This window comes from Lineus longissimus, chromosome 9 (genome assembly GCF_910592395.1).
Source record: "Lineus longissimus chromosome 9, tnLinLong1.2, whole genome shotgun sequence".
In the NCBI taxonomy this organism is placed as follows: Eukaryota; Metazoa; Nemertea; class Pilidiophora; order Heteronemertea; family Lineidae; genus Lineus; species Lineus longissimus.
Window position 1 is genome coordinate 10,866,177 of NC_088316.1, and position 139,678 is coordinate 11,005,854.

The window sequence follows — 139,678 nt, forward strand, 5'->3', positions numbered from 1 at the left end:
CCCTCGTCAAGACTGGTATGCCACTCGTCCTATATAACATGTACATTAATGTACATAAATGTACATAAGAACAATTTTTCCATATAATACTTTATTTATAACAGTAGGAACAACAGCTACAGTATTTGAATAGCCCTGGAAACACTGGATTGTCCTTAGCATTCTTCTAAGAACCATAGAACAATAAGTCCCATCTAATATACTACAGTTTCGTTTACATGTAGATCACAAAAGTCAGTGCATGAACCGCTGATAGCCTGCTTTTATTCTTGTTTCATCAGCTGAGGAAATGAAATAACTGCGTCCTAGACCACAAGTTGTTGGGGCATCGATTATGGCCAGGATGTGCTCTAACGGTACCCAGCAAACATCTTTTGGAGTTGGCCATATGATATTTGAAGCTTGACTTTGAGGATGCATGAATGACACTTGTATATTACTGTGTTCCTCAGAGCAGTCGGAGATGTTCCCAATCCACCATGTTCCAGTGTATCACATCCTCCCATATTTTGACGCCTTCTGATTTGTATGAATGGGCCAGGGCAAATATCACTGGAATTCGAATCCTGTTTATATCTAGTGCTGAAGTAGAAAGCACTGCTGTTGAGCAAAACAAAAGATTTGACAATTCTCCCAAGATTCCTGGCACTAGAGATAACCACTGCTTTACTCCCACTGCTAGCGGAACCCTTCTTGTCATGCGCGTTTCTGGTGATGACAGCTATTTTGAAAGTGGGCCATCAGAAGTTGTGAGTATCACCCCTTTGAAGACGACTGACTGCAAGCCTGGTTTGTACATTGGGTGCATTTACAATGGGGCATGGTGGATTGGGAACATCTCCGACTGCTCTGAGGAACATAGTGATATACAAGTGTCATTCATGCATCCTCAAAGTCAAGCTTCAAATATCATATGGCCAACTCCAAAAGATGTTTGCTGGGTACCGTTAGAGCACATCCTGGCCATAATCGATGCCCCAACAACTTGTGGTCTAGGACGCAGTTATTTCATTTCCTCAGCTGATGAAACAAGAATAAAAGCAGGCTATCAGCGGTTCATGCACTGACTTTTGTGATCTAACATGTAGACGAAACTGTAGTATATTAGATGGGACTTATTGTTCTATGGTTCTTAGAAGAATGCTAAGGACAATCCAGTGTTTCCAGGGCTATTCAAATACTGTAGCTGTTGTTCCTACTGTTATAAATAAAGTATTATATGGAAAAATTGTTCTTATGTACATTTATGTACATTAATGTACATGTTATATAGGACGAGTGGCATACCAGTCTTGACTAGGGAAACTATTTATTTCCACTAGAAGGAGTGCTGGTTTGAAAAAGATTTTTTACTCAGAAGTAGAGGGTACCAAGGTCTCTTGAGGAAAATTATTTTTTTCATCATTAACCCATTCCTACCTGGCCATTTTGGACCCTCAAAATGTAGCATTTTGGGGGTGGGACCAACTTCAGGACCACTTTTCAGAAACTTCTGAATCTTTCAGGATGTTTCTTTTACACCAAGACAATGTCATTACAGGATACTTCCAAAACAACCATTCATTTGTCTCCACCCTGTTATAGTGTGGGTGGTAGAGCCCCCCAAAAACGCAATTTTGGTCAAAAATCACCTAATATTGAAACCCCATAAATTTTCATCCTAAAGGTCTCAGTATATAATTAATGGGTTTAAAGCAGTCCTTGGGCCAAGAAGAAAACACCCTGAAAGAATCAAAAGGGTATCTCTAATACTTTCTGAGATATAGCCATTTAAAGATGGCTAGGAAATAGGCGGCCGCCCCCCAAAAGGTGCCACGCCCCCTTTTTTGGACCCTCCTGGGGGGCTAACCGTCAGGAATATGACAAAAATATTTTGGACTTTTCATATTGGCCCTATACCCTACAAAATATGTAAAAATTAGCCAATTCTGAGACTATGACCTGGGAAGATTTTCTTAAATAGGTTGATTTCATATGGAATGCCTCATATAGAAGATTTAGACCAGCGATGACGTCATTTCTGGTGATTCCCTACGTTGTCCAATGAGCGCTTTTTAAAGTGTGCCATTTGGCATGCATTAGCATGCAATGTATTTTATCAGCGCTGCCAATTGCCGAACAGAATGCCGTAGCTCCGTCAATTCTGAATCAATTTTTATGGGAGTAACATTATTGTGTTGCTTAAAACGTCTACTTTTTACTCATGTAAGAATCGTAGTACTAAAAACTAATATGCAAACAGAATCATGCCGATTCACTGCACATACTGTGGGAATTCTCCACTTCAAAATACATCGCGAACAGAGCGTGCACTTCCGATATCGTTTTCACAGAATTGTGGCCAAATTTTCAAGAACTAATTTCTGAAAGTATTCCCTTAAGACCCTATGACTACCCACTGAAAGGAACTAGTGATAATATCGCCTACTTGACTACTTTTTAGCAGAAAATTGGTTACTTGTTGCAAAATCAATCTTCCATCTATAGACTGGTCACAGTGGGTATGCTGAAATATAGCCTGGTTCCCTGGCGAATTCAATGCGCAGAATACAACTGCGTAACTATACGTCATAACCCGGGCTTTTGAATCGTCAAAAAATCTGTCAAATGTGCCTGTAGCGCCAACTGTTGGTGAAAACTAAACTAATTCCATTACAAGTCAAAATGAAAAATTATTAAAAAATATTCGGTCAGATTTGAAAACAATATTTCCTCTGTGGACCGAGGTATAAAGGAAAGAAGTTTAAACTTCCCGATGACCTCATTTGTCGAATGTAGGTCGGATCGCACTGATTTTTAGTTTCTGAGTTCCCCTTGGGCTACTCCTAATTTAGCAGTGTCAACAAAGTGCCTAGGTGTTACGGTTACAAAATGCCCAAAATAGACATGGAAGGATGGCAGGATGGCAGGAAGGACGGACACCATTCCCTTAGTAATATGACCAGCTTCGCTGACTTTGTCAGCTGAGCTAAAAAAACATTCCCAAAACGCTTCAGGTTGCGAGGAACGTGCATATTAAGATCGAATCCGATGACCAAAGAGATCCATGCAAAAATTGCGGTGCAACTCGCACTTTACTAGTAAATGCCCCAACCCCCGGCCATGCTATATCTGCAAACAAATGGGCCACAAAGGGCCAGAATATCAGTTGGCTAAGGAGTGTTTTCAGTATGGGAAAAAAGGTCACCTGATAAGACATTGCCGGGAAGATCCCAAATCAGAATTGGTGCCAATCCCTCCTAAACTAGAGCTGAAAGGAGACAAGACTTCTCAAAAGGAAGAGGGTAGACTCATGAGTACCGTTCATGTGGTTGATAAGACTTCTCATGAAATGGCCAGGGCCATTGTGCTCACCTCATGTGGAGGAAAGATGGATAAAGAGCATGGTCTTGTGTCATGTAGTGTTAGGTTTGATGTAGGTCCAAGCAATTTGATGTAGGTCCAAGCAATTACAATTTCCCCAAAATGGCCAATTTACAGTACATTCGACCTCTGTGACCTTGAAAAGTAGGTCAAATCAAAGAAGACCCGGGTGACACATTGAATGGTTGTTAGAATTAGATGTACCTATGATATAAAATTGGTGCCAATCGGGCAAGTCATTACTAGGAATAATGGCAAAACGGCAAATCAGATCGCACCAAACTTCGGTACCTGAGATCACCTGACCAAGGGGTACATGTGTACTTAATTTGTGATCAATAGTCATTGCAGTTAAGAAACGTGCCATAGTTACGGCCTGACGGCGAATTTACGCCATTTGACCTCTGTGACCTTGACAAGAAGGTCAAATTAAAAACCTGTGTGACATATACTGTATGGTGGTTAGATGTACCCATGATATCAAATTGGTGGCAATCGGGCAAGAAGTTAAGGAATAATCACATTTTTAAGGTTTTTGGATTTTGCCCCCTGGTGGTCAAGTGGTGAATCATATTGGACCAAACTTTGGTCCCTGAGATCACCTGACTAAGGGGTAAATGTGTACCAAATTTGGTATCAATAGTCATTGCAGTTTAGAAACGTGCCATCGTTACATCCTAACGGCTAATTTACACCATTTGACCTCTGTGACCTTGAAAAGGAGGTCAAATCAAAAACCCGGAGGATATATGATGCACCTTTGCTAGAAGTACCTACCATATTTTTTTCAAAATTTCCCGACTACTATTAAGGGAGATATTGCATATTTTCACTTTTAACGTTTGGCCCCCTGGTGGCCAAACCATGAAACGAATCGGACCGAAACTTAGTCTCCCAGGTGTCATTACATAAGGGTACATGTGTACCAAGTTTCAACTCAATAGCTCTAACAGTTACGAAACGTGCCCTGCTAACGGACGACGGACGCCGACGCCGACGACGACGACGAAGACGACGGACGACGGACGCCACGGTATGGGATAAGCTCACCTCTGCTAAGAGGTGAGCTAAAAAGGAAGAGGGTGAAGACACGTCAGAAAAGCCATCCCGACAAAAGAGTGATGGGGAGGAAGAAATGGACATTGAATGTGTAATTGCCCTACGAAAACGGGTGAGGGAGCTGGAGGACACTTTGAACAATAGTAGCCTAAATGACCCACAGGACCAAAGTACGCCACTAAAGTCAAAGAAAAAGAGTAAGAAATAAAAAAATAACAATAGTGCACTCTCCAAAATGGGCCAGGCCCTAAGACTTTTTTCCGATGGAGACATAGCTCAAATTGCTATAGTGTGAAGATGGTGAGAAATCAAGTTTGACCGTGCTCCTGTGTATAGAGATGTATAGAGATGTATATACTTTATTTTTATCATGTTTGTACTATGTTTTTATGTTTGCTTGTTTTATCATGTTCATAGTATGTCATATTTTTTATGTGTCATTAGGGAAAATTGTAAAAGTATCTAAGAGCAAAGAGGTACAGGCATCAATATAAAGAATGACTAACAATACACAAGAAGGTTTTCCCACGTACAACGTGAGAGGTCTAAGAGATCCCAAGAAAAGAGCCAAGGTATTCAATTTCGTCAGCTCATTAAGATGTGACGGCATATGTTTGCAAGAAACCCATAGCGACGATAATGTATTGGATAAGTGGGCTTCGGAACTCCAAAATTTTGAATGTATATGGAACAGTAACACCTCCAGAAGAGGAGGTACTGCTATCCTTTTCAATAAGGCGTCTAACCAAAATATTATAGACGCTATTAATACATGAAGGTAGAACAATTATATTAGAGGTAGATACGAACAATGAAGATTTTAAAAAGTAAGTCATGGTAAATGTGCATGCTGAGGCAGATGGGGCAAAAGAATGTGTGAAATATTTTGAAAAATTGGACGCGGCTCTTGAAGCCAAGTTCAAGAAAATAGATGGCTCATTCCATACAATGATAACTGGTAATTTTAATTGTGTTGTTGACCAAGGTGACAAGTCAAGTTTTTTTGATATCACTAAAGATCAGTCTAGCAGGTATTTAGTGTCAATGATGGGTAAATACAACCTCTTTGACGGTTGGAGAAGGTATAATGGCGATAGAAGGCAGTACACCTGGAGACAACTGGACAAAAAAAATGAAAATAGAAATGTGGCATGCCGGCTCGATAGGTGGTTAATTCAGAAATCCCTCTTGGGAAATGTTATGAAGTTGCAATATTTTGCCAAGTGTATTATCAGATTATCTACCTGTTGTGCTAAAAATGCAAACCTTGAATAATGTTAAACGAGGGAGAGGTTTTTGGAAGTTTGATGATAATCTCTTGAAGGATGACACATTTGTGAAGAACATCAGAAAGATATGGAAAGAGCATAAAAGTGTTAAACCCCTAAATAATGAACTGATCCTTGATTGGTGGGAACGCGGTAAAACTAAAATAAAAAAGGTTGCAATTGAAAGGAGCAAGGAATTGAAAAAGGGGAGAGATTTTATCTTTAAAAATCTTCTAGAACAGCTACAAAAATTGCTAGCTCAGTTTGACAAAAAACCCTGTTGCGAAACAAGTCAAAAAATTGCTCGCTTAAAAAGTGTAGTGGAAAAAAATGAGAATGGTAAATTTGAGGAAGCGAGAATTCGTTCAAGAGCAAAATGGTTTGAAGAGGGAGAAAAACCAACTGGGTACTTCCTCGGGCTTGAAAAGAGTAGAGGGAAGAGTAAAACATGGACAAGCATTAGAAAAACTGATGGGACAATAACTGCTAAAATGGATGAAATTCAATTCAATTTCGATGAAGTTCAAGTCGAATTTTACAAAGATCTGTACAAAGAAGGGGAGACAGACCCCGAAGCTCAAAAAAATATTTTAGACAATATAACTAGAGGCACCGCGTTTGCTGGCAAATGCTAGTATATCCGCCCTTTGGTGAAATCAGGTTGCTGGTAGTGTTATGGAATGGAATAGAATAGTAAAGAAGGAAGCTGATGATTGGAGTGGCTTTTATTGTTATTTTGGGTAATCTATTTCTATAGCGAGAAATGTCTAGGCGAACTCGTTCAGAATGTAGAGAGGTCACAAGAGATTTGGAAGTTTTACAACAAAATGACCGCCAGTCGGCCATCTTGAGTGCGAAATCAGCCATTATCGAATTTGGCCTTGATATTCACCCAAACACGTGGACACCAAATATGAAATGTCTAGGAGAACTCGTTCAGAATGTAGAGAGGTCACAAGGCAATTCTAAGTTTTACAACAAAATGGCCGACAGTCGGCCATCTTGAGTGTGAAATCAGCCATTATCAAACTTGGCCTATATATTCACCCGATACACGTGCACACCAAATATGCAATGTCTAGGAGAACTCGTTCAGAATGTAGAGAGGTCACAAGGCATTTGCAAGTTTTACAACAAAATTGCCGACAGTCGGCCATCTTGAGTGCGAAATCAGCCATTATCGAACTTGGCCTTGATATTCACCCGATACACGTGCACACCAAATATGAAATGTCTAGGCGAACTCGTTCAGAATGTAGAGAGGTCACAAGGGATTTGGAAGTTTTACAACAAAATGGCCGCCAGTCGGCCATCTTGAGTGCAAAATCAGCCATTATCGAACTTGGCCTTGATATTCACCCAAACACGTGGACACCAAATATGAAATGTCCAGGAGAACTCGTTCAGAATGTAGAGAGGTCACAAGGCATTTGCAAGTTTTACATCAAAATGGCCGACAGTCAGCCATCTTGACTGCGAAATCAGCCATTATCGAACTTGGCCTTGATATTCACCCGATACACGGGCACGCCAAATATGAAATGCCTAGGCGAACTCGTTCAGAATGTAGAGAGGTCACAAGGGATTTGGAAGTTTTACAACAAAATGGCCGACAGTCGGCCATCTTGATTGCGAAATCAGCCATTATCGAACTTGGCCTTGATATTCACCTGATACACGTGCACACCAATTATGAAATGTCTAGGCGAACTCGTTCAGAATGTAGAGAGGTCACAAGAGTGTGACATACAGACGGCCAGACAGACAATCCTGATAAAAACAATATATCCGAACTTTCTCCGAAAGTGCGGATATAAATATCCAAACTTTCTCCGATAGTGCGGATATAAAAACATCTTTAGATGAACAGTCAAAGCATGAGTGTGAAGGAGTCATAAATGCAACAGAACTGGGCAAAGCTATAAAATCCTTCGATAATAACAAGTCACTAGGTAGTGATGGGCTCTCCAAAGAATTTTATGTGCAATTTTGGGACATCTTAAGAGAAGAACTTCTGGATGTTTTTAATTGCGCATACAATATAGGGAATCTAACGGATAGTCAGAGAGAAGCGATTGTGACTCTACTGTATAAAAGTGGCGAAAAGGAAAATATAGAGAATTGGAGGCCTATATCCCTCCTCAATGTGGATTATAAACTACTTGCAAAATGTATTGCAAACCGTATAAAAAAGGTAATGGCCAAAATCATTAGTTAAGACCAAACATGTGGAGTACCAAAAAACCTCTGGCAATAATAAGTATCGACCAAAGCAAAGCCTTTGATAGAGTAAACCGCGGCGACTTACTTGAATGCCTTGAAAAGTTTGGATTTGGAAAAGAGGTAATCAATTGGATAAAAATTACATATACAAATACTATGAGCAAAATTTGTACAAACGGCTTCTTATCAGAGGCCTTTTTCGCGGTTCCAGGTACCACGATGATAATGTTATGAGTCTGCTATGAGTAGGTGGCTACCTGGAGATAAGCGATGCAATCCTACAGGTAGCTATAAGCAGTTGTGGTCTGACGTCACTGGCGCGCATAAACCACATGGCTATCATAGCATAAAATGTAAAAGGTTGTAGTTAGTAACAAAGGGCTTTGGATTTTTCTCACCCTATTTTTGCTCTTGACCACCTACTAGGCCAGGGTTCATGGCCAGGTTGATGAGTTGCAGCATATGTTGTTACACAAGAATTGGGTTCAACATGGTTTGCTGAAACCTCTGTATATCAAACAGAGTCAGATGTACAATGCTCTCTGTCAACTTTTGGGTGAAGTAAACTTGGAAGATGAAATTAGCTGATGGGTCACCACACCAAGCACAGATACCAGGAAGTAATTCACAACTGTGATAAACCATGATATACTCAGTTCCAAAGTTAAGTTTCAAACGCAAACATGAATCCAGAAAATGTCCCTCTGTTGGTGAGACTCAAAGATTTAAATAGATCACAGAATCCGCGAAAAAAACGTCCGTCCGATAGCCCAAGCAAGCAGGCACTAAAGAGGGAGAGGAGAAAACAGGAGAGTTCAAGAAAGAAACGAGGACAGATCGAATTTACTTGTGAAAAAGATGAGGAGAAAGCCATATTGATGAACAAACTCGATCACATCAAACTTGAACTTGGAGGAGGTCTCATTTCCAAAGTCACTAACTACGCATTGCTTTCTCAAGTCGTGGATTATTACATTGAAAATAATTTGATGCGGAAAGAGGAAGGCAAGGTGGATGATAAGGAGGAAGATGTTGTCTATTCCGGTTCATACCAGTATTGTCCCCAGAGTGCAACAACGGAACCCATATTCCTTTGTACTCAATCGGCTGTAGACAATTTAGTCACCAGATTGCAGGAGCATAGTGCAGATTGCCAAGAACACCTGACTGTGAAGGAATTATGTCGTGATGGTGGGCACACGGGTATCTTTGACGTTACATGTGGGGACAAACGTCACTCGTTCCATTGGTATTCCTCCCCACGAATTGAGGGTGGAAAGTTTCTTGTAGATGCTAGGATGGCGCGTGGACATATTGCTGCTGGGATTCAGTCAATCCAATATCAAAGGCTCTGTGACAGTTCTGGTATCGGGAAAATTGGGGAAACAAAAGAAGGTGGCAGGTGTTTCCCAACTCAAGGACAAGGCTGCTTCCATCAGGACACATGTGTACTGGGCTATGAAGACATGCGAGGATTCACCAGAAAAATTAATAGCAAATATTGGTAGCATCATCCCTCATTATAAGAATGAACACCAACATTGTCACCCAGATTCAAGATGTCGCAGCGACCCTATGTATGAAGCGAGCAAGGAGAAGATAACATCAGATTCTGCAGAGGAAGTACTTGCCAAATTTCTCAAAGGATTACCGATGTACAAAGATGCCCAGAACTATTGCGCATTCAAAAACACGCATTACGTAGAGCCTTGTTGATTTATCAAGACAAACGGGTTGGTGGAATTGGTCAACAGAGGTACCGGATGAATACTGAACTTGTGATTTCTTTATTGGAATGAACACATCGATAGGCCCCGTACTTCAGTCACTCTGATTGTTGATGCAGCACATCCAAGGAGGCATACAGGCAGGCCGGTTCATTCCAAAAAGGAGTACAGTTTTAGAAATATCATTTGGGACAGGTAGATGTGTAACTTTTATCCCTCTGATGCATAGACCTAAATTGGAACAGCCTATTAGAGAATTTTTATTTGAGATGTTACTGGTGCCCACCTGCACAGTAGTTATCAACTAGCCATGGAGGAAGCAAGGCACAAAATGGACATTGATGGTCACAGATCTACAGAAAGAGGCCATTAGAGCATTGTTTGGACATTGGGATTGGGAAATTATTGAGATCAACGCTACTGATGTCCCTCAAGATTATGAAGTTCTTGCACCAGATTTTCCAGAAGGCGTGGGGTTGTTTGAACATTGTGATTTGGATGCAGTTGATGGTGGTGTCATTGTTGATGCTGAGGAGGCACCTCCACTTCCAATCCCAGCTATTCAGCCAGTCCCAGGAGTGTTGGAATGTCCAGACTGCCTATGTTCACCATGTGTGCTGCAGCATCCACAGCATTGGTTTGGTAGAGGACAGGCGCCACGTGCTGGGAACAGGAATATGAGAAAGGTTAAACATAAACTATTTTGGAAAATGCTAGAAGACAGAGGAGCATGGTATGACCACCGATACATTGCAAAAAAGGAACAGAGGAGGAGAGATGACAACTTTACTGTTTGGAGCAGAAGGGAGATTATGCCCGATTGTGTTGTGAACTTTATCCGTGGGTTATACCCAAATTTACCAAATATGCCATATATAGGTATGTGCCATAATCCAGATCAGCGGCAGCCATTTTCTTTCCGCATCGCTGTTCCACAACACCCCACCTGCGTTTATGAGAGGTGTCTCTAAAACCGCGTTTCTGATTATTTCGTGCATGGAAATCCTTAGCTTATGGGTGTATGACGTAGTTGGGGAATCCCTTGACAGCCTCAATTTCGAAATTTTCAATTTGATCGATATTTTCTGTCTGCTTCAAAGTTTGTACGATTTGGCTCGATTTCAGCATTCAAAAACACATATTAATAGGATTTGGAGACACTTAAAAGGTAAGTGTAGATGATTAACTATTCTTATCCTTATATTCTGTGAAATTTGATGCCAATCTGACGATCCCTTCGCTCTCGGTGTAGTCCGGAATGTGAGGGGTTGAGCCGTGTCCGCCATTGAAAAATCTCAAATTGGCCTGGTTTGGCAGTGGATTTTTGAGCATAAATACTGCTTTATTTTCGTAAATAATGTGTTATAATATAGTATAAACATCACAAAATATAGGAATAATGCATAAATTGTAAAAACAATACGTTTTGAAGCCGATGGTTGCAGATATTCTCGAGGCTTTTTACGTGCCTGTCCAAAGCTCGTCTGCAAATTTAGGTCACGTGACCAATTTTACGCAATCTCATTGGTCGATTTGGTTTGTTTACAAAACAAAGCCACCATGTGCTTCATGGTTTTCTGTTTACTATTGGTTTAACCATTGATTTTGCTGGATTTGTATCTGCCACTAGTCATTAAAATTATTTTAAGTTTGTTGAAAGATAGTACACATTTTTTTCTTTATTTTAGGTCTTGCAAGATGCCACCCCGGTCAAAGAAACATCGATCGATCCCAGCATCAAAGCAAGGAAAATTGGCACAGCATGTCTTGGACAACTATTCAACATTGCCTGCTGTTTCCTCGGATTTTTTGAAGGGACAGGTTCTTTTTATATACCTAACCAGTGGTGATCGCAGTCGTGCTAAAACCAAAAGGGAACTGTTAACTCATATTCCTTCAACGTCACAGGATGATACTCGGTGTACAGAACAGATCTTTCGATATCTTGATGCTGGAATAGAACGGGTTGTTGCTGAGACTATTAGAAAATATAAAAAACCATTTGATCTGAATGAATTTAATGCATTTAGCCGAATTTGTCCGAACCCCTTTCGGTTGGTCAAAGATCAAAATAAGCATGATGAATCAACGTTGCCAATGCAAATACAGGAACCAATCAGTAAAGAAGTGGAAGTGCCATCCACACTCAATGTCGCATCTGTTCTACCTGTTCTACCCAGTACTCCTGTAAAAACAAGGCAAATTGTGAAATGTGTGAACTGTGAGCGTTTGCGCAAATGTGTAAAGGAACTAAAGAAAAAGCAGCTTGAAACACAGAATGACAAGACAACAGCAATAAGAAACATTCTTGCAAAGCAAAACAAATGAAATGGCCAGGGCCATTGTGCTCACCTCATGTGGAGGAAAGATGGATAAAGAGCATGGTATTGTGTCATGTAGTGTTAGGTTTGATGTAGGTCCAAGCAATTACAATTTCCCCAAAATGGCCAATTTACAGTACATTCGACCTCTGTGACCTTGAAAAGTAGGTCAAATCAAAGAAGACCCGGGTGACACATTGAATGGTTGTTAGAATTAGATGTACCTATGATATAAAATTAGTGCCAATCGGGCAAGTCATTACTAGGAATAATGGGTTTTTTGAAGAATTTAGGATTTGGCCCCCTCCCTCGAGGCCAAACGGCAAATCAGATCGCACCAAACTTCAGTACCTGAGATCACCTGACCAAGGGGTACATGTGTACTTAATTTGTGATCAATAGTCATTGCAGTTAAGAAACGTGCCATAGTTACGGCCTGACGGCGAATTTACGCCATTTGACCTCTGTGACCTTGACAAGAAGGTGAAATTAAAAACCTGTGTGACATATACTGTATGGTGGTTAGATGTACCCATGATATCAAATTGGTGGCAATCGGGCAAGAAGTTAAGGAATAATCCCATTTTTAAGGTTTTTGGACTTTGCCCCCTGGTGGTCAAGTGGTGAATCATATTGGACCAAACTTCGGTCCCTGAGATCACCTGACTAAGGGGTAAATGTGTACCAAATTTGGTATCAATAGTCATTGCAGTTTAGAAACGTGCCATCGTTACATCCTAACGACCAATTTACACCATTTGACCTCTGTGACCTTGAAAAGGAGGTCAAATCAAAAACCCGGATGATATATGATGCACCTTTGCTAGAAGTACCTACCATATTTTTTTCAAAATTTCCCGACTACTATTAAGGGAGATATTGCATATTTTCACTTTTAACGTTTGGCCCCCTGGTGGCCAAACCATGAAACGAATCGGACCGAAACTTGGTCTCCAAGGTGTCATTACATAAGGGTACATGTGTACAAAGTTTCAACTCAATAGCTCTAACAGTTACGAAACGTGCCCTGCTAACGGACGACGGACGACGACGGACGACGACGACGACGACGACGACGACGACGACGACGACGACGACGGACGACGGACGCCACGGTATGGGATAAGCTCACCTCTGCTAAGAGGTGAGCTAAAAAGGTGCTGTTAAACTTTTGAATCAGAAGATTAAAAGAAAAAATGTGCAGATCAATCAGTTGAGAACAAAACTTAATACTTCACAAATCGATGAAGATATGGATAAACTTAAGTCACAAACCTGGAGTCTGAAACCATCTCAGTTGGTGTAGCATGTGTACCAGAAACGTCATCAACGAGCATACAGTGTGATCCAGAAACCGTATCTTGTGCTATCCAATGCATCTCGGATTTTACTTCAGTTGGAACACAGTGCAGTAAGGACACCACTTCAACATCAAGTCAGTGTGACCAGCTCAAATCATCTGATGCCGAATCACAGAGAGGAGCTGCTGTAGAGGATGTACCTGTGTCGTCAAAGCCAGCAAAGTGGCAGAAATCTGTCGCACGGACAAAGTGGTGCAAGTGACACAGCAAGTGTGTAGAGGATGTACCTGTGTCGTCAAAGCCAGCAAAGTGGCAGAAATCTGTCGCACGGACAAAGTGGTGCAAGTGACACAGCAAGTGTTAGCAAGGCGCAAATGTGACAATGGAGAAGAACAATTTTGGGTCACCTGGAAGAATCATCCACTGAAGGACGCATCATGGGTGAATGCCAATGAACTGGACAGCATAGCTAAGGAATATATTCGAGTTCATGGAGACGACATTCTCGACCCCGACACTTTAGCACACATAGCTGCAACTAAAGTGCGATTGAAGGCAAAGTTGTCCAGGCCGACATAGCTGTTTGCCCCGAATCACCGAAGTTGACAAGAGTGAAGCCTATTCCAAAATTTCCTCTGCATAAACCACACGCTAGGAACTTTGATCATACAGAATTACTGGCTGTTCATCTCAATTCGATATCTGATGGCAGTAGTCTTGGGACAGTCTACTTGCACCCTTGTGATACAGTGGAGTCCTGTATTAGAATATTCCTTGACAACTTCCCAAGCGTATGTCATGTATCCCCTTCTCGGGTTGGTGTGTCCTTCAATCACAAGCGACTGAAGAAAACATTCTGACTGGAACAAAACTTGCAATTCATAAAGCTACCAAACGCAGGAAAAGTACATGTCCTGGACAATACCCGAGCATGTGATGAACACCACATCCGAAGCGACACCTCGCGGAATCCAGTGCAACCCAGTCTTCTTTGTCCAGAACGACGGTCAGGTGCATGTTGTTTCTATTGGCTCTTCGATTTTCGCTTCAAGGTTGGTATTTCCGATATTTTATGGCGAGTGGGCCAGATATAATTGTAGATGAGAGGGTCTACAATACCGCGAGTGGGCCGAATGATAAATGTGGAAGGCGAGGGAGCCATAAAAGTGAAATAAAACAGACGGCGAGTAGGCTGTCTGTGTGAAGAAATTTCAACATGGCCGTCGTGGGCAGTGTGGCGTGTCGCGTAGAACATGCATGCAAAAGGAAAATAAGTTGTACTAGGCCTACAGGATATGCGGTTTGATGTTCGTCAACAAATGGGAAATAATAACGATGTGTCTATGGCATGGTAGTGTTAGTAGAGCTGTGCTGCTGTAAATTTGTTAAAATGGTTTGGATTAGATCTATCTACTTCGTGTGCACTGCACTGTGCGTGATGTACGCTGGTAAACTCAAGGACAGCAGTGTGGTTTATAACAAATTCTTGTCGGCAATATTCAGAGCAGTGCAGTGCTTTAGACAACATGTTTTGGTGTTGAGCATTTTATATTTAGAATGTTTTATGCAGGAAGAAATCTATGGCTCTATGTATGTAAGGTGATGTGTGTTACTCTTAGCGGTGCATGCAATGTCAGTCAGTTATATTTGGGCATCAGTTTTCCTGCGGCGTTCCCTGATCAAAGGTGGTAATTGTAAGAGTGTTTGTCCTGAAGACACGTCAATCTGTAGAGGTACATTGGTTGATGGTTGTCATGAATATATCGTATTGTTTCTATTTTCTAGATGGTGGTTACGGTGTTGAAGAAAAAACATTCCTTGGTGGGCCATAGCATGTTACCAGTGATCAGGGCAGTTAGAACGGATGCATCAAGTGTAATGGAGTTCGCCCGATTAGAGGCTGCCCAGCAATTAGAGTTGTTGTCGCCAGAGGAACTACAAAAGGCTTTTCGTACTTTAACGAATGAAGATCCGGCAGACATTTTGCAGATGGCCCAAAGGGAGGAGAACTCAGGAAATTTGTGTCTACTCGTGCATCACACCATCCTGCATGCTAATGAGTTCGGTCAGCCTAAGGGTCAACAATTGATTGCGACGCCTCCAGATCTACCTGTAACTGGGGAGCCACCAGTAAAGAAGGTGAAAATGGCTGAGCAGGACGAGCAGTTGACAAATCGTGCGCCGCCTGAGGGAGTTAAGATAGCCAAGGAAAAGGCGAGAGCTATAGCGACACAAAAGGACCCGAACGAATCTTTGTTGTTATTGTGTTTGGATGAGCTGAGTATGGCAGCAACGGCAGCAAATGATCCCAGTGTCGTAGTATTTACAGAATTAGCAAGACAGGCTAAATTTAATCAAGGTGACATTGATATGCCGTCGTTCGCCCTCTTCGTCTTGGGTGCAGGATCATCTGATGTTGTTTCAAAAGCGTTGTCGAAGGCGATGGTCAAAAAGGTGAGACCAAAAGCAAGCAAGGAGGAGAAAGATTCAGATTCCGAGCAGACAAAGTCAACGAGGCCAGCATCCCCAATGGGAAATTTGTACCCGCCATACATGCCGTGGATGGCTATGTATAATTCGCGCCCTTGGAGAGGTAGAGGAAGAGGTCGTGGACGAGGTGGTTATACTTCTGGGTATGGCTCTGGTTCTCAAAACAACGCGTATGCGTGTTATTTTTGTGGGAGCGATCAGCATTTTGTCTGTGATTGTGACAAAATGAAAGCGGCGAAGCCAGCAAATGGCAACTAGTTGATAAGGGCATAGTTTTCTGGTGAACACGCGATGTTACATGTATACTCAGAGGTATCTTACCTCTATCTTACCTCTTTATGTTATACGACAGTTCGATGCAGAAAAGAGAGCATCCAAGTTGGATCAATGCTGTTAGTCATGCTGAAATTGGAAAGAGCCACGAGTCGCCAACCCATGTGTTACCGTTCGAACAGATTATTCATCAAGGCCAGCCTTTTCTCTTGTTCTATTGAAGCTTTGTCGGTTAGAGATCCAGATTCTTTTATAGCGGGTAGCATCCATCACCATGTGAAAGAATGGGAAACTTTACTGGAGTCTTTGCATGATACTGAGTTGCCTTGTAACGATATATAAGAGTGGCTGACAGAAGGCGTAAATGTCAAGAAATTCTTTCAGCCATTTAAAGGTAATTATAAAGGAAAACGGTATAATTCTGCTGAGCCACCCAAGATGTTTTTTCAGAATGCCCCCTCCTGTAAAAAGTTTGTACCTTTCATAACCAAAGAGTTGAATGCCAAAGTAAAAGAGCGAACATTGACGATAGTAGGCAAGCTGGGTGAATGTGAAGTCCCACACTTAATTTTGCCGTTAACAGTAGAGCTATCAAAGCCTCGTCTTTGCCAGGATGCACGGTTTTTAAATTTATGGATTAAGGATTCTCCGTTTAAGTTTGACACACTGCGAGAAGTGCATAGGTTGGTACCAAAGGGGGCTAAGATGATCTTTTGTGATGAGAAGTCGGGGTATAGTCATGTTAAACTGTCTCCAGACTCTAGGGCATATTTTGGTGGGCAATTTGGAGGGTATGTATTTGTTTATAATACATTGCCGTTTGGTTGGAAGTCGTCGGCATTTATTTACAACACCATTGGTTCTGTCCCAACACTCTACCTGCGTAAATTTGGTATTTCTAACACTCTATATATTGATGACCGATTGGGGATCGAGTCTATTAGTCAGGCCTCTAATACTGTAAGCATGCCTATTCATGTTATCGCATATGCTATAATAGAGTAGTTGACAAGGTTGGGTTATTTTCTGGCTTTGGTGAAGAGTTATTTCGACGGTGCTACTTCAAGGAAACATTTGGGTTTCACAGTAGATTCTGATAGACAGGCATATTTGTTACCAGATGACAAAAGACAGAAGTTCATACAGTTAAGGGAGGAAATTTTGGCAGCAAAGCAGGTTGATGCGAAAACTTTGCAAAGATTCCAGGGGAAATGCATATCTCTCATGTTAGTTGTTCCAGGGGCTAGGTTGTATGTTAGAGAAGTGAACAAAGCCATTTCTTTCGCCCTCAGAACCGAAAAGTATGTTTCCTTGTACCCCAAGCTCCGTCAGGAAATGGAGTATTGGCGATTTCTGGATACTTGGCAGGGCTGCAGGAGCTGGAGAAAGGAGTGTCATAAGCAGATCTCCTTAGCAACTGATGCGTCTTTGTTCAAGTACGGGGTGTCAGTGTTGGCTGATAATTCTTTCAATTTTTCGGATTACTGGGAGAATGACGATGCTAGGCCAATTCATTTGAAAGAAGCACAGGCACTGTTGAATGCATTACAGTTGCTGTCTCAGAAAATAGTTGACAGCAGGGTGGATGTCCTAACAGACAGCCAGGTTCTCATTGATGTATGGCAAAATCAAGGGGGAAAGGACAGCAGGTTAAATGGTATTATTAAGCAGGTATTTCAGTTGATCCTGGCCTCTAATGCAGATTTGAAGCTTATGTATATTCCATCTGCTAAGAACCCGGCAGATAAGCCGTCTAGATCTATCAATAGAAATGATATGATGTTGTCTCCCACAGCGTGGTCCCTGGTTCAACATGCATTCGGTCCACATTCCATGGATTTAATGGCGTTGGATAGTAATGTTATGAGAGACGAAAATAATGCTATGTTGCCACATTATACTCCTTGCCCAACACCAGCGTCTGCGGGAGTGAACATGTTTGCACAGGATATTTCAGGTGTTAAGAATCCTTATGTGTTCCCGCCATTTCACCTAGTGCTATCAGTGATGAACTTCTTGTTAGAGCAGCAGGTGCCATGCTGTACCATAGTTGCGCCTGATTTATCCTATGCTGAAGTGTGGGCTCCAGTTGTAGCATTGTATGTAGTTGATTCAATACTGTTAGGCAACAAAGGTGACAAGAATATTTTGCTGCTCCCTGGCAAAAAAGGATTTGTGCCAGATGAGGCAGGATTGCCATGTGCTCTGCGGGCATACAGATTGTGTTGTTATTAAATGGTGTTTGCATCTATATCTTGCAGGACACGGCGCAGAAAACAGCTTTACAGATTGATTTGCTGGCAATAAATAAGCGAATGGCGTACCTAAAGGACTCATCAGAAAATTCATCAAATTTCGAAAGAAAATCTAGTTTAAAAAACTCTGTGGAGGCATTTTTCAATGCGTTGCCTTTTACTCCTTCCCTTTCCACTTGTATGCCAGATGACATTATAAGGTTTTTGATTTGGAAGGATTCTCATGGTAAGACGAAAGTTCATGCCATTCACTGTCCTTTCTTAGGAGACAAGAAAAGCAGTTCCTGTTCGTGTCCTGTAAGATTGGCTGCTACTTCTGTAAACAATATTGTGCAGAAACTAGTTGACATATTTGACATACAGGGTAGATGTCGGGTGTGGGATATTAAAACATGGAGTGGGAATCCTGCTTGCGCCCCTGCAGTGAAGGGTTACTGTAAGCAAGTTGCCTTGGAAAAGCCAAGGCTCATCTTCTGCCCACCCAGGCAAAGCCCATGTTTGTATCCAAGTTATTCAGGATTTGTGAATATATTGATAGAGAATTTGGTAGGAATGATATTTTAACAAGACAAAAGTTTGACTTTCTCAGGGATCGAGCATTTTTGAAATTACAGTTTTTTGCGGACGATAGAGCATCGAATCTTGCTGCTATGCCTACTCAAGAAATCAAGAAATTGAGTGTTGACTCAGGTTTTGTATTTTGCCATACAATCACTAAGACGATACGGTGTGGGAAAGGTGTTGCTAACAGATCTGTAGTAAAAAGGTGTGAGGACGCTGGTATCTGTCCTATTCAGGCCATTGAGAGATACATCAGTTGGTCAGCTTCGAATGGTGTAGATCTCAGATATGGGTATTTGTTCAGGGTAGTATCTGAGTCAGGGGCAGTTTTGGACCAGAAAGTTTCTTATGAAACCATGTATACAAGGTTCAAGGGATATCTTGCAGTAATTGGTATAGATAATGGTGAGACATTGCATAGTTTGCGATCGGGTTGCTCAATTTTGCTTGGTATGTCGGGCTCAGTTGAGTCAGAGGATCAGATGATGAATGGTATAGGATGGCACACGAAAGAATCAGCATTGTACTACAGTAGGGTAGAGAAGTTCGGAGATGCGACACTTGTTGCAAGTAGGTTGTCTCGATCGGTGCGTTCGTCAGTAGAGTTGGAACAAAAGTTTAATAGTAGTGATGAGACAAAATTGGGGCTAGCCTTCAAGTAGATATACATGTACAATGTATTTTTGTAACCTTTGGATCTCACGTTGGAATACAATTTAAAGCAACAATTACGTCTATTTTTCCGATTCATGTATTAAGCTAGAGATTTATCAATATTTTGGTAATATAATGTTTGTCCTGGTTTGGCTAATGCCATGGGCCTATTTTGTTGGTTGTTTACGAAGTTGAACAAACATTTTCTTTGAAATTGGTTTTGTGCGGTTTGTTTCTCATCTCAGTGATTGAGTAATGGGGAGTTGGGGTTAGAAAAGCATACTCAATCACTGGTGGGATGTGTCTTGATAAAGTATAGGTGTTCAATTGTTTGTTGGATTGCGAAAGCGCTGGAGGATCCTGCCTTTCATTTCCCCAATACTCTGTTTCCCTGGAGCAGTGGATGACAAGAGGTTCGCTTCGGGTATGGGACCATCCGAAGCGACACCTCACGGAATCCAGTGCAACCCAGTCTTCTTTGTCAAGAACGTCAGGAAGGAAGTGTGTTAGGAAGCTCCATGATGGACCCCTGTCCGGAGTGGCAGTTGGAACATGTTTTTAACCCCCCTCCCCCCCCCCCTGTAGTTGGCGGGCAGGACATGGAGGTTTATAACAGGTTAGGTTACATTTGTTGCTTCAGGGGATTCTGCCTTTCATTTCCCCAATACTCTGTTTCCCTGGAGCAGTGGATGACAAGAGGTTCGCTTCGGGTATGGGACCCTCACTTTTGACTTTAAACAACATAGATAATTACTGAATACCTCCTCTTGGCCGGTATCCTTCAGAATGTAAACTTTGCAGGAGCAAAGACAGCTTTAAAACAACAGGAGTATCTTATGAATGGAGTAATTTTTTTTTTTTACCACTGGTGCTGAATACGAACTCGACCACAGTGTGAACTGCTTTTGATTTTCAATTAACCTTACTGACCTTCGGGCCACACTCTTTAAGTTTTACTCTTTCCATCCGCCCAGAAAAACATATTATGAAGCATCAAAGTGACTTTCATTCAAATGGACTTTGATTAGAATACTGAACATGCTAAAATTATGTTTTTTATGGTGCAAATCTCTGATGATTTGTCAAACTATCTATTTTGTATCCATGTCTCAATCATTATATGATATGATATGAAATTAACTTTTATATAGCGCCTTTCCCACTGCATACAATGTTCAAAAGCGCTCATCACACTCCAAAATGTTCTTGGAATAGGACAGTTTTCAAGTTCTTTTTGAAAGTGTTCGAGTCAATTTCTTTCCTCAAGTCATGAACTAGCGCGTTCCACATTCGAGGGGCATGCACTGAGAATGCCCTTGCCCCAAATGTTACTAGCCTGAATAGACGCTCAATGAGAAGATGCTGTGTCTCAGAACGGAGTGATCGGGTGGTAGTGTACGGGCAAATGAGTTCGTTGATGTAGAGAGGCGCCAGGCCATTCTACCATACTACATTTAGAGAAAGGCATGATTTAGCACAGCCTACTAAGGACTTATAAAACAAAGGATTAAAATACAGTACAACCTCTCTATTGCGGACACCCATGGGACTGGGCCCAGGTGTCCGCAATAGAGAGGTGTCCGCAATGGAGAGGTTATGCCAAATCTTCCGATAGGTGGATTTAAAGTTAGTACTACATACATAGGCCCCCTAAATATGCCTCTGAAAGTGAGAAAATATAGATTTCCTTCATCTACGCCTTGTTATTTCTGCCCCATTCACACATTTACAATGTGGCTTATAATAATTCCCATTCCCAATTTCCCAGCAAAAATGACCTGATCATGACACGTGAGCCCTTACTTAATTTCAGCGCCACCTACCCGCTAGTGCGTCGTCCCCAGGACCAAACTAGCTGGAGGGACGAGGTCACCAGACCTAGCTCTGTAAACACAGCTTTATCGTTCTCACAGTTAAATAACCCCTTGGTGCAGAAGACCAGAGTGCGTTCGGTAAAAAAGCATTTTGTTTATGACTGCCGAATACAACAAGAGTTTAGGCTATACCTCGGCTATTGGTGACTTCCAGTCAGAGTGTGTTTAAGTCGGAGACGACTTGACAATTCACAAATATCATGTCGGATGTGCCAACTGGCCGATTGGTACAAAGAGATAATTTACCACATTCCTTAGTATCCGAACCATGATCATCTTGCAGCATCCTGAGCTTCAGGGCCATTCACTCTTGAGTCACATCAAAAGTCACGTAGGCGAGGGGGACTGTGTGGCTTGCGATAGACACTTGGATGATATTGTCAGAGCTTGGACAGATTCGAAATCCTGAATGATGATCGTGACTTTTGACACATCCTTCATCGATAAGAAATGCTACAGGACCTAAAATTCCTTATGACGAATGGCCTCCTAAAACTAGCACATCTTCACCTTGGCAAACCCCTAAAATAAGAATCAATCACAAGTATAGACTAAGCAGGCACATGAACCACCCAACCAGAAGTGTAAAATCAAATACTACTGGACATCAAAAACCATAAGGGTTGACCATAGGTACCGCAATTATGTCTCGAACTTGAATTCATAAAGCAATTAAATAGAACTCCTTCAAAACATAGTGAATGCTCATTTAAAACCATGGAGGCTGTTCTCTGGAAAACAAAGAACAGATTCCCGCCCTTGAAATGAGCATTCACTACGTTTTGGAAGAGTTCTAATTGGTCAACCCTTAACTCCCTTAGGAGATTTAGGTTCCAAGGCAATGAACATGTGCTGCACAATTGTAAGCATGACTTAGTGCTAATGCAGGTCATTTAACTTGGATAACCACGTCACTAGAATTAGACCCAGGTGAAGACTCCTTGTACCAGGTTCATATGCCAAGGCCAGCAGAAGCCATTTGTGTGAAATACAAATGAGTAGCTTGTGACCGTCTTCTTCACCACTGAAGATGTCCACTCTTTGCCATCAAAGAATACACCCAATGTAGCCTAACAGTCTTTGGTAAGGAAAAACAGACGCATATGAGAAAATCTTACCATTCGTAGTACAAATTACAAACAGCTTGTGAACAGCAAATGAATTTCAATGGGCTGAATTCAACCAATTTATTCCCGCAATTTTGAGCACTGAACCTTTGGGAGTTTTTCCAACAAGGTCTGACTTTCTCTTTGGTTGTAGAAGCTGGTCTGGAGCTTGTGGAACCTGTCAACGAGGTGAGATTAACACATTTTATTATTCACAGCAATGACCCCAAGAGCTAGGGAAGTGGTGACTAAACACCATGACATAATTGATTGCTTCAATCACTTTGTACAAAGCAAACTCAGAACTATAAACCAGGTGTGATGTCACATTCAACATGGAGGGTGTGGTCATAACATCATCAGGCCTATACTTAGTTACGCCTGATTTGTCTGATTGCATTACAATACATGGTCTACCATGCACAACAGGAAATGTTTTTAATCCCCTCATGGCAGGCAGGCAGGCAGGCAGGCACCGGTCGTAAGCAGCTTCAATCCACACCCCTTTCAGTGGGGTAAGAAACATAATCTCCCCGGCGACAGTTTTAATCTGCCAGTTTCGACCATGGGAACGACTTTAGAATTCCCGATCGGAAGTATAGGTCTAAGGCGCGAATGAATACCGAATAATGAATAAGTAACCCTAACCCTTTAAACCGATTCACAACTAATAGTGCGGAGGAACATCCGATCGGTAATTCTAAAGTTTAGCCCGACCATGCCCTTGTTTACCAACAAAGACTCGTGCCCAGGTGGGAAGAGAAATTCAACCTTGCCACGCAATGTACATTAAACTACACTTCTACCTGAAGACGAGGCCTGTTTGAAATTGATCTAGGCCAATAATAGTATCCAGGCCATGTGAGACATTGAGTCTACAAGCACTGCACATTGAATTGGATGTTTACCTGGGAACAAGACTAATTGTCAACAAGGGGTATGGCCTAAACTGGAGGATTCACCAGACAGGCAGTTTTTATGTCAAAATTTGGGCTTACCATGCTTTTCTCCAGGGTGCCAATATTGTGTTTTTAGTAAAGATTGATGCAGCAGATGGTTGGTCATATTGGTTTAGCAATTTCGTGGGCTTTTGCAGGCAACGCTCAACTGAATGATGGCTAAAGAGATCCACCACACGCCTGCTGCTGTAATAGAAATATTCAAAAAACCACATTTTGCCAGCTTTTCAGGACACGGATGTGCGTGCATTATTCTTTCATAGGATGGACCCAACCAATGTGAAGAAATAGTACTCGCCTAATAATTTGAGAAATATTTTGGAGGCAGCAGGCTAATTTTGATGAGGAATTGGCCATCCATCTCTGGCAGCGACATTACGTAACCACAATGTCAACATCTGCAAGAGCTGTCCAACCCTGCAAACAGACGACAAATTATTCTATCTGGGCTACAGGAATCTAGATGAATCGATCAAGGTGACGATGTGCAGAGATATTGGTGTGGCTCTGAAATCAACATCTTTTTAAAACAATACCAGGCCCAATGCTTTGGCGTCTTGAACTTGAAATCTAAAAGCAATTAAATCTATTTCAAAACAAAGTGAATGGCAATTTCAAGGGTGGGGGTCTGTTCTTTGTTTTCAAGAGAACAGCCTCCCAGGTTTTATTTTTTAAATCAGCATTCACTTCCATTTTGAAGGAGTTCTAATTGATTTTGGATTTCTACCTAAAATTGTGGTACCTATATTGCCAATCCTTAAATTTTAACAGGCAAACCAAGGCATACTGCACAGCCAATACCCTAACAGACCATTTGCGGTTATAATCAGGTTTAGAGCCAGGCTTTTTCGCAGGGGGTTTCCAAGTTGCAACCGCATACTGCCTTTTGTACAAAAGCTGTGTTGCTAAACACACCCTTGCCTTACAGTCGGAGATTCACACTTAAAAGTTAAAAGTTAAATAGATAAAGTGGAAAAATCAGTAAAACTTACATGACCCATCAGAGAGATCGAAGTTCTCTCTGAGTGTAGAAGCTGGTCTGGAGCTTTTTGAGGTTTTTGGGGTCAACACATGCTTTATTACCACAGGCGTCGACAAGCTTCAGGAGTGGTGACCAAACACCATGACATGACTATTAACAGGATCACATGCCACAAAGCAAACCAAGCACTCAAGAGTAAGTCAAATTCCATGGATAGCTTGGGTAATTACATCATCAAGCCTATATTTGGTAATTGTCCAATTTGGCTGATTGCATGGTCCACTGGTTCTTTCAAGGGTAGGTGAAATTCCTGGAAGTCTTGATAGCTTTGGTAAATTAGGTAACATTACTCACCTAACCTGACAAATGTCATGGGTCAGTGAGTTCACCATCTACTGTGCAACTGAATGTTAATACATTGTCTTGAATTGAAGTAGTCTAATGTCCAAAATTGATAAGGATATTTGAGATATTAAATTTATCACTAGTTTTCAGATCTAAAATTTAGCAAAACTTACTATACTATACTAACTTCTTTACGTTGTTTGAGGCTCCTTCTTCAACAGCAGTTGGCTCCCATAATAAGCGATACAAACAACAAAGAATGACATCCTACAGGACTGAAAATAGAAATAATATTGAACGTGGTTTTGTTTCTTTGTTGATTTTTAAAGCTGATCCCATTCAACCAACCAGAAAACAATGGTGGTTGATTAAATATAATTCATTAGCCATACTCAGATGACTACACTGCAAAAAGTAATACTGCAAGAGAGCCCCTCAGCCCCTAGCTTGTAGTTTTACCCCTTAGCCACCAGTTGCCTATATCAAGGTCCCGATGGGGGGGGGGTCACTCCCATGAAAAGGTTTGCACATCCCGGAAAAAGCAATCAAAGGGTGACTATTTCTATCAAAGCAGTGGGCCGCCCCCATTCAGTGCAACTTTGCCTGCAAAAGCATCTGGAACTGCCAGAACAACCGTCTGCAAATGTGCAATACATGTTCGTGCACAACAGATGCATGCCAAATGTATACAGGGCTCAAAAAGTCTGATCGCTATATCACCATGCACCATTGGCGAACAAAATATGATCCAAGGCTCCAAGAAAAAATTATCATTAGCCATCCTAGCGATAATATCAATTATCATTGAGCAAAATTAACAGAATTTTGCCAAGGTCCCATCATTTTCTGGTTAACCCTTTAGTTCAGGTAACCTCGACCCTATCCGCCGCGCAGCGAAGGGTCGAGGAGGCCTCGTTGATTTAACCGAGGCGAGCCATACAATTTCAGTGCATCCAGTGGATGCACTGTCCATATAGACTAGATAAGTGACCATTCCGAGCGCTCTGGTATTCCTGATCAGGCATCAACGTTCTTTTTTTCTCCCTGGCGCCCTGCGACCGAACCCTCCATTCGGATTCGAACATTGCAGTTCCAACTCGCTATATAATAGTAATACACCCACTACGTACGGTCCGATTTACATATCCTCACATAAAACCGTTATCATATCTTATCTTATTCAACTTGGTATCTGGGAAGCAAGATACCCTCCGCAGTCCGACCACCTGCAGCCGCTTGATCTACTTAATGTACACAATTGGCGCTGTGGTACTAAACTACCATGCCTCCATCACTGAAAAATGTCAGCACATAAATAATGCATACATTACAGACCGTTACGCGCGCTTCGATGTGACTGGACACCTCCTGAGACAGCCTTCCTAATAAGGCCACACTACTACGGAGTTAATTCACACGAACTTACTCACTGCCAAATATGGGAGAGTCGGGTGACGAAAGCAACCTCGCTCTTCTAAGACAAGAAACAATGTTTCATTACGCTTATTATGCTGCATACAAATTGAGTGCATGGAAGCGGGATTTGCTCATTATTATTGTTTATGATGGAATGATAGATTTTCTGGCTGCCATGGATGCGGTGTCTGTCGCAATGCTAATGCAAGTATTTGGACACTGGCCTTGCGACTTTACTTAGGGTTCTTCTTGGATTTACTCGCACTGGTGGTATTAACTGATCACACAAGCCAAATAATACAGTTCGCAAAATAAAGCTTCTTTTACAAAATTGCAATGTGCGATACGCACATAAAAACCGGTCACATATCATATATGATACATAGAGTACGTCGCAAGTAGGCCTAGGGGTTAACTTTGATGCCTGCCAATTATTCACTTGGCTCGAGGTACCCATCTTTGTGAAAGACACGTGACCGGAAGCCGACACGACGCCCCCAAATCTAGTTCGTGACGAGTGAAATGCTGTCAAGGTACCAGTCTCTGTAATGTTTACTGATCCGGTTACTGGCCCTGTACAGGGACCAATAGGCCTATAGGCCTAAGTTGTACCCGTAGACTATAGCAGTGAAGAACTATTCGAATAAAACCAAAGATATCTTGGAAAAAGCACATGCAAATTCAAAATTATTTCGAGCGATGGTTGCTTAATAGCTTACTTTACTAACCAGTCGTATTTTTGCGCTATACGTATGTAGTTTTGAACAAAATAAGGGCCTAAAATGGATGAATTTTCGAAACTCAAAATAATGTTGTTGTCGTCATTTCGAAAGATTCCGGTACGACCGGGATGCCGAACTAGATAGAGACAAGGATAGGGACCTCCAACTACGTGGATGTGATGTGACACAAGTCAGTCAGGCGAGGAAAAGGGTGTTTTGGTATTTTAAATTGAAGTCCAAACCTCACCATCTTTACAGCCATAAAAGGAGTTTTCAATAGTGTTTTTGTAGGCTAAATATTGGGCGAAAAGGGAAATTACGTTTTGGATCGACAATAATCACCCTTGATTCTGAACAGAATTGTCCTTAATCTTGATGCGAAACCATTCTGACTTCCGATCAGATTAGTGTGTGTCAACTAAAGCATGTCACGCTCTAAAGTTACGTTTACAGAGATATCCCGGTAGGAATTCTCCACCGACTGGTTTTTCTCTGGGAATAGGGAAACACCTCATTAAAGAGGTTGAATGGCGCCTCCAGAAGCCAAACTCGCACAGTGCCGAAATTAAAATTCAATTTCAGACACTGGAATCCTGGAATTGGTAAAATTCCGACATCTTGGATATCGGCATCCTGAGATTCAGGTGTTTTCAACACTGCGTCACCACCACTTAAACTCCAAAGTCTTATCCAGGCCTAGTAAGTGCCACCTTCTTTCATAAAATGGCTTGTTTTACAAATAAATAACAAAATATGATCTTTGTAAATAAAACCCGAGATGATCTGGTGTGTTTTTACGTGAATTTATTGCAAACTATCAATGCAGCGTAGTGCAGCCATCGTGTTCTCGGGCGTAGTGGTGATGCGATAGCCTCTTTGCAATTGTAAAGATTCTTTACATTTCCACATCCGGACTAATTCACCAGTTCTAGCATCCTCGGCACCCAGTGGTTTTCCATATGCTCCAGCTGTCGCTATTACAAACCCCTGGGGAAATCCATGCCCTTCAGACGGATTGTAGCGGAAGAAAAAAAAGCGCCCAATCAGAGCGTCGGTTGTATTTGAGTCTCGGAAATTCGTAAACCACGGACCCAGGAATTAACGCTCTCAGATGCACTAATATGTAAAGTCAAGGACTTAGTGAGCCCCCCTTTAGGTCGGGGGAGCTCCCCCGAACCCCCCTACGAGCATATGTTAAGTGCAAGCTCTAACAACTACAGCTGTTACAATGGGGGGACACCCCCCAAACCCCCCTCCGTCGACATAGGTTTTTACCAGTGCGTTGGGGGGAAGCTCCCCCCAAACCCCCCCGGTGGAAAGTCAAGCCCTTCTGTGTCATACTGCTGGGGGGGGGGGGGGGGTGCGATGGGACCATCCATATAGTTCCTTCCGACACATTTTTGTTTTGGTAATGTAATATATTGTGATTGTCCTTATTCACGGGAATCGGGCGTTTCCAGTGATATACGACACTTAAATGGATTGTCCTCATGCATTCACTTTGGAAACGCATTTTAAAATAGATGTCACGTCCTGTTAATGGGGCACGTCATCATCACGTACATTTGGGAAAAACTCCCTAACGAGACCGGAGCAGACGGCTGAAAGTAGTTTATTTATTGGCCGCTAGGGTACAGAATGTACGTCGCTCACCCGAAATTTTCACGCAACTATAGCTAAATAGAGCTAGTTCTAGTTTGTGATTCATTTTGATACTTCAGATTTGGGCACAAGACCAATATAACTTAGTCGTCAGTGTGGTTTTAAGCTGGAAAAACGTATTTATTTTTCTTAAAGTGCCTTTTCTGGACGGGTGTGTGCGATTGTTTTGTTTTTATGTCACGTGACCTTGACCATGTCGACACAAAATTGAAATAAACCACCCTTTTCTGTCATTATTTAGGACGGATATTTCTCTAATAAAAATATTGATATAATTGGCCAATTTCTCAGGCATATGATGTAGCGAATTCCCATGAAGATTTAAATTTAATTATTCACAATGTGATCTTATTTCTGTTCCTGAAAAGTTGTTTTCAGTGTATTTTCTCCTTGAAATCGATCACTTCAGGTACTATTACTGTGCATACCTAGCTAAATTAGTGTCTAGTTTCGTCTCTGATGACATTTATTTCGTAAAAATCGCTGTTTTTTTCTAAAAAGGTGTTTTTGTGGTCATTTTGGCTGTTTATTTCGAGGGTACGGTAGGAGGTCATCGTTCACTCGATAACTCTTTTTAAAATGAAATAAAAGCGTTTTAAGATATACGATATGAATTGATATTAATATTCGTCAAGTGGGATTGTCGGTGGACGTTCATTGTTGAATAGTAGTGCTGGAATTACGAAAATATATCGATATCGTTGAGAATTTATTCATTAGGGGCCTACTCTCAATTTTTTCAACGCCTCTAGCACTGGTAAATTGCCACCATCTTGAAAAGCAGTGCCGCGGATGTGGATATGTAAAAAGGTTATCGCATCGCCACTACGCCTGAGAACGATGGCTGCCCTGCGCTGCATTGATAGTTCGTAATAAATTCACATAAAAACACACCAGAAGATCTCCGATTTTATTTACAAAGATCATATTTTGTTATTTATTGATAAAACAAGCCATTTTACCACAGCAGGTGACACATATTAGGCCTGAATAAGACTTTAGAATTTGAAGTGGTGGTGACGATGCCGATATCCAAGATGGCGGAATTATACCAGTGGTCAAATCTCATCTATTTTGGGTAATTGCATCATTATTTCTTTTTGTGATAGGTGATTTGTAAAATTTTGACAATTATATTTAGCAATATTTCGATAAATGCGGACCTGCTTCTTCCTCTTTTCGCAATCCGTTCTAAATTGTAAAATTTTGACAATTATATTTGGCAATATTTCGATAAATGCGGACCTGCTTCTTCCTCTTTTCGTAATCCGTTCGAAGGGGTGACGGTGTTTCGATAACAGCGGGGCGCAAGCCGTCATGGGGGATGTACACTACAATGCACGTGATGATGGTTGAACATTCACTCTCGTTGACAGTGTATTATTGAAATATTTGATTGTGATGATGGTGTATTGTACTAGGCCTTGCATGCTCCCAACGTGTGGCATATTTCATATTAGAACCTTGTAGGTCAACACTGCTGAATACTACATACCTCATTTATGATCACCAATCTTCTCCCACTCTTTCTTCTTACCGAATGTGTCCACACTGCACTTACGGTCATTGTACTTTCATCTTATGTAAAATGTAACTTTTTACACGGTTTCAATTAACGATTTGTAATTTGTAATTTGTAAATTATAAATTTCACTAATAATTTGACGCCGCCAATTCCACTGGTCTTCGAAATACGTAAGCTACACTGTTGACGACTATGACACTCCTCACAAACCACATTGTGAATCAGACGCCGATAGGCTTGTTTAACTTAATTTCAACCAATGGGATAGCAACCACCACCGGAAGATCGCGGAGAAATCGGTAAACTCAACGGAGTTAATTCAGAAAAATACCAAAAAAAATTGTTTGTAGGATATACAATTGTTACTCTCTTTATTTCTAATCATTCACTATATACTCCCGCACACACGTGTATCTTAAGAGCCCCTCCTAAGAGGGGGGCTTAATATGTAAAGTCAAGAACTTAGTGAGCCCCCCTTTAGGTCGGGGGAGCTCCCCCGAACCCCCCTACGAGCATATGTTAAGTGCAAGCTCTAACAACTACAGCTGTTACAATGGGGGGACACCCCCCAAACCCCCTCCGTCGACATAGGTTTTTACCAGTGCGTTGGGGGGAAGCTCCCCCCAAACCCCCCCGGTGGACAGTCAACTAGCCCTTCTGTGTCATACTGCTGGAGGGGGGGGGGGTGCGATGGGACCATCCATATAGTTCCTTCCGACACATTTTTGTTTTGGTAATGTAATACATTGTGATTGACCTTATTCACGGGAATCGGGCGTTTCCAGTGATATACGACACAAATGGGTTGTCCTCATGCATTCACTTTCGAAACGCATTTTAAAATAGATGTTACGTCCTGTTAATGGGGCACGTCATCATCGCGTACATTTGGGAAAAACTCCCTAACGAGACCGGAGCAGACGGCTGAAAGTAGTTTAATTATTGGCCGCTAGGGTACAGAATGTACGTCGCTCACCCGAATTTTTCACGCAACTATAGCTAAATAGAGCTAGTTCTAGTTTGTGATTCAATTTGATACTTCAGATTTGGGCAGTAGACCAATACAACTTTGTCGTCAGTGTGGTTTTAAGCTGGAAAAACGTATTTGTTTTTCTTAAAGTGCCTTTTTTGGACGGGTGTGTGCGATTGTTTTGTTTTTATGTCACGTGACCTCGATCATGTCGACACAAAATTGAAATAAACCACCCTTTTCTGTCATTATTTAGGACGGATATTTCTCTGATAAAAATATTAATATAATTGGCCAATTTCTTAGGCATATGATGTAGCGAATTCCCATGAAGATTTAAATTAATTTCAACCAATGGGATAGCAACCACCACCGGAAGATCGCGGAGAAATCGGTAAACTCAACGGAGTTAATTCAGAAAAATACCAAAAAAAATTGTTTGTAGGATATACAATCAATAGTTACTCTCTTTATTTCTCATCATTCATTTACATTATCTACTCCCGCACACACGTGTATCTTAAGAGCCCCTCCTAAGAGGGGGGCTTATCAATTGTATAGTCTTTTGCGCCATAGGGCTCGGGTCCGAGGTAGGTTAGTTAAATTTCCATGAAACGCGTATTTTCATTAGCTGCTATTTTAAGAACATCCGGGTATTTATGAAAATTCTGAATTTTTCAGTGCTGTTCCTTCGTATTGCGCGCACCCCGCTGCAAATTTATTTCATTACTTAATTAAAACACAATTACACGTCTACACAATGTTTAACAGCATAGAATCGATGAAGTATAAAACGATTTAACGATAGGATTATCTTAAACTTTATTCATATACATTTTATTGTCATATAAAACACTATATATACATACATTACACACAGTGTATCAGGTTATCAGAACAGCCACCCTTCGCTGTCGATTCTGATGGATTTTCCCAGGGTTTTGTATGGGACGTAGGAGTATCAAAAACCTGAAGCTCAGGATGCAGTTCTAGAGGCGTTGTAAGTAACGAAATCAGCGCCTCTAGTGTCAAGATTGCTCCAGAAGCAAGCAACAGCGCCACCCGTAGCGGAAATAAGCACTGCTTAGTGACTTCATGGTTTCCATATACGGCATCTCATTTGCATATTTTTACAACCTTATTCAAAGAGAAGGTTGAGTATTGTTGATGCAACCTTCTCTTTAGTTGGTTTAGAGTTCAAAAGTTTGGATAATGTTATGAATGTTTCAACTGTGGATTTGTACAGGAGAATCAAAGAGAAGTTGGAGGTTCATCTTTGTTCAGACATAAATTGTTCTCCTAAGTTGCAATTGTATGCCCAATTTAAACATACTGTATGTAGAGAAAAATATTTAGATTGTGTGAAAAACCCTTATTCAAGGAGGGCGATTAGTCGCGTTAGGCTGTCGGCTCATTGTTTCGACATTGAGCTCGGTCGCAAGTTAAAAGTGCCCAGAGATCAGCGTTTGTGTTCCAATTGTGATTCTGGGGAGTTGGGAGATGAGGAACATACTCTCTTCTTCTGCAATAGAAAGGAGTTAGTGGATTTGAGAAGATTGGTTGTAGTACAAATTTCCGATATTGTTGATAGCTTCAAATTGTTAAGTGTTAGTGATAAGTTCAAATATTGCTTTATGGTTGGGGACACGAATATTTGTTCGGTAATAGGTAGATATTTCCATAAAGTGTTAGAGATAGTTAGAGGATAAATCATTACATTTTGTATTTCATGTCCATCTTTATTGCTAAAAAACCCAATGTAAATTCATTTTTATACGGAGGCAATAAAAGTTATTATTATTATTATTATTATTATCATTATTATTTACTACGAGATATAAATAATATGCCAGTAGCACGTGTATCATGCCGGGCGGCGCTGTCAGGTGTTTCCACTATGGGTTACATAATCGGCTACAAAGAGGCCAGTGTTCTAGTAAATGAAGTTAGCAATAATAGCGAAAGAATGTTAGTGTATGTTACGCAGTCAATAGCGATAGTAGTGAGTTGGAGAGAGGAGAAAATGGAAAATGGAGAGAATAGTAGTATGGATTTCGAGTCACCGGTGGCTTCTGGGCCGGTGGAGAGCGAGGCCCCTGATCCGAACAGTACGGAAGAAATGAAGCAGCATATTATCCAAGACTTGTTTGACAACCATGACGACTCAAGATATTTGCCAGAATTGCCGGCAATGAACATGAGTCAAGAGGAGATGGGGCCATTCCAGCCAAGTGACCTGTCACTGCTCATGGCGAATGTCGGAGCCTCTAGAGACGCTGGTCTCGTCAGTACGCCAACGGCATTGAGGTGTTCCCCAAGGGTGGTGCAGACGCCAAGACGTGAGACTAACACCGGCGCGGTGACAGCTGTAGCAGATGGAGCCACGCCACTAACATTTTTCAAGCATCAGAATGGTACCTTACAGATCCGCAAGGGGCGCGTTACCGAAAATGTTGCAAAAATCAATAATGTGATCGTAAATATTGTCATATTTTTCAAGATGAGAGTATGTAAATGATACGCAAACGGTAAACCAATGATAGGCCAGTATCTATTGAACCTTACAAGTAATTTGGGGGCCTTGAAACTCCTTATATTTATCAATGAAACCTTATTCCCGCCTAAGGTTTTGACCGGGCCGTCCAAAACTCCCCATTTTTTGGCGGGCCCTTCCCTTTAAGATGTGCATAGAAGAATTGTCAGTGAATAAGAAGGATCGTCTGCTAACCCATCTGCCAACAATGGATCAGTCAGACCTCCAGGTGCCATTTACCAGCGATGTGACGAAATACATTGACTCGAGACAATGGGCGATATGAATATTGCTTTTACTACAATTTTGTACAGAAAGGCCTTGTGTAAATTGTGCAGTTTTAGATACAATCCGAGACCTGAAAACCAAATTAGAGGAATATATCAATTCTAGTTTTTTCAGAACGTTGTAGCAGAGGATCTGTGGCTTAAGTATATGTGTGCTATGTTTGTGTGTTGATTGCTCTTGATAAATGAGGTATATAACACACTTAAAGGGAACTGCCCGGGAAAAAAAGGGGAGTTTTGCACGGCCTGGTCAAAACCTTAGGCGGGAATAAGGTTTCATTGATAAATATAAGGAGTTTCAAGGCCCCCAAATCACTTGTAAGGTTCAATCGATACTGGCCTTTCATTGGTTTACCGTTTGCGTATCATTTACATACTCTCATTTTGAAAAATCTATATCATAATACTATAAGGCGGCTCGATAAAGTGCCATTTGGGGGTAGTGTTTCGTCTCGAAATTTTGCACGTTTGCAGGTGATATGTTATCCTGATGCAACGTCATGTTTATTTTCGGAAATTTACTTCAGCGGAGCAGTAATGAGGGATTTCTAATCGGACACTGTCAATTCTCCTTACCACTCACAGAAGCCAAGTCATTGCTGTTTAGTCATGCAGGGGCTTAATCATTTACCTGCACTCTCTGTGGGGTGACTAACATTACCGGTTGAACAGCTGGCTGTAGGGGGATGATTGGAACAGCCTGTACCTGTTGACCGGCTGAACTAAGGTTAATGTTATTTTCAATCCACGATTGCAGGTCACCTGATCTTCGAGATTTCGCGGGGAAAGAAATTGTAAACAAACGTATGTGTGCAGTTCAAATGTAAACAAAAATGTATTTTTGGTACTTTCGGTTGTTGGACTTGGGTTTTCCCGCAGTAAGGAGCTGGGGTCAAATTGGTGGTCTATTGTTTATAGGTGCTGTGTTAGCCAGTGCTAGCCCTTGATTATGAAGGGATTTTGAAGAGGCACTCTGAACTTGGCATGGCCTTATCAAGGAGCTGCTCACGGTGCTGAACTTCTAGCTTGCCTGTCGACTAAGTGCCTTGTCCGAGATCATGCTACATGTAGGAGGAGCACGCATTTTAAAGTTATAGTACATGTAGTGATAGTGCAATTGGTTCGAGCCATTTGGAAGCCGACATGTGAAGGCCTGTCTGGGTTCTCCTTCTTCTCCGTATAAAAAGGGGCACATTGCTGACTAAGGAACGAGGCATATTGACATTGCCTCATCATCTCTATTGGACCAATTGATATACTTTTTATGCACGCATACAGCACGCCTCAGCTAGGTCCGAGTCTGTGGACAAATGGTTGGTTTAATTTGTCTCTTTGATATTGCTCCTTTTATATTGCATTATATTTTCATTGCAATTCAATCTATTCAAGGTATAGCCCATTTGAACCTGCCTGCGCCACGGGTACAATGCTAGTATGACAATATTTACGATCACGTTATTGATTTTTGCAACATTTTCGGTAACGCGCCCCTTGCGGATCTGTAAGGTACCATTCGGATGCTTGAAAAATGCCTCGTCTCGTCGATTCGCTCGCGGATAAACGCATCAGGTTGACTGCAGCAACTTTTAATTGTTGGAGACAGAGAAGGAAGGAATATGATTATCAGTTTGATGAAAACTTTGCAAAGTTTCTTCTTGGGACTCGAAATCCATTCTACTATTCTCTCCCTTTTCCATTTTCTCCTCTCTCCAACTCACTACTATCGCTATTGACTGCGTAACATACACTAACATTCTTTCGCTATCATTGCTAACTTCATTTACTAGAACACTGGCCTCTTTGTAGCCGATTATGTAACCCATAGTGGAAACACCTGACAGCGCCGCCCGGCATGATCCACGTGCTACTGGCATATTTATAACTCGTAGTAAATAAGGTTGTAAAAATATGCAAATGAGATGCCGTATATGGAAACCATGACGTCACTAAGCAGTTCTTATTTCTGCTACGGGTGGCGCTGTTGCTTGCTTCTGGAGGCGCTATTCAACCTCTTTAAAGTGTTCAAGAAATGTTTGCATTCATTGCATACACATGTACTACTAGTGATGTACATGGTCGCATGTACAACATCTGTGCTCATGAACTTCGACCAGATTTCACTCTGAATTTACAGCCTGGAATCTTGATGGCCAGATAATTTTCATGACTTTGAATGAAATATGCTAGGCCTAGGCCTAGGGTGTAGGATCGATTGAGAGACAAGTTTGTATACCTAGCTAAACAATAAATGAAACGGCCAGGGGCCAGTCGACTGCATCCGGAGTAAAGATAGCAGACGATACTTCAGTCACCACTATAGTCTTAGATGTGAGCGTGCACTGTGCCCCCCCCCCCCTCCCTCTTCAGCCAATTTAAAATACAGCAGGTAAGGTCCCTTTAGCTTTTAATAGCATTTTCGAAAAAAATATCTTGCCTATTAATCGACAAGGAAGAGTCCGAATGAGGCATGGAAGCGTAAAATATATTTTTAAAATACTTTATTAAATTTTTCAGATTTTAATCTGGGAATACTGCACCGCAACTAAAACGATGTCGCCGGTCATTTGCTGCGCGCATAGACGCTGGGTGGCGCTTTACATGTTTTTCGGTGCGCACACCAGAAAACGATCTTAGTATGCGTCCAGCAAAAGTACTGGACGCCATGTTTGTTTTAGCAGCCGTTCCTACGGTTTATAGAAAAAGCGGAATCGGGATCTGGCATCAGGTTGGCATACTAAGATCGTTTTCTGGTGATGATTATTAAAAAACTAGGTTTGCAAACTCCACCAAACTTCTAAATCTTGTTTATTGAAAGTGTTTTAGGAGCTTGAAAACATTTTAACCATACACCCTATTATTTCGCGTTGGACGCCCGTACTGGTCGCCACTGGACGCAAAATAGGATGACCCGTCTCGAACGCCACCCAACATCTGTTTTTATATACGACCGCGTTCTTCGACGTCCTCTTTCACAAAAACATGTGAGGCAAGTTTGCGCGAGCGCCACCCAACGTCTATATGTGATACGACCGCTTACAAAAACATGTGAAGACGTCTATTTGAGGTACGACCGCGTTCTCCGACGTCCTCTTTCAAAAACATGCAAGACAAGTTTGCGCGAGCGACGACCGCTTACAAAAACATGTGAAGACGTCTATTTGAGGCACGACCGCGCACCGAAAAACATGTAAAGCGCCACCCAACGTCTATTCGAGGTACGACCGCTTTTTGCGGTTTTCACGCCCCATACGCGTACACCACGAAATATTGTCACGAAATATTGTCACGAAATATTATCACTACTAGGCCATCTCATCCTGAGGAAGTCAGGGGTATTGGGCCCTACACGTCATACTATGTTCAGGGCAGGGGAAGCGAACTTTTAACCCCTGATTTCCTCAGGATGAGCCCTTCTATATACATTTAAGAAGAAAAAAAACTGAATTGGCCATGCACAGTAAGGGCACTGGGCCATGTTTGATTCAGCAATGAATACATTCCTCACACAAGCGGGAATATTTTCGATGTACTGTGAGATGGGAGAGGCCCCTATTGGTGACTTTATGAACCCTATCTTGCCTACGTATAGCTGCTGCCTATAGAGTCTCTTGTAAGATACAACCCTGGCTGCGAGTATAAGACCATTGACATGTTCGTCACTGCAGGATTCTTGCTGGAACGACCAGATGAACAAAACAGGACCAACACGGATGTAGCCATTACTCCACATGGTTTATTACCCCCACTACGCATGCGCACATATATAATATCTCATACAGCTCGTCTCACAAAAGAGGCAATACACTACAGTCCCCCACACTAACAGTTTACTTCACAATCTTGGCTTTCTGACCTTTTTTTTTTAACAAGGGAAACTATGTAAAGAATACTGTAACTTAAACATTTCAAATCAACAGTAATCAAGTTATCCTAATTAGGAATTCTAATTAACTCAGTTCTAGCGAGCCTTAAAAATCAAAACCTCTGAGAATTAGACTCAGCTCAATGTCTGTTGTAATGATTCAATTCTGAAGACAAACACCTAAACTTGTAAAATTACATGAATTGTCTCACTGGTAATTCCGCTTAGTACAAAACAGAACATACTTTCACACAGTACCAAATTACAGTTCTGATGTCTCATCTTTAGAATAAACACGGAATACTAGTATATATTTGCAGGTTTGACTGGTTTCAGACCTGGAATCTACAGATTCACCACTGGACTGTTTGCCAGGAGACGTAGTGTCTGAAACAACCAGAGACTTCGTTCTGCTGGAGTGGGGTGTCCTTGGCACCTCCTGAGACACATTACTGTCTGAAGAGACAGATTCGTCTGAATTTACCATAGGCCTACTTCCCCCAGGAGTAAACTCAGGATACACATCACTAGTATGACTAGTGTCTCTGTTGTCTTCATCAGCACCTGTGTGCTGGCTGCACTTGCGAAGATGGTCTGCATGCACAAACCTCGTTTTGCCATCAACATCAACCAAGTATCTAAGAGGACCTAATCTCTTAACAACAGTACCAGGAATGAATTTCACTTCCTTATTGTCTCTGTGATTTTTCACACGGACCAGTTCATGCTTAGAAAATTCGCGCAAGTGAACACGGACATCATGATTGTTCTTTTGCTTGTCTTGTTTACGAGCAACTGTTTTACCAAAATCTGGTTTTAGCAAGTTCCATCTGGTTCTCAGTTTCCTCCTATTCAACAGTTCAGACGGCGATCAACCAGTAACACTGTGCGGAGTGCTACGGTAAGTGATCAGAAAGTTAGCCAACTTGTGGCTCTCAGACATGTGACTTTTAGAAGAATCCAGGAAGTGTTTTTTCAATGCAGTTTTGACACAGTTCTCATCCTGACCATTGGATGTGTTACGAGTCCGTGAGCTAGGTAGGGCTCGTATTGATTGAGACGATTCAGCGTTGGTGCAAATACGTTTATTACCAACTACTGAATATAGAGGGGGACACAACTCGGTCTCACTATACAGTTATATCGTAACATCCCCTTTTGTTTAGAGGAGTCTAATGGCCAAGCTAGCTATAATGTAAGAGAACACTTACTAATAGAATGAAATGCCAATTACCAATATTGAAAGTCAAAGTTATAAGAAAATTAAACAAATCATCGCAATCTGCGGCTAGTCGAAAGTTATGGTAAGTAACCACATAAACAAAGATAATCATAGACTATGAAATTGTAGATACACGACTTTAGTGCGCGGATATACGTATCAGAGGATATACGTGTGCGGGTATATTATATTAACTATAATACTAAATAGGCTATAACTTTACTCCGACGTTAGTCTTATGGCGGAAGTAAAGGTGTCATCAATGAACACTTAAGTTGTTTCTTGGCGCGCATTATAAGTTTAACTTGTCTGGCGGTCTCACAGTGCGTCCAGAAAGAGTTGTGCGGAGCTGCGGATGTTCCATGGGAGCGTCCTCTGATGGAGAGTGATTCTCGCGTGGGGGTTTGTCCACTGAGCTTGGAGGGGCTGATGTGTTGTGATGATCATCGAACACAAGTGGCGGTTCGGTGTCTTGATCAGGTCTGATACTAGTAGTGAACGGTTCGGAGTTTGCGCGAATGAATCTTCTATTCCTGCAAATCTTAGTGCCATCATCCATAAGAAGTTCATACGATCATACGATATCATTGCGCTTGTCTATTTGTCCTTTCTGCCATTCCTTTTGATATGGTCGGATGGATCGTACGCGGACGTTGTTACCAATTTTCAATTCTGGGAGGTCCTTTGCTTTTGCATCATAGATTCGGACTTGCTTTGCGATTTTCTTCTTTTTTTTGCTGTTGACGTCTTCCAGAGTCTTTGGCTTTAACTGAATGTTTGTTATGGGTAGCTGGGTCCTTGTACGACGACTAAACAGGCGCTGTGCTGGAGAACTTTGCATGCCTTCTGTTGGGGTATTTCGAATCTGTAGAAGCGATAGGTGTAAGTCTGTTCTTGAGTGGAGGGATTTCTTTATCAGACGTTTCGCGATTCTACTTTGCCATTTGATTGTGAATGTCCAGGGGATATGGTGGTGTGTTTGAATCCATATGTTTTGGCAAAAATGGCGAAGTCGTTGGCATTGTATGGAATATTATCAGAAACTACTTCTGTAGGGATTCCATGGCGTGCAAAGTGGCTTTTCATCTTTTCAATCACTTCACTGGCTGTTTTGGTTTGTAGCTTGTCTAGTTCGAAAAAAATCACTGTAGTAGTCTACACAAACAAGGTAGTCCTCCTGATTGATGGAAAACAGATCTGAACCAACTTTTGTCCAAGGCAGGTCAGGTATCAGGTGTGGTTGTAGTGTTTCCTTTTGTTGCTTTCTCATGAAGGTCTGGCAAGTATCACATTGTTCGATCAAAGCGGCTATCTCAGCATTGATGCCAGGCCAGTATACACAGTCTCTTGCTCTTCTTCGGCAGGCTTCTATGCCATCATGTGATTGATGCAGGCGTTGTAGGATTTTACGTCGCATAGATCTTGGAACTAGGCATTGCTGTTGTCCTCGAAATATTATGTTGTTCTCCACAGACAACTCATCTCTGATGTTGAAGTAGGGCGTGCACGCAGTTGACACGTCTCGTTTGTTGATTGGCCACCCTTGCAGGATGACAGACTTGAGTTCCTGGAGATCTTCATCATCCTGTGTGGCAGGTTGAATTTCTCTGAGGGTTGTACTTGAGATTGGTGTGTAGTCTGTCATTCGAATTGATTGGAACTGTAGAACAACATTCTGACGGGTGTCATGGTGGTCTTCACTCTGGAGATAGGCTCTGCTTAGTGTGTCTGCTAGAAACATTTCGTTTCCTTTCTTGTACTTGATTTCGATGTCGTACGCTTGAAGGCTGAGCAGCATTCGTTGTAATCGCTTTGGCGCTGACAAAAGGGGTTTTCTCTGGATGGATTCTAATGAACGATGGTCTGATTCAACTATCACCTTTCGGCCATACGTGTATTGATGGAACTTCTTTGTCGCATAAACAATGGTCAGTAACTCCTTTTCAATATGAGCGTAATTGCGCTCGGCCGACGTGAGAGCCCGGCTAGCGTAGGGAACAGGTTGTTCCTTTTGCATTATGGCTGCACCCAAGCCAGTGTCGGACGCATCACATTGTATGGTGGTGTCTTCATGGACATCAAAGTATCTGAGCACTGGAGCTGTTGTTGCCAAGTGTTTTATCTTTTCGAAGGCAGCGTCGTGGTTTGCAGTCCATAACCGTTCGGCATCTTTCTTGGTTAGTTCTCGGAGCGGTTCACAGGCGTCTGATAAGCCTTTGAGAAATTGGGAGAGGTAGTTTATCATGCCAATGAGACGCTGTACTCCAGCAACATCTGTGGGTTTTGGCATGTTAGCGATGGCTTCGACCTTCTTAGGGTCAGCTTTGAGTCCGTTCGTCGTGAACAAGTGTCCACTAAAATCAACTTCTGAAAGTTTGAACTTGAGCTTGTCCCAGTTAAGTTTTGTGTTGTTCTCTCTGCAGCGTTCGAGTAGAGAAATGATGTTTTGATCGTGATTCTTGATAGCATCTTCTATAGTGTCTCCCTCTCCAGTTATGAGCATGTCATCAGCTATCAGTTCAACACCTTTTGCGCCATTTATGACCTGGTCGAGGTGGCGCTGAAAGAGCTCAGACGCGGGTTTCACTCCGAATGGGAGTCGCAACCACCTAAAGCGCCCAAAGGGGGTCCCAAATGTAGTTAGAAGCGAGGATGGGTCGTCAAGTTCTACGTGCCAGTACTCATTTTTGACGTCCAAGACGGAATATACCTTAACATTGGCGAGCTTGGGCAGTAAGTCGTCCACCACAGGTAATGGATAGTGGCTCCGTTTTAGTGCACAGTTTAGTGGTTTGGGGTCAATGCAGATTCTTAAGGTTCCATTTGGTTTCTTGACGGCAACTAGACTGGAGACCCAATCTGTGGGAGAGTCCACCTTTTTGATGATGTTGAGGCTTTCAAGTTTGTCTAGTTCCTTCTGGAGCGGTTTTTTGAGTGCTATTGGTACTTTGCGCACATACTGTTTGACAGGCGGAACAGTTTCGTCAATTTCGAGACGCTGCGGTTCCCCTTTAAAGCGACCAATGCCTCCGTCGAATACTTCCGGGAAACGCTTGCGCAGATCCTCCTTTGTGAGGCCATGGCTAGAGTCTATCGCAGCGATGTTGTCATGACGTACCTCTATTAACTTCATGCGCTGTGCTGTGCGAGCACCTATGATTGGTTGAGCTTTTCTACCAACAACCACGAATTCAGTGCGATGCTTCTTTAGAGTTTTCGGATTAGTGAGTTTGAGAACCGACTTGCCTATCGGCACAATTTTATCTGAGCTGTAAGTAGTAAGTTGCGTATCGGTGGGGCTAATTTTAGTTCCAAGCGGCAGATCTAGTTCACTAATTACATTGCAAGTGGCACCACAGTCAACTTGAAATTTAGTGATGCACTCGCCCTTCTCACCGAGACACATGTTCGCGAATATTTTGCGCTTGTAACCCTTGTTTGAGTTATTGATAGATAGGATGTCCTCACCCGTGTCAGTTTCAGTTTCGTCGGTAGTTTCATCATCGAGGGCATGGACATGCTTGTTTCGCGACTTTTCTTTTGCGCTTCTAGAGTGGCATTTGCGGCTGAAATGCCCAACGCGATTGCAAAGGTTACATGTTTCGTTAAGTGCAGGACACTTGTTCCTGTCTTTATCATGTTTATAGCCACAATATCTACAGTCAAATTTCAGAGTCATTTGAGTTTTAGAGTCATGTTTGGAGCTTCCACCTCTTCCACGATTATGTTGACCTCTTGAAGAACCTTTAGAGGATTTCCTGCTTGAGAATTTAAGCACAGAGTCACTTGCACTAGATTTCATCGCCTTGACTTGAGCGGTAGTGGTCTCAGCTGCACGGCAAATGTCAATGCTTAACTTTAATGTCAGCTTGCTCTGTTGTAGGAGCTTCTTGCGGACACCATCATCCGAGATGCCACAGAAAATTCTGTCTCGGATCAGTTCATCCTTGAGATTTTGAAATTCACAAGTTTGCGCGAGAGACTTTAGTTGTGTACAATATTCATCTGTCGTTTCACCAGACTTTTGGTCACGGTTGTTGAATATGTACCGTTCATAGATCGTGTTTGTTAAACCGAGACAATGATTTTCCATTAAATCAATGATTTTAGTTATATCCTGTTTGTCCTCCTCTTCCTCGAATGGTAGGGAATTATAAATCTCTAGGGCCTCTGGGCCGACACAAGTGACGAATGTCGCAGTTCTGTATTCATCACTTTGCACTCTAAGATTTGTGACGATCTCATAAGAGTTCCATACTTGTTTCCAACGTTTCCAATTCTGGGAAAGGTTTCCCTTGACATCTAGCTTGTGGGAAAGTGGAACTGAACTCTGTATGATCGGAGGGGCAGGATTGGCAGGAACTGCATTTTCAGCTTGAGCTTCGTACATGTTCGCATATAGAGTGTCCATTTAAACAGTGTATCGATTAGTCCTGGAGACGAGGTTTCAGAAGTACATTCGAGCGTGCCAGGTTCTACGAAAGTGTCATTACTTTTAGCCTAGGTCAAGGTTGGCTGTAACAATGGCGGCTTCCAGGCGAGCACGTTTTTTTGAATTTGAGAGGCGAAGTGTGGGGGCTTGAGGCGGCTATTTCACTGACGAACTAGCTCTAGAGAATCTCCATCTGGCGATCCTTCACCATCTCACTTCTGACACCATGTTACGAGTCCGTGAGCTAGGTAGGGCTCGTATTGATTGAGACGACTCAGCGTTGGTGCAAATACGTTTATTACCAACTACTGAATATAGAGGGGGGCACAACTCGGTCTCACTATACAGTTATATCTTAACAGGATGCGGGGTGGTAAGGCGGAGTCAAGATATGCTTGATACCATTGGAGGCACAAAATCTCTCGAATTCCTCTGATGTAAAGGGGGGGCCGTTATCACTAACGATGGTTTCAGCGATGCCTTGAACAGCAAAGATGTTCCTTAAAACCTCGATTGTTTTCTCGGCTGTGGTTGAGGTCATGCGGACAACCTCAGGCCACTTGGAATAACTGTCAACCAGTATAAAGTAGGTTTTAGTCTGATACTCTCCAAAGTCCACGTGTAATCTCGACCATGGTTTCTCGGTGTACTTCCAAGGGTACAGCGGAGACAATGGGAAGGTCTCGCTGTAGAGTCTGACAAACATCACAGTTTTTAACCACAGTCTCAATGCACTCGTCTAGTTTAGGGAACCAGAAATAGCTTCGTGCTACTGATTTGGAACGGACAATACCCAGGTGTTCATGATGCAGTTCATTCACAAGTCTTTTTGGTATTTTGGAGGAATTATTACTCTCATTCCCCATAACAGACAGCCTTGATCACACGAAATCTCGTTCTTTATGCGATAATAGGGACGGAACTCATCAGACTGTTCCTCAGCCCCAATATCAGGCCATCCATTCTGTGCAAAGTGGTACACTTTTGACAGTACCCTGTCCTTCTTTGTGGCTCCAGCTATGTCCTCCGCGGTCACAGGTAGGACATTGACGTATGTGAAGTAGTTGATTTTCTCTTCACATCCAATGCGATCATTTGAGTTTGTTGACGTAGGCAGTCTTGAGCAAAAGTCAGCATTACCATGATCAGCGGTACGACGGTACACAATGTCGTAGTCATATGCCATCAAGATTAGACTCCATCTTTGAAGTCTCAGCGCTGCCAATGTTGGCACACCCTTCTTAGGACCAAATATGACTTGCAACGGTTCTGAATCGGTAATCAGCGTAAACTTCCTCCCATAGAGGTACTTATGAAATTTCTTTACGCCGAAAATTATGCCCGCGGCCTCACGTTCAATCTGAGCATAATTCCGTTCAGTATTTGTCAGTGTTCGAGATGCAAATGCGACTGGTCTCTCAACATTGTCTTTGCCGGTTTGTGACAAGACTGCACCTACACCAGTTGGAGATGCGTCTGTAGCTAGAATGAGCGGTAACGTAGAGTCATAATGTGCCAGGACCTTGTCACTAGAGATTTCCTTTTTCACTTCTTGTAGAATCATCTCGCAGTCCTCAGACCAGAACCACTTAGTGTCTGACCGAAGCAAACGGTGTATCGGCTCAAGTCTTGTTGATAAGTTTGCTAGAAACTTACCATAGTAGTTTATAAGTCCCAAGAGACTTCTCAATTCAGATTTGTTTGTTGGCGCTTTTGCATTCACGATAGCATCAACTTTGTCTTCAGTAGGGTGGATACCCTCAGCATCAATGCGATGTCCAAGATACTCGACCCAGGACATGTTGAATCGACATTTGCTACGTTTGAGTCTGATACCATGCTTGGCTAGTCTTTCAAGAACAGTTTCTAGTGTAGCCAAGTATTCATCATTATCGTTTTCCCCGATAATGATATCATCCTGAAAACTACCGACATTCGGAAGTCCTGCTAGTACTTGATCGATCACCTTCTGGAAACTAGAAATTTGAAATTTGCTTGTCAGCAAATTTGATAGCCCCCACGGGCCCACATAGTACACGTATGGAGGAGTGAAGTCTATTCCGTTTCGCGGATGATCTATTTCCGGACAAACACGCTCGCATTTTCTCAAAATCACACGCTCTGTAACATTTAAACAGCACCCTAACCTTTTCAGATGGGCAAGATGGATCATCGATAAGCATTTAAGGCTATTCCATTATTTTATTCCTTCATTCAACCATGTCAACCGCCGTTCTTTGCTCAAAATAGTCGACAGCTCGCCACTTCGGCAAGGAGATACCGCCGCCATGCTGCATGAGGATATGACGTCAACATTACGGGGCGGAGCTTATGCTAATATACGTGTGATTGACAGAATCGTGCCGGAGATTTGAAAGCAAATCAGAAAATCGGCGCATAAAAACGCTTCAAAGTCATCAAAATCATCCGAATTTCGAAAAAATCTTTGCCAGGTGCACTAGATCGAGTTTAGTTTGATGGGACAGGGGTGACAGTTTTTCAGTTGAAATAGCAGTTTTGCTGGACTACCTCCATAATATAACCCAGGAAGAATGCAGAAGCCTAGTACCTTCTCCTAGTAATCTCAATATAGACCCCACATTTGTTGTATGTGGGGTCTATAAATATGTGGAGCTGTCTTGATTCCATAAGCTAGTTTCCGATATCGAAACAAGCCCTTGTGAGTGTTCACCGTGAGATACTCATTTCTCATCAACTTCAAGTTGTGAGTACGCGTGACTCAGATCAAGCACCGTGAAATGTTTCTTTCCTGCAAGTTTGGTAAAGATGTCCTCCGGAGTAGGCAAAGGATACGGCTCGTCAACGATATACGGATTAACAGTGACCTTATAATCGCCACAAATGCGCACACTTCCGTCTGCCTTAGGCACAACCACGATTGGCGATGCCCAGTTTGACCTGTCAACTTTTTCGAACACCGTAGATGTCTCCAGATGATCCAACTCTTTTTCCACTTTTTCGCGTACGGCATACGGAACAGGCCTTGGTTTGAGAAACACCGGTTTTGTTCCCTTTTTGATTTGAATTACAGCCTTGAACCGTTAACTTTCACGTTAACCTTGTATTCACCATGTCCACGTTTATAATCTGCATGATAGATCGCTTGCAAAGAACCCGAATCCTCGTATGAATCAACATCACGGTTTCCTGAATCTCCGACGAAATGCGTTTTTCGAAGTGATTTCCCACGACGACCTCGACCGCGAAAGTGTCCTCCTCCATGACTGTTGTTGTGACTACCGTTATCTGCATCAGCTTTGTGATCGGACGACGAATACGATTTCCGATCCGACGTTGTCGTTAGGCATGCTTTGCTAAGATGCCCAATTTTCCCACAGCGATAGCACTTAACATTTTTGTGCCTGTACTGCTTGGAGTCATGATTACCATGGCAACGTATGCACTGCTGTTGGTGACCACGCGACGACTGTCCTGAACCTTTCTTGTGATCGACACGATTTACTGTACCACGGCTACTGGCTTCATGAGCATAGCCTTTCAAATCTTTGTCAACAAGTTCCATGGCTAACGAAAGTTCACACGTTTTCTTCCATGTCAGGTTCACCTTTTGTCGATTCGTCCAAAAGACGCTTGGTAATCTTTTCATTTCTTACACCATGACACAAAGTCTCAATCAAACGCTCTTCAACCTTATCTTCTGCTGCATATTTACAGTCAACCGTCAAGCGTTTCAAAGCAGCAATGAAATCACTCATGTTTTCAGAGTCTCTTTGCTTCCTGGATGTGAATTTCAGTCTAGCAGCTAGTGGCGTACTAGCCGAAACGAAATGTTTATTCAAAACACCAACTAAGTCCTCATAAGACTTATCAGTCACCTTATCCGGAAACACCAGGCTTAACGCAGTTTCAAACACAGCGGGACCAACCACAGTGGCAGCTCTCAAATCTGCTTCAATTTTATTGGTCATCATCCAAAGTTCTAACCTCGTTTGGTAGTTCTCCCATTTCTCCTCCATGGGATTAAATGGTCCAACATTACCAATGATGCCTAAATGAGCAGCAGGCGCCGCTGCAGCACCCGTGCCTGGATTTGGAGGAATCACTGACATTGTGATCTCACAGTGCAAAATGTACACGAGAGTCACAGTGTGTCAATACACACAACACACACTACGCAATGTATGCAGCTCAGTGTCGGAAAACGGGGCCAGCCAGCTGTCGTAAAGACGCGGCTGTGAAAACACACAGTTCACTTTGATGACCAATTCAAGGGGCTACGATTGTTAATTGGGGTCTTTTCTTTCATTCGAACGATCCTCGTCGCCACTGACATGTTCGTCACTGCAGGATTCTTGCTGGAACGACCAGATGAACAAAACAGGACCAACACGGATGTAGCCATTACTCCACATGGTTTATTACCCGCACTACGCATGCGCACATAGATAATATCTCATACAGCTCGTCTCACAAAAGAGGCAATACACTACATTCTAAAATACCTTGGTACCGTAAAGTCAACTTTTAAATGGAAAATGCATAAGCCTCGTTCTGAGAGTGGAGTGTTTTGGACACGCAACCAAGATGCTCAACCAAAGTTCCCTCGGGTTGCACTAAAATGTGGAAACCATGCACACAGCTCACTTCAGAAGTTTGAGGCTCTCAAAACACTGCTTCAAACACAAATCAGCCAAGGAAGCATCAACCACCCTAAGTTTTTTAATGAGCACTACACATATTTGCCGAGAAAAATGCTCCAAATAGCCCATTTGCGCGGATTTTAGCATCACTTGAGCGAGCCGATGCGGACTTCCTATGCGCGCTGTACAAAATGTACATGTCTCATTTTCTGTAACGTTGCCGTAACATAATGTAAACAACGGCGCTACCGGCGCTCCGGGCCGGCGATGGATGGAATTTGCCAAATTCGCACATATTCAAGTTATTTTGGTGGCCTATCTTTTTAAGTTTGAGGTATTTTAGAATAGAAATTGAACCCTCGGCTTCGGACCTTGGTTTAAGGAATTGAACCCGAGGCGGAGGATCTTGGTTGAGTTACCAAGACACTCGAGGGTGGAGCTAAAATACAGTCCAAACCCTCGCCTAACCAAGGTCCTCCGCCTTGGGTTCAATTCCTTAAACCATGAGGTTCAGGCTGCTGGTCGATTGTGGATCAATATATTCACGATCGATTTTCAATGGTCCTAAAAAAGTAATCAATGTACAGTAGAATATCTCTATAAATCCAAAATATGAACCTCCTGAACAATATTGGCTAACGGCAGATCAATACTCTTTTGAATAATGCAACAAGTTTATTGTCTGATGCTAGTTTGATACCGTAGAAGCCAGCCTACTCCTAAACCAGTGTCTCACAAAATGTAAGCTCCAGATAACCTGGAGCTGAACCTGCTTCGTCCGGAGTGTAGCTGTTGAAAATCCATCTTCAGGTCTGGAGACGGGTTATCAGGGGTCACCTGGTACACTCCGGACCCAGTGGACCGGCCTCGTCCTGTTACCCGGGTGTATCGAGGAAAGACGATCAGGATGACAAAATGCAGTGCATAGGAGGAGTCTATCACCTGACCTGGCAGGATCTTTTGTGGGAAAACGCGACCTCGACATTAGTGCTTGACTCAAGGGTTGGTAGCATCAGGATTGAGAACACTGCCACAACACTTGTTCAAGCCTTGGAGTATAATGTTCCAGCACAGCCTGCGGACGAATTAGAAGGGGTGTATGAAATAGCTAAGAGGTCCAATCGGTGCAGTGTAATCGGTGGTCTCCAGGTGATTCCGTCCACAGCGTTCGCTCAGCACGTGGAGGTGCTGCAAGGAATATTCCTCTTTCAAGGCGGGATCATTGTTTTACGTGTCACTACAATTTTGCGCCACGGGGTTTATTGGCCAAGTTACTTCGTTCTCGGCCTGTACAGAGTTGATTGCAAGCTGTTCATATTTCTCACTTGATGGGCCGGGTATGTTCCATCATAGCAAATATTTCATGAAGACATGCACACGTTGCGATATTTCTAGGACCAACGAAGGAGTTCTTGAATCTTTAACAATCTTATCTGCTGAAAGTTTCTAGGAATTAGCATGTCCGTTTAGAGGCACTCATTTCATAAGAAAGCGGCGTGTATGGCAAGCCGTCTGTCTAATAATTAAGAAAACCAGGTTTCATGGTTTTCTTCCATGAAACCAGGTTTTTTAAGAAGAAAACCAGGTTCTTTTCAAGAAAACTATGTTTTATTAATTATTGGACGAACGGCTTGCCATAGGCGTGCATACTTGACTTACAAAACAGGGTTTTTCAAAAAATATTGTTCAGCCAGTATTTACATATATACATGTACAATGGAAATTTCGAACTACATGTACATGTACGCATATAAACATCAACTTTCGCTCCTACCGTAACCTTCTGTGGCTTTATGTGCATGAGAAACAGACTCTGATCACGAGCAACTTTTTACAGTGGAAGCTGCCTCATGTTAGATATCAGAAAATAACTGAGAGATGTATTACATTGTACATTACTTTCTGTTACCAAGCACTGGTCGATATGAATGTTGCCTTCATATATTTCGTAAACGTCATAATCGATTGGTACATTCTAAAACCAGATTTAAGGTCTCAATCCGTAAATTCCGTTTTGGTTTGCGCTTTTATGTGCCACCAGCAGAAATGCACGACTTTTAATGTTCTGTTAGACGATAATCATATCATTTGCCAGATGAGCAAGCGGAAGGGAACATGCATGGAAAAGACAGATGCATCTCCTTATCCTGGGTTCCGGATGTATCAAGTGAAGGTAAGTATATGAAATAACGCAAGTTGTTTTTACTTCATGACTTGGCTTATATATATATATATATATATATATGGTAGTTATCCTATTACGGCGTTTGCTGCTGGAACCCAAGGAGGCTCTGGTTTAACAACAATGACAGTTAATGCGACGCCTACAGCCGCCAGCGATCGCACTGTTTTTCGATATACTGTACGGACGGATTGAGTGCCAAATTTAGCGATTCCGCGACGATAGATTGATTTTTAAAACTTCCTTGCTGACCACATGTGAGTGAAAAGGTAATTTCCTTGCTCACCACATGTGAGTGAAAAGGTGACTAGACAGGTGAGTAGGCGGATGAGGAGTGTATGGACAATGCTATTTTGGAAACCATACCTATTTGATCCATTTTGAAAGTACATGCTTGCCGAAGCTTGGTTTGATTGTCCGCTAAATTCCCCGGATTCGGCGTTATTGGGTCCAACCGGACGCAATGAGCACCATTACAAAGCCATTCAGGTATACATGTTGCGCATAGCCGGATTCGGCAGATATGTGTATGTGTATTCACATTCTAGGAAACTTCCCGAATTAAGCTTAACCACGAAATGAAATTCGCAGCTATTCCTCCAATAAAAATGACAAGAAGACTACATGTGTTCTTCCATCCTCATCGTCTTCTGGTACTGGCTGCGTATAAAGAAGAACCAATGCTCCACACGAGGCTCCTTGCCTATGTTATTGACTACCCCCACCATACCTTTAAGCTTCTCTACAATTCCTCAATCTTCTACCAGCCTTCTTTCAATACCATCTATAAATTGGCATCAAACTATTACACGATATACCGTCGTATCAAAGTTGGTGCGAAGAAAATATCAATAGGGAATATCGCGAAATTGTACGACATTTCTAAAGGTAGCTTTGTTGGGCAATTGGTCATACCACCAGAGGAGAAATGTCTTCACTCGGGCGGATGGCGGAACCATTATTATTCTCCGGTTCACACTGTGGATCTAAAAGTATATGTTTTGGCATGTTCATTGCCTAAGGAGGGTGTTCATTCCGTTACCACTTACTATTCCTTTGCGAAGTACGAGGAGACGGAACTAATCGTAACGCTTTTTCCAAATAAAACAGTCACCTTAGCTCATGGAAAACGAGCAGGATTTATTTTTTCGTTCTTGTTTAGAAACGCCGCTTGTTTGTATTTTATTACTGAGTCAACTGCTTTCATTTTCTTCCGTAACATACGCCTTGGTCTGACCAACCAACAAAAATTCACCCTGCCAATTCGGCAGATTCGCTTCTTGGCAGTCAATTACATCACTGGGATATTTCTAGAACAAAATGTTTCGCCTTTGACGGATTTATTCGGTGTCGCTATTAGTTGTTCTCCAGCAGATGGGTTGGGTCCAGAAACAGAAAATAGAATAACACGGACCTACATTGAAACGCGTGGCGTCAGAAGGCTGTTCGTTCCAAAGAAAGCGATGGTTCTTGGTCGGTACATGAAACTTTTGCGAATATATGCTGCAAAAGACAAGCAGGGTTACTCAAAGTTCGATGGCGTTCATGTATTCAAACGTTGATCAATTTAGCTTAATAGCTGAAAACTGGCGAGAAGGGAATATTTTTGTTCTGACCTGTCTGAAACCGAAATAATACACAGGAAAAGAAGTGCATTCTCCATGCTACATGTAAGACACTAAATAATTGGGTCCCACAGGGTTCCGTCTTCTGACCATTATTGCTTTGTATATAGAACCCCCATTGGTGGCATGAAATCACATTCTATAGGAATATAGACAAACTTACTTCATATAGGCTATGATATAATGATGTTTGCTTTCCATAGGATCGCAAGAAATTTTTCTACCGCCTTACCAAAAGGTTGCCGTTCATACCTTCGTTCAATCCACAGAAAGGCTGGACCTACGATGAGAACAGTGGCAAAATGTCTCTAATGAAGACCATTTCAGAAATGTCTCCTGAGAGAGTTATAGTCGTATACGAGTTGAGTACCACTTGTTACAAGATTTTGTACAGCGCAAATTTCAATATAGGGCACTTGAAGAGATTCAGTGTATTTAAGCAATTCATGGTATTGGGGTGTGCCACTGGTGTCAAGCTTACGAAACTTTTACACCATATTTTTGATCCCGCAAAAGGTTCTATTTGCGGACAAATCATTATTCCTAAAAGTGATGCTTGTTTCATGGCTTTAAGCGTTGTGACATTCGGATGCCAGGGAAAGGTTTTGGTCCACTGTAAGGTACGGGGTAGAATAGCAGCAACTGTTTATGACATAAAAGAGTTGAACCAGACTAGAAATGTTTTAGTCGTTATGGAAAATGGCATAAAGGTCTCTTTAAGAGGATTTATAGTCACAATGTGTGAAGATATTTACCTCTTAGAACAACGAGGGAAAATAATGTATATCATATCGTATTTTAAGTCAAAAGTGTACCAACCGGCGAAGTATCCAATAAAATCAGAATGGAGCAGTCAAATACGTGGTCTCCAACTGAAGTTCAACAGAGTTTACGAGTTACTGTTTGCAGTCGGAAGGCCTGGACCTCGAGTGTTTGGGCTTAGGCACTCCCACCGAATAAATGGTATTAAGAGAGAACCAGATGAACTCGAGTACCGGTACAGAGAGGTCCAGGTATCCTTCTCCCCATCACAATTCGTCATAGATCACAATAATTTGAACCTCAACCCAACTGATGGGTCATTTTTGCATTTCATCCAGTCCTCATCAAACAAACCCGGTATTACGGTGCTGTATCACTCAGTAGATATATACAGTGCAGAATTCTAGCACAGCTAGGACAATTACTTTGAAGCTAAATGCGGACTACCGAATATTATCCTTCCAGACGCAGTGGAATCGGCCCTTCATCTCTCCATATATTCATGAGTAAGTAAAAAGAGGATGAAGAAATTGGGCTGCCTCAGGTGGCTATAACCTGCAGAAATAGGCCTCTTATAACATTATTTCTAGAGAATAGCTACCGTCGTTCTGTCACCAGCATCTCACCTTGGGGTTTTATTGACGTGCATGGCCGTCACGGGATGGCTGTCCTAAATTGCACAATCACACTTTCGGATACATTGAAGTAAAACAAATTTGAAATGTGTGTTTGTGTTGAAATTTTGGAACTATATAAGAAATACCGTGGCTTTAGTTCATCGGTTGAGTAAGTGGAAGATAACATGTGTGGAAAAGGTTTTAACCTTGCATTGTAGTTTAGAGTAACTCTTAAGATTGGAGGCTTTCGACCAGCAACCAGGTGTCAGTCTTCGTAACTCTCAAAAATCGCTTTTTCTACAAGAGTTATCCAAGTTAGTCAGGGCAGACTGTACATACATGTGACAGTTCTCTTCTTGAGGCATGGGAAATTCCAGAGAGGGGTGTCCACTATCGGGCCAACCCCTTGTCTGCTATTGCCCTGCTCTTCCTTATCAGCTCAGCATGCAAGGTACATGTTTGTGACTGTGTTGGAACTGATCATTCATTCCATCAATCAAATGGAAATTGCCATTGTCACAATTCACATCAATTAAGTGGATTTATGTGGTGTCACCAACTGATGAAATGTCACCAAATTGTATGCGTTTTTTATTTTCACAACCATAATAAAAAACGGCCATGGACCATTGTGCTCACCGTATAGATATTTGGTTAGGAATTCATCCCGGTTAAGAAACATGCAACATGTATAGTATAGGTCAAACCAAAGTCGGTATGGAATGTGATGTTTCGCTGCTTGGAGTACCTACCATAAAAATATAATCGAAAACAAGACATCAATAAGCGCGATATTGCCGTTTTTAGTGAAGAAACAGATCGGATCCAAATTCGGTGTCGTAGGGAGTCATGTGTACCAAATTTCAAGTTCATAGCTTTAGCGGTTAAGAAACGTGCCATAGTTACACTCAAACGGCCAATTTACGCCATTTTACTTCTGTGACCTTGAAAAGTAAGTCAAATCAAAAACCCGTATGATATGTGATGTATCCTTGCTCCGAGAACCTATCATAAAAAATTTATCGAAAACGAGTCACTCATAAGAGAGATATCACACTTTTTAGGTTTCCACTTCTGGTCCCCTGGTGGCCAAATCAAGAAAAAGATCGGACTGAAATTTGCTGTCAGAGGTAACATGACATAGGCAGTCATGTGTATCAAATTTCACGTTCATAGCTTCACGTGCAATAGTTACACTATAGCGGCCAAATCACACCATTTGACACATGTGACCTTGAAAATTAGGTCAAATCAAAAACCCGTACGATATGTGATGTATCCTTGGTAGGAGAACCTATCATAAAAAAATTATCGAAAACGAGTCACTCATAAGAGAGATATCACACTTTTTAGGTTTCCACTTCTGGCCCCCTGGTGGTCAAGTAAAGAATCAGATCGGACCGAAATTCATTGTCAGAGTCAACTGACCTGGGGGTCCTGTGTACAAAGTTTCAAGTTCATAGCTCTAGCGATTAAGAAACGTGCCACTGTTTTTGACACAGGATACAGACGACGACGACGACGAAATTTTCGTTGTACGTTATGCATGATAAATTCAAGGTTTGGGGGTCTGAACATAGGGGGGCGCTTTTTTCAATCATTTTCACCATTGACTTACTTTTTGGAGTGTATGGTTCCAACACACTCACATGAACATTTGTGCCCCACATATCATACTAAATTCTAATATTATTTTCAAAAGCATTTAAAAATGATAAGACCCTTATCCACTGCATACTAAGGGAATTAAATATTTTTAAAGGGACTATTTTCGTACAACCTCGACCGGACCTTTAATTACAGGTGCGTGACCTAGTAGGGACGCGGTTTTTGGCGTGGTTACAACGAATTCTCGAAGAAAGTACACTTAATTCTGAGCAACGGGAAACCAGAAATTTTATTTTTCGGTCATTTTCAAGAAATTTACGCTCATTTAAAAAAAATACTCGACACCGTGCAAAAAGCCTCCATTTCCTATACTAAAAACAGTTGAAAATCTGATGTGAGAAAATACGCAACTTTTCTTTATCAGTAAAATACTGCACAGTGCTTGTTTCTTTCATCAATGAAAGGTCTTCGCATATCAGACTATTCAATATTATTACATTAGAATCATATTTCTCTTGACGTTATCAATGCAACCCAACAATGGAGACTGTTAACAGGATGGTAAGGCGTTCGTTGTCATGAGATCTTGAAGCGTTAAAGTTTGCAAGTCTTCAGTGCTCTCATTGCACACAATAATGATAATTAATAATGTTTTGATGAGGTGACGACTAAGTAAAATCAAGTATGCAACAATGGTAACCGGAAAAACGCCGACCGACCGACCGACCGACTGACCGACTGACCTGCGAACCTACCGTCATATGCCGTATCCCTTTCGCTTCTCTATAGCACATGTATCTGTGTAGTGCCCAGCGCAATGGACGTGATGGAGTCCGACGTGTCTGACAACAGCATCTCCAGTCAATTATACCGGGAAAACGAGCCCACGCGGTAAGGAACTGATAACGATACTCTAAAGATATGCTTTGTCTACATGGTCGGTGGATATAAAAACACGATTTGGGCCTAATCTATGCACTGTAGTTTTTCTATTCGAGTGTCTCGACCGATGCAATGCATGAACTGCAACGCGCAATATGCATTTGTTGTCATTTGAACAGCGCACGTGCGCTTGTTTACAATTTCATTTCACATGACCTGCTGCTGTCAGACACGTCGGACTCCATCACGTCCATTGCGCTGGGCACTACACAGATACATGTGCTATAGAGAAGCGAAAGGGATACGGCATATGACGGTAGGTTCGCAGGTCAGTCGGTCAGTCGGTCGGTCGGTCGGTCGGCGTTTTTCCGGTTACCTGCAACAATGCCTTCAGTCGCTCCAACAATGGAGAGAGACACAACACGGAATGCAGTTTGCTCACCAGAGTTACAGTGTCACATGTGCTAACTCATACTTCATAATGAAATGGCCAGGGCCATTGTGCTCACCTCATGTGGAGGAAAGATGGATAAAGAGCATGGTATTGTGTCATATAGTGTTAGGTTTGATGTAGGTCCAAGCAATTACAATTTCCCCAAAATGGTCAATTTACAGAACATTCGACCTCTGTGACCTTGAAAAGTAGGTCAAATCAAAGAAGACCCGGGTGACACATTGAATGGTTGTTAGAATTAGATGTACCTATGATATAAAATTGGTGCCAATCGGGCAAGTCATTACTAGGAATAATGGCACTTTGAAGAATTTAGGATTTGGCCCCCTCCCTGGAGGCCGAACGGCAAATCAGATCGCACCAAACTTCAGTACCTGAGATCACCTGACCAAGGGGTACATGTGTACTTAATTTGTGATCAATAATCATTGCAGTTAAGAAACGTGCCATAGTTACGGCCTGACGGCGAATTTTACGCCATTTGACCTCTGTGACCTTGACAAGAAGGTGAAATTAAAAACCTGTTTGACATATACTGTATGGTGGTTAGATGTACCCATGATATCAAATTGGTGGCAATCGGGCAAGAAGTTAAGGAATAATCACATTTTTAAGGTTTTTGGATTTTGCCCCCTGGTGGTCAAGTGGTGAATCATAATGGACCAAACTTCGGTCCCTGAGATCACCTGACTAAGGGGTAAATGTGTACCAAATTTGGTATCAATAGTCATTGCAGTTTAGAAACGTGCCATCGTTACATCCTAACGGCCAATTTACGACATTTGACCTCTGTGACCTTGAAAAGGAGGTCAAATCAAAAACCCGGATGATATATGATGCACATTTGCTAGAAGTACCTACCATATTTTTTTCAAAATTTCCCGACTACTATTAAGGGAGATATTGCATATTTTCACTTTTATCGTTTGGCCCCCTGGTGGCCAAACCATGACACGAATCGGACCGAAACTTGGTCTCCAAGGTGTCATTACAAAAGGGTACATGTGTACCAAGTTTCAACTCAATCGCTCTAACAGTTACGAAACGTGCCCTGCTAACGGACGACGGACGACGACGACGACGACGACGACGACGACGACGACGACGACGACGACGACGACGACGACGACGACGACGACGACGACGGACGACGGACGCCACGGTATGGGATAAGCTCACCTCTGCTAAGAGGTGAGCTAAAAACCATATGCTCATTAGAAAGGCAAGGTTTTCAGCTATTCCTTGGCAATATTTTCCTTGACAACATCTCCATTGGAAACTAACTGGCCTTTGATATTGTTGTGAGAACATTCTGTTGGCTCAAAATGACACAGAAAACTTACAATTCTCTGGGAGACTAGAGAGTGAAGTCGTTCTTTCGAATTTGATAGTGTGATTTTTTTCTCGTTCTAGACGCCGCCTTCGAAGTTCCAATATAGTCGCCAACCAACTTGGAATAAGTCTTTAGGTTCACTGCAAAATAATTTAGAATGGGTAAGACGGATTGTAGAAAATTATGTAAGTTTTAAAAAAAACACCAGTTTGGTGGGTCACGAAACTATCCTGAAAAGGTAGGGTCATCGTGGCTGTCGCGCCAATCAGGTGAGACTTTTGCCAAACAGTGCAAAAAAAGATTTTGTTGGAAACTATGCAGTTCCAGATTGTAACAACGAATCTGGTCATTCCAAGGTAATGAGACCCCAACCCATTCCTGAAGTTGACCCCATTTCATCCTTTTTATTATCTTGATTTTGATGAGAATTTTGTGGTAAACCGTATGAAAATTATGGTTTGTTTTAATGTTGAGAACATTGTTTGTGACTTGGCTGATTTTGCCATTCACAAGGTTATCAAGAAAGGTGTCACCAACCGGTTATCTCTGCAGTGCACCAATTGCACTTTTATCTCCAAAATCTATCCCATGAACACAGAAGTAGTAAAAACAGGTCGAGGTGCTAAATCAGCTACAGTAAATGTTGGTATTCAAGCTGGTTTACAAGAAACTGCCATTGGCAATTCAAAGTGCCGGGTTTTACTTAGTGGTGGTAATATTTATTCCCCATCCAGCAGTTCTATGCAAAATCAGGCCAATAAGGTTTCTGAACAGATCACCTCCCTTAACAAAACCGATATGCAAAACCGACTCTCAGAATTAAGAGATATTCAAAACCTGCGCGCGGTTGACAATCCAGATGAATTTAATCTGTGTTTCGACGGTCGCTACAACAGCGTAACATTCGAAGTACGTCACAAAGCAGGTGGGCGTTGCGCGCAAGACGACGACAGCCCAAAATCAGGTCATTGGTCTTTGTCTTTTGAACAAGTTATGTCCGACAGGGCAGCGTCTCAAAAGTAAAGGTTACAAAGTTTCATGCCCAGGTGGTCACGAGGGTGAGTACTTTGCGAATGTTAGTTCAAGCGGGACCATTACAGAGCGCCGCATGGCCTTCGAGATAGGTCAAGATATTGATAGCGTTGGAATGGAAGTAAAACACATGTTAACTGACGGCGATGCAACATCCACGTAGGGATGGCAGAAGGATTATCAAAATAAACAAAAGCGATCCTAAAACAAGCCGATCCTGTCTACCGCGGACAGACCATCATTCGTGGTGCAGGAAGCGCAAAATGGTCAAAAGAAATGTTTCCAAAATCGACACGCACACGCACAAATGCCGCTATGAAAAAAAAATTCGCCATAGACATAAAAAACCGAACATCACTGGTCATGAGCGAGTTATGCAAGAAATTCAAAGGCAACAACAACTTGATTGCTGCCAAACTTGCCAAAACGGTTGACAGCATAATTGTATGCTACTCTGGCAATTGCTCAAAGTGTAGGTAGCAAGTAACTGGCTGTAGTGGAGGTAAAAAAAGGTCTTGGTGGCACAAGTCCGCCCACCTCTTTGCTATGCAGTGGAGACCAGATTCATTGAACATGACCACTACAGATCAGTTGTACTTGAGGGCATTGCTAGAGATGAAACTAAGTGTGAGTGCCTTGGCTGAAATGAAATCCAATCAAACATCGAATAATGTTGAGGGAAGCCACCGAGGTCTCAGTGCACTTTGCCAAAAAATGTCATTTTTTCCCGCAATGCGTTAGGTCGAGCTCATGGCAATGCACACTCGCTGAACAACAATTATGAGGTTGTGCCCTTCATGATGGACCAGCCTCCGTCCAATTCAAGGTTGTGCCCTTCATGATGGACCAGCTTGCCTCTAATATGAGGTTGTGCCCTTCATGACGGACCAGCCTGCCTCCATTATAAGGTTGCGCCCTTCCTGATGGACCAGCCTCCGTCCAATTTAAGGTTGTGCCCTTCATGATGGACCAGCTTGCCTCTAATATGAGGTTGTGCCCTTCATGACGGACCAGCCTGCAAGCATGAAAACTTTACCAACAACGGACATCACAAGTGCCTTCAGTTTGCTGGCAAACAAATTGACGTCACTAGTACGGTTGATGAGCAGTCGAATTTAAAAGACGCAAGTCTGGTCATAACCTGTGTGTTATTTTGAACAAATTTGTGGAAAACAGGGCCTGAAGTATTTTCCCTGCTGTAGCCTGGGGTCTCCTTGGGGTCGAGAAGGACGGCGGCCGCGAGGCTCTCTCCGCTGATATGTGTCTCTTCGAATGAGACGTAAAACCGAGGTTCCTTGTACCTTGTGCCTATGCGAGGGCAGGCAAAAGACCCCATCCAAGTGAGGAACACGAGTAGCTTGTGATGGACTCCTCCATACTTACCAGGGCCAATAATGCATCTGCTTCGGCCCTGATGGAAAATCAAAATACAATATGTGTCTTGATCTGCTGGCTTATCTGTGGGCTGCGTGAAACCTTCCACGAGTTACGCATTTGCGTATTGTTCCGTGTTCACTTAACCCTACGCAATTACGTACACTGCTTTGTGAATATCAATCAGTGAATGCGCAAGTGTTCACGTAAGTGGTGTCTTAGAGACCTCTTAGTATAGAAATCTAAAAGGGCTTTGTGAATCCGGACCCTGATTCACAATTCAAGTACCAAATAATTCTCTTCATTATTAATGTAGAGAATTAAACTGGTACTTGCATTGTGAATCACGACACTCACTAACAAGACAGTCACAGAATAATCCTTTACCGCAAAAGGCAGTTTTGTAACAGAGTCCGAGTGAAAGGTGCATCTTTCCATGTATTTAGGCTTCCGTGATGGGACACTGAAGGATTCAGAACCATGGATATTGCTGTCATGCAGTTTGTTTGTTATGGCAGCTCGACCCTTCATCACATAGAAATAATGGGAGGGGGGTCGTATTGCGCATTTTTGTTTAACCGGTAACTTAAGGAAGATTTCACTCTATAAAAATGGTGGTTTTTGACTTTTGAAATCTAGAGTACTGTAATTGCTACAATTTTTCAATGTCCCATCTGTGTATCCATTTGGGAAACGTGAAGCATGACTCCTGTAATTATTGTGCAATAACCTGGAGAGGGATTCCAGTGAAATGGATGAAATTTTATTTTCTATTGAAATTGTCAATAGTCAAATCAGTGAGTCACTGATCAGATTTTATTTCTTTTTGTAATCTTTATTATGTTGATCTGTTGTTCTCCTAGTTTGAGAATAAAAATTCTTAATTGTTATTCATGAATCACCCTTACGTGTTTTTTTTCTCAAAAATTGTACCTCGCTGAGGATATTCTTTGAAAAATTTCTCTGAATGAAACACCATGGCCCGTATTCTAAGACATCCCTTTAGCTTAAGGTGGGACTTAAAGGTGCGGCTCCACATGACAGTAAACTGTCGACAGTAATTGAAAAACTGTCGACAGAAAACTATCCATAGCCCTTCCACTATGAAGAAAAAATCTCAGATAGTCAATGTCTGCGAGCTCTGGAAACGAGCGAGATAGTTTCTATCGAAAGCAACTGTCGTAAGGGCCATCCACGTACGGTGGTTTTGTATGATAGTTTCTGTCTGACAGCCGTATTTACCTTCCACGTGGCTGTCTTCATTCAGCATGTTGCCAGCAAGAAGGAAACATGTCGCCGCGGCGATTGTGGTTTACATGACACTGCGTGAGCGGAGGCAAAAGAGGAGGCACAAGCTTTGGGTACATGAATGGTTTCTTAGAAGGGAGCAACACAGTGCATACCACTGCCTCCTACGGGAGCTGAGATTGGAAGATTCGAGTCGTCTCAACAATTATTTGAGACTCTCCGCAGTTGACTTTGAGGAGCTTGCAGTGCTTGTTGGACCCAGGATCCACAAACAGGACACGTGTATGCGGCCTGCAATTCCGGTGAGGGAGCGCCTTGCCGTGACTTTGCGCTTTCTGGCAACTGGTGAGTATGCTTATTTCCCCACTATCTCATGAATAGAGCACGTACATGAGGTACTGCACTGAGGGATTTCAGCAGAAGAAATAGGTAAAAAGGTGATAACTTTCCAAATATTGCTTTATTTCACGGTTTATTTCCCAATAAACAAACCAGACACAGTTCCACTGACATAACTGAAATTCAATGAATAACCGGTAATATGAAGTTCCATTTATGTCATTATTTTATTCACTTCTGTCACATCAGATGTTATAAAACATCTCGGATAAGCTTTATAAACATCTGGGCTGGGTTGTACAAACAACGTTAGCAGATAACATGGCGTTAACACAGATTGGCGTTATCTTTCCGAGACCAACCATGGCAAAACTGGAAGTAACAACTGAATTGACTTTTGCAGGATGTAACCCCTGCTATCGAAGTTCTAGATGGCAGATTAAAATTTGGTATCAATCCTTCAAGTGAGACAGGACTAGTGTGAGAAAGATAACGTCAGTTTGGCTTAACGCCACGTTATCTGTTAACGTTGTTTGAACAACTGGCCCCTGAATGTTAAATAATTAATTTTGTCTTGGTGATTTAAAATTACCAGTGAGATGTTTTAAAAACATATGATATTTGATAAACATCTGATGTGATATAAATCGAATAATTATGACATGAAGAACTTCATAAATGAAGGCCATGTAAATTCTTAAACTTTCCTTTTTATTTCTAAATTCAGGCGATTCATTCGTCAGCCTGATGTATCTCTTCCGTATATCTGCCGTAACGATATCCCGTATTGTGTCTGAAGTGTGCAAAGCCATTTACGAGGCACTCAAGGAGGAATTCCTGAAGGCAAGTCGGTACCACTGAATCGTATGACCGGCGGCCACGGCAGTGTTCTCTGGAGTTGAATTCATGTCATAATTATTTGATTTATATCAAATCAGATCAGATGTTTGATAACTCTTTTCGGTGAGATGATTATTAAATATCCGACAGATAATTTTAAAATATCGCCCACATTTTGTTTGAATTCCCAGGGAATATGAAAGCACGGTTGCGATTGGTTGGTAATTTTTGGAAAGTAATGAAGGCATTCGGGATCATACGGAGTTTGCCGAGATGAAATGAGATTTTTTAATATATAAGATGTTTTATAAACATCTCAATGGGACGATTTAAAATCATCTGATGTTTTAAATTTATCTGATAATTTTAAATCATCTGGACAGAATATAATTATTTAACATCTGATCTATAGGTAATGTCTCGAGATGTTTTATAATATCTCATGTGATAGAATTGAATATAATTATGACATGAATGGAAAATATAGTGTTCGGTCACCTATTATATTCTGTGACACCAATTAATTATTCTTATCATTACACATGACGTTTGTCTGATCCTGAAGCATGTGTAGGAAGGAAAATTGATTCGGAATTTGCTTGTCGTCCGGGCCTGTGTTTCCCTGCTCTTTTTGGCTGAATCCCGTCAACGAAGGACTGCAAGTTGAGCTGCGAGAAGTGCTGGGCGTCAGTTTGGTTGTCATAGCTGCGGCGTCTTCATCGTCCTTCTCAGCTGCTTCAAGAATGACCCTTTGAATATCCCGTTTCAATTTCTTGCGGTTCGCCTCTGATTTCAATCCCCTCAACTCAGAAGCAACAAAAGCACCAAATGTGTCCAGTTCATCGGTCTCCCTTGACATAACTTCACATGCCTTCTGAAGGATTTCATCAGACGCACGACCGACATCCTTTCGTTTTCGAGATTTCGACGGTGGCGGGTTGGGTGTGGCCACGGAAGATGGTGATCCTCGAGGTTGAGTGCAGATCTCGTCCTTGTTAAATAGTGTTGCATCTGGCGTATCATCTGGCGCTTGTTCTTCTTGTTCCTGAATATATATATTTTTTTGTTTGAATATTGTGGTACAAGTACATGTATAGTTACGATTTTTTAATTTTTTGCAGTTTCCTTCCGACTCCGATGATTGGTTACAACTTGCTTCCGAATTCTTTGAAAGGTGGAACTTCCCCCAATGCATCGGTGCCATAGACGGAAAGCATATTACCATGCAAGCTCCAGCAGCGTCTGGGAGTTTTTATTTTAATTACAAAGGCTTCCACAGTATTGTGCTGATGGCATTGGTTGATGCGAAATACCGCTTTACGTTTGTCGACGTCGGATGTAATGGAAGGGTTGCTGACGGGGGCATATTCGGCAGGTGTTCATTATCTTCGGGTCTTGAGAACAAGACCCTTTGCCTACCATCACCAAGGGTACTTCCAGGTCGAAATATGAAGGTACCATTTGTATTTGTGGCCGACGATGCTTTTCCATTGCGGGAAAACATAATGAAACCATATCCTCTGCGAGACATTCCCGGTAGCATGCGCATCTTCAACTACCGACTTTCGAGAGCGCGTAGAATCGTCGAAAATGCATTCGGCATAATGTCCAGCGTCTTCCGCATATTTCGAAAGCCGATAGCTGTAGATGCACAGAAAGCAGAGGATATCGTTTTGGCTTCCTGTGCATTACATAATTTGATGATCACGAAGAAAGACTCGCGCGCACGCTACGCTCCACATGGTACAGTCGATATGGAAGACATGGCTACTGGTGTCATTACCCCTGGAGCATGGCGAAAAGAGGGCATGCCAGCAAACAACCTGCTCCAAATCGAGCCATTCACAAGCAACCGTCATGCTCAAACCCCACAAGACATCCGCCACGAATGTCGAGAGTACTTCCTCTCACCCCAGGGTGAGGTTTCGTGGCAGTACAAGTTCATTTGAGGAAGCCGTCCTTTAAGTGGGCGGAATGAAGAGCATTTATGACATGAGAGACTGAAATAAACCTGCAAGAGAGAAATCATGTAACAAAATTAACAAATAAAGATAATTCTCACCAAATTGGTCTTCGATTTTCGTCCTCCAATAACTCCCCTTAGAAAAGAGAATGCCTTGTAGTACATCCACTTTGGGGTGTAAACGTCGTCAGTCCCTTGCCCAGATTTCCTCTTGGTGGCTTTCTTTAATTCTTGCGCATACTGGTTTCTCAGGTTGTGCATTTTTCTCGTCACTTGCACTTTATCTCTTTTACAATCCTTCGCCAGACTTTTCCATGCATCCTCTTTCTTCAACCTGTCTCTATATTCGGCAGACGTGACATCCCATAGTGCAGGCCTCGCTCTGTAACCTTCAATGAGGTTGCTGACCGCATCTTGCGACCATTCACTCTCCGCAACTTCAACATGAAATTCGTCTGCCATTTCTCGTGTTGAACTCGCACTGATCTGTTCGACGGATCTGTACGACAGTTCTATCCCAAAATAGAGCAAGTGCTAGTCGATAAAAGCACTGTCTGACACTTTTATAACCAACTTGCATAATCTATGTGGCTCACTTCCACACGACAGAAATTGACCATCCTACAATCTTTCGGACAGTTATCTATTGCTGTCATACAGCCACTAGCTGAACAACTTCCACGGGATAGTCATTGGACAGTCACTATCTGACAGCAAACTTTCGACAGAAAACTGTCAAGTGGAGCCGCGCCTTTAGGTGCGGCTCCACATGACAGTAAACTGTCGACAGTAATTGAAAAACTGTCGACAGAAAACTATCCATAGCCCTTCCACTATGAAGAAAAAATCGCAGATAGTCACTGTCTGCGAGCTCTGGAAACGAGCGAGATAGTTTCTATCGAAAGCAACTGTCGTAAGGGCCATCCACGTACGGTGGTTTTGTATGATAGTTTCTGTCTGACAGCCGTATTTACCTTCCACGTGGCTGTCTTCATTCAGCATGTTGCCAGCAAGAAGGAAACAAGTCGCCGCGGCGATTGTGGTTTACATGACACTGCGTGAGCGGAGGCAAAAGAGGAGGCACAAGCTTTGGGTACATGAATGGTTTCTTAGAAGGGAGCAACACGGTGCATACCACTGCCTCCTACGGGAGCTGAGATTGGAAGATTCGAGTCGTCTCAACAATTTTTTGAGACTCTCCGCAGTTGACTTCGAGGAGCTTGCAGTGCTTGTTGGACCCAGCTTCCACAAACAGGACACGTGTATGCGGCCTGCAATTCCAGTGAGGGAGCGCCTTGCCGTGACTTTGCGCTTTCTGGCAACTAGTGCTTATTTCCCCACTATCTCATGAATAGAGCACGTACATGAGGTACTGCACTGAGGGATTTCAGCAGAAGAAATAGGTAAAAAGGTGATAACTTTCCAAATATTGCTTTATTTCACGGTTTATTTCCCAATAAACAAACCAGACACAGTTCCACTGACATAACTGAAATTCAATGAATAACCGGTAATATGAAGTTCCATTTATGTCATTATTTTATTCACTTCTGTCACATCAGATGTTATAAAACATCTCGGATAAATTTTATAAACATCTGGGCTGGGTTGTACAAACAACGTTAGCAGATAACATGGCGTTAACACAGATTGGCGTTATCTTTCCGAGACCAACCATGGCAAAACTGGAAGTAACAACTGAATTGACTTTTGCAGGATGTAACCCCTGCTATCGAAGTTCTAGATGGCAGATTAAAATTTGGTATCAATCCTTCAAGTGAGACAGGACTAGTGTGAGAAAGATAACGTCAGTTTGGCTTAACGCCACGTTATCTGTTAATGTTGTTTGAACAACTGGCCCCTGAATGTTAAATAATTAATTTTGTCTTGGTGATTTAAAATTACCAGTGAGATGTTTTAAAAACATATGATATTTGATAAACATCTGATGTGATATAAATCGAATAATTATGACATGAAGAACTTCATAAATGAAGGCCATGTAAATTCTTAAACTTTCCTTTTTATTTCTAAATTCAGGCGATTCATTCGTCAGCCTGATGTATCTCTTCCGTATATCTGCCGTAACGATATCCCGTATTGTGTCTGAAGTGTGCAAAGCCATTTACAAGGCACTCAAGGAGGAATTCCTGAAGGCAAGTCGGTACCACTGAATCGTATGACCGGCGGTCACGGCAGTGTTCTCTGGAGTTGAATTCATGTCATAATTATTTGATTTATATCAAATCAGATCAGATGTTTGATAACTCTTTTCGGTGAGATGATTATTAAATATCCGACAGATAATTTTAAAATATCACCCACATTTTGTTTGAATTCCCAGGGAATATGAAAGCACGGTTGCGATTGGTTGGTAATTTTTGGAAAGTAACGAAGGCATTCGGGATCATACGGAGTTTGCCGAGATGAAATGAGATTTTTTAATATATAAGATGTTTTATAAACATCTCAATGGGACGATTTAAAATCATCTGATGTTTTAAATTTATCTGATAATTTTAAATCATCTGGACAGAATATAATTATTTAACATCAGATCTATAGGTAATGTCTCGAGATGTTTTACAATATCTCATGTGATAGAATTGAATATAATTATGACATGAATGGAAAATATAGTGTTCGGTCACCTATTATATTCTGTGACACCAATTAATTATTCTTATCATTACACATGACGTTTGTCTGATCCTGAGGCATGTGTAAGAAGGAAAATTGATTCGGAATTTGCTTGTCGTCCGGGCCTGTGTTTCCCTGCTCTTTTTGGCTGAATCCCGTCAACGAAGGACTGCAAGTTGAGCTGCGAGAAGTGCTGGGCGTCAGTGTGGTTGTCATAGCTGCGGCGTCTTCATCGTCCTTCTCAGCTGCTTCAAGAATGACCCTTTGAATATCCCGTTTCAATTTCTTGCGGTTCGATTCTGATTTCAATCCCCTCAACTCAGAAGCAACAAAAGCACCAAATGTGTCCAGTTCATCGGTCTCCCTTGACATAACTTCACATGCCTTCTGAAGGATTTCATCAGACGCACGACCGACATCCTTTCGTTTTCGAGATTTCGACGGTGGCGGGTTGGGTGTGGCCACGGAAGATGGTGATCCTCGAGGTTGAGTGCAGATCTCGTCCTTGTTAAATAGTGTTGCATCTGGCGTATCATCTGGCGCTTGTTCTTCTTGTTCCTGAAAATATATATTTTTTCTGTTTGAATATTGTGGTACAAGTACATGTATAGTTACGATTTTTTTAATTTTTTGCAGTTTCCTTCCGACTCCGATGATTGGTTACAACTTGCTTCCGAATTCTTTGAAAGGTGGAACTTCCCCCAATGCATCGGTGCCATAGACGGAAAGCATATTACCATGCAAGCTCCAGCAGCGTCTGGGAGTTTTTATTTTAATTACAAAGGGTTCCGCAGTATTGTGCTGATGGCATTGGTTGATGCGAAATACCGCTTTACGTTTGTCGACGTCGGATGTAATGGAAGGGTTGCTGACGGGGGCATATTCGGCAGGTGTTCATTATCTTCGGGTCTTGAGAACAAGACCCTTTGCCTACCATCACCAAGGGTACTTCCAGGTCGAAATATGAAGGTACCATTTGTATTTGTGGCCGACGATGCTTTTCCATTGCGGGAAAACATAATGAAACCATATCCTCTGCGAGACATTCCCGGTAGCATGCGCATCTTCAACTACCGACTTTCGAGAGCGCGTAGAATCGTCGAAAATGCATTCGGCATAATGTCCAGCGTCTTCCGCATATTTCGAAAGCCGATAGCTGTAGATGCACAGAAAGCAGAGGATATCGTTTTGGCTTCCTGTGCATTACATAATTTGATGATCACGAAGAAAGACTCGCGCGCACGCTACGCTCCACATGGTACAGTCGATATGGAAGACATGGCTACTGGTGTCATTACCCCTGGAGCATGGCGAAAAGAGGGCATGCCAGCAAACAACCTGCTCCAAATCGAGCCATTCACAAGCAACCGTCATGCTCAAACCCCACAAGACATCCGCCACGAATTTCGAGAGTACTTCCTCACCCCAGGGTGAGGTTTCGTGGCAGTACAAGTTCATTTGAGGAAGCCGTCCTTAAAGTGGGCGGAATGAAGAGCATTTATGACATGAGAGACTGAAATAAACCTGCAAGAGAGAAATCATGTAACAAAATTAACAAATAAAGATAATTCTCACCAAATTGGTCTTCGATTTTCGTCCTCCAATAACTCCCCTTAGAAAAGAGAATGCCTTGTAGTACATCCACTTTGGGGTGTAAACGTAGTCAGTCCCTTGCCCAGATTTCCTCTTGGTGGCTTTCTTTAATTCTTGCGCATACTGGTTTCTCAGGTTGTGCATTTTTCTCGTCACTTGCACTTAATCTCTTTTACAATACTTCGCCAGACTTTTCCATGCATCCTCTTTCTTCAACCTGTCTCTATATTCGGCAGACGTGACATCCCATAGTGCAGGCCTCGCTCTGTAACCTTCAATGAGGTTGCTGACCGCATCTTGCGACCATTCACTCTCCGCAACTTCAACATGAAATTCGTCTGCCATTTCTCGTGTTGAACTCGCACTGATCTGTTAGACGGATCTGTACGACAGTTCTATCCCAAAATAGAGCAAGTGCTAGTCTATAAAGGCACTGTCTGACACTTTTATAACCAACTTGCATAATCTATGTGGCTCACTTCCACACGACAGAAATTGACCATCCTACAATCTTTCGGACAGTTATCTATTGCTGTCATACAGCCACTAGCTGAACAACTTCCACGGGATAGTCATTGGACAGTCACTATCTGACAGCAAACTTTCGACAGAAAACTGTCAAGTGGAGCCGCGCCTTAAAGGTCAACTTTATACGATTTTCTTTTCAGAGATGACCCTTGATGTCAGGTAAAGTGCTCCCTTTGGAAGCTCCCTTAGGAAAAGTGGGGGTCGTTTCACAGACCTCACTTTAGCCTAAAGGAGAACTTTATTTGTTTCAAAGGGATCCTTAAATTAAAGTTAGGTCTGGACCAAACTTTAGTGTCCCTTTAGCCTCCGACTTGTGTAGGCGACTTTTGTTGATGATGGCCGACTATGTACATCGCATTGCTCGACTGTACGACGTAAATCTGGGCAGGGAACGCTTCAGAACCAGACTCCCCGTTTTTCAAGAAAATGACTATAATGACGAGTCATTTTTCAAGCGCTTTCGCTTCACAAAGAATGGACTTAATTATCTGATGGATTTCTTGGGGCCCGACTTGCCAGACGCAGCGAACCAACGTGGAATCCCTTTGACATCAAGGACACAACTGCTAGTGGCTCTTCGATATTTCGCAACTGGATCATTCCAGATCGTTTCTGGTGACTTGCAAGGTGTTTCCCAACCATCAGCTTCAAGGATTGTCAAGAAGGTTTCCAGAGCTATTGCCAGACATCGAGGACAGATAATTCGGTTTCCAACAGGCCAGGACGCTGTGAGGAATAAGGTAACATTCTATGAATTGCATGGCTTTCCTGATGTTCTGGGATGTATCGATGGTGTTCACATTCCAATACAGGCCCCAAGCGTGGAGGAAAAAGAGATCTATCGATGCCGCAAGGGATTTATGTCCCTGAATGTTCAGGGTATTGCAGATGCCAAACTGAAATTCGTTAACATTGTCAACCGCTGGCCAGGCTCCACTCACGACTCTCGGATTTTTAACAACAGTCGGATTAGTTTGCAGTTTGAGCAAGGACAGTTCAATGGTCTTCTACTTGGCGATAAGAGATACGCATGTCGACCATTCCTCATGACACCATTCAGGAATCCAGACGGCCTCGCTGAGAATGCCTACAACAGATCTCACAAAAGAACACGATCTGTTGTTGAACGAATGTTCGGTATATAGAAGCGAAAATTTCCTTGTTTGAAGGAGGGACTACGGGTAAAGCTCGACACAGCCATGGCTGTCATAACTGCAACTGCCATCTTGCATAACATTGCTATAGATCTGAAAGAGCCCGATTTCGGTGTAGAGCGAGTGGTAGAGGATGACGGTGCTATGATCAGACATGTCAGAGATGAAGAGATGGGTGTAGTGGTGAGGCAGAGAATAGTTCAACAGTGGTTTCAATGAAGAGACGTGTGTAACAATTATCATTGACAAGACTACTTTATTACTGATGAATTAACATAACATTCAGACAGTGTCTGAACAAAACAAAACATGTTGTGATGCTTAAAATCACTTGCATTAATCTGGCTTCAGGGATATTTGTTTCAAAAAGACTGCAGTGTCAGTGTTCGCACTTGTGTTTCAATCCTAGGAATGGGAATGTTTTCCAGTTATTTGTTTATACCATACAACTGTACCATGATTCAGTTAAGCTCACCATAAATACTAAAAAGTTGGTAATCAGCGGTGTTGTTTGCTGTTTCCTGCTCTGATGATTGTGCCACTTGTTTGTTGGCATTTGCCAATAAATTCATCTGATGCCTGAACAGTTCCATGCGCTTGTCATGTTCTTCCCGTTGAAATTGAATCTTCTCCTCCAGATATTTCATTTGCAGAGCATGCTCCTTCCTCTGCATTTCCAGAGCAGCAGTCATAGCAGGGCCGTGGGCAGGGCTTTTGGGAGCCACTTTGGTTTGCTGTTTGGAGGATGTAGCAGGTGTACTAAGTGTACTGATCATCGATGTAGTGGGCTGGCTTACTTCATCGTCACTCCTGGCTGATGGATTCTCTGCATCAGACTCGTTGGTCGGCGGTTTTCCAGCAGCTGTATGCTTCTTTATTGTTTCTGCAATAGGAACAAGAAAATCAGTGAAGTTAGGTGCCATGGGACATTCCAGCTTCTGCAAGCAAATTACTTATCCTCCAGCAATGCACATTTCTATACTTACCTGGTACATTATGATAGTCGGTGTCATTGTCAAAGCTGTTATCCAATGGTTTCAGCACTTCACTACAATATGATGCAACCATATGCGACAGATCATCGGCGACAGTGTCTTTCTCCACGGGCCCCCCTCCTGTCTGGTGGCGAGTTTTCTTCTCCTGGGCGACGTCTTTTTTAGCCTTCGCTTTCAAGTTCTCAAGGACCTTCTTCAGCTGTGTGGCACTGCACTCTGTTTCCCCTTTCTTTATTGATGGCTGCTCATTGAACTTTTTGACAATCCTATCCCACGCCTGGTTTTTTCTGCTTGTAACTTTGTTCGTATTTTCTTTCAAGTCCAGAATACTCTTTTCCTTTTGCACAAGATTCATTAGGAACTGCTTCTCTAATTCATTGAAGCTTCGTCGCGTTCGACCTTCGGAACATTTTTTAGAGGCCTTCGGCATGGCTGTACAGATGTTCAACTCGCAGATGTCTGTGATGTTCAACTTGCAGAGGTAGCCTACTCTGTATACAATGCATGTGCTCAATGACAACTTCATGAATACGTTTAGGTAACCACATGTGGAAATGCCTTTTATCACCGAATACATAATCATAAAGGTCAGTTAGTAAAAGGGACACTGCTATAAGGGGCCCTTTAGCAATTCTTTATTAAAGTGTCACCTTAGTGGAAGGGAAGCCAAAGTCTGGTTCTTGAATACGGATGGCTGAGGGACACTTAAGAAAAGGGAAACTTAGCTAAGGGACACTTAATTAAAGGGCCCTTTAAAGTTGATTTAAGGAACATCTTAGAATACGGGCCCATATCTTTCAGCCTTTTTCTCCCATTTCGTGTGGAGATCCCAGAGGAGATGCACGAATTGTATGTCTTCAAGAAAAGCGAAACCTTGTGTTTGTCGGACTTCGCATTAGCAAATAGCGTTTTCACCCCTTGATAAAAGTATCGTGCTGGCAAGGGTTTCGTACAGTCAAAACTTGATAGCATTGTGATTTTCAAATAGTGGACCTTCCCAGCTTGAAGAAAAGCCAAACCAGATGTGTGTCGGCCTTCACATAAATAAATGGGTTTTTGGCCCCTTAAAAAGGGTTGCTGGCCCTGCAAACGTACAACCTAAAGTTGCTGGCATTGCTGTTTCAATGATACCACGTCTCCAACCCACAATCCCATATAGTTTATTTTAGTGTCGGGTCTCGCATAAATAAAACCAATTTTTAGCACCCTTAAAAAGGGTCCCATGGCCAACCGTACAGGAGTTACCCTGCCAGCAATGGTGATTTCCATACAGGGGGCAGAAAGGCTTGACTTGCAGGGGTCAAATCTTTTTATCTCTCCCACATTAATAAATCGAGCCAAATCTCGGTCTTATTGCCGGTTCATCAGACCTGTCATTGTAAAATGCATGCAAATGCAGTGTCAAATTCCTGCATGAAATTCCCGGGAAAATCCGTATTCATATTTGGTGTTGAAATGCAAAGTGTGGACCACGTGCGTTTATTAACATCACGTGACCTGCAATCGTGGATTGAAAATAACATTGACCATGCACATTCTCCCCTTAAATCACCCAAACCAATACCGCGCAAATATATTCTTAAAACCATTTTCTTGACCTCTGACAAGTTAGTTTTGTCTGATGCAGTGTTTTAACACGAATTTGAGGGCGATTACTATCACGAAAATTCACACTCATCGGGTTTGTAGAAAACTGCTAAAGCCTCATGGTTTGACAGTCTTCTTCGAATAAATACACGATATCAATTTCATATTTTTTATTACGCTGACTTACATCAAAATTACTGACATAAGAGTATCATAAAACAGTGCAGATCATTTACAATCGTAATTTGAAATCAAAAATTGTAAATATAACTGAAATAACTGAGCACTAATTCGCCCACTCTTGATGACATCGGTCGATATGGACACTAAGCGTCACAAACTCGCCCCAGTGCCGAAATAAAAAAAATCAGTTGTAAGGAACGAAATCAGCACCTCTAGTGTCAAGATTGTAAGCGGCAAGCACTGGAGCCACTAGTGCGCATGCGCAGCATCCACAAGTCAACTCCTTCGTTGAACAGCTTGTTGAGATAAAATTTCACATGATTTCCAGAAGTAGTCTGGCACGAAAAGGCTTTACCGAAGAAACGACAGTATACGATAGGCATAGCTGGCGATTAAAAATTGCGAAGCTAAAAATGTAATTGAATTCTGTCTTGTTGCAACTGCTATTTTTCCTTTTTCAGCATTACTAGACATTCACTGCACGTGAATAAAAATATTCACGTAGTCCGAAGTCAGAGTGTTAACGTGGTTAGTAAGACCTCTGGTATGTCGCTCTCTCCCGTTGTGTATATTATCATCTGTGTTAACGATCATGAATTGTTTTACTTGCCCTCTGTGATCTTATACGATTTGATATCTGAAGAGGTAGGAAGAAAGATTATCAGTATATGATATTCTATACAAAACCTACCCATGTGCACTGAACAATCATTCCTAGGATGACTTCATGATCATTGCCATTGTTGTTGCTAATCAACACACTGTAGGGAAGCTCAAGTAAAGCTCGGCAGCATGCTGTCCTCAAAGGTTGGTTGGTAGGGCAATTACACCAAGGTTTCTATTTATGGTATCAGATTCGCTTGCTGTCTTTTTCACCTGCAGTTAAAAAATGTAAACAAAATGAATGCAATTTCTAGTGTGTGCTCTCCATGGGTGGATGAAGAGGTTGAAAGCAAGGTTCCGAAAATCAATGCATTTAAGGCCCTTTTCAGAACAAACTTTATTCCAGAAATAACTTTTTATTTCTATTTTGTCCTCAAATATCTCACTCGTCTTACCCATTTTGCTACCTGAGCAATAGCACTTTTTGTATGTACACTTCCAGCTCTAGCCAAAATGTACTCGTCTCCCTCAACTGTAATATCCAAGTTGACAGTTCCTCTGAGCGTTTCGTGACGTAGGTCAGGAACAGATGAAACCTTCTCACCAAAGATACCCATGACACGTTTTGGAGCTCGACTGAAATTTAAGGAAAACAAATAACAAATATTCAATGTCTTGAGCAATGTTTTACCATTCAGACTTGCCTTGCTAACGGCCACCGCCGATTGTAACAATAACTTGAAAACAGCCAGGGGCGCCTTTGTGTAAATATTACACATCATCTGATGACAAGTCCCACAACTAAACATTGAAACTAAACATTGAAACTAAACTAACATTGATGGAAGCACATTTCACAATGGGTACCATGGCCAAATTGATTATCGGATCGTACCGATTTTCTAAAGGAGCCTTGACCTAATGACTGTTAATAATTTGCACTGTTAAATTGCATTTCAATGATTTTTTAATGATCCTGTTTGCAGTAGTTTCGGTGCTGATGGAAGTGGAAGCTGTTTTTTTATGGAAAACCAACATATTTTATGCCCAACTTGGCCCTTGAAAACTAAAAACATTTTTATTCTTTTACTGAGAAAACTTTAAGTGCCTGTGATATCACACTCAGCTGAAAATGTCCATATCAGGCATTTCATCAAAGTAATAGTTACCCTAATGCACACTACTATAGACTCACCTGAAATCCAAAAAGTATATTCTCGTGAAAGATTGGAAAATATACTCGTAACAGGTTTCATCAGTGGGCTCATCTTGTGCATATTTAACAACAACTTTCCTCAGAGATTGTAAGTAGTTTGTGATATCCTTGAAAAGCATTCTGAAATAAGGAAGCAAGTTTTAGTGCAGGCCAAATAATAACCAAGTCATTGCCTCTCACCACTAACAGTGAGGATGAATTTCTAGGTAATCTCCCCCCTGGCCGTCAGAATGCCTGTTACATTATTTATTGTCTCCATGCATTCCCTTCATTTCCCGTACATCCATATTGTGACAACACTAATATAATACACACATGGGTGTCACAGGAGACACGCACTGAAAGCCCTTCTCAGTAGTGGAAGACCGGGTGTTCGAAGATTGTAATGAAATGGCCAGTGCCATTGTGCTCACCTCCCTCACAGACAGTTTGTTATGATCAAACTGACCAATGATCAAGCACACAGTTTTTGATTTTAGCCAGGAATTGGACGGGACGTACGACCCAAATTTAGGTTAGGTCCCCCCCCGCTTATTCCGACAAAACTTCATTTCAATTATGGTCGCAGTAGCGGGGCAATCAAGCGCCATCGCTGCATCCTCGGCTCCAGGAAACGCCTTACTAGTGCATCGACCCACATGGAAAGGATCGTCGCATGGACAGCTAACTCGGGTCAATCGGAGTCGACATTGGAAAACCGTGATAATTCAGTCATATTTTGAATTTTGCGCCTATGATCATGTGACACAATAAGAAATACAGAGTTCCAGTCACGCAAAAAGTCGTACCAGTGCTGCCATCTGAGAATTTTTAGTATAACTAGCTATATTTTAAAATTGCCGTGTGTCATACGGACGTACGTGGAACGTCAAAATCAATGGGAATAACGATAAACCTTGGTACACTACCTATATGAAATGTGGACGTACGTCAAATGTCTATATGGCACATCGATTGCCAAAAAGTGGACGTACGTCATACGTCTATAAGGCATCCAAAGGGTTAATGATACCAATGGTCCTTTAAATGCCCGCATCTATTACTTTTATCCGATTGAACACCTCCAACACTGTATACCTTGTTTCTATTGTGTTACAAAGGTATAAACCAATACCTTCATCAATCGTAATTTTTTCGTTGGTTTTTTCAAAAAATAAAAAAGTTTTTGTGGACCTTTTGTAATTGACGATTATGTAATGAAGACAATAATGCCCAATTGTTATGACCATACTGACAACAACATTTGGGAAGATATCATAAGTTGTTGTGTTGAATGATGAGCTAGACTGTAGGCCTATGGTTCAATGTAAAATACCAGACCGACTTCATTCAAAGCTACGGAACCATTATTCCCTGCCATAAAAACTTTACAAAATTCAAGCCAATATTGAGGGATCGTTCCCATTTTGTCATTCGACATTATGCCCCCCTGGTGGCAAAACAAAGAATTGAACTCTGCCCAATTTCATGATGAAACTGCTCGATTTAAATGACTTAGAACGCGATTTGTTACATCCTTGATAAACACATCGAGGGATGACGGAGGGATGTGCGAGTTCTTCTAGTAATAACAGGTGACGCCACCATTAGTTCATCAGTTCCTAATGCTGGAAATACAATGTACACGTGTCGACTTGGGCAGTCTGGTCTCCAGTGTGAGGAGGTTTTAAAATCTAAATAAATGAAACGGTCAGGGGCATTGTGCTCACCGTATACAATAGATTTTCATGCTGGGTCCTGTCTACAGGAGTGAAAGTCTTTGCACGTCAGACCGAAATTTAAGTTGCGTGGTCATCTGAGGGATGGATTCATACTGGTGATAAACCATTCAAGTTAATTCGGTCATCTGTGGGATAAGGATTCATACTGGAAATAAACCATTTATGGGAACTCAAGTTAACATCTGTGGGACATGGATTCATACTGGTGATAAACCATTCAATGAAAACTCAATTTAATGTGGTCATCTGAGGGATATAGATTCATGCTGGATATAAACCACTGAATTGGAACTCTTAATGTGGTCATCTGAGGGATATGGATTCATATTTGAGTTGCCATTGAATGTTTTTTCTCCAGTATGAATCCATATCCCTCAGATGGCCGGACCGTCTACAGCCCAAAATGTATGTCGTTCAGCAAAAATGTCCACGACCCCAAAATTGTGGATTTTGTCATATATGTCAGACATCCAAAGAATAATGGTGAATTTATCACCATCAATAGACCGTTTTATAGCATTTGATATACTTTTGGCACAATGCCATTGCCAAATGCCAATTGGCAATTGGCAATTGCCAGGTATTGAACTATGACACGGAGTTAAGCTGTTATTTTGTTACTGTATTCATCAGGAGATGAATGTTAATTTAGTAAGGGGGTGATGATACGGAGTTAAGCTGTCAACAATTAAATTTTATAAATCACCTTTAAAACGAATGATGGATTTTAACGTTTAGGGGCCAATTATTATGACGAAAGCAAGTAAGCTAAATTGGTATTATACTGTTGTAGCAACAGGGGACAGAAATGGCCAGATAAATAAGGAGTGTGATTTTACTCTCAGAATTGTTTGTAGTACGTGAGGTTATCGGGTTTAGATACTTTTATCGAGGGAGGCGATGTTGATACCTTGACCAAGTGATGCAAGATGACGTGACATATATCAATTAAGCCCGTTTCGTGGGCCGGCCACGTCACTTGCACCAGAGTGGAATATCACCGTCGTCTAGGGAACATTGTAACATCAACAAGAATTGTTTAAAAATCTAGGGGTCTCCTTCCCTCGAGAGAGACCGGCAGATGACTTCATAGAAACAACCTCCTCTGTACCATATTCAATCATCTATCAAATAAAAGTTTAAAAGACAAGAAGCCTCTCTCCTGCTAAGCTAGTCTTCCCAACTCAGCAATTCTCCAACAAGCCAATACTCGTAAACAAGATCCCGTTGACTTTTTCCCATCCAATTAGTCTTGCAATCTTGCACACATTGTTTCCAAAGGAAGCAATACAAGTAATCTCAGGTCAGGAATCTACCAGGAAGGTCCATCAATTGACATTACCAGATATGACTGCCCATAAAGATAATTGGGACAGTATTGCGGCTCATGAAAAGAAACTTTCAATGGATTTCAAGGTATTAGCTAAACACGCCAAAACTAGTGCTAAGGTCTATGCAACAAAAGCTGACAAACTCAGTACCATAAATCGCCTCTCATGAAGAAACAAAGCTTCATGAATCACCCACAACTTGGCTCGGTATTGGTTCAATTTCAAGTCTGTTGAGTATATGTGCAATTGCTATTTCAATATTTACATTCTGTAGGACCAGACGGGCTATGGCCTTAGTTCTTGGGATGGAAGCTCTCCCACTGACCAAAGCAAATGTTATCATATCAAATATGACTCACCGGTTTGCATTTGAAGACACACTTGCCACACTGGCACCCATGGTCAATGAAGTCAAACTCACATTGGATGCAGACACGATCATACTTTATGTTTTGCTTGTCTGCTCAGTCGCATCCTTCCTGTATCTGATTGTCAAACTTGCTACTAAATTCAGGGCATGCTTTACAATGTCTACATGCGCTAAGGCCAATCTCGAATCTTATTTGAACTTGGTGATGGTAAACAATTTGTTATGCTTGACGTAATGACCCTGGATACCATGCCTGGAAACCTTTCCATGGAAACGAATGCTTGCTGTTCCGGCATGCGACTCACTTCAAAATTTAGCGGACTTCGCAAATACTTGGAAGTCGATTGGAGCACTTGCAAAGTTGACCGGTCAAATGGCCAGGCTTCAGTGCCAATGCCACAAGTAATTAATGTTCCCGTGATGCAGGGAAAGGCACTCCAGTCAATGCTGGACAATAATTACTCTGCTAAATTGTTCATTTCACATAATTCACTCCTGCGCCCAATGCCCATAAAACCAGCTGTTGAGGCCAAACCCACTTTGAAAACTAAGACCATTCCTCTGACAACGTCTACCACTGAGCCCGAGACTCTGTTGCCTCAGCCAAATTCTATTTACCCTACGTGTCCAACTCTTGCTGACCAAACCTCTGATTAAGTCGGGGAGGGAAAGAAATTGCAATTGATCTTGAATTAAAAAAAAAAATTATTATTGGTGTAAACTTAAGTTGGTTGGTGATTAAGTAATCTGAGAGCTGTGAGAGAGTACCGGAAGTGCTAAGGAATCGACCGTGATCGCAAATCGTCTCATCATATAATGAACTTTGAACTTATATGCCGCATGTTTGGAACGGATTCGAGGATAAGGAACTCATGTTTTATTAAGTATAATAAGGACTATATATTATACACCCGCCTATATAAAGGATAACCCTGGATGCATTCGCTGCCAACCGCCGTTAACAATTAAATTTTATAAATCACCTTTAAAACGAATGATGGATTTTAACGTTTCGGGGCCAATTATTATGACGAAAGCAAGTAAGCTAAATTGGTATTATACTGTTGTAGCAACAGGGGACAGAAATGGCCAGATAAATAAGGAGTGTGATTTTACTCTCAGAATTGTTTGTAGTACGTGAGGTTATCGGGTTTAGATACTTTTATCGAGGGAGGCGATGTTGATACCTTGACCAAGTGATGCAAGATGACGTGACATATATCAATTAAGCCCGTTTCGTGGGCCGGCCACGTCACTTGCACCAGAGAGGAATATCACCGTCGTCTAGGGAACATTGTAACATCAACAAGAATTGTTTAAAAATCTAGGGGTCTCCTTCCCTCGAGAGAGACCGGCAGATGACTTCATAGAAACAACCTCCTCTGTACCATATTCAATCATCTATCAAATAAAAGTTTAAAAGACAAGAAGCCTCTCTCCTGCTAAGCTAGTCTTCCCAACTCAGCAATTCTCCAACAAGCCAATACTCGTAAACAAGATCCTGTATCAACTAACCCCATGTGGGCAGTCTTAAAAATGTCTTTAATTGTATGTGGGTGGTTTTGAAAAGAGTTTCTTAAAGGGGGACAATAGGTAGGAGCTGGGGGGCAAATTGGTGGTCTTCATTTCACTAATATGTACAGTTAGGGGATGGGGACTGTGTTGACCACGTCCTTAGGCATGCATCCGAAAAAAACATTGAGGGGGACAATTTTGAGTACACTCAACATTTTTACGATTGTTAGCCTCTGTCTGCACAGTAGGCTAAATTGTGTGTAATGGCTGAAATTCCTGGCCTTTTTCGTGGCTGGAGATAGGCTCAATGTACAGCGTAGTGGATCAATAAGCCCATTTCTGTGGGCTAGGATCAGAAAGGCCCAGCCTGGTAAAACTATGCGCCTCCCTGCGAGTTCTCCTGGTATTTGGGTGGTCGATTGCTCCGGTCAACGCCTGAATGAACCGGAGATTGCTGATGTGCATCTAAGTCCTCATTTAAGTAAGGTAAGGGTGAAAATCTACTGAGGGCTTCTTGATAGACAGCTGATGCTGAACCAGTAAGATGTTGTCCAGGTTTATTTCATAAAAATCCCTTCATACTGATCCTGATTCTATTTCTGTAGTTGACACTTTCATGCCGGGCTATTGCAGCGGTTGCAAGATAGTTGTCGAGGGTCAGAGAGCAGAAAGAAGGGGGGGGGGTAGAAGATAAATGATAGCAATACTGAAACTAGTATTGGGCAATTCGCCTAACAGCAAATTGCAGACCATATCCCTGGTGAAAGTATTTTGTCATGTTGAGAAATTAGGTTTGCACCAGGATATAACCAGATAAATCAGAGGCAAATAACCCTGAATAACCAGCTGAATTAGGTTGTGACAGTAGGTGCATCATAAATACTACAATCAAGATGTACAGACCGGGGGAGCTGGCAGTACGTACCCATAAGTCTTTGCGGTAGTCTCGCGCGTACCGGATATAACCCATCAAGCTTTTCTCCTTTAGAGAAATACTGCGTTGCGCTCAAGTGCCTTATAAGGCTGTGAACAAAATTAACGTTCGACCAATGAGAAAGCCACATTACCCTGCATACGAGGTTGGACGCGTGATCACTAAATGACAAGTAAAAATAGAATCAGACCACATGTTTCTATATGTCAGAATGCTGCCGTTTGCGCTGTAGTACACGTGTGTTGTCCAAATTTTCGATTTCAAGCAAGTTTAAGGCCAACCTCGTGTCCACCAGACTAATGCATAATTGGCAGTTGAGCGCAACGCAGTATTTCTCTGAAGGAGAAAGCTTGATAGGTTATATCCGGTACGCGCGAGACTACCGCAAAGACTTATGGGTACGTACTGCCAGCTCCCCCGGTCTGTACATCTTGATTGTCGTATACTAGAATTAGCGATGGTTCTGGGACTGCAACAACTCAGCATATGGATGGTCAGAATCCAGCAGACAACAAGCAAATGTAATCTGAATCTCAACATCTTTCGTATCTTTTGATGAGTTTTCTGGTCGAGTGAGGGAAACCAGTTGGCCATCTGATATGGCTGGTGGGGATGAAAGCTCCCAATGTTGGGACGACCAATAATACATTGCGTCTCCACAGTATTTATATTATAATACCTCCCTCCATGCACACATGGTTCTGCTGCCAATTTTTTCTTCAAATGATCTAGGTGTCAATCATGCACTTGTGGGTACTGGCACCAATATCTTTTAAAACTAACTGCCACAGTAGGTTTATTTATTCAGTCTTTTTGAAGTAAAAGTATTACAGTGAAAAGAACGAAATACGGCTGGAATATTATACTGGTTTGTCTTCGGACGGCAAATTCAGCACTGCACCGATGTCAAGGTTAAGACGGTTATACGACTTTGCCTCATCAGCTCCTCGTGGTCAAGGCTCCTATATCCGTGACTGATGCGGTCGCAGAACAGAACAGATGCTGATCATCCTCGTCACTGCGTCAGGCTGTAAAACAGAGCGAGGAAATATTTTAACTTCACCAGAAGTTTTATCATTCATTATTCAGACCAACAGACACTGACTACCTGCTAATAGTCTATGAATTTCATTGTCATAATTCAGAACAAACACTTATCACCTTTGCTGACAATATTTTCAGAAGGTGTGTACATTCGTGTGTCCATTTACACTGCACGTGTATACGTGCTTTACTGTACATTTCTACAGGAGTGAGCAGGATGTACAGAAAAACGATCTCCAAAACTGTTGCTTTCAGCACTCGCGACACGTTAAGCGAGGTTTTAGCAATTATTTTCAGTGAAGGTATATCTCATGTGTGGAGTCTGGGTGATTTTGAGACATTCTTAGGTGTTTAAGGCGCACAGTTTGATGAAACTTCCCGAATTCGTTATTTTTTTGATGAATGTATATCCGCCATTGCGGGGATCTGGAAACTTTCGGATGACAAGTTTGCCTCAAAAGATGGACGTGCTCCCTATAATCACCCAAACTAACAGCGAATATATATTCTTAAGATCCTTTTCTTGACCTCTGATGAGTAAATTTTGTCTGATGCAGTGTTTCAACACAAATTTGAGGGCGATTACAATCACGAAAAAATCACACTCACCCAGTCTAGAATGGGTAGTTGTAAAACAAGAAACACAGAAACGAAACAGAAACACAGAAACGCAGAAACGAAACGCAGAAACGAAAATCAAACGGGTTTTCATAAAGGTTGGAATCAAGCGGCACGCCGATACTTTCCTTGCCCAATCCGTTGTTATTGTCGTTTAAAAGTAAAATCTGAGGTTGGTGGGTTGCGGCCAGCCGGAATGCAATAGAGTTGTTGAGGGGATACATGGAGCAACTTGGGGGGGGGGGGGGGGGGGGCGGGGGGGGGGCGGCACGATATGGGTGAAGTCTTTTGAGGTGGTGGTGTAGTACTTTGGTAGGTTCGATTCGATTCCTACAGCATGTTATTTTAAATGAAGGTGCAGTGCAACATCTTGCCTTGTAGTGTTCAATTTACATGAAGTACCAGGATCATCCTACAAATCCCGTCTGATGCAGCACTTAATGCAAGGTACGGTACCAGTACATGGGTGAATCATTTCGACGTTATGTGAGACGTGAGAGACCAATTTTGGCGACTAGAATAGAGTAAAGTGGGGGGGGGGGGGGGCGGGCACTAGACTTGGACTTGGAGTAACTCAATCTTGCCTGCCCAGCTGCTGCCTTTAAATAGTCCCTTTAAATATCTGTTTATGTTAATGAGGTTGCAGTAGGGAAGTTCAGCCTAGTGTCGTGCACAGGCCATGGAATGTACAAAAGAACAGGTATCGCTATTCGAAGGACTATTTTCTATTTACGCTGTGTAGTACATACATGTAGTGTATTGGCACGATCAAGGCCGGATGCTGCCAATCTGCGCACACGTTGATGAGGCTAAAAGGGGTATTGGGAAATGAGCATTCCTCCTTCCATTCCGACTGAATACCAGTTTTAGTTACACCCGCGTTCGCGGCCACAACCATGGCAACAAGATGGAGTCTGCAGACCAGAATTCGCCACAAGACTGGTTTCTGCGTTTCGTTTCTGTGTTTCTGTGTTTCTCTTTCGTTTCTGTGTTTCTTGTTTTACAACTACCCGTCTAGAATGCATAGACGAAATGTCTGTTGGCTCTTCCGCTCTGTAGCGGGTATCCTCCCACCTGTTCAGGTCGGGACAGATCAACGTTGAGCAACTTGCCTAATCGGTAAAAACGCGGGAGGCAGTGCTATTACCGGAACGGTTCAGAACCGGCGATTTTCATCAAAAATCACCCGAAAACTAAAAAAGTAAGCAACGGCTGCAAAAATAAAGTACACGTTGTTCGTTAGCAGGTTAATATGTAAAGTCAAGGACTTAGTGAGCCCCCTTTAGGTCGGGGGAGCTCCCCCGAACCCCCCTACGAGCATATGTTAAGTGCAAGCTCTAACAACTACAGCTGTTACAATGGGGGGACACCCCCCCAAACCCCCCTCCGTCGACATAGGTTTTTACCAGTGCGTTGGGGGGAAGCTCCCCCAAACCCCCCCCCCCCCCGGTGGACAGTCAACTAGCCCTTCTGTGTCATACTGCTGGAGGGGGGGGGTGCGATGGGACCATCCATATAGTTCCTTCCGACACATTTTTGTTTTGGTAATGTAATACATTGTGATTGTCCTTATTCACGGGAATCGGGCGTTTCCAGTGATATACGACACAAATAGGTTGTCCTCATGCATTCACTTTGGAAACGCATTTTAAAATAGATGTTACGTCCTGTTAATGGGGCACGTCATCATCGCGTACATTTGGTAAAAACTCCCTAACGAGACCGGAGCAGACGGCTGAAAGTAGTTTAATTATTGGCCGCTAGAGTGCAGAATGTCGCTCACCCGAATTTTTCACGCAACTTTTGCTAAATAGAGCTAGTTCTAGTTTGTGATTCATTTTGATACTTCAGATTTGGGCAGAAGACCAATATAACTTAGTCGTCAGTGTGGTTTTAAGCTGGAAAAACGTATTTGTCTTTCTTAAAGTGCCTTTTTTGGACGGGTGTGTACGATTGTTTTGTTTTTATGTCACGTGACCTCGATCATGTCGACACAAAATTGAAATAAACCACCCTTTTCTGTCATTATTTAGGACGGATATTTCTCTAATAAAAATATTAATATAATTGGCCAATTTCTTAGGCATATGATGTAGCGAATTCCCATGAAGATTTAAATTAATTTAAATTAATTTCAACAAATGGGATAGCAACCACCACCGGAAGATCGCGGAGAAATCGGTAAACTCAACGGAGTTAATTCAGAAATATACCAAAAAAAATTGTTTGTAGGATATACAATAGTTACTCTCTTTATTTCTCATCAAATCAGTATATACTCCCACACACACGTGTATCTTAAGAGCCCCTCCTAAAGGGGGGCTTATTATATACTCCCGCACACACGTGTATCTTAAGAGCCCCTCCTAAAGGGGGTCTTATGAAACGTAACCTAACCAAATTTCAGGTCGTTCCGTGCGGCAGTTTCGGAGATACGTGTCGAAAACCACATCTCTCGGGTCCTGGCGATCGGCTCAGTAAAAACAATAGACCATATCCACGGAGTTGTGGATATGGTCTAACAAAAGTAAAAAGGCCTGTATAAAACTATTTAACGCATTGCCATTTTATTCAGAGGTCAGATCTACAGTACTCGGCATCCTGAATGAAAGTAAGTCGGTGATAACAAACCAGATCGGATTCCTTACAAGCATCTAAGGATTTCACCCCTAACCGCCACACATAATTCAAGATTAGTAATTGTCATTTCTACCAGTTTGTTACAACAACCAGTTATGGTTATCAGTGGAGTCATTCATCAAAGTTCACCTCTGACCTTCTTTACCAGCAGTGTTTTAACAAGTAATTACTTGTACCGGTATGTATTGTGATAAGGTTCCAGGGACAAGTAAACACCATAATTTAAGGATACTTTACTTTGAGTATGACTGTATCACATGTTGTAGAGATGACCAATTGTTGCGGAAGCCACCTGCGAAGACCTCTACAGACAAACAATTTTTGTCACATGTGATAAAGACTGCACAACTTACTTTGCATTAAAAAAAACACAAATTACAAATTACAAATGAGTTTATTGGCACCTTATAAGCAAACTTACATCGGTGAGGAGAGTACAATAAACTGAGTGCAGAAAGCTATTGAAGAGAAAAAAAGAGGAGGAAAACAAAAGGGGATCTGTCTGTGGGTGTTTACCCCTTTTGCCAGTGTGCGAGGAGACGGTGCATACATACATATAATACAAATGGTTATGATGTACAAGTACAATATAACTTAATGATACCTAGCAGCAGTTTAAAAGATGAACAAAGTGTATCAAAATACCAGTACAGTATCGAAATAAAGTGACTTGACTTATAAATTATTTGCACATGTCTCTACTTCACTTCAGGCAGTAGCACACTTTGGTATAAAAACGTGTTGCTGTGTTACCGAGTTGTTCCGTAACTGCCAACATAGGCCCCCATTTTGTTTCGCCTTCTCCCAAGAGTAGATCACAGGCATGAGAAAATTCCAAAAGCATAACAATTAATCCACCTCAAATTATAACTGATACACAAAACCTACAAATCGACAATACACTCAATTCCAGTCAGTATTTACTACAGAAGATGTAACCAACACCCCAACTATAGGCGACAGCTCCTTCCTTCCAAAGAATAGCAGACATCCATCCAGGGTCAACAAGAATGGAGAACAGAAACTACTAAGGGGATTAAAGCCACACAAAGCCGCAGCTTGCCTCCCTCCCCAGCCTCTAGATATGTCTACCATATTTGTACATAGGTTATATCCTGCACCCTGACAATGTTTTTATTGCTCTGCACACGCACAACACCACATGATTAAATACGCCCCAATAGGAGCCAAATAAGGAAGAAGAATGACTTGGTGTTAGTGAGTATATGTACATTGTCTTCAGGTTTTTGTGCCACTGGGGTCTGATCAATCGCTAATTGGTCGATTATTTCTGGTACTTTCATTCACCTGTGATGACATGCTGTAATGGAAGTCTACGTTGGCAGAGAGAATATCCTTCGATCTACTTGGAGAACGTCCAATGCAGGAAGTCAGAAGTTTCAATATAAGCTATCACACTGCTTGTGAAGACCAAATTATTGTCATATCATGACACCTTCACGGCCGAACCACGTAGACCTACGTGGCCCCAATCCCCCCTATTTGAGCTGGTTATCGGAGTCTCATGGACTAACTGAACGCACAACCGTCGCCATCTTCAGGGCAACAGCAGGAACTGAAAAGACCAAACCGTTAGCAATTCCGACTTCGGGAATTTATTTGGGGGGGGGGTCGTGGCGTTTGAAAGAGAAGAGGGGTGTAGCTTACATAACTCTATTCATTCAAGAAAACCTTGTCTTGGAGAAGCTACTGCATAAGACCTTATGCAGCAATCTCTAGCATTGATAATTTTTTTCTCGTGGGATCTGAAGAGGGGGTGTTTGGGGGGTGAGACACCGGCTGTGAAGGTGTTAATGTTCCTGTCAGTCAATACAAGTGTCGGTGCACTGAGATCATAATTTACACATTTAATTTATACTTAGATATTTATTATTCATAACATTATGCGCATACACTTACTTTGAAGAGGGACAGCCTCTCCCTTCTGATAGATAACAATATATACATATATATTATACCTCACTCATAGCACATACAGGAACTAGAATTCCGAAATTTGCTGGTAGCAAATTTGATAGTCCCCAGGTAGTCGTCATGTCAACCGAGTAGAAACCGAGTAACAAACTCGACTGTAGTCAAACTACGAAGAAGAACGTGTGCAAATACTCGAGTCGAACGCGTTCGAATTAACAGCCTGAGTGTAGTATTTGACCTTGACCCGATACTCTCGTCAAAATCGCAGCAGAACTAGAACTGAGATTTCACAGGCAGCACCTGTGAATTCATGACTCCAGGGTTGTTTTGAGGGCGATATCGTAAGAGTTGGTCTTGAGTATGGGAACCTGAAGGTCCGTGAGGCACCTGGGGAGAGAAGACTAGTTGAACGATGGGCATAAATTAAAATAGGAGTGCGGGAACAAGGTTTTTTTAGCAGGAGGAAAGCGAGAACATTTTGCGCTGTCGTATTCCGATTTGACTGGTTAGTGGTGAAATCTGCTTTTACTTTTGCAAATTAACATATTCGTTTTTAGCTCACCTCTTAGCAGAGGTGAGCTTATCCCATACCGTGGCGTCCGTCGTCCGTCGTCGTCGTCGTCGTCGTCGTCGTCGTCGTCGTCGTCGTCGTCCGTCGTCCGTTAGCAGGGCACGTTTCGTAACTGTTAGAGCTATTGAGTTGAAACTTGGTACACATGTACCCTTATGTAATGACACCTGGGAGACCAAGTTTCGGTCCGATTCGTTTCATGGTTTGGCCACCAGGGGGCCAAATGTTAAAAGTGAAAATATGCAATATCTCCCTTAATAGTAGTCGGGAAATTTTGAAAAAAATATGGTAGGTACTTCTAGCAAAGGTGCATCATATATCCTCCGGGTTTTTGATTTGACCTCCTTTTCAAGGTCACAGAGGTCAAATGGTGTAAATTAGCCGTTAGGATGTAACAATGGCACGTTTCTAAACTGCAATGACTATTGATACCAAATTTGGTACACATTTACCCCTTAGTCAGGTGATCTCAGGGACCAAAGTTTGGTCCAATATGATTCACCACTTGACCACCAGGGGGCAAAATCCAAAAACCTTAAAAATGTGATTATTCCTTAACTTCTTGCCCGATTGCCACCAATTTGATATCATGGGTACATCTAACCACCATACAGTATATGTCACACAGGTTTTTAATTTGACCTTCTTGTCAAGGTCACAGAGGTCAAATGGCGTAAATTCGCCGTCAGGCCGTAACTATGGCATGTTTCTTAACTGCAATGACTATTGATCACAAATTAAGTACACATGTACCCCTTGGTCAGGTGATCTCAGGTACCGAAGTTTGGTGCGATCTGATTTGCCGTTTGGCCTCCAGGGAGGGGGCCAAATCCTAAATTCTTCAAAATGCCATTATTCCTAGTAATGACTTGCCCGATTGGCACCAATTTTATATCATAGGTACATCTAATTCTAACATCCATTCAATGTGTCACCCGGGTCTTCTTTGATTTGACCTACTTTTCAAGGTCACAGAGGTCGAATGTACTGTAAATTGGCCATTCTGGGGAAATTGTAATTGCTTGGACCTACATCAAACCTAACACTACATGACACAAGACCATGCTCTTTATCCATCTTTCCTCCACATGAGGTGAGCACAATGGCCCTGGCCATTTCATTCTAGTTCTAACGTTGTCTGAATTAAAGATGCTTTCCCAATGTTTGACTGGTCTGGCAAGAGGCATTGCCAGGAAAACGTGACGTCATTTTGGCCATTCTTCTTACCACACGCCCTGCCCTCCCTCTTCGTAAAACTTCCTGACATGGTGTGAAGTGGGAGGGCGCACAATCACACTGCCGCGATGTTAATAGTTTCTATTTATAGAATTCAGCGGCAGAGATTTTAAGCACGGAAAAAGTAGATTAACTCGGCTAATCTCAATGGATTTTACCCAGGAATGTTTTCAAGGCGAGAGAAACATCTGATTTAAGTACTGCGCTTATTAGATTTCATGGATTGGCCTAAAACGTGGACGAAAAGAGTGCATTATCAAGTGTTGGAGAGGTCACGTAATTGTACGAGAAACCTGAGCGAAAACAATACTGACTCCAGCTACCTCCATCGTCCCATCGCTCGACCAACTCCTGAGAATAATGACGTCATTATGATGGGGCGGAGCTTATGCTAATGCATCAGCGTCTCGCCTCTGCGCATGTCACAGCGCATGTCAGATTGAATCGCGGCTTCGGCATGTTGGGAGAAGTCGATCAGACGATATCTCAGCAAAAAATGCTTCAAAAGTATCGAAATACTCAGGATTTTTTAAATACTTTTGCGATAGTCCATAGATGGAATTGGGTTTGGTGGTGTAAGGGTGATTGATTTCTGGTTTATTTAGCCGTTTTGCTGGACTACCGCAATAAATGTGTTGGTGGAAGAAAATAACAGTTTCGAGAATTCCAGTGATATCAATATAGTCCCCAGACGGGATCTGGGGCCTATAATTAGCAAAATCAACTGGAATTTTGGAAGATGAATAAAACACATTAGCTGCTCACATAAAGTTTATAAATAGATATGGCAATAATTGGCTGTGCATGAAGGACCAAAAATATTCAGTGTGTCTGACTACCGAGATATGCACAGAAACTATCAATAATTATGGCTATTTTGGCTTGAGTACTGACCTAAGTCAATCTCACAGCACTTACAACAACCACACTTCAGTCCATTCATAAAGTTTTTTTTCGCATCGTTTGGGGCTCTGGGGGCAATCTACTTGTCGATTAACTTTGAAGTTTGCTTTTTCTTTGATCACTCAAAACAGGATTTTAGGGGTTCTGCATTGTCAGTGCAGAAAATTTTCTTCAGTAATATAAAACCAAATGGTCATTATAAGGGTCTCCTGAATAGGCCATATTTTGTTTCTGGGTTTTTCTTGTTTATTCTTGTCACATGAGTAGATGGACGCAAAAAATAATAACCTCAGCGATTCATCCAAATTGGTCGAGAAATAAACAGTACAGAGCAGAAAATGCCCAAAATCAATGCACTATGTCAATGTACACAAAGACAAAAATTTTTGTTACTATGTTACTAAAATGAAAAAATCCTGTATGGTTTTGTGACGAACACTTATTTAAACCAAATTTCAAAGAATCAGACCAGCAATTTGCCACCCTGCAGAGCCCAAAATGATGCCGACATAACCGTTACCAATGGACTTTCAAACAGCTCTCACAAGAGGCACTGGGGGTCCAAGGAGCTGCCTCTGCACATCACTTAATTGTGTTTGACCTTCAAGGAGATAGCAGTGACCAGACAAGGGTTCGAGTTGGAGTGTTTGACACCACCACCCTCCAGCAATATGCTCCAGATAACAATCCACAAAAATCGTCTGCGTCTGTGTGTCCTTTTGGCTGACATTACTCGGATCTTGGCACCAGTTCATTCTTGACAGGCTCCAGGAACACATCAACGATATTCTCTACCATTTCCTTCAATTCCTTTTCGACCGATGCTTCATCCAGGCTGCCGAAGAGACAGAAGTTATTAACCATGGAACTACATACAGGGTACATTACTGTGCTTTTTGTCCAGTTGCAGCACCTGGACTTAATTATTTTTTCCACTTCAGCACCCAGACAAGAAAGAAGTACCAAGAGATTTATGGAGCGGGTAACGGTTTCACTGTTAGTGTTGCAATGCCCAGACAGACTTTGCTGCCAACCCGGACCAAACTGAAGTGAAGTATCCATTGCGTCTGAATATGGCCAAAGCACCCAACCAAAGATACATATTGTGGAGAACACTGACCTACTAGAGAAGTGTTGAAACTCACAGATCGGAAAAGGGATATACTTTTGGGTAGGAGGCCACGTAGTTTTAAAACCAGATGAGGTCAAATTTACAGAAATCTGAAGTTGTACAGAAAGAAGGAAATGAATCGGAGAGATCAATTTACCAGTCACATTTTGAAGAAAAAAAAATCCTTTCTTTGTTCAGGTTTTATTTATTTTGATGGATATTCTTTAATTTGGAATCCACATAAGATTGTCATCATCTTCGATGACTGCAGAACAGAAAATATTCGTGGCATAAATATTTGGCGGCATAAAATTTTCGCAAAAGCCGGGTGATGGACATATGCGCAGCAGAATATTTTTTCCATTGTCTTTTTCAGCCAAAACCTCCTTGTAGTTAATATGCACTGAAGTACGCCAGGAGTGTACGTGTCTAGAGATAGTACATGTACATGTATACTCAAACCCACTGTCAACAGGTGTCAATCTATGGAGTTTTTAAGCCTATAGCAGACAAAGATGAGCATTAATTAGGCAGAAGTCATTGAAGAGGAGTGTAATTTGTGTTTGTTAGGCTTAATTATGACACAGGCTAATCTCCAGGGTACACACTGTTTCTAATTAATCACCTCTTGTATATATGTATATGGTTTACTAAGCTGAGATCAACATAGGGCCTAGCTGCATGCAATGCCTGTGGAAACATGGCAACAATGACATGGATTTATTGCCAAATGGCAAGAGATTTTCGTGGCAGAATATTTTCGCAAGCATGACCTACTCGCGAAATTCATGAAAACATCCTGCACGCGAAATTTTTCTGTTCTTTAGTAGGAGTAAAAAACTCAGCAAAGCAACTCAGAAGAGGTTCCAAAGATAATCAGTTGTGGTACTTTATCAAGGCAACTGTTCTCATCCAAACTCTTCTTTTACGTTGCAATTTGGTTGCTTATCAAAGAAAATTCGAAAAGGTTTCTGGATCTGAATTCACAATACCAGCAGAGTAGTTTCATGGCGAGTTGTTTTTTTACACCTTTTCAAACAAAAATATTGAGTTAAAAAAAAATTAAAGACCTGAGCGTCTACCAGGACATAATCGGATCTACAAACATTATTGGGCGATCGTAATGTAACTTACCTCGGAGGTGCCAAGTACTCTGTATAGTATTTCACTTTGGGTTCAGTGCCACTTGTTCTGATGGTTGCCACACAACCGTTTGCAAAGGTGAATGTAAGCATCTGACTGGATGAACTCACAGGAAGGCACTGCAAGAGAAACATGCCATGTCGCATTTGGGCCTTATGGAGTTATCCGCATGTTCATATACATGTTGCTATGGTTGAGGGCTAAATTGTGACACCACTCCTACATCACTTGTATTGCCTCAGATATTCATAAATATGTTTGGAGCAAATAAAAGCTTTTAACCGCCATTGTATGGAGAAAATCAAGGTTTTTGCATTACATTAGATGGACTTCACAAAATTTCTTTAAGCTTGATTATATTTTTGCCAAATTGACTTGTATAATACTTGGTGTGATTGCTCAATAACACGCCAGGCAACTAGATACCCAATTCGGTGTGATTGGTCAAAACTGAGAGTAAACTTTCATTAAAAAATGCATCAATTTCTTGGATAGATTTATGATATGCAATTGTGATATACTTGTATTCAGTCAGCAATTTATCTGAGGTCATATTGCAAAAATAATCACCAAATGGTTGAACATTTTGAAATCCACTTTTTCAGTAAGCTCAATTTATGGTAAATCTTAAGACAATGCTTTTCACAAACATTTTGTGCCATGAAAATATACACTTACTGCCTTGAGGTCATTTTCACTGCTGTCGTATCCTGTCATCAAGTCTCTCACATACTTGATCTCAAAACGCCCACATCTGCTCGGGTACTGAAAAAGAAAGAATGTGCCCAGACATCCGATTTTTATAACGCTACTTCAGAACTCACCTTCAACGGAATCTGCTATAGATAAGTGTATAGAGTATTGAGAATGTTGAACATTATAAAGCACTTTATAAGAAATAGCATTTAATAGGCTATTTCTTGAAAAGGTTAAGTGAACAAAGTTACACACTAAGATCAATTTTAATTAATGAAATAAATTGGGAATTTTGGTGTTCCGTGATCTTTTGCAATGCAGACACTGAAAATTGAAGGCTTTCATACCAAACTTCAAGAACAAATTGAACTGATTTATTGATTGAGCTTTTGTATGAAATGAACTCTGTTATTCTAAGGTCACAACGGATTTATAGCCATAGTTCCACCTATCATTGTGACCTCTCTACATTCTGAACGAGTTCGCCTGGACATTTCATATTTAGTGTACAAGTGTATCAGGTGAATATCAAGGCCAAGTTCGATAATGGCTGATTTCGCACTCAAGATGGCCGACTGTCGGCCATTTTGTTGTAAAACTTGCAAATGCCTTGTGACCTCTCTACATTCTGAACGAGTTCGCCTGGACATTTTATATTTAATATCAAGGCCAAGTTTCATAATGGCTGATTTCACACTCAAGATGGCCGACTGCCGGCCATTTTGTTGTAAAACTTGCAAATGCCTTGTGACCTCTCTACATTCTGAACGAGTTCGCCTAGACATTGAATATTTGGTGTGCACGTGTATCGGGTGAATATCAAGGCCAGTTTCGATAATGGCTGATTTCGCATTCAAGATGGCCGACTGGCGACCATTTTGTTGTAAAACTTGGACATGCCTTGTGACCTCTCTACATTCTGAACGAGTTCACCTAGACATTTCATATTTGGTGCGCATGTGTATGGGGTGAATATCAAGGTCAAGTTCGATAATGGCTGATTTCGCATTCAAGATGGCCAACTGGCGGCCATTTTGTTGTTAAACTCGGAAATGCCTTGTGACCTCTCTTCATTCTGAAGGAGTTCACCTAGACATTTCATATTTGGTGTGCACGTGTATGGGGTGAATATCAAGGTCAGGTTCAATAATGGCTGATTTCGCATTCAAGATGGCCGACCTCTCTACATTCTGAATGAGTTCACTTGGACATTTCATATTTAGTGTGCACGTGTATGGGGTAAATATAAAGGCCAAGTTCGATAATGGCTGATTTCGCACTCAAGATGGCCGACTGGCGGCCATTTTGTTGTAATACTTTGCAATGCCTTTTGATCTCTCTACATTCTGAACGAGTTCACTTAGACATTTCATATTTGGTGTGCACGTATGGGTTGAATATCAAGGTCAAGTTCGATAATGGCTGATTTCGCATTCAAGATGGCCGACTGCCGGCCGTTTTGTTGTAAAACTTGGAAATGCCTTTTGACCTCTCTACATTCTGAACGAGTTCACGTAGACATTTCTCGCTATAGAAATAGACTACCCAAAATGATAATAAAAGCCAATCCAATCATCAGCTTCCTTCTTTACTATTCTAGCCTATTCCATTCCATAACACTACAATCAACCTGATTTCACCAAAGTGCAGATATACTAGCGTTTGCCAGCAAACACGGTACCTCTAGTGTTCCAATGGGTGCGTTCAGGTGGCATTTTGTGCAAGAGAATTAGGTTAAAACTGTCAAAACGATCGTGTTATTTGGGAACTGTCAGACTGAGAAATTTCGCGGGAATGTTTACAATGTTCACGCATGCGCAATACCGAGGCAACTACATCGCACCATCTTTCGCCGGATCTTAGAACTTGTAATTGCCATGTCTATTCAGATTCCACCTATCAAAAAACCCGTGTTGAACACGGGTCTAAATTAGCCCCCGATTAGCCCCATCGAGCTCGATGGGGCTAACAGACACGGCGATTTGACACACGGGTCTTTTTAAGACACGGCAATTCATAGGTGTAAACGCAAAAGACATGGGGAGTTGATAGGTGGAAGTACGACTAATAACTGCTAATGATAATCCCAAACTGTTACCTTTCCAGGGCCCTCTAAATTCCTTATTCTCTCAAATATCCGCTCAATAACTGGCTGATGATAGCACAGGAAATATGAATTGGAAGTTTTATGGATGCCATACCTGAAAGAACAGCAGGAAATATCAAATCAGAACATTCATTGGTAACTTTATGTCAATAAAGTGAGAAAATTGTATGTTTTCTCGACCAGACGTTTCTTTCATATAAGTTTCTGTGATCATCTAAGAAAACTGTCCAATGTGGTGCAATGGGGACATCACGTGCTGCCTTTAAATAATCATTATATTGCCTCTGACATGTCTGATGTATTCGACGGGTCAGTCTGACAGTGACACTACAATAGCTATTTTATCCACGGCACAACATTAGCCAGGATTAGCAGCCGCCCGACTCCGACTCCGAGTACGAGTACGAGTCAGAGTCGGATCCGCGCGCGAATGTTCAGTTTGATCGATTAGCAACGTCACGACTCCCGGTCAGAGTTGATCTCAGTTCCAGGTGTTTTACGTTAGATGGCGCTGCGAAACGTACACATAGCAGACGACGGAAACAATCAGCTGATCGGCAGTGATTTTCCTTTGATCGTGAATTAAACCAGTCATAGAGAAATGGCAGATTTTACTGAAGGGTTAGCTCTTTTGCTTGATGAGGACGATGATGATGATGATGTTCTGTTAGCGATGGCAGCCGCTGGAATGCTTGATGATATGTTTGATGATGAGGACCATAACTTTGGAAACCACTTGCAATAAAGGAGATTTTCTCCTGACAATTATACAAGGAGAGAGTTTAAGGAGTTTTTCCGGTTCGAAAAAGAACACTTCCCTCATCTTGTAGAGGCCCTTGCAATGCCTGACTTGATGTACACGCATCGCATGCACATCAATGTGCAAAAAAATCGCGAGAATGCCACCGAACAAAGATGCCCATACAGAGCACCCTTTTTCCACCAGAACTACATTGCTGGGCATCGACATATCCTTGAAAGCATTTACATTTAAAAATGATCAGGAAATACTCCGAATCTACGATGATAACAGAGAAATTTGCACTGGGAGCGCACTTACGAATAGAGGACGTCCAACTCGGAGTTTACAAGCGAGTACGAGTGACCACTTGGGAAACCCCCGCACTGTTGATGACGTAAAGCGCAATGAAATGGCCAGGGCCATTGTGCTCACCTCATGTGGAGGAAAGATGGATAAAGAGCATGGTATTGTGTCATGTAGTGTTAGGTTTGATGTAGGTCCAAGCAATTACAATTTCCCCAAAATGGCCAATTTACATAACATTCGACCTCTGTGACCTTGAAAAGTAGGTCAAATCAAAGAAGACCCGGGTGACACATTGAATGGTTGTTAGAATTAGATGTACCTATGATATAAAATTGGTGCCAATCGGGCAAGTCATTACTAGGAATAATGGCATTTTGAAGAATTTAGGATTTGGCCCCCTCCTGGAGGCCAAACGGCAAATCAGATCGCACCAAACTTCGGTACCTGAGATCATCTGACCAAGGGGTACATGTGTACTTAATTTGTGATCAATAGTCATTGCAGTTAAGAAACGTGCCATAGTTACGGCCTGACGGCGAATTTTACGCCATTTGACCTCTGTGACCTTGACAAGAAGGTCAAATTAAAAACCTGGGTGACATATACTGTATGGTGGTTAGATGTACCCATGATATCAAATTGGTGGCAATCGGGCAAGAAGTTAAGGAATAATCACATTTTTAAGGTTTTTGGATTTTGCCCCCTGGTGGTCAAGTGGTGAATCATATTGGACCAAACTTCGGTCCCTGAGATCACCTGACTAAGGGGTAAATGTGTACCAAATTTGGTATCAATAGTCATTGCAGTTTAGAAACGTGCCATCGTTACATCCTAACGGCCAATTTACACCATTTGACCTCTGTGACCTTGACAAGGAGGTCAAATCAAAAACCCGGAGGATATATGATGCACCTTTGCTAGAAGTACCTACCATATTTTTTTCAAAATTTCCCGACTACTATTAAGGGAGATATTGCATATTTTCACTTTTAACGTTTGGCCCCCTGGTGGCCAAACCATGAAACGAATCGGACCGAAACTTGGTCTCCAAGGTGTCATTACATAAGGGTACATGTGTACCAAGTTTCAACTCAATAGCTCTAACAGTTACGAAACGTGCCCTGCTAACGGACGACGGACGACGACGACGACGACGACGACGGACGACGGACGCCACGGTATGGGATAAAAAGGGAATCACCTCGTACTCGGAGTCGGAGTCGGGCGTCTGCTAATCCTGTCTATTAAATCCTTCTTTTCAATAGCGATTACAAAGATGGGTACAAAAAAAATGTTGGATGCAACGAATATCGCCAGGCTGAATACTTTCATTAACTCTTTCATGTGATGATGATGTAATGCAATCCAATGTGTCAGTGCAGTGCATTGCATCATGAGACCGGTATTTTGGTCCCTCGTACTCGTAGCTAAATAATCTCGCAATGAACTGGAAGATCGGGCATCAAAGTGCAGGCCTTAACTTTTAAGGCGTGACATAACGCGCCTTAATTTAGAATGTGGGAAAAAGTTTGGGCCTAGCAAGCCAAGAAAAAATTAAGGTGAAAACTTTTTTGCTCACCTGCAAAATTTTGAGGACAAGGACTGAAAGTGAAGTGGCTGCCAAGACCCTCACAACAGCTGTTTACATCCGCAATTTCTGGCTTATCGTACAATTCCAGAGGCAAATTTTGGTCATTGGCCGAGAGTATATCTGTGGAATTGTTGGAATTGAACACATACAACTACAATGTCAGGGGACAGATCAGACTCATGTTGTATTACACCCAAGTGGGTGAGGAACTTTGGCTTTGTACAGCACTTTTAAAACGGCCAGCTGGTTAACTTACTTGTTGTATAGCAGATTCAACTGCTGCGTCAGGGTGAGACCTCGTGCGTGAAGATATGTGGCACATTCGGCCATGCAGCTCATGGCACTCACACCATCCTTGTCTAACACAACTGTACCACACATAAAGCCTGGAAACAAATGAAAAACATTACTCTAAAGCTGCTGTGAAGAAAGTGTAATGAATGTGATGGCCAGGTACCATTATGCTTACCAGACTGAACTTCAGTTGATGATGTCACCTTGAGAGTGTCATCTTCAAAGTGTCAAGCTTATTAACCCTTTGACTGACGAATGTTTTTTTAAATGTTAAAATTTTCGTAACCTATTTTTAAGACTGTAGCTTGAAAAAGAGAAGTGTTAAATACCTCGAAACCTGATTGGCCATTGCAGTGTTAATAATTACTCTAAATTACACTGAACAGAGGAACTTCGGACAGAAGTGGGATAGGATACGAACCTATAGCTTCCTCAAATGCAAAGAGTACTTCCTTGCCCTCTTTTAGGAGCTCATGGGCGCGATTCCCCATCCATTTAAATCCTGTCAACGTTTCCTGAAAGAAAAGAAAGCTTCATTCTGAGATTGAGGGAGTTTTATCTCATTTAATGACAAGAGCTCATTCTACAGTCAACATTGGTACGGATCTATTTTCCTCCGTAACTTAATTAGTATTCAAACACAACAAAACGAGAAAAGAGCAAGGGAAGTTGCGGGCTATGTCTTTGGAAGAATTGAAAATTCAAATAATAAGCTAATGAATTTAAGTAGGCCATGCCACTACATCAAAAGCGCTCCTAAATTTATTGAGAGCAATTGTTTGTTTGGTCCTTTTAACCCTTTGCCTACTGGCACTATCCACCTGGGACACTGAGGCATTTTTGGCATTTTTAAATGTTTTAGTAATAATTTTATTACAGTTTTTTAGGGGGTTTTGTATCGAAAACACCTATTGATCATTGACGGCAACTATTAGACCTTTCAAAAAAAATTTTTTTACATGACCTTCTGATCTAATGTCATGTGATCCAAGATGGCCACCGAAAAAAAAAATTCTCCTTATTTTAGGCGTATGAAGTCCTCCAGACTCAAAAAAAAAATTGCACATGTACAAAACAATTACATACTCTAGAATATGGTATTTTCTCATGAAGGTAAATAGTTTGGGACATTATTATTACATTTTTCAGATTTTTTGGGCCATTTGTGTGAATTAGGAATTTGGCTAAATTTCAGACTTTTTTGTCAAACTCTGTAAAAAAACAAAAAACAATGTATTTATTCATAACTGTGTAACTTTTTATTTGAACTGATACAACTGGAACATAAACTGAACACAAAGCCTTACTTTATTTCATCTTAGCTGGCTTTGAACCCTTGACCCCCCCCCCCCTCCCCCACCCCCCATCATGCCTCCATCCAATGCCAAAGTCTTTCATCCAATGCCAAAGTCTTTTCAGGAGGATTTCAAAAGAATGGACTACAAGCAATTCAAGAGAGGAGAGCTCTTCATCAGTCTTCATCTAAATTGCTTAACAACTCAGCATAATCAATCTTTGTGTGAGAAATGCCTGTTGTAATGCTCGCCATTGTGTACTTCTACTGGCCGCCGAATGCATGTTCTGGCAGCACTGATCATAAGAATGGTTATGAAAGTTGTTAGCAGATGGCAACACTATGCATTCACTTTTAGAACGCAACTGTATTAGACGCGTACCCGGTACGCATGACGTGTCCTGGGATAGCAAATTAGTGCGTATGGGGTACGCTCTACGTAGGCAAAGGGTTAAGGGAACCAAATCCTAGCGAACAAAGCCCTCATTTTTATAAATATTTGGCTTGAAATTGCCTGCATATGGAAACCTGATACTAATACTCCTCTGCCCTCTTTTCATAATCGGCAAACTGTAATCATGACTTAACCACACGATCTAACATACCTTGAAGGACACTTCAAACAGACCACCTTTTCTGTAATCCTATCTTACAAATGTTCCCTTTGGCCATATCATGTTAGGCGGTCACTTCAGTCCAGTATCATGTAATGTGGCCATTGCTAAGCGCAATAGACAATATTCCGTTAGGTCCAGTATCATCTAAGATAATCTTTACTTTAGTATCATCAAACATTGTCAACTACCCCACACACTAAAGCCTTTCCTTTATAGTTCAGTATCATGTAGCGTGATCACATGCCATTCACTGAAGATGATCCTCCCATTTATTTAGTCCAGTATCATTTGAATCTTTGTGTAAGTAGCATATAAAGGTGAGTACTCACCTCAAAAGAGAATCCCTCCTTTTCTGCCAGTGTCTTTAGAATCTTTGAGGAAACCGTACTGGACAACATGTAGACATCAGCTGCTGCAAGTGAAAATGAAATAAAATCAGGTGTTGTTACTCCTTTAACCCTTTGCCTACGTAATGCGTACCATGTACGCAGTAATTTGCTATCCCAGGACACGACACACGTACTAGGTAGGCCTAAAAATTGCGTTTTAAGTGAATGCATAGTACTGCCATCTGCTAACAACTTTCGTAACTACTCTAATGATTCGTGCTGCCAGTGGCGAGTACTCACAGTGTTTCTCACAGGTAAATGCAATTCTGGAAAAAGTGCTCTCGTGTCGGTGGGTAGTGGCTCAGTAGGCAAAGGTTTAAAGGGGTACGCCGTAAGTAATTACTGGTGGACCAATAAAATAGTAATGCAGTTATACACAATGCTGTTGTGCACTTATTACATAAACATATTTGCTGAAACTTGGTGTTAAAAGTGTTTGTATAATATCCGTCTACACAATGACAGTACTGAAATTTGTTTTTAGTACATACTTAAGCAATTCAAATTTCAAATTCAAATATAAATTTCAAATTTTTAGCAAACGGAGTAGGCCTTTAATGATCATACTCCATATAATGTATGTCAATGCAGTGTCGCCACATTGATGTTCGGGTGGCTAGTTTTAGTAAGGACTATAAAGGAAATTAAAGTTTCGGCAGAATTCAAGCACTGAGTTGCTATGATATGTTGGTTCCAGGGTTTCATGATAGTTGTCATGAAAAAGTTTGTTAATTGCCTTAGGATTAAAAACATGACATGATTTTACTTTCAAACATGTTTTAAGGAAAGCTGGTCTGAACGAAAAGTATAAAACTCTTGGAATAAAGAGAAAGATTACCTGAACAGAAGATCATCGGCACCAAACGCCAATACCGATGACATGAGTGCATAAAGTTCGACTGAGTTAATATGTGCTTCGATAATTTGGCACAGAAATTACGCCATGGATTCTAATCAATGCAAACCGTGAACTTTTTGCAAGACTTTGTGCCATTTTTACAAATGCACTGTCAAAGGCAAACTGTGAATGCATTTATTATAATATGAGTAAGAATCATGAATGCCACAAACTGGCTCAATGCAGCACGTGAGAAGAAAAATGTGTCAGGGATGCTGGCCCCACTATTAAAGTGGCAAATGTGCGATCAATCTGAGGAAACCCCAGCGCCTAATATGGAACACAAGAGATACCACGAAGAAAAGGTGGTACTAATAGTAATGCAAATTTTACATTCAACTGTAAGGTATCTCACCCTTTTTAACTAGCGGCCAGAAGGTATATAACTACTGGTTAGGGATCTAGAGTTGGTGGGCCACGTAGAATTAGCGGAATGAGTGGAATAAGCTGAATGAGCGGATTCTGGGCTTCAATCACCTGGAAAAGCCAGTATTTGTCGCGATGATCGTCGCCTTGCCTGAACTCTGAAGACAAAAGGAGGTACGGTAATACTGCACTGCGCACGACTGAACTAAAATGTCCCTACAGACCAGGTTTCATACCCTCATTGTGAGTCATGGCTTAACGACTGTAAAAAGTGATTTTCAAATAATCTTTGTGGCGTATCGGACAAATTAAAACTTAATGAATTCATTAAGTTCCATTTTGTTTGAAACTATATCATATTTTGTACAGAATCTGCTCATTCCGCTAATTCTACATGGCTGCCCAGACCTGTCCCAAACCAACATGTACTTTCCTTACCTGCTTCTTTGCCACTATTTCGATGACAGGTAAGCAACCACCAGCCAAACAATGCCCCAGTTTCATTTCCCGTAAAAACCTTCCAATCACCACTAAAAACAAAACAGAAATAGCTATCTTACTGTTCTAGTAAAAGATCACCTACACATACTAGTACAGATGCATGCATATTGTAAGCTGAAACTTTCAAAGCTTACAGGGGATATTGCACAACCAATGTTTCAGCCTACTTTTAACATTTTCTTGGGTGGTGAAAATGAACCTGCTCATTTCCTGTTTACAAGTCCGACGCAGGTCAGCAAGCTATAGATTCTACCTGATGAACATGTGAACAATAGGGCCTGCAATATGGTTCCATTCAGAAAGTCGCATTTGATGCATGATGCATCAACTGCGTTGACACAGACTGAGGTGCGGTAAGGGAAATATTTTGCTCGTAATAAGTGCACTTTAAATAAGAAATTTTTGAGTTTTTGGACTTTCCTTAGAGGTTTTAGTTCTTTTTTCTTTATTTTTAATGTTAGTAAGTTGAGGCCTGAGGCTGATTTTCATTATTGGTAAAAACGTTTTTCGGCGTTTGTATCTTCTTTTTGACAAAACAGCAAAACTCATCAGCAGGTGAGTATTCCAAGTAACATTGTTCTTAAAAATTTTATATTTGGCCTTTCTCCTGCCTCCCACCTCAACTGTGTCAGATGGAGTCCTACTCTGGATGACAACCCTTACCATTCACAATCATACCTTTTCAGATTTCCAATCAGGGCTCAAAGACTTAAAAAGAATCGACAAAAAGATATCACTGATTTTTTTTCAAATGATGAGAGTAAAATTGGGGTTTACCTGGGTTGTTTTTCAGCAACAGCAAGACGGTCAGCATCCGGGTCATTAGCTAGAATGATGGAACTGCCATGCTCATTAGCCGTCTTGATTGACAGATTCTTAAAAAAGAGTGTCAGAAATAAGACTTGTCACTAACTTAGGTGTTTGCACCAAGTCTAATGTGCTAACCATGTTAACTGAAGGAGATAACACCAGGCTAAGGATCATGCCATGCCTTAACATGTCTTGAACGACAGTGCTGAAGTTTTCATGGCTGACAATGATTATTGACAGGATTTTGGCCAATAATCATTGTTTGCAAGATGGTCACAGGATCACCAGTGGTACTTCAAAAGTGGTTTCCAACTTAGCCTAAGCACACATGACCATGAAAACAATTCCAAAGACAGATTCTGAACGGAGAAGAAGAAAACAGTTCTTTTCAGATATTTTCAAATATTTTCAGTGTCAACTATCATCCACAGAGAGATACTTTTTCAACACCTTTTCATCAAAACAATCAGGTAACCAGTGGTTTGATCCGTAATATCCTCCATGTCATGACGCTGAGCTTCATTGCTGATTGGCAAATGACCACAAAAATGTTTTGCGTCTTGTTCAATTCATCCCCAAGGAGCAAGTGTGTTTTTTCACCAAAAATATTTAAACATTGTTCGAAAACAAATGCTTTGGTTTTCATCAACTGCACACAATTATAGATGTTTATTTTCCCTGTCAAAGATACCATAGCGTACGGTTAACACTGTAAGAAACAGTTCATAGGATTTCATCGGTAAAGTGCCCTGGTTCTAAACTTCTTGTTATCTCAGTTGAACCTCCCTTTGCGAACAGTTCTCTTCTAAGGACACTCTCTCTATTATCAATTCTTTCACTGCCAGCCCTATTTTAAACTTATTCCCCAATCTTGCCAGCATTTTTGCCATTTTAACCATTTTTTGTAGCAGGAGCTGAGGGCCCTCTTTGGCGCCCTCGACCACACCCTCGGCCACATGCAGCTTGATTCCCACCTGCAGCAGGCTGCGCCCCCTGCCCACCATCACCTGAGTCACTGTCACTACTACTTATATCTTTACCCGCAACTGCCTGGTCATTATCACCATCAGAATCACGCTGATCACGCAAATTGGTCCCCAATTGGTCTATCTTCACCAATTCACCTGGCTCGAAATACCCACTCCCTGGGGACGAGATTGAACCGAATGCTTCCGAGAACACTTCCGAAGACATGGCGGGAGGTTTAAATCAACGTAGAATCTATAGTTTGGTTTACTTTTTGATGGATAGATGGAAACACTGAGATAATGTTTTGAAACGTTATTGGCAATTTAGCGACCTATTTTCAATAACGTTTTAAAACGTTATTGGCAGTGAAAGGTTTAAGGACGCCACATTTGGTACCAAGTCGGTCATTTCCATCAAATTTGACCACTGTAATCAGGCCACCTCCCAACAAAAGACAACATTTGTCAGTCCTGTCCTAAGAGTGCACTTAATAGAGAGGTTCTACTGTTACTGTAATGATAATATTCACGGTTCATTTCCATGGTATTTTGTACCTTGCTCAAAGCATCTCTGGAAGAATGATTCTCTGCAGATACACAGATTTCTGACAGATATAGTTAACCAAGACCACTCACCAAAGCACTCTTGCCTTCCTCTGGATTAGGAAACTTGACCGTGGGGAACTCTGGATCAGGCTCAACCTGCTCCTTCACTGGTATGAATGGTTTGAAGCCAAATGTTCTGAATGATTCTTGGGCAAAGCGGTGACCCACTCCATGCATCGCTGTGTAAGTGAATTTGAGAGGTGACTCTGCATTAGCATCCCTGGAAAATATAGTTTATCAAGTGTAAAGACCCAAGCATTTCATCAACCCATAATGACTCAAGGTATTATGGAGGAGCTTCATAGCCTAGTGGTTAACACTGCTGGCTACCAAGCAAAAGGGCCCGGGTTCGATCCTGGGAAGTTCCTACCAAGTGATGGGAAGAACCTAGGATTGTATTTCTGGATGAACCGGCGTGGCTTTCATGGAACTAAAATTCCTGGCTCTTCACAACACGTACAACGTATGAAATACTCGAGGGTCTGTCGGATGAGACTAAAAGCCATTGTCCCTTGTACCCGAGTGTCTATGCCAGGGCAAGTAAAAGATCCCACAAAGGTGGACAGTAGCCTATAGTGGACTCCATACCTCTAGCAAAAATCAAATTAAGGGTTATGACGGCGGTATGTGCACAGCATATAACAGTGGTGCAGTAGAGCAAAATAGGTAAACATCCCCTCTGCATCAAGATGACCCAAATAAAGTATACATTTCTTGGTAAGGAGTTATTTATTAGAACTAGTTATATTGTTTTAACCTGTATTTTTTGGTTGCAACCTAAAATAGTGACCTTATCCCCATCGTGTTTATAATTATGTGGAATTACAGTATTACAGGGCTCATGCATTTGCACACACTTCCCTTTTGCCTTGAGGCCCTGGAAATTTACTGAGTGCAACATTTCTTCACAGTCTCATTTAAACCTCGACCTCCAACATAAAAGGAGTGCATTAGCCTGACATTCACTCCTTGAGCACTGCAGGTTGAGGTTCCCACAGGACATCAGGTAGCGCATTCTTCCACTATATATCAGAGAGCTACATACCTGAGCCATCACTTGGTAGGAACTCACAAAATCAGCATTTTTGGCAGAAACTGCTTAGCCCTTTGAAACAAATTTGAGGCCTTTCTAAGCTGTGAAAGCAAAAATCCCTTAATTTTGCTCAGTACAGGACTGCCACATACCTGCAGTAACGAAAGGGTTAAAGGGACAATATAGGCAGCAGCTAGGCAGGCAAGATAAAGTTACAAAAAGTCGCCAATAGGGGTCTCTCACATCTCACAGTACGTCAAAATGATTCATGCTTGTACAAGGAATATTTTTAGTGCTGAATCTGACATGACCCAAGGCCCTTACTGAGTATATTCGTCACCTGAACATGGCCAAATTAGCCCCTCTCCTCCTGCCTATAGTCCCCCTTTGAAGGAGGGAAAGGAATACTTTATAGGAAATGCTTTTAAAATGTGGGAAGGTGTTGTGATGGTTAAACTGACCTGTGTTTACAAAGCTGTTTACCAATATCTTCAAAATAACAGTTCATGGTTTCTTTGTAGGGATCTGAGCGCAGAGGGTGTGATTCAACAGCTGAGATGTTCCACGAGTTTGGCCATGGTGCAAGATTCTGTAGGATACATTCTGCAATTCCTGAATCATGAGGAGGAATGATCTGGAAATAAAAACAGTATGCATGTTACCTACCAAACAGGGCTTTCCAAGTACCATGGCAGCTTGTTGGGGTGCCAAGCTGATTGGGGCACCAGAAAACCATTGGATCAGGCCCCAAAACTATAGGGCACCTCTCTGACCCCACACCATCACGCCGCAGACGGGTGATTTATTCCGCAGTTACAGTCAGTAAAGCAAAATTCAAGGCATCAGGAGGCTCATTATGCAGTGACAGGCCGGATGCGAAATCCAAAATGGCCAGCAGGCAGCTATATGCTATATTGGTTCTCAGATCAAACCCTAAATTGATAGGACACTTCACCGACCCAGCACCATCAGGACACAAAAAATCCCAGTCCACCAGTCGACTCGTTCTGCAGATCAGACCCCAAAGATGCAATTTCCAAGCATTTTTCACAGTCTTTAGCAAGTGGTCAGCACATTGCAAATGCAGATATTCAGCGTTGCGTACTCTCTTGCGCAGGTACGCGGTAGGAGATTTGTAAGCATGAGTACACAACGTGTTACTGGCAGTGGGATTGTAATCTAGAAATAATGAATACCAACTCAGCACGAGAAGCCATGTGGAATCTTGGCTACGCTGCATAAAATACCAGGAATTTACCCCGAATGCTTACAGAAAAGGACAAACGCCACAAGAATGAGTGAGTGTGATCAAATAAGAAAAGTTCATTGCCAGCAATTTTACGTGGGCTTTTACATCATCTAGAAGTTACCAATGAGGAACCTGCAGAACTAAAAATCCAGATGGCAGCACCAGTACTAAAAGGTACACTTCGAGTGCATTTTCCATTAAAATTAAGTTTTGTTGATTTTCTCCCTAAAACTCATCAAACTAGAATAAAGGTCCAATAAAACAACATTTTTGGTGCCATTTCCCCATGTAGAGTAATTAAGGAATGAAATATTCAATAATCATTTACCCGGGAAATGGGTTTCTCATAACGACCATGGTCCACTTACCTGTAGGGCCCCCTATTGGCAGGTTTGTAGTGCAGGTTCCTCATTGTGATGCATGAATAAACTATTGCCGCCGAGAGATACTCGAAGGAGATGTTGCAGCCCGATTGTCGGCTTGTTCTTGCCCCGTTCTTCCACTTGCTGACGAAGTATCAGCCTGTAGTAATTCCCCCCCCCCCGAACACACACTTTTTAATTGCATTTCTGCATGAACCTCAGAACCAAAATTTTTTTTGCCTTCGAAAAACTGGAAAAATTCCATGATTGTTATAGGTGATGCTACAAGCCTTACCTGAGCACCATTTGACCAGTAGACCTTGTAACCATTGTCTTCCTTTGGGTTGTGGGAGGCTGTGATCATGACACCGACATCACATCCATAATGTAACACACCATATGGCTGCAAATTATCAAAGTATTCAAAGTCCTTTGTAATTTATCAGTGACTGACATTAAATTTTGACAATATACATGTACACTTTAACATGAAGCAAGAACTTTCCTAAAATTGTTGCTTTAAAGCATGACCCAAACTCTACATCTGGGATCTACTTGATGAGCATTTAAAATGGCTGCACCACGAGACCTTGGGTCTCGTTAGGGAGTTTTTCCCAAATGTACGCGATGATGACGTGCCCCATTAACAGGACGTAACATCTATTTTAAAATGCGTTTCCAAAGTGAATGCATGAGGACAACCCATTTGTGTCGTATATCAATGGAAACTCACAATTCCCCTGATTCTGCAGGATGTTAAATCGGGCATTTTGTTTCTTTAAATAAATCATAAGCGTCGCATTTGCTCTTAGCTCTGTTCACCATCCCAAATGGCAACTGGCACTGGACGGCATTTCAACGAGGGGCCGACGCACATCCCAAGTTCAGTGTACACATACGTCGGCAACAACAGTAAAATGCGTAGTTTCTTGTTAGCCGCCTATTAAGTAGCGCTCTAGGTTTCAGAAACTCCAAAAAAACATGTCTTTGCCAAAACAACTGCTTAATCAACACTGACATACTGTGAGGACCGAGAAATCAATGATTTTAGGAACTACGGTGAGGGGGGGGGGGGCCGCGCATGAATAAAAAAAACCCCTCCCTAATGAGACCTTGGATACTATGAGACAAGACCACCATTGAATATTCATAGGCTGGAGGTTCCAGACATATCAATAGACGTGTCCATTTGAGTGTAACTATGGCACGTTTCTTAACAGATAATGATATGAACTTGAAATTTGGTACACATGACTCCCTACAGAGTTGCAACAAAGTCTATAACGTCACAACGTCATTGAGAAACCACCCCCGAGTCATGATGTCATTCAAACTGTGAACTTCGAACAAGACAGATGCTAGTCAACCCCAGCCACCCTGATGAAGCCTAGAGGGGCAGAAACGCGCGTCGGTGGAGCAACACAACAGCCCAACAATAGGGACTGATGGACATTGTTGTAAACTACAGTGACGGTATCCAGTTTTACTTCTACTACACATGACTCCCTACATCATTTATAACCTCTGACACAGAATTTCGATCTGATCTGATTCTTGACTTGGCCACCAGGGGACCAAAACTAAATGAAATGGCCAGGGCCATTGTGCTCACCTCATGTGGAGGAAAGATGGATAAAGAGCATGGTATTGTGTCATGTAGTGTTAGGTTTGATGTAGGTCCAAGCAATTACAATTTCCCCAAAATGGCCAATTTACAGTACATTCGACCTCTGTGACCTTGAAAAGTAGGTCAAATCAAAGAAGACCCGGGTGACACACTGAATGGTTGTTAGAATTAGATGTACCTATGATATAAAATTGGTGCCAATCGGGCAAGTCATTACTAGGAATAATGGCATTTTGAAGAATTTAGGATTTGGTCCCCTCCCTGGAGGCCAAACGGCAAATCAGATCGCACCAAACTTCGGTACCTGAGATCACCTGACCAAGGGGTACATGTGTACTTAATTTCTGATCAATAGTCATTGCAGTTAAGAAACGTGCCATAGTTACGGCCTTACGGCGAATTTACGCCATTTGACCTCTGTGACCTTGACAAGAAGGTCAAATTAAAAACCTGGGTGACATATACTGTATGGTGGTTAGATGTACCTATGATATCAAATTGGTGGCAATCGGGCAAGAAGTTAAGGAATAATCACATTTTTAAGGTTTTTGGATTTTGCCCCCTGGTGGTCAAGTGGTGAATCATATTGGACCAAACTTCGGTCCCTGAGATCACCTGACTAAGGGGTAAATGTGTACCAAATTTGGTATCAACAGTCATTGCAGTTTAGAAACGTGCCATCGTTACATCCTAATGGCCAATTTACACCATTTGACCTCTGTGACCTTGAAAAGTAGGTCAAATCAAAAACCCGTACGATATGTGATGTATCCTTGCTAGGAGTACCTACCATAAAATTTTTATTGAAAACGGATCATTAATAAGAGACATATCACACTTTTTATGTTTTAAGTTTTAGCCCCCTGGTGGCCAAGTCATGAACCAGACCGGACCGAAATTCAGTGTCAGAGTACCTCTGACCTAGGGGGTCATGTGTACAAAGTTTCAAGTTCATAGCACAAGCGGTTAAGAAACATGCCACACAGGATACGGACGACGACGACGACGACGACGACGACGACGACGACGACGACAGACACAGGGCTATCGTATAGACTCCCCTAACGGTGAGCCAAAAAGGTAAAAAGTGCAATATCTAGCTTAATTAATACTAAGAGTGACTTGTTTCATGATATTTTTATGGTAGGCACTCGGAGCAAGGATACATCACATATTATCCTACGGGTTTTTGATTTGACCTAATTTTCAAGGGCACAGAGATCTAACGGTGTGCATTGGCCGTTTGAGTGTAACTATGGCACTTTCTTAACCGCTAAAGCTACGAACTTGAAACTGGATGTCAACCAATTTTCATGTGACGATGTATCTATTTTACTCTCTACGATTATCCCTGAAATTCAGCCAACTTTATAACCAAAATGCTATACTTACATAGTACCGGTAAATTTTTTTGTGCCATTGAGCCAAGAAAAATAGTATTATTCAATGACAATGGAAAAGATAACGTGCTCAGTCGCACTTAAGTCCCCTCGGCTTGGGTGCAAGTTGAAGAATGTATCATTCACAGGGGAACTGTTTTTACATATTAAGGTTGTAGAGATTATGATGTTGAAGCCCTCAGTAAACCTTAGTTGGCTGAGCTGGAGGACAGCTTGCTCTAGCACGTTGAACCCTAAGAGAGTGCGGAGTGGCAGTCACCATCTTCTGCAATGGTGCTAAGACCAAATTTAAAAATATATGTTTCTTGTCTGGAGCTGATAGAGCAGACATTGTAGTTAGACACATATGTGACCCGCTCTACCAAAACTAGGCGCTTGTCGCATCTGAACTTGACAGGTTGATACGGACTTGTTGTTCATTTCCCTATTGTAGACCTTTTGTTGAATGTGACCAAATCAGTTTGTAATAGATTTCACAAAAGGTCAACAATAGGGAAATGAACAACAAGTCCGTATCAACCTGTCAAGTTCAGATGCGACAAGCACCTAGTTTTGGTAGAGCGAGTCACAAATACTGTGTTCAATTTCGAGCACTAACCAGTATTTGGAAGTTGTAAAGTATGATACACAGGTGGTGTAAAGGCATTTCATAAGCATTATGTATCCATTCCCTTTACAAAACATTTGAAGCAGATCAACACTCTTACTATAAAGACTCTTAGGCCCAAATTCATAAAAGGCGTTTAAGGGTTAGACATGTACAACTTCTCTCTTATCAGTTTCTGGGCCTATTCATATTCTGCGAAGATTTGCATGAAGGGCCAGAATCTGTCTATTCAGTAGTTAAACGCTGTTTTAAGCTAAACGCCCTTTATGAATTTGGCCCTTAGTTTTTCTTTGTTGAATTATTTATCTTCACAAATGGCATTGGGTCATTTGTTTCATTAGAATTACAAAATGACCAAGAAAGGGGAATACATTATGTGTTTCAAAGTATATAAATATATATGAGATTTGATAAACAACAAGTGAGAAATAAAGAATTGAGAAGTAGTGGGTAAAGGACCATCTAGTAGTAATTCCTTCTTATGTTGATGACACCTTTCCATGAAACAAAGTTTAGTAAAGGGGCTGAAAACATAATGTTAGGAAAGACTGAACTATTCACAGGGCTCCGCACATACGTGTAGTCTTACTTCTCAGTATCTGAATTGTCACTTTTGTTGAATCTGCATCGGATATTGACAGAACACGTTTGTGGTGGAGACATGGAAGGCGCTTGACAGGGTTGTTACAACATCTGTTTTCTTCTGTTCAGTTCGTTTTCTCAGTTCAGCAAGGGGGAGCAGAGTCAAATGTACGAAGTGATTAGTGTAAGGAAATCCAGATGGTTTTATGCAATTATGGTAGGAGTAATATGTCTCGGCAACTCCACAAATAGGACTGGGTAGATTTGTGTAGATGAGGTCAATAGTAAAGGGCAAAAATGAAAAAATAATGGCACAGCTCACAGGTTCATTGTTGGATACACACACAGGACAAAATAAAAAAAACCATAACTTTTTTTCAAATTTTGGGCCTTAGGTCGACACATCGGAGAAAAAAATGAATTGACCATATGGGCAAAAACGACTGTACTTCGCTCTTTTTTTCTTCTGAATGGCCTAAATGGCACATCGTAGGCTTCAGTACAAATAAAAAAATAGTTTTTCCCAATTGTATTTTTCCCGGTTGGCATTTTCCAATGTCGGCGGGCCCGTAAACCAAAGAATGAAAAAAACGTAACATTAATGCTGACTGTACTTTGGACTTTGACTGTACATGGAATCGCATGTTTGTTCCTTTGATATGCGTGCCCTGCATGTTTTGCTGCTTCAAGCTTTTGTTCTGCTGCTGTTATATTTGAACACTGCACTAACCTGCAAATTCTACTGTTAGATGTCAAATTTGTTCATTTGTTGGTTGTGCATTGTGTACTGCAAATGACATGCATTAACATCACCCAAGGTGAGCACATGGTCCCTGGTCCATTTCGTTTATATCTGCATTAGCTCATATATTATCCGTGTCCATGAAGATCTATTATGCCGTCAATTGATTTGTGATCTCATCAGGGTAAGTCGTTATGTAGACTGATAACCGCCCTTTCGCCGATTCAATATGCCATGAATATGCCAAGTGTCAAAACATTATTTACATCTTATTTGCACGTCAAATGTGATTCGTTGATCAATCAAATATGTTTTAGCTCAACATGATACCAGGGGTAGTGCAAGTGACCATAGGAGCGCGCAATGACACCTGGGTAAACGAGGTTAGAACAAGATCAGTTAACCATTTTTTGCAGTCCCCAAAATATGATATTTTCTGAATTACTCAATGTTCTGTTTTTACCATGGGTGCTGCTGTCATGTTAGTACAACTTAGTTTAAGCACATTTTTATTCATAGAAGAGAATAGGGATTGGACGTAAGTTTCAAAGAAACTTATAAAATGTCCTTTCCACAGTACAATGGTGTAATAGACAAACATAAGTTTACATACAGGTTTTTTGTGAAAGAAGTATGGTGGTGCTTTGTCAACAATTGACACCGTTATTTACACTTACAGGGGATCTAGCGGTAGCGGCCTTTGAAGGGAGAATCTATTTGTGCGTATGATGAAAGTCTGAACAGCGTTCATGGTGGATAAATTTTAGTACAACTACGAAAACAGTTGTGTTGTCATGGCCGTGAAAAGTATAAAATGCTGTAAACTCACAATTTGTGACCCATAACAGCAAAAGGAGGCGCATGTCGCACAGAAGAGGAGCCTAAATGACACCAGGAGATAATGGAAGAAATTGATGTATTAGATTTCACTAAAGGCAGGTCAGTGAAATGGACAACAAGTACCAGTCGGTCTCAACCTGCCAAGCTCAGAGCGATAAGCGCCTGGTTTTGCTGTGATGGGTCACATTATTGTAGTACATTCTTTGAATGAAATGGCTAAGGGCCATTGTGCTCAACGCATAGATATTTGGTGGTTAGGAATTCATTCTGGTTAAGAAACATGCTACAAGTATATAGGTCAAACCAAAGTCGGTATGACATGTGATGTATCCTTGCTGCGAGTACATACCATAAAAATATCATCGAAAACAAGTCACAAATAAGCGAGATATTGCACTTTTTGTGTCCGAGGTTACATGATGTAGGGAGTCAAGTTCATAGCTTTTGCGGCTAAGAAACGAGCCATAGTTACACTCAAACTGCCAATTTACGCCATTTGACCTAAGTGACCTTGAAAATTAGGTCAAATCAAAAACCCATATGATATGTGATCTATCCTTCTTAGGAGAACCTACCATAAAAATGTTATCGAAAAAGAGTCACTCATAAGAGAGATATCACAGTTTTTAGGTTTCCATATCTGGCCCCCTGGTGGCCAAGTCAAGAATCAGATCGGACTGAAATTCAGTGTCAGAGGATACATGACATACGGAGTCATGTGTACCAGATTTCAAGTTCATAGCTTTAGGGGTTAAGAAACGTGCCATAGTTACCCTCAAACGGCCAATTTACGCCATTTGACCTCTGCGACCTTGAAAATTAGATGTTATATATCCTTGCTAGGAGTACCTACCATTACGATTTTAGCGAAAACAAGTCGCTTATATTAAGCGAGATATCACACTTTTTAGGTTTTAACTTTAGGCCCCCTGGTGGCCAAGTCGAGGATCAGATCAAACAAAATTTGGTGTCAGAGGTTAGCTGATTTAGGGAGTAATGTAAACCAAATTTCAAGTTCATAACTTCAGCGGTAAAGAAACGTGCCATAGTTGCACTCAAATGGCCAACTTACGCCATTTGACCTCTGTGACAATGAAAATTAGGTCAAATCAATTATCAAAACCCATATGATGATATGTGATGTATCCTTGCTAGGAGTACCTGCCATAAAAAATTTAGTGAAAACGAGTCGCTTATAAGCGAGATATCTCTATGGCAATTTTTTGGTTTTAACTTTTGGCCCCCTGGTGGCCAAGTTGAAAATCAGATCAGAACGAGAGTCAGAGTCAGAGGTCACCTGACCTGGGGGGGCAATGTGTACAAAGTTTCAAGTTCATAGCCCTAGCGGTTAAGAAACGAGCTACTGGTTTTTGAAAGAGAATACATAGACCCCCTAAGGTGAGCCAAAAAGCCATGCCTAGATACGTGTCATTTATTGCTACCAGTGAAATATTGCTTACCACAAATGGTGTTGGACATATTTCTGAGTAGAGATAGACTGGAATCTCAGCATTCAGGAAGATCACTGCTGTCATCAGAGCCCACCTGTAGAAGATTAGAAGTATGTTGGACATTCTAAGGTAAGGTGTTCAATCAAGCATGTTTAAAACCCTTTCACTGCCGGCATAATGTAGAACTTGCATGTTTTTCCAGATTGATTGGTCACAAGTTTTGGGAAAAACATCTGCATGAAGCGTTTTTTAACTCTTTCACTGCCAGCCCTATTTTAAAGTTATTCCCCCATCTTGCTAGCATTTTTGCCATTTTTACCACTTTTTGTAGCAGGAGCTGGGGGCCCTCTTTGGCGCCCTCGACCACGCCCTCAGCCACGTGCAGCTTGATTCCCACCTGCAGCAGGCTGCGCCCCCTGCCCACCATCACCTGAGTCATTGTCACTACTACATATATCATTACCCCCAACTGCCTGGTCATTATCGCCATCAGAATCAGGCTGATCACGCAAATTGATCTCAAATTGGTCTATCTTCACCAATTCACCTGACTCAAAATACCCACTTCCTCGGTACGAGATTGAGAACCAAATGCTTCCGAGAACACTTCCGAAGACATGGCGGGAGGTTTAAATCAACGTAGAATCAATAGTTTGGTTTACTTTTTGATGGGTAGATGGAAACACTGAGATAACGTTTTGAAACATTATTGGCAATTTAGCGACCTATTTTCAATAACATTTTAAAACGTTATTGGCAGTGAAAGAGTTAAGTTCAGAATAGATTCATCGTGCAGCAGTCCAAATTCTCAGAGGCTGGTATGTTGTTTTCTTGTCTGCTTTTCAATATAGTGAAAACTACATCTTGATACAACCTTTAGTTTCTGGGGATACAACAGTTGGTAAGGAAAGAGACTACAGCAAAAGGACTTCAATTTTTTCGTACCGGTGACTGTTGTGTCTTGCATCATATCCAACAACCAAGCCTCTCTTCTTTAGATCAGGACAAACGTTTTGGGCATGTCTAAGGAGTCCCTGGGTTGACTGTATGACAGTCACGTCCGACATGCGAGAGTAACCAGCACCCATACGTCCACGCAGGCCTTGAAGTATCAAATAAACCTTGTCATAAAATGAACAGGCTAAGATATCCAAGTAACAAGCAATAATCGTGCCTCCAATAGACCAAATCCCGTCCAGAGTTTTTTACTTAAAAAATATTCATATCAGAAATGATCTAGCCCAGGGAGTGAGTAATCATTGCCAATGGTAGAAATTTCAGCAAATTCTGCTGACACCCAACCTTGTAACTTTTTGCAGTCCCACATGTCCATCTGGGTGATCAATGATGTATCCACATTCAAGAGTCTGACAATGCCAATGATGCAGGCATGCAGGACCAAGGATGACAAGACGTGGTTGGGGACATCATGAATGGCTTTATGATTAAGGGCCACTGTGGACATAAAAGTTGCTGGTCCACTTGAATGGCCATAAAGCTAGATTTAACTCAAACAAAGAAAAGTTTCTTACCAGCTGTTCCAAATTCCAACCTTGAACACAACCTGGCACGGAGTTCCTTCACATCTCCTTTCCGTGCCAGACTAGCTATCTCAGCATGTGTCTTCTCATTCTGAAAGTCAACAAATTGGCATTTAAGTAATAGACTACTGAGGCACACACAACACACGCCACCATTTTAAAGGTATCTCACCCAACATCGGCAAAAGATCCATTGAGTAACACCAGAACTCCTCCAAAACACACCGGCAAATTCGAAACAAAAATGGGCCAGACTTTTAAAAAGTTTTGCCTGCAAATCCAAATTCCATATTAACATTTTGCTAGAATGAAGCTACTACATGTACAGCAGAACATCTCTATTCAAAGAGTAAGTAGATTGGAGCTGCTCTGCTCTTCATTACTTTAACCACAGTGAGCGTTTAAAAACGACACAGAAACTTCTGAGCGGATATCAGGTGGCATAATCATGTCTACTATCTATGGGCCCATGCAATTCCTGCCAAAAAACCTGCACTGGGCCATGGAGGATACCATTTACATGGTATAACGTCACAAGATTGTATATTGTGTCATAACCACCACTGTTGAGGTGAAGTGTGTCATTTTCACAAGTGCCCAACCATCAGTGACTCTATAGACATCCTTCTCAAATGTTACATTGTATGACATCATTTTCACCAACATGGCTGACGTATGTTTTTGGCGCCAAGATGTTGGGTCCCTTGAATGGTCGATTTGAAAGTCTGATGCATTTCATCTGGCAATATTTATGCACAGAAATTTGATGAGTTTTGATTTACCTCGCTGGTGTCTCACAAGTAAACTGTAATTCGAACGATTGTATACACTAACATTAAAGGGGTACACTGTTCGTAATTACTTGTGGTCCAGTTAGATAGAAATTCACCAATACACAATGCTGTAGTGCAGTTATTATGAATACAAATTTGTTGAAACTTTGTATAATTTACAATTTGTATATCTGTCTACAGAAAGGCAATGCTGAAATTTATAATTTAGTATGTATTTACGCAATTGAAAATATTCAAATTCAATTACAAATTCAATGATTTTAATGAACGCCGTGGGCCTTTAGGACACCCTCAGGACTGATAAGTGCTGTCATTAATAGAGGAGTGTCCTGATCAGAGCAGTCGAATTGAATGGAAACGCCCAATTTGGGACCAAAACTAATGTCCTCAATATAGAGGGTGTCCTTAATTCGAGAGGTGTTCGCTAAGTGAGGTTCAACTGTACTGTTAGTGTTACAGTTGTCATTGTTGGCAAAGTGGCAGTGGACAAACTACATGGACACCATCCTCTATAAAATAGTACATTGTACATCCACATTTACATTATGTAAGTATAGACCTGGCTTTTTTGTGATGTTTCTGAAGTGCTCACATAAATCTAGCAAGTAGTCCCTTTTTGTTTGTCCCACATATTGTATTCCACATGTACGATAGACAGTTAATCAAATTGCTCCTTTTGCAATCTATGTTTGTCCTGGTTGTTTACATGTCCTAGACGTGACGTGACTGCGATTAGAGGCGGAGGTGTCGAAACGCCCTAGTGCACCCGGACCTCTGGGGAGGAGTCCCCTTCCAGGGTGAGAAATAAGAGTCAGTTTGAGGCCCTTACGGAACTTCAATCATAAATTAAAGCCTAGTGGTTAACAATAGACGAATTCGAAGAAGACAAATCAGTGCCAAGCCAAAAAAATCAAATGTGCACACTGAGAACACGTCACAAGGCCTGAGCCGACTTCGGACAATGCCTAGAGGCACGGCAATCCTTTGTTCAAGGTGAAACGCATGACTGGTCAGTGCCAAAACAAACTTCTTCGAATTCGTCTATAATGGCTACCACGCAAAAGGGCCCGGGTTCGATCCTGGGGGGAACCCAGGATTGTATTTCTGGATAAACCGGCGTGGCTTTCTAAGGAACTAAAATTCCTGGCTCTTCACAGTCCTTCAAATGAGACATAAAATCGAGGTTCCTTGTATTGTATCTGGTGTCTATGCCAGGGCAGGTTAAAGACCCCACCAAGTAAGAAACATGAGTAGCTTGTGTGGACTCATAACCTCTCGCCGAAGTTGATTCACTAGACCAAAACCCAATACATGGACTTTGCCAGAACAATCAACATTACCGTTGATCCACACTTGACTTTTTTCGATGTCTTCTAATAATGATGATATTTTGAATGCTTTTGGTGATGATTTGATAAAAAACACGTCTTTTATATTGAGGTAAACTTACGCTACCTGTGAGTGTGAGTGTGAAAAGGTATATTTGCAAAATGGCCGAAATTTATTTTTCACACACGGTCTATACACCCTGGAGAAAATCACCTTCAAGTGCAGAGTGAACGCTGAAGAAGAAGAGGTCCCTACAGTACACCAGCCTAGGCGGAGGAAGCCACTGCTCACTGCTGGCCACAACTAACATTAACAAGCAGCAACCGAAAGACCGCATGGTCGCACACCAATGTTATTTTGTTCGTTGTGCCTATATTTAGGTTTTTTTGGGCCAGCAGTGGCTTCCTCTGCCTGGTGTAAAACGGCAGTCATCCCAAACAGCGTCCACCAGTGCCGGGCACCAGCTTCCACCCGGTCATCCTAAATTGCGTCCAGTGGCGACCAGTGGCGTCCAACGCGAAATAAAAGGGTGTATATGGTTAAAATTGTTTTCAAGCTCCTAAAACACTTTCAATAAACAAGATTTAGAAGTTTGGTAGAGTTTGCAAACTTAGTTTTAGAATAATCATCACCAGAAAACGATCTTAGTATGCGTCCAGCAAAAGTACTGGACGCCATGTTTGTTTTAGCTGCCGTTCCTTGGGTTTATAGAAAAAGCGGAATCGGGATCTGGCATCAGGTTGGCATACTAAGATTGTTTTCTGGTGATGATTATTCAAAAATGAAACGGCCAGGGGCCATTGTGCTCACCGTATAGATATTTGGTGCTTTGTAATTCATCCAGATTAAGAAACATTGTACATGTATAGTATATAGGTCAAACCAAAGTCGGTATGACATGTGATGTATCGTTGCTTGGAGTAAGTACCATAAGAATATCATCAAAAACAAGTCAATAATAAACGAGATATTGCACTTTTTACCTATTTTAGTTTTGGCCTCCTGGTGGCCGAGTTGAGTACCAGATCAGATCGAAATTCGGTGTCCGAGGTTACATGACGTAGGGAGTCATGTGTATCAAATTTCAAGTTCGAAGCTTTAGTGGTTAAGAAACGTGCCATAGTTACAATCAAACGACAAATTTACGCCATTTGACCTCTGTGACCTTGAAAAGCAGGTCAGATCAAAAACTCATATGATATGTGATGTATCCTTGCTAGGAGAACCTACCATAAAAATGTTATTGAAAACGAATCACTAAAAATAAGCAAGATATTGCACTTCTTACTTTTTCCATTATGGCCCCCTGGTGGCCGAATAAAGAATCAGATCGAGCCAAAATTTGGCATCAGAGGTTATCTGATGTAGGGGGTTATATGCACCAAGTTTCAAGTTCATAGCTTTACTGGTTAAGAAACGTGCCATAGTTTACACTCTAACGGCCAATTTACGCCATATGACCTCTGTGACCTTGAAAAGTAGGTCAAATTGAAAACCCGTAAGATATGTGATGTATTCTTCCTAAGGGTACCTACCATAAAAATTTTATCGAAAACAAGTCACTTATAAGCGAGATATCACACTTTTTAGATTTCCACTTTTGGCCCCCTGGTGGCAAAGTTGAGAATCAGATCAAACTGAAATTCAGCACCAGAGGCTATGTGATATAGGGGGTTATATGTACCAAGTTTCAAGTTCATAGCTTTAGTGGTTAAGAAACGTGCCATAGTTTACACTCTAACGGCCAATTTACGCCATATGACCTCTGTGACCTTGAAAAGTAGGTCAAATTGAAAACCTGTAAGATATATGATGTATTCTTCCTAAGGGTACCTACCATAAAAATTTTATCGAAAACAAGTCACTTATAAGCGAGATATCACACTTTTTAGATATCCACATTTGGCCCCCTGGTGGCAAAGTTGAGAATCAGATCAAACTAAAATTCAGCACCAGAGGCTATGTGATATAGGGGGTTATATGTACCAAGTTTCAAGTTCATAGCTTTAGTGGTTAAGAAACGTGCCATAGTTTACACTCTAATGGCCAATTTACGCCATATGACCTCTGTGACCTTGAAAAGTAGGTCAAATTAAAAACCCGTATGATATAAGATGTATATTTGCTATGAGTACCTACAACAAAAGTTTCATCGAAAACAAGTCACTAATAAGCGAGATATCACACTTTTTAGATATCCACATTTGGCCCCCTGGTGGCCAAGTAGAGAATCAGATCGGACAGAAATTTAGTGTCACGGGTCATCTGACCTAGGGGGTCATGTGTACAAAGTTTTAAGTTCATAGGCCTAGCGGTTAAGAAACGTGCCACTGTTTTTGAACTAGGATACGACGGACGACGACGACGACGACGACGACGACGACGACGGACGACAACGACGGACGACGGACACTGCGGTATTGTATAGACTCCCCTACGGTGAGCCAACTAGGTTTGCAAACTCCACCACCAAACTTCTAAATCTTGTTTATTGAAAGTGTTTTAGGACTAGGAGCTTGAAAACATTTTTAACCATATACACCCTATCATTTCGCGTTGGACGCCACTGGTCGCCACTAGTCGCCACTGGACGCAAAATAGGATGACCTGCTTCCACTTCTTCTTCTTCTTCAATTACTCGGTTGGCCGTCTGTCGACGTATAATAACCGAGGTGGGGGTGTGGGCATGCGGGGAGGAAGGTTTGTTAGTAGCATGCCTTGGGGAGGCATGCCCTGAACGCTGCGGGTGAAGTAGCCCAGCGAGCATCTACGCTTAAACTATACCAGTCGGAAGTTGTACAGATGATGAAAGATTTCCTGTACGCGTCGGTGTTGCATCTAGTTTGAATTAGTCTGTTCCTTCTTCCTTCCAGGGTTGATCAGATTGGGGTCAAGTTGAAGTTGAACTTCGACTTTCTTATTTATTATTTGGTAAAAAAGGATGCGGTGTTGGTTTTTCCGTCGTGATGTTAAGGGTTCCCAGTTGAGATTTCTCAAGAGTTCCGTGACGCTCGTTTTGGGCTGGTTGTTCCGGGTGACGAACCGTGCTGCCCTTCTTTGTATACATTCTATGTTAGAGGCCTATCTGCTATTGTCGTCAGGGTCCCAAACCTGAGAGCTATATTCAATGTTAGATCTGCACATTGTGAAATAAGCTAGCTCGCGCAACTTCTGGGGGCATGAATGTAAGTTTACGCTTAAGAACCCAAGTGTGTGGCTGGCTGTAGTTATGTCTTGTCGATGTGCCACCACTGACACTAGGTTTCAAGTCAGGTATATAAAGTCATCAAAATAAAATAGCCATTAACGTAATAAGTATTAAGTATACCATAAAACACATTTCCTGAAAATTTCATGACATTTGGGTGTAAGATAAGGGAGATGTTGCCTAAAAATCACAAGGTTCCTGTGGTATTGAGAAGCCCTATCTAGTATCTATCATTTCCTCCAGCCAGGTCAAATCCAGCTATTTTTTTCCAAATTCTTTCGTGAAAAAAAGCAGCAAAAACGCACTTATTCTCACCTTATCCCAATTCAGCCATTCCTCGACTTTAGAATCAACTTCTGCATCACCAGTTGAGACTGCCATTTCTTTACAAACAGAAAAAAAGCGATTATTTACAGAAAATACCAGAAAATCTCCCAAAATGGTGACCGAAGAGCACCCAATTTGTATCCTGTGGCAGGGCGGACTTGATTTTGAAAATTATCTAAATATAAAGATCTGATTAATAAAATGGGAACTCACTGAGAACCATACAAAGTTCAACCGTTATGAAGTACTCCTAATCTTTTATTTTAATAATGACGTGCTACATTTAGAAATAATATGAGTTTTGTTATTCGCGGATTAATACAAATGCAGACACCTTTTGCATTGGTCTCATTCACCAGTTTTTACATTCAAACACATTGGTCTCCCACTTAGGTCTCAAAAGCCAGTGCGGAAAATTTATTCAGCCGAACCACATGAGTAAGCCCAGGCCTGGGACACGAAGCATGTTCTAGAATCCTTCTGAAGTCAAGCCTTTGTCCATAACTACTACAACCTATAAATTTTTAGATTTGTATTGTAGAGTCCCTGCAGGGAGACTTTTAGAGCACTTTCGTTGGATTACCAATAGCTGGCGCCACTTTTTTGTTCCACACTTATGGTGTTATTATAGGAAGCTAGACCTCACTTTTAATATCTGCCTTGAACTCTTTGACCATATGGTCCTTCCTATAATGTTGTACGGTATCACACGAAGATATTTCTCTACTTGAGAAAATGCATGTAAGGTTCATTAAGATTCTTTTTTGGGGTGAGCCAGAAGTTCTTCACTTATTAGTCTGACGTACACCAGACCTTCTTTGTAGGAGACGTTTTCCAGCACGGTGTATGTGGGCAGAAGCAACACTGCGCAAGATTACCTTAATAAGATTACCCTAATAATAGATTATGCTAATGAGCATACCTTCCTCATTGAGTTTCCCAGAATGGTCCATATCGCGCGAAGCTCGGGACGGCATGGTTCTTCTTTTAAGTATATGCCTACGTCACAGAGTCTCCGTAATGGTCATTTTTAGCACAGTAGTCTCGCGCAGCCAGGCCTTCTTCACTTATTAGTCTGGCGCAAGCCAGGCGTTCTTCGTACTAGACGTTTTCCACCACAATGTATCTGGCCCGAAGAAACACTGCACAAGATTACCTCGAGCTGGAGCTAAGAATAGATTATGCTAATGAGCATACTTCCTCATTGAGTTTTCCCAGAATGGTGCATATCGCGCGAAGCTACTTTTATGCCTAATACCATTAGGCCCCGCGTGGTGGCGCTGAGGCGGCCGCTGTAATCAAGCGAATGAGTGGTTGAGTTGCTCTAGAAGCTACTTGGACATAACAAAGGACGAACCTAACCAAAATTACTTACATTTTCGCAGTGCTACAATGATGCTGAAACCACATGTCTGTTGACTGTGCTTTAGGAGAGACTGGCATCATGCCTAGTCTCTCCGAAGTCCGAAGGAAATATCTAAATAACTATTTTTGCAACCATCCTAATGCACTTAAATTTACACAGGTAATGAATGTAGAAAGTAGAAAGAAACTAACCAAGACCCCGCATTCTACTGTAAAGAACTTATTTCTAAAGTTTAATCATCAACTCACTTGTCCTTTTTCAAATTACTTATGCTATCAAACCCATTACTAGGCTCTTGCCTCGGGGCCTACAATGTATTTTAGTTAGACAAACTTCATTATCGAATTACGGCCATCTTCTCAACATGTATGTCTGTATTGTATTGTAATTGACTTTTCATGTACCTTTTACTAAGGTCTGAATAAAAATTCGTTCGTTCGTTCGTTCGTTCGTTCGTTCGTTCGTTCGTTCGTTCGTTCGTTCGTTCGTTCGTTCGTTCGTTCGTTCGTTCGTTCGTTCGTTCGGGTCCTTGAAATGGTGTGAAATTGGTCCAAAATAGGCCTACCAAGATGAGACAGATAGTCGCAAAGAGCAGCCACAACCTGGCTAGGCCTACCAAGATGAGACAGATCGCAAAGAACAACATACTGCTGCTGTGCTGCTGACAGTGTCCTACATAGGCAAGACCAAGGTGTCCTTACTAAGATGCAGATAGTCGTAAAAAGGGCAGTCACAACCGACCTACTAGAGCGAATTCAACGAAGAGGAGCGCGATTTTTTTCGTCACCAATGAATACAGAGACCGAAGACCATGATCTGTCACCCGCCAACTCCAAACCCTACAGTGGGATACACTTTAAGAGAGGAGAAGGAAGGCATCACTACAGTGCTTTACAATATCCGCCACAGCCTCGTGGACTTCGTCGCCCCAGACTGGCCATCACCATGGGCGACCCGAGGACCCGAGGCCTGGACAGATACCACCCAGCAAGAGGCATCATCCCTCTTCCACAGAACGATCAGAAGCTGGAACACCCTCCCAGAAGCGACAACATCTGCCAAGACCCCTAGCCTCCAGCTCCGCGTAGACCACAACTATTTTAACCACCAGATTTTATCGTTTTAATCGCACCGACCAATATTTTATAAACGTCTGTGCACCGTCTGCGTAATGAGCAACTACTTCATGGTTAATAACGCGCAAACTGCGCCCTACCATTTAGGCCTACCGGAAGATGATGATGATGATGATGCGGATAATGATAATAATAATATTAGGCAGGACCAAATTTGGTGTCCTCTAGTAGCCTAGCCTATCAGGATAGTCGCTGGAGACAAGTCACAACCCATAGTTCGGAGAGATGAGACAATTAACAGTGAGGATTGTCACAACCTTTAGGCCTATATACTTCATAAGGCAGGGGGTGTAGGCCTAGTGTTTCACCCAGCTGGGGTCTTATTCCGAGAGAAGGCCTAAAGATGAGACAACAGTCGCCGAGGACATGTCACGACACAACCTATCTCTAGGCCTAGCCTATTTATAAGAGTCCCCCCCCCCCTCCCACCCGCCTGCTGCATTGCTATATCCCATCCAACTTCGGTAGTGCTCGGCAATTTTGATACGAACATCTACGAATGAAACCTGGACTTCCTTATGTCTAATTGGGGTTGCCTTGGTGACGAGCGCGGGAAGGAGTCAATTAGGAATAGGGCATACACAGCGTGTGTGTGTACATCAACAGACTGTATGTGCACACACGCATGCACGTACAGTAGTAGGCCTACACAAGTCATGGATTAATTAATTTTGATTAATTTTGTCTTTGAATAATGGTCAATTAGTGCTAAAATTGGGATTATGGACCAAACAACTCCCTATGAATCTCGCTTGATTTGGCGTAATCAGCCCGAAATAACCAAAGCTAATAAGCAATTGCATAATTTATATTTAGTGTAGAGTTTATGCCATCTCGAGCAATTTTCTGTATATTTTATTCACGCGAGAAAAGACGGATCGCAAGTGCACATGCACCAGTGATTGACCAAGCGGTAGCCCATTTTAGAGAACCCACTGCGGTCATAGGCTTTCATACTTTCAAAGATGCAGTTTCAAAGTTGAGTTGGTGTCTTTCGGAGTTGAAACTGTTTCAGAGTTGATCCGTAACAGACGTAGGCCTATCAAGGGCGGAGTGCCCCAACCCAAAGGAGAATCCTTCTAGAAGTGTCCCTGGTCGATATTACAGTTACAGGGATAGTCTCCTCTGAGGGGGCAGGCCAAAGGAGAATCCTTCTAGAAGATGTCCCTGGTCGACATTACAGTTGCATGGATAGTCTCCTCTGAGGGGGCAGGCCTGGTAGAACCATGGAGGTATTATAATAATACCTCCATGGTAGAACCCACACCGTGGATGACATGGCATGCAGTAGACGTAGGCCTATCAAGGGCGGAGTGCCCCAACCCAAAGGAGAATCCTTCTAGAAGATGTCCCTGTTCGTCATTGCAGTTGCATAGATAGTCTCCTCTGAGGGGGTAGGCCTTACTCAGTCGACTTGGAGAAAGGTTCAGGAACTTGGTCTGGTGCCCGTGTACAAACAAAACGAGGACTTCAGACATTTTTGTGGAATGCTAGATGGTGTGGCATTCTTACCTCTGCAGGATGTAGCTGCTGGAATGGACTATGTACGACAGGTTGCTCCCCCAGAAGCAGCCGACCTTATCAACTACTTCGATGCCACATATGTCAACGGCGTCTATCGTAATGTTCGCGCAGCTGATGGTCGTGTCCGTCTCCGCAGAAACCCACCCTCCTTTCCACCAGAATTATGGAATGTGCACAATACCACGTTAAATGGCGATCCGCGAACCAACAATGTGAGCGAAGCTGGCAACAATCGCTTCAACCACTTGACCGGACAAGCTCATCCATCTATATGGAAATGCATCCAAACGTTGCAGCTCGAAGAAGAGTCGGTCCGTGCCATGGTCGCTCAACATGCCGTTGGTACATAGGACGATCATATACTCGTGTTTAGGACAACCGGACAATAGGAAAGGCACATTAAAATTATGTTTTTCGGGACGGCTGGAGGCATTAGCCACTACCCCCCCCCCCAGATTGCTTTGCCTCTGCCTTGAGTCCCACGAATCTCGCTTAGAATGTCTTCTCGCCAATGAGTAGAGACCCCAGACTAACAAACAAATCAATTAGCAATAAACATCCATTCTAAAAACCTTCAATCAAGTTAAATAGATCCCATTTCCTTACAATGTAATTACTGGTTTCTATACACACATAACCTTTAGGTCAATTTAACTGGCTAGGCCAGTTAGACCAATAAGTGGGCCTATTCTGGAGGAGGCCTTTAGAAGCCACACCTTCTATCTCATAATGTACCATGGACAAATAACATGGATGTCATTGGGAGACGCCTACGGCCGACTGCTGTCATCAGAGGAAAGATGTCATCAGTTAACAAGTCACTTTTCAAATAAAACCCTTCACAACCCTCGAGTCTCAAGTGTGCATCACCTGCGGTATCCGCGCCCAGCCAGTAATTCACAATAGCTGATACTATTATACTAGCTATAAATACCGAAATGAACATCTTTAGAGAAATAACTAGAATGTGAGAATCAACGAATTTCATACAATAACTTTTTAAAAAGTGTCTGTACCTTTTTTACCTAGTCCCCATTTTTCTTGTACCTTTTTTACCGATACCTTTTTTACTTGTACCTTTTTTTCCTGTACCTTTTTTACCGTACCTTTTTTACCTGTACCTTTTTTACCTGTACCTTTTTTACTGGATACCTGGTAGAACCTATCCTGGTTGAGAGCGACCCGGGTCACTATTTAGGCCTATTTTACTGCTGGGGTAATTAGCGCTATCTATCAATGTGCACTGTTTCTGTTTTTGAGTGTTTCCCCTCATTGTTTGGGAACGCTCAAAAATAGATTGACAAGTTTTTCTGTGTATCCCCCCTATTGAAAAGTCGTGGTCTCTCTAGCTGCCTATTGTTTGGAAACACTGACACATGGGAAACAACCACAGATGTTAAAGGCTTGTACCCACGGACGCGATTTTCCTTGCTTTTGCCGCCGCGGAAAGTCGCAGCGATAATCGCAAAGAATGGTTCCTAGTCAATTCAGTACATGTGTTCCCACTTGAGCGATGCTACAAAATCCAAGCGATTTCTCGTGCTTTCTCGTGCTTGGCCTTGCGCGCTACGTAATTGAGATTGCAAAAAGGGCAATCTATGCGACAAATCGCGGCGACCGGTTAGGTCATTTTGACTCAAGTAACTGCCTTTGGGTTATTGACAGACAGAATTACGTAATGATTTGCGGGCTTGTGTCCACAAATAGTCCTCAACTGTTCACTTGGTCATCATTTTGGGTCCGTCATCACCAACTCGACATGTCTGAACCCGATTTTTTGGAACGGTTGATCCTGGAGATTGAGAAGTTCCCTAGGATATATAACAAAGGATTGGAGGAATACAAGGATCCTGACAAAAAAGATGACGCATGGAAAAAGGTTGCTGATAAGTTGTCTATTGGAGGTAAATACATTTGATGTACATTTGGCTGATACAGTCTGTTATCATCAGCAATTTGAGAAGGACATATTATACACTTTTGTTATGGATCTGCTGATACAGATGTTCCAAATGTCCTAGTCAGCAGGGCTTACTTCTATCTGAGATACTAGCCAGTTTTATTTAGTCTTCACCAAAGCAACTTTGGTGTTGCCATGAAACAGCACCGGCATCTGACATGAAATAGTCCTTGAATGTTTCTCTCACAACCAGGGCATCTTTCTTCTGCCTATGCCCGACTTGCTCTAGGTTCTGCAATATTCCATCATCAATACGATCTGTTTGGGCTTTTGGTTGTGGTGGTGGTGGAGGAACAGCTGTGCCCCTTTTCTGCAGCATATTATGCAGAACGCACGTTGCCATCACCACCGCATCATCATTTTCTGGTTGAAGAGGAATTTTGCGGTGAAAGAGTCGCCATCGGTTTACAAGAATACCAAATGCATTTTCTGAAATACGTCTGGCCCTAGATAACCTATAGTTGAATATGCGCTGATCAACGGGAAGATTTCTTCCCAGAAAAGGGCGCAGAAGGTTTTGTAGTGACGGGAAGGCCTCATCAGCTACAATGACACATGGAACCAAACCTCTGTGATCTGCATCTGGTAGATGCTTTTCTTCTGGAATATGGAGGGTGCCAGAGGCTACACCCTGGCCTAAGACGCTCCTACGGAAAATACCCCCGTCACTATTGGAACCGTATGATCCGACATCAATGACCGAGAAGGAGTAGTCATGGTCTACCAGGGCAAGCAAGACAACGGAAAATGTCTTCTTGTAATTAAAATACATACTTCCAGATTTCTTTGGTGCAAAAATGAGGACATGCTTTCCATCCAATGCACCCAAACAATTTGGAAATTGCCATTTTGTATAGAAGCCTTCGATGCCTCTTTCCCAGTGGTTTCGGTCCGGTTTCGGCATGTACAACGGCTGTAGTTTCATCCAAATTGCTTCGCATGTTTCCTTCACGATTCTAGAGACCGTTGTCTTCCCAACACGAAAACTTGTCGATATTGTATTGTAGGAATCACCAGTTGCTAAGAACCTGAAATGAGAACATTTTTTTTTCAGTTCCTCTGGCAAAATCGAAGTGGACGCCATGAGAAGATACAAGAACGATATTCGTACAAAGAGTGGGCAAGGAAGAAAAAATGTAAAGGAATACAAGTACGCAAAAATGCTGGGATTTCTGGAACCGTTTTTGGAGGATCGAAGGTAAAGAATGATTTGATATTTGCAAAATTTCGACTCTCGATAAATTGCCATATGAACAAGCATATTAAAATTGAATATGTTGTTCTTTCTAGGTCATCGGGTAATCTTCAGGCTACTCAAGAAGAGGGCCATGATGAAAAGCAGACGACCAAGGATGTATCTGACTTCCTTGCTGAGGATGACGATCAGACTGTGGATGAGGATCACGATGACACCATGGAGCCAAGCAGTTCGTCAAAGACAAGTGCCGTCACAGCGAAGAAAAGGAAGAAAACTGAGAGCACTGATGTCATTGCCACTACGGATGCAGTCTTTCTAAATTACATAAAGAAAAAAAGCGAAAAAATGGACAGGAAACCTCCAATCGATACTGATGACGATGTAGCAGATTTCATGAAGTCTATGACAACTAAAGTAAGAAAGTTCCCCCCATATGTTAGGGTAGATCTAATGTTCAAAGTACATGGCCTTGTTCATCAAGCAGAAATGCAACAAATGTATAAAGCCAGTTCATCAGGCAATAGAGATGCATCTTCATGTAATGCACCAAACCAATCTTTGGTTGGGCAGCAACAGAGTGCAGCTGCAGTAGGTTCAGCTTGTCAACAAACCTTTGGCCAACAAATGATGAACAACTCGTGGTCATCCTTCTAAACAGATGGTAAATAAATTCATGAAATTTAACCAAATTAAACTTGCTTTGTCTTCTTACCTCAGACATATGGCTAACCGCTCCTCAGGACCAATAGGCCTGCGCATAGTTGTGACGTCTTTCGTCAATTCTTCTCTCAACATCGCTAGCAGGTTGTTGAATTCGTGCGGGTACATCCTGAAGTACATGAAGAATTTATCTTCGTATCCAAACAACTGTCTGATGAGATGATGATATTCGCCATAAATTGGCCTCTCCTGCCACAGGTCGTGAACCCAGTAATTGTGCCTTCTCTTCTTCTTTCTCTTGCATAACATGCGTACGACGAGGATATCGTCGAAGTCAGAATCCGAATCCGTTGAAGACATGTTTCAAAATGAACCCGGACGGCACGTGCAACGTGTCCAAAATGAACTCCGCAAGTCCTTGAAGTCGATTAGCAAGAGATTATGTCGTAACCTGACATGAGTACGCTCCATTATACGCTTCAGTCGGAACAGGTTACGAAATTCGGCGCGCAACGACTTGTCGCGGCGGAATATCGCAGCGACGTTTTGTAGGCGATAAATCGCGCCCGTGGGTACAAGCCTTACACCGGGCCTAGAATTTTTTTGTGATTACGACCATTGACATGGAGTTTTATCTTATTTTGTACCGGTGTGACAGCGGATATAGTCCCCCTGGGGTCATAGTCCGGTAGCATTGTATTTGATCAATTAAGCAGCATGATCTATTGTACCGCTAACCCTAACCAAAACATTTAGCAATGCGGGCTATTGTTACACGGACTATCAGCCCTAGGACTACTGTCCCTTGCACACCGGGAGTCGACCTTATGGACTGTAAGAGCCGTGGTGATGGACTTTTGTTCCACTTTGATCGTGGGTCGCAGATCATTTGATAGGGGCAGTACCGGTATTGGTGTTGGTGGACATATGCCGAATCCCAGAAATAATAAATCCCAATCAATTTAATAGACTGTTCATGATAAACGACTGAATATGGTGTCATCTTTACACGTGATAACGTCACGCCAGGAGCTTGCATGAATTATGAAATATCCGATTTTCGCCGTGCCATTTTTATTGGTCACGCGCCTGTATTAAAAGATCCGGTTTAAGTTGAAGACAAACATAGTCCTTTGAAATATAGAATTGCCTTATGTGCACACGATGTATGCGCGTGCGTGTGTGCGATTGTTCCTGCCAGTGGGTTTGAACCACTCACGCCAAAAAATATTGGTATGGTGAAAATCATTGAAAAAGGGTCACCTAGCGTTCAGACCCCCCCACACACACACTCAAAGTTATCATAAATAACACAAAACGATATGGTTTGACAGGGTTGGATGGATCTATTGATTTGTGAAAGTGTTCCTCGCTGTTTAAGTCTGAGAAACGTTATGAACATGAAGACGGTGCAAACTTTTAACTGAAAAATGACTTAGAATTTTAATACAGGTGCGTGACCTATTGTATTTTTTGTTATGACATTAAATTTTGAAAACATTAGATGACCTTTATTTCTAACAGATTGATGTACTGGGAACGGTTTTAAAGCCAACAAAAATGGCTGGCGATGATAAAAAAAGAAGCAACGTCAACTCTGCGAGAAAGTTACTTAGGAGGAATCGACAAACTAGAAGTGGGGACCTTAGTAGGACAATAACGAACGCATTTGTGAAAGTACTCTCTCCGAGACCTAGAACTATCAAATTAGATTCTTTAGTATGTCACGAAATTATGAGAGAATTAAAGTGGCCGAATAACCGTATAAGGTACGTTCGTCTGATTTGGAGAGAAAATAGAGGTAATGTTAGAGAATACGTTGAGGATGCAAGGAGAGTTGACCACCTTAGTGTTCGTTGCCCTGATCAAGGCACTGAAAAGCCAGGTGAAGATATTCCAAGGACAGACGCAACCACAAGACGGATAGGGGTTGACCTTTTAGAACAGCCACTGAACGAGCCAAAGGAAGAATTATTTTCAGACAATCCGAGCGTTCTTTCAGTTGGAAGAAAGACCGAAGGTAATGATGCAAATGAGGGCGATAGCGACAGAGACTTTAAAAGTGTTGAGATAAGGAGTCCGGAATTAGCAGCAAAGGAGAAGGAAGACGAACGAAAGCGAATGGAAAGGTATGCCAAAATAATTAGGTATGACTTGGCGTTCTGGTTTAAGGGTTTAGATGACAAAGGAGCTTGGGCAGATGAAACAGTGCTACTGAACGTTAAATTCATTGACAGAGACTTTTCGTCAGATAGTAAAGAGGACACAGATGATACGGATACGACTGAAGGAGAAGGAGTCTCCAGTGGGCCATTGGTAGGGAGATTGTCAGGTAACATGACCGAACCTCCAGGTCTAAAAAGAGAATTAGGAACAAGGGGAAATGAAAAGAAGCAAAGAAAAGAGATCAGTATGTCAAAGGCTCAGGGCTCAACTGGCAAGCGACGGACAACACGCACAATAACCAAAAAAAGGTATTCCAATAATTGGTTCGTCCCAGATTGGCGGAAAAAGAACATGGTAAAAAAAAGTAACAAAAGACAGAAAATGGTTTGCCTCACAGGTCGCAGGCAAAAAGTGGCAGAGAGGATGGAACCAAAAGTCGAAAGCTGCATAAAGGCGATGACGATAAGATGAGCCAGGGAGGGAATGAGCAAAGTGTTTTTGGCCTCACACGAGAATATAAGGACGATGATGATGATGAAGATTCCAAACGCCGAAAGCGCCATGATGGCAATGACTGCAGCGCGAGCCAGGGAGGGAATGAGAAAGGTGTTTCTGGCATCAGAGGAGAATTTAAGGACGATGATTATGATGATGATGATGATGGTGATGAAGATTCCAAACGCCGAAAGTGCCATGATGGCGATGACTACAGCGCAGGCCAGGGAGGGAATGAGAAAGGTGTTTCTGGCATCAGAGGAGAATTTAAGGACGATGATTATGATGATGATGATGATGATGATGAAGATTCCAAACGCCGAAAGTGCCATGATGGCGATGACTACAGCGCAGGCCAGGGAGGGAATGAGAACTTAGGTGTTTCTGGCATCAGTGGAGAATTTAAGGACGATGATTATGATGATGATGATGTAGATTCCAAACGCCGAAAGCGCCATGATGGCGATGACTGCAGCGCGAGCCAGGGAGGGAATGAGAAAGGTGTTTCTGGCATCAGAGGAGAATTTAAGGACGATGATTATGATGATGATGATGATGATGATGAAGATTCCAAACACCGAAAGCGCCATGATGGCGATGACTGCAGCGCAGGCCAGGGAGGGAATGAGAAAGGTGTTTCTGGCATCAGAGGAGAATTTAAGGACGATGATTATGATGATGATGATGTAGATTCCAAACGCCGAAAGCGCCATGATGGCGATGAATACAGCGCGAGCCAGGGTGGGAATGAGAAAAGTGTTTCTGGCATTAAACGAAAATATCAGGATGACGATGATTATGATGATGAAGATGAAGGTAAAGATTCCAAACGCAGAAAACTGCATGTTGGGTACAATGAAGATGGTATTTGCGATGGCGACGGCGAAAACGACGGAGATGCCGATAATAACGGTAGGGATGATGATGTGTTATTCAAAATCGAAAGATGCCCCTTGATTTAGAAACCATCGAAGGTTGCGTTGGGCAACCGATGACGGGAAAAGGATTTTATGAACGTCAATTACCTAGCTCGGCGAATTTTCAATTGGCATGCGAGGACTGGAAGGTAATTCTACAGCAAGCATCATCAAATACCTCATACTTCAGGAAAGGAATGTGGCATGAAAAGTTCATTGAGGGAATTAAGCACAGTAATCCTTTCTGCAGCTTGATAATCAAAGACCACGTTAGAGGGAAACGTAACTTGCTGAAGATGCGCCTGTATTGCAAATACACAGGCTGTCCCGTGTTAGCCACCCTGAAGATGGACAAAAATCTGCTGGCAACTGTACACTATACGGGACACGTATGTCATAGAATACAGGAGGAAAACGCTCGTCCGATTCGTGGGACAGAGCGAAAAGCACTCCATGATATGTTTTCACATGGTGAGAAGCCGATGAATGAATACGTAAAGCGAGTCGGAAAAAAGGACCGGGAGGCTTTCATTATAAATGGCAATTGTGATGGAATTGGCAAATCAGGACAGGTTTTAAGACAGATAGCACATGAGGCTAACTTAAATCTGACCTTTGATAAAAATGAAATGCTCAGTATCCTAAAAATGAAGACCTCCATGGAGAAGGCAAGTGGGCAATCCAAAGTGCCAGGTTTTATTCAGGTTGTGGCTGTTGATCCACAGTACGTGTTTTATTGGACCGAAGACGGCGTCAGACTGTGGCACGATCTGTGTAGAAAGGATGCCTCCGTGATGGATGCAACGGGGAAGGTGATTCGAAAAACTTTAAAAGGGAAGAAATTTCTGTTTTACGAAGTAAGCATCAGAAATCCTATAAAGGGTGAACAAGCCATTCCCCTATTTGCTATGATCAGCACAGTGCATTCCCTGCCTTTGGTTCGTTACTGGATTTCTGAGTTCCGTAGAAATGAAAAAATCCTGTACGGACACGGCAGAGTTACCATACCTTGCCAAATAAATATGGACAGGGCAATGGTGTTTATCCTGGCCTTTCTTGGTGAAATAAACAACGAATCTTTGAAAAATTTCCTTGACCGATGCTGGAGGGTTGTGAATGGACAGGCTCAAGATGATGACATGACAAATAAAACCGTGCCCCATGCTTGCTCAAGTCAGGTCATGAAGGATGTTTCAAAAATATGCAAGAAGCATTACAGCGGAAACACAGAATACGGCCTTTACTGCTTCAGTACCCTACTGAATGCCGGAGATATAAGGGAAGCTGAAGCAGCTTTATTTGATTTGGCTGTCATCGCACATGGTAGGCATGTAACAAATGCTGTAAAAATTGCGAGTGAAAGAATGGCTCGTCGGATAAACAGTTTGCCGAAATGCAGCTTGACTGATCAGGACTTACCAACTTATAAAGTAACAGGTAACGATGAGGACGAGAACGAGGTCACTGAAAGCGCAGTTGAGCCAAACAAAAAACTCACTGAAGAAGATTACCTGACTGTGGCCGTCGGCACAAAATTTGCCAGATGGGCGAAAGAAACAATCCAAGAAGGGGAAAAGGTGGCCCAGAGAGACCCCGTAACAACTGAACCGACGAATTGTCGATATTCGCCCCAGTTCATAGCAGAACTGGAGAGGCTCCTTCTGCCAACGTTCCCACTGTGGTCTGTTGTAATGATTGAGGACCTCTCGAGGCATGGAGAAACCGCTCCGTACCGGAGACACATGTTTACTGGTAGGGGTCATCACAGTATCATGGCTGCAAGCAAGACCACCAGTTTGCAGGGAGGCCGATTCAGCACATTGAAGAACATCCTCCTGCAGGGTACTCATAACAATAGGCTAGATGTTTTCTCTAGCAAACTAGAGGAAAGCACAAAGGCCCTGCAGATGCTTGCGGTAAAAACCTGCATTAAAGGGAAAATAAAGAAAACAAAAGGGAAAGAAAGTACCGATGTGCAGGAGCAGTGGAGTAAAAGAGATAAAGAACCCGAACAGGTCCGGGACAAGAAAGTCGGAAAGTATCAGCAGGCACCTTTCAAGGAAATTCCTATAACCAAAACGCCCAAGGTATCCAAAAAAAACAGCAAAGAACAAGGGGATACCGGTATCTCTTGAGAATGTATCTCTTGAGAAAGAAAGAAAATCAAGCATTACCCGCCCGAAAGTAGACAATGCTCGCTTGCCTAAGTCTATCGTATTTGACCACGGAAATTACGCTCTATCCAGTACAGGAAGACGAGGAACTGGCACTGATGGCAAAGAAATACATACGAAAGGAGCAGTTAGTGATAGAACACCGTCAATCCCAGGTGGTGATATCGGTTTGAAGAAAATGTACAATACTAAAAACAACTGCTGGTTCATCGCTTCCATTCAAGCCATTATTCCAACAAGTGCTGTTGATGACATTCTTTCCAGGCCAACGGAGAGTGTTGAACCCAAGACGAGGATTATCCAGTCGTTCCTGAGAAAATACAGGGAGGGCAAGAGCGTACCCAGGCAACTGATCGAAAAAACCATACAAGAGGTGATCGCAGCCGCAAAAAATAAAGACATGGAATTGGGACGCTAGAACGATGCCCATGAATTCTTCACAACGTTTATAGCTGAAATGATGGTGGAATTGGGTATCAACACCGGTGCAGTTAGAATGACAACGATGTGCACAGAATGTGGAAAGACAGGAAACCCAAAAGTGGAATCAGTTACACAAATTCCAGTCCCTGTGACAGACCAGGGCACTGTAAGTCTCCAGAATATTTTCGACAATCATGCTATGGGCGTAGAATGCTTAACTGACACCGGATGCGAATGCAAGGCTGAACAATCCCTAGTCAGGGCGGCTGAAGTTCTTCGTCTCCCGACCATTCTTGTCTTTTTCGTGAACAGGAATCTTGGTGGTGCTAGTGACAAAGTATTTGGCGATGTCGATTTACCGGATGAACTCCAAATGAGGCAACGAAATAGAGATGGTAGTGAGTATGAATTGCAGAGTTATGAACTGAAATCTGCCATTGTTCATCAAGGTAAACACTGTACTGTTGGGCATTACAAAACTTTGCTCAAAGGCGAACATGGCGGCTGGATAACATGTGATGACAATGATCTCTACAAGAGCACGGAGGCAGATGTACAAGCTGCACATGCCGAATGCTATCTGATTATTTATGAAACGTCCAAACCAGAAAAGCCCCCACTAAGCCGGTCTACCGATTTTGAAATCAGTACAGCTGAAATACAAAAGAAGCAGGCATTGGTGTCAATTCTGCAAGGCATCGAAAAAAAAGGGAAAAAGTCGATGGCAACAATTGATGGCGTAAATATAAGGTACATCGATGTTAAAGCCTTGCTGGGAACAAACTGGGTGAATGACGCTGTCATAAATGCGTACATTAAACTTGTGTGCCGACGGGCAAAATACAACAGAGATATGCCCAAGGTGTATTCATATCAAACTCAGTGGTACGAGAGCATAACAGGACAGATAAAAAAAATATTCATGTGGACCAGATATGTAAATCTCAGCGATTACGACTTGATATTCTTCCCAACAAACACCTCTTGCCATTGGGTTCTGATTGTGATCGATTTGAAAAAGAAAACGGCCACAACATATGATTCTTTAGGGGAGTCTGATGGCAAACAAGACAAAAGGAGGAAATTAGAGGATCAACAACTGGCAATAAAAGTGGTCAATGACGCAATGAAGAAAGAAATTGGGGTGGAGTACGATTTTAAACATACGTCACAAACGGCGGTACAACAACAGAGGAACTTCAACGACTGTGGTGTGTTTCTCTGCCACTTCGCAAAATGCATAAGTGCAGCTAACCCGTAAATCGTCATGTTTGCCAGCCTCAAATCGTCATGTTTGCCAGCCTCAAAGTGAGATTGGGTGGGTGATAATTCCATCGCTAACCTGTAAATCGTCATGTTTGCCAGCCTCAAATCATCATGTTTGCCAACCTCAAAGTGAGATTGGGTGGGTGATAATTCCATCGCTAACCTGTAAATCGTCATGTTTGCCAGCCTCAAATCGTCATGTTTGCCAGCCTCGAAGTGAGATTGGGTGGGTGATAATTCCATCGCTAACCTGTAAATCGTCATGTTTGCCAGCCTCAAATCGTCATGTTTGCCAGCCTCAAAGTGAGATTGGGTGGGTGATAATGCCATCGCTAACCTGTAAATCGTCATGTTTGCCAGCCTCAAATCTTCATGTTTGCCAGCCTCGAAGTGAGATTGGGTGGGTGATAATTCCATCGCTAACCTGTAAATCGTCATGTTTGCCAGCCTCAAATCGTCATGTTTGCCAGCCTCAAAGTGAGATTGGGTGGGTGATAATGCCATCGCTAACCCGTAAATCGTCATGTTTGCCAGCCTCAAATCGTCATGTTTGCCAGCCTCAAAGTGAGATTGGGTGGGTGATAATACCATCGCTAACCTGTAAATCGTCATGTTTGCCAGCCTCAAATCGTCATGTTTGCCAGCCTCAAAGTGAGATTGGGTGGATGATAATGCCATCGCTAACCTGTAAATCGTCATGTTTGCCAGCCTCAAATCGTCATGTTTGCCAGCCTCAAAGTGAGATTGGGTGGGTGATAATGCCATCGCTAACCTGTAAATCGTCATGTTTGCCAGCCTCAAATCGTCATGTTTGCCAGCCTCAAAGTGAGATTGGGTGGGTGATAATACCATCGCTAACCTGTAAATCGTCATCTTTACTAGCCTCAAATCGTCATGTTTGCCAGCCTCGAAGTGAGATTGGGTGGGTGATAATACCATCGCTAACCTGTAAATCGTCATGTTTGCCAGCCTCAAAACGTCATGTTTGCCAGCCTCAAAGTGAGATTGGGTGGGTGATAATTCCATCGCTAACCTGAAAATCGTAATGTTTGCCAGCCTCAAATCGTCATGTTTGCCAGCCTCGAAGTGAGATTGGGTGGGTGATAATACCATCGCTAACCTGTAACCTCGCCATTCCTCAACGGGTGGGTGATAATACCATCGCTAACCCACAACCTCGCCATGCTTCAACGGGTGGGTGATAATACCATCGCTAACCTGTAACCTCGTCATTCCTCAACGGGTGGGTGATAATACCATGGCTAACCCACAACCTCGCCATGCTTCAACGGGTGGGTGATAATACCATCGCTAACCTGTAACCTCGCCATTCCTCAACGGGTGGGTGATAATACCATCGCTAACCCACAACCTCGCCATGCTTCAACGGGTGGGTGATAATACCATCGCTAACCCGTAACCTCGTCATTCCTCAACGGGTGGGTGATAATACCATCGCTAACCCACAACCTCGCCATTCCTCAACGGGTGGGTGATAATACCATCGCTAACCTGTCACCTCGCCATTCCTCAACGGGTGGGTGATAATACCATCGCTAACCCACAACCTCGCCATGCTTCAACGGGTGGGTGATAATACCATCGCTAACCTGTAACCTCGCCATTCCTCAACGGGTGGGTGATAATACCATCGCTAACCCACAACCTCGCCATGCTTCAACGGGTGGGTGATAATACCATCGCTAACCTGTAACCTCGTCATTCCTCAACGGGTGGGTGATAATACCATCGCTAACCCACAACCTCGCCATGCTTCAACGGGTGGGTGATAATACCATCGCTAACCCACAACCTCGCCATGCTTCAACAGGTGGGTGACAATACCATCGCTAACCCACAACCTCGCCATGCTTCAACGGATGGGTGATAATACCATCGCTAACCTGTTACCTCGCCATTCCTCAACGGGTGGGTGATAATACCATCGCTAACCCACAACCTCGCCATGCTTCAACGGGTGGGTGATAATACCATCGCTAACCTGTAACCTCGCCATTCCTCAACGGGTGGGTGATAATACCATCGCTAACCTGTAACCTCGCCATTCCTCAACGGGTGGGTGATAATACCATCGCTAACCTGTAACCTCGCCATTCCTCAACGGGTGGGTGATAATACCATCGCTAACCCACAACCTCGCCATGCTTCAACGGGTGGGTGATAATACCATCGCTAACCTGTAACCTCGTCATTCCTCAACGGGTGGGTGATAATACCATCGCTAACCCACAACCTCGCCATTCCTCAACGGGTGGGTGATAATACCATCGCTAACCTGTCACCTCGCCATTCCTCAACGGGTGGGTGATAATACCATCGCTAACCCACAACCTCGCCATGCTTCAACGGGTGGGTGATAATACCATCGCTAACCTGTAACCTCGCCATTCCTCAACGGGTGGGTGATAATACCATCGCTAACCCACAACCTCGCCATGCTTCAACGGGTGGGTGATAATACCATCGCTAACCTGTAACCTCGTCATTCCTCAACGGGTGGGTGATAATACCATCGCTAACCCACAACCTCGCCATGCTTCAACGGGTGGGTGATAATACCATCGCTAACCCACAACCTCGCCATGCTTCAACAGGTGGGTGACAATACCATCGCTAACCCACAACCTCGCCATGCTTCAACGGATGGGTGATAATACCATCGCTAACCTGTTACCTCGCCATTCCTCAACGGGTGGGTGATAATACCATCGCTAACCCACAACCTCGCCATGCTTCAACGGGTGGGTGATAATACCATCGCTAACCTGTAACCTCGCCATTCCTCAACGGGTGGGTGATAATACCATCGCTAACCTGTAACCTCGCCATTCCTCAACGGGTGGGTGATAATACCATCGCTAACCTGTAACCTCGCCATTCCTTAACAGGTGGGTGATAATACCATCGCTAACCCACAACCTCGCCATGCTTCAACGCGTGGGTGATAATACCATCGCTAACCCACAACCTCGCCATGCTTCAACGAGTGGGTGATAATACCATCGCTAACCTGCAACCTCGTCATTCCTCAACGGGTGGGTGATAATACCATCGCTAACCCACAACCTCGCCATGCTTCAACGGGTGGGTGATAATACCATTGCTAACCCACAACCTCGCCATGCTTCAACGGGTGGGTGATAATACCATCGCTAACCCACAACCTCGCCATGCTTCAACGGGTGGGTGATAATACCATCGCTAACCCGCAACCTCGCCATGTTTCAACGGGTGGGTGATGATACCATCGC

General features: G+C 42.2%; 8 protein-coding genes and 1 long non-coding RNA gene across 11 annotated transcripts; 4 read left to right on the top strand and 5 right to left on the bottom strand.

Annotated features, from left to right (window-relative positions):
* Positions 1-10,843: 10,843 nt before the first annotated feature.
* Positions 10,844-23,571, bottom strand: LOC135493738 (uncharacterized). Its single transcript, XR_010448288.1, has 4 exons — positions 23,474-23,571; positions 22,488-22,653; positions 21,616-21,891; positions 10,844-10,977 (listed from the first exon to the last, which is right to left on the bottom strand). It is a non-coding gene; the product is annotated as an uncharacterized LOC135493738 (long non-coding RNA).
* Positions 23,572-39,534: 15,963 nt separating this feature from the next.
* LOC135494037 (uncharacterized protein K02A2.6-like) lies at positions 39,535-43,350 on the bottom strand. Its single transcript, XM_064781788.1, has 2 exons — positions 40,126-43,350; positions 39,535-39,825 (listed from the first exon to the last, which is right to left on the bottom strand). The coding sequence occupies exons 1-2, from the start codon at positions 43,348-43,350 to the stop codon at positions 39,535-39,537; spliced, it is 3,516 nt and encodes a 1,171-aa protein (XP_064637858.1).
* A 2,744-nt stretch (positions 43,351-46,094) lies between these two features.
* On the bottom strand, positions 46,095-46,936 carry LOC135494038 (uncharacterized protein K02A2.6-like). The gene is made up of 2 exons (XM_064781789.1): positions 46,877-46,936; positions 46,095-46,445 (listed from the first exon to the last, which is right to left on the bottom strand). The coding sequence occupies exons 1-2, from the start codon at positions 46,934-46,936 to the stop codon at positions 46,095-46,097; spliced, it is 411 nt and encodes a 136-aa protein (XP_064637859.1).
* A 2,774-nt stretch (positions 46,937-49,710) lies between these two features.
* On the top strand, positions 49,711-54,796 carry LOC135493702 (uncharacterized). Of its 2 annotated transcripts, XR_010448281.1 has the most exons (3): positions 49,711-50,187; positions 52,025-53,089; positions 54,265-54,796. XR_010448281.1 is itself a non-coding variant. In XM_064781225.1 (2 exons), the coding sequence occupies exons 1-2, from the start codon at positions 49,939-49,941 to the stop codon at positions 52,988-52,990; spliced, it is 1,215 nt and encodes a 404-aa protein (XP_064637295.1). In that variant the 5' UTR covers positions 49,711-49,938; the 3' UTR covers positions 52,991-54,796. The 2 variants fall into 2 exon arrangements, 1 of the variants encoding a protein (XP_064637295.1); XM_064781225.1 differs by having other exon boundaries at positions 52,025-54,796.
* Positions 54,797-61,575: 6,779 nt separating this feature from the next.
* LOC135493835 (putative nuclease HARBI1) lies at positions 61,576-64,270 on the top strand. The gene is made up of 3 exons (XM_064781429.1): positions 61,576-61,667; positions 62,198-62,313; positions 63,432-64,270. Exons 2-3 carry the CDS (start codon positions 62,218-62,220, stop codon positions 64,257-64,259), a joined length of 924 nt encoding a protein of 307 aa, XP_064637499.1. The 5' UTR covers positions 61,576-61,667; positions 62,198-62,217; the 3' UTR covers positions 64,260-64,270.
* Positions 64,271-69,525: 5,255 nt separating this feature from the next.
* Positions 69,526-70,179, top strand: LOC135494039 (putative nuclease HARBI1). The gene has a single exon (XM_064781790.1). The coding sequence runs from the start codon at positions 69,526-69,528 to the stop codon at positions 70,177-70,179; it is 654 nt and encodes a 217-aa protein (XP_064637860.1).
* A 470-nt stretch (positions 70,180-70,649) lies between these two features.
* On the bottom strand, positions 70,650-71,613 carry LOC135494041 (fibrinogen silencer-binding protein-like). The gene is made up of 2 exons (XM_064781791.1): positions 71,175-71,613; positions 70,650-71,071 (listed from the first exon to the last, which is right to left on the bottom strand). The coding sequence occupies exons 1-2, from the start codon at positions 71,611-71,613 to the stop codon at positions 70,650-70,652; spliced, it is 861 nt and encodes a 286-aa protein (XP_064637861.1).
* Positions 71,614-88,364: 16,751 nt separating this feature from the next.
* Positions 88,365-121,250, bottom strand: LOC135493257 (phosphopentomutase-like). 2 transcript variants are annotated; one of them, XM_064780398.1, is made up of 16 exons: positions 121,110-121,250; positions 115,455-115,554; positions 114,868-115,024; positions 113,932-114,016; positions 106,969-107,076; positions 105,524-105,696; positions 104,060-104,249; positions 102,423-102,520; positions 101,583-101,674; positions 99,821-99,903; positions 98,002-98,095; positions 97,543-97,672; positions 94,639-94,741; positions 92,523-92,609; positions 91,836-91,963; positions 88,365-90,425 (listed from the first exon to the last, which is right to left on the bottom strand). In XM_064780398.1, exons 1-16 carry the CDS (start codon positions 121,173-121,175, stop codon positions 90,320-90,322), a joined length of 1,800 nt encoding a protein of 599 aa, XP_064636468.1. In that variant the 5' UTR covers positions 121,176-121,250; the 3' UTR covers positions 88,365-90,319. The 2 variants fall into 2 exon arrangements, with proteins under 2 accessions (XP_064636468.1, XP_064636470.1); XM_064780400.1 differs by lacking the exons at positions 114,868-115,024; positions 121,110-121,250 and having other exon boundaries at positions 115,455-115,537.
* A 5,656-nt stretch (positions 121,251-126,906) lies between these two features.
* On the top strand, positions 126,907-129,034 carry LOC135494042 (uncharacterized). Its single transcript, XM_064781792.1, has 4 exons — positions 126,907-127,037; positions 128,162-128,305; positions 128,398-128,719; positions 129,023-129,034. The coding sequence occupies exons 1-4, from the start codon at positions 126,907-126,909 to the stop codon at positions 129,032-129,034; spliced, it is 609 nt and encodes a 202-aa protein (XP_064637862.1).
* Positions 129,035-139,678: the final 10,644 nt, after the last annotated feature.

What these genes read in the sequence shown, in the direction of transcription:
- LOC135494039 (XM_064781790.1), top strand. Translation starts at nt 69,526, where the DNA reads ATGGATTTCTTGGGGCCCGACTTGCCAGACGCAGCGAACCAACGTGGA.
- LOC135493702 (XM_064781225.1), top strand. Translation starts at nt 49,939, where the DNA reads ATGAATGTTGCCTTCATATATTTCGTAAACGTCATAATCGATTGGTAC. An exon ending in TCCGGATGTATCAAGTGAAG is followed by an intron (nt 50,188 to 52,024) that starts GTAAGTATATGA and finishes TGCTTTCCATAG; the next exon opens with GATCGCAAGAAATTTTTCTA.
- LOC135494042 (XM_064781792.1), top strand. Translation starts at nt 126,907, where the DNA reads ATGTCTGAACCCGATTTTTTGGAACGGTTGATCCTGGAGATTGAGAAG. An exon ending in TGGAAAAAGGTTGCTGATAA is followed by an intron (nt 127,038 to 128,161) that starts GTTGTCTATTGG and finishes TTTTTTTTTCAG; the next exon opens with TTCCTCTGGCAAAATCGAAG. An exon ending in CCGTTTTTGGAGGATCGAAG is followed by an intron (nt 128,306 to 128,397) that starts GTAAAGAATGAT and finishes TGTTCTTTCTAG; the next exon opens with GTCATCGGGTAATCTTCAGG.
- LOC135493257 (XM_064780398.1), bottom strand. Translation starts at nt 121,175, where the DNA reads ATGGCAGTCTCAACTGGTGATGCAGAAGTTGATTCTAAAGTCGAGGAA. An exon ending in AATGGCTGAATTGGGATAAG is followed by an intron (nt 115,555 to 121,109) that starts GTGAGAATAAGT and finishes GTTGACTTTCAG; the next exon opens with AATGAGAAGACACATGCTGA. An exon ending in GTTGCTGAAAAACAACCCAG is followed by an intron (nt 101,675 to 102,422) that starts GTAAACCCCAAT and finishes TTTTGTTTTTAG; the next exon opens with TGGTGATTGGAAGGTTTTTA.
- LOC135494037 (XM_064781788.1), bottom strand. Translation starts at nt 43,350, where the DNA reads ATGTACGAAGCTCAAGCTGAAAATGCAGTTCCTGCCAATCCTGCCCCT. An exon ending in TCAATCAGGAGGACTACCTT is followed by an intron (nt 39,826 to 40,125) that starts GTTTGTGTAGAC and finishes TCGCTTCTACAG; the next exon opens with ATTCGAAATACCCCAACAGA.
- LOC135493835 (XM_064781429.1), top strand. Translation starts at nt 62,218, where the DNA reads ATGTATCTCTTCCGTATATCTGCCGTAACGATATCCCGTATTGTGTCT. An exon ending in TCAAGGAGGAATTCCTGAAG is followed by an intron (nt 62,314 to 63,431) that starts GCAAGTCGGTAC and finishes AATTTTTTGCAG; the next exon opens with TTTCCTTCCGACTCCGATGA.
- LOC135494038 (XM_064781789.1), bottom strand. Translation starts at nt 46,936, where the DNA reads ATGGAACTTGTTGACAAAGATTTGAAAGGCTATGCTCATGAAGCCAGT. An exon ending in AAGCCAGTAGCCGTGGTACA is followed by an intron (nt 46,446 to 46,876) that starts GTAAATCGTGTC and finishes TAACGGTTCAAG; the next exon opens with GCTGTAATTCAAATCAAAAA.
- LOC135494041 (XM_064781791.1), bottom strand. Translation starts at nt 71,613, where the DNA reads ATGCCGAAGGCCTCTAAAAAATGTTCCGAAGGTCGAACGCGACGAAGC. An exon ending in CGACTATCATAATGTACCAG is followed by an intron (nt 71,072 to 71,174) that starts GTAAGTATAGAA and finishes TTCCTATTGCAG; the next exon opens with AAACAATAAAGAAGCATACA.